Raw genomic sequence first — 121,628 nt, forward strand, 5'->3', positions numbered from 1 at the left:
CATCCTCAATCCAATGGGCAAGTAGAAAGAATTAACCAAGTCCTGGGTGATTATTTATGGCATTTTGTTTCTTCCCGCCAGGATGACTGGGCAGATCTTCTACCATGGGCCGAATTCTCGTACAACTTCAGAGTCTCTGAATCTTCTTCCAAATCCCCATTTTTCGTGGTGTACGGCCGTCACCCTCTTCCCCCCCTCCCTACTCCCTTGCCCTCTGGTTTGCCCGCTGTGGATGAAATAACTCGTGATCTTTCCACCATATGGAAAGAGACCCAAAATTCTCTCTTACAGGCTTCATCACGCATGAAGAAGTTTGCTGATAAGAAAAGAAGAGCTCCCCCCATTTTTTCTCCCGGAGACAAGGTATGGCTCTCCGCTAAATATGTCCGCTTCCGTGTTCCCAGCTACAAATTGGGACCACGCTATCTTGGTCCTTTCAAAATTTTGTGCCAGATTAATCCTGTCTCTTATAAACTTCTTCTTCCTCCTTCTCTTCGTATTCCTAATGCCTTTCACGTTTCTCTTCTTAAACCACTCATCATCAACCGTTTCTCTCCTAAACTTATCTCTCCCACTCCTGTCTCCGGTTCTTCGGACATCTTTCCTGTAAAGGAGATACTGGCCTCCAAAAAGGTCAGAGGAAAAACCTTTTTTTTGGTTGACTGGGAGGGCTGTGGCCCTGAAGAGAGATCCTGGGAACCTGAGGACAATATCCTAGATAAAAGTCTGGTCCTCAGGTTCTCAGGCTCCAAGAAGAGGGGGAGACCCAAGGGGGGGGGTACTGTTACGCCGAGCGCTCCGGGTCCCCGCTCCTCCCCGGAGCGCTCGCTACACTCTCGCTCCCGCAGCGCCCCGGTCAGATCCACTGACCGGGTGCGCTGCAATACCGCCTCCAGCCGGGATGCGATTCGCGATGCGGGTGGCGCCCGCTCGCGATGCGCACCCCGGCTCCCGTACCTGACTCGCTCTCCGTCGGTCCTGTCCCGGCGCGCGCGGCCCCGCTCCCTAGGGCGCGCGCGCGCCGGGTCTCTGCGATTTAAAGGGCCACTGCGCCGCTGATTGGCGCAGTGGTTCTAATCAGTGTGTTCACCTGTGCACTCCCTATGTATACCTCACTTCCCCTGCACTCCCTCGCCGGATCTTGTTGCCATCGTGCCTAGTGAAAGCGTTCCCTTGTGTGTTCCTAGCCTGTGTTCCAGACCTCCTGCCGTTGCCCCTGACTACGATCCTTGCTGCCTGCCCCGACCTTCTGCTACGTCCGACCTTGCTTTTGTCTACTCCCTTGTACCGCACCTATCTTCAGCAGTCAGAGAGGTTGAGCCGTTGCTAGTGGATACGACCTGGTCACTACCGCCGCAGCAAGACCATCCCGCTTTGCGGCGGGCTCTGGTGAACACCAGTAGTGACTTAGAACCGGTCCACTAGCACGGTCCACGCCAATCCCTCTCTGGCACAGAGGATCCACCTCCTGCCAGCCGGCATCGTGACAATTGATAAATGTCCCTCAATGTAATCCCAACATTGACTAAAAAGAATTACAAAAATCAAGACAAAATCTATGAGCACATTACATGTTAATTTTAAGCCATATAATAGTAAACCAGCAGAAGTGACATAAAATCACAAGGTATCAAATGTGACAACAATTTTACACTTTTACAATTTTACACTTTTACAATTTTACACTTTTACAATTTTACACTTTTACAATTTTACACTTTTACAATTCTAACTAGGTCCTCTATACATAGCAATGTGAGTGACAAGCTAAAATTGCTTAGGAACAGTAAATTAATAGTATCAGAGAAATGAGAAATTTAATATTTCAGGACAGGTATATTTGAATCATTTAAAGGGGGACTCCCATGGAAAATTTATTTTCTCTTCGTCACATTACACTTTGAAGTGATAGTTGTTAAAAAAAAAAAAGTCTGGCACTAATGGTGCGAACAGGTGACATGCACAAGCCAAAATAAGGTTTATTTTTTTTAAAGATATACACACTTTATGGTTTTATTTGTTATAATAAAAAAATTGGGTAATAAAGATGATTTTAAAAGTTTACATTCTAAAATAAATAACGTGGTGGAATCCGTGAGTGATTAATAAAGAGTTTAAGGTTGCATCTAATAAAGTCATTATTAATATGAAATAAAGATAAGATTGTTATGAAATATGCTTAGCTAATGATATGATTTGAATGACATATAAGAATAACTCGTAAGGTAAGACTTGTTAAGACTTGTTTACTATTATACCGTTGCATTATTTATAAGAAATGATATTGGAAATTTGCAGTCAGATGTATGGTTAAAATTTGTGTTGAGCGGCATAGGCCATATTCGAATTCGCGAATATTCGCGAATATATGGACGAATATTCGTCATATATTCGCGAATATTCGCATATTCGTTATATTCTCGTTTTATTTTCGCATATGCGAATATTCGCGTATGCGAAAATTATCATATGTGAATATTAGCATATACAAAATTTGCATATGTAAGAATTCGCATATGCGAAAATTAGCATGTGCTAATTTTCGCATATGCGAATTGTCGCACGCCAGTCTCACACAGTAATATTACAGCCTTCTTTACACCATACAAGCTGGAAGCAGAGAGGGGTGATCACTGTGATGTGTACTGTGAAGAAAAAATAAAAAATAAAAACGAATATTCGTAATTACGAATATATAGCGCTATATTCGCGAAATTCGCGAATTCGCGAATATGCGATATTCGCGAATAATATTCGAATTGCGAATATTCGCGAGCAACACTAGTTAAAATAAGGTTAAAGGCGATTCAATGGATCTTATAGTATAAGTGTATAATATGAATAGTCATTCAATACTAATAGTAAAAAAGACACAACAGTGGCACCGATACCTTAAGCCTCCTAAGACCACGAGATGGAGACGGCGTCCCGCTAGTCTGGAAATCCACCCTGGCAGCGGAGGTGCTAGGACAATAAAGACCGTAGTCACCAAATAGTAGTAAATAAAGAAAAAAGGTGCCCTGCACTCATCGCTTCAGTCCAGGTAATCCTGCTCCCATCTCGGGTCACGACTCGAACACGGAGGACATGGATAGTGGAGCGCTCAGAGTCGACTGCCGGCGGTTTCACGCATAGGAATGCGCTTCATCCGGCCTTGTTAACGTCATCGCGCTGTGCGAATTATAAAGGTGCAGCTGGTGAGTCACGTGATTCCAGGTGAACTCTCACCCCATGTTGCGTTAAGAAATAAACGGAACAAAAACCACATAAGGAAGCAAAAAGCAAGTTAGGTAAGTACATCAATACTAATAAACCTAAAACTGCCCTGAAGAAAGAGAAACTTATAAAAAAGGGGAAAAGTCTAATTTATCATTTAACCCTAACGGCCCCTGCGTGTCAAGGCGCAATATCCATCGCGCCTCAGCACGCAGGAGCAGACGGCGTCTATCTCCTCCAGAAGGGTGACAAGAAAAGGTGTTTCAAGACCTCCAAATTTTAAAGAGGTGCAATTTCCACCATGTATGGATTGCATATGTTGAACAAATCTTGGGGACCCGCCTCCTTTTCGAACTGAATATATATGCTCTCGTACTCGGGCCCGGAGCTGTCTCTCGGTTTTTCCAATATAGAAGAATTGGCAACTACAAAATAAAAAATATACAACAAAGGTGCTCCGGCAGGTGATGAGGTGTTTTATTTCAAAAATGTAACTCCCTAATTTAATAGAAATCGCATTGATATTATGAGGGCATTGAGGACAGAAACCGCACTTCTTATTCCTTTTCGGGGCTATACCAGACAACCAAGTCTCCTTGGGATGTGCTTCTCTATTCAACTTCTGACCCTTCAATAAGTCAGCGATCGTCTTGTTTTTTCTGAAGGTCACTATAGGTCTATTCTGGGCTGTATTCACAATGTCTGGATCTGCCATGAGTAGATGCCAGTTCTTGGTGATGGCAGATTTAATGACATGATTCAATGGGCTGTTTTTAAAAGCAAACATAAATCTTGAATTTTGTTCAGTAGTAGACTGAAAATCTTTTTTCTTCTTTTTTGAATCTATAAGTAGGTCCTCTCTGTTTTTTGTTGCAGCTCTCCTGTAAGCTCGTGCCAATACTTCATTAGGATACTGTCGCTGTCTAAAGCGTATAAGTAATTGTCCTGCTTGTTCCTCGTAATCAGACTGCTTACTATTATTTCTTTTTAGACATAGAAGCTGGCTATAGGGAATAGAATTTTTAGTTTCAATAGGGTGGGAGCTCTTATAGTGCAAAAGAGCATTTCTTGCCACTTCTTTCCTATAGCCTCGTGCCAGAAGCTGATTATTCTCCACGTATAATTTAAGATCCAAAAATTCGAGGCTATCTCCCCCAAAAACATTCGTAAAAACCATGTTCATGGCATTGACATTAAGATAGGCTACAAAATCCTCGAACACACTGGGGGGCCCATCCCACACCACTAGAATATCATCCATATACCTCCAAAATGCCCGAATGTATCTCGAAAACAGATTGGAGGTATTGAAGACATACTCCTGTTCAAACGCGGCTTAAAACAGATTCGCGTATGAACAGGAGGTGGGACTCCACATTGCGGTTCCGACTTTCTGTCGGAACCATTGATTGTCGAGTTGAAAAGTATTGTTGTTAAGAATGAACATGAGGGCATCACAGATAAATTGTACAAAACTATTTGACTTGTCAGTCCTACTCAGGATGTTTTGAATGGCTTGCACACCTGCATTATGGGGGATGCGGGTGTACAACGCCTCAACATCTATAGATGCCAGAGAGAAAGAGGGTTCCCAATGAAAGTCGTGAATGAACCTTAGTACGTCTCCTGTATCTTTAAGATATGTTGGGATGGAGGAAAGGAGGGGTCTAAGGGCCCAATCTACATATTTAGATAAGTACTCGGTCACCGAACCCACCCCCGCTACAATAGGTCACCCGGGGGGGGTGGGTGCGGGACTTATGTACTTTGGGCAACAAATACCAATTGGGGTCACTGGGGGCCACAGGTATAAGACGTTCTGCTAATTTTAAATCCAACACTCCAACCTCTACATAGTGGCGGAGAAACGATCTCAACTTCTCTTTAATACGGCCCGTAGGATTCTCTGACAACTTTTCATAGGTATCTACCATAGATAATTGACGCTGAGCCTCTTGGTTATCGTCAGCTCTAGACCAAATAACAATACTACCTCCCATATCTGCTCTTGAGGTGACAAGATCCTCTCTCTTAGCTAACCAACTCAAACCTTCAAATTCATCATTAGATAAATTACTCAGTGGATGGGGGTAAATGAGTGCCTTCATGTCATTTTTTACTGCCTTCATGAACAAATCAATAGGGCCACCCGGTGCTAAGGGAGGGTTAAATGTGGAGGGGACCCCCCCCAAAAAAGGGGGGGAGTCTCCTCCACACCGAACCTGAGTGGTATCATCTGACGCTAGGTCAGCTAACATATTCGTAAACTCCATGTCATTAGCATCAAAGCCTTTAACAGGAATGAAGCCTAAAGGGCCTATATGGCAAGGTGTGTTGCAATCAACTAATACAGGAGGTTTTTTAATGGAGCTGGAAAAAAACTTGTTGAGATTAATTTTACGGACAGCCCTAAACAAATCAACTTCAAAAGAAACAAAATCAAAACCTTCAACCAATCCAAAATTGAGACCTTTAGACAAAGCAGTCAGAGTATTCTGGGGGAGGACAACATCTGTCAGGTTCTCCACCAGAGTCTCACCTACTAATCTCTCCAAGTGACCTCCTTGCGTTTCTGTGCCCACTTTCCTCTGAACGTGCCTCTTTCACGTTCAATACTAGTTTCATATTTAGAATTATAAAGGCATATATGGTATGAAATGATGTCGTATATTGTGATTAATATATTATAGGAATATTTACCAATATTTTGGGTAAAGATTAGGGAAAAGAAGATTTTGGCCAACATTTATCATTATCTTTAGACTGTTTTTTGTGTCTACAAAAGGCACAAAAAGGCGCAAGCAGGGTTTATTTGCGCCTTTTTTGCAGTATAGGTATGGGGCAGGAGCATCCCCCGGGGATGGTGAGAACAACAATTTTACCCTATATATCGCTTTACCAAGCATTATATAGGGTAAAATCTGATGATTGGTTCCCTTTAAGGACTTTTACGGACTGTTTTTTTTAATAAAAAGTTACATTGATCTTCTATGTTTAATTTTTTTCTAAGGCCCAAGAGAAGAAGACAAGAAGATCTAGATTTGGTTTAGGTATTAGTTAATGTGTTTTGTGAAAAATAAATTACAGTATACCAGAAAATAACATGACATAAAATAACACAACATGGTATAATGTAATATGATAATACAATATGATATAGTTTATCATAATATGGCCTAGTAGAACATGATCTGTAATATATCATGATTAGTGTTGAGCGGCATAGGCCATATTCGAATTCGCGATATTTTGCGAATATATGGACGAATATTCGTCATATATTCACTAAATTAGCATATTCGTAATATTCACGTTTTATTTCCGCATATGCAAAAATTAGCATATGCGGAAATTAGCATATACAAAAATTTGCATATGGGGAAATCGCATATGCGAAAAGTTGCATATGCAAAAATTAGCATATGCTAAAATTTGCATATGGGAAAAATCGCATATGGGAAGGTCGCACATGCAAATTTTTGCATATACGAAAATTCGCCCGGCAGTCTCACACAGTAGTATTAGAGCCTTCTGTACACCACACAAGCTGGAAGCAGAGAGGGATGATCACTGTGATGTGTACTGTGATTAAAAAAAAAAGATTCTTCCTAATTGCGAATATATAGTGCTATATTCGCGAATTCGCGAATATACAATATTCGTGAATAAAATTAGCATTGCGAATATTTGCAAGCAACGCTAATCATGAAATACTATGACATTGAAGTAATATAATTAATGATAATATTACTCATTATTTCCATGAATTGATTAGTTTACTTACACTTGATATTCTATAATGATATATGCTAATTTATTGGAGGCTGTCTAATTTATTTATGAAGAAAAGTACTAAGTAACGATTTGGTAATTGATACTATCTATGGTAATTGTATATTGAAAAATTTATGATTTTCCTACCCTTGGTGACGGAAAATGTAGATATTATGAAAGACAGGAGACGAACATTATAATGCATTTTTTTCTTTACTGCAAATATATAGCAGCCACAAAAAAACATAGTAACAGTACAATAAAGGAGAAAAAACTTAGATAACACACAGGTGTATAGGTGGTACATACAAACATGCTGTCCTAACAGGTATCCAATAGGTGTGCTTAGTAGGTTATATAAGGTCAGTGAAACAGTCACAAGTCCTCTTTCTTTGTTGTGAAGTGAATAAAATAAAGTCTACAACTAATATGAAGCTGAAGTCAGAAGAACATGAAGTCATCAAGGAATAATCGATGAAAACGATGAAGTTGAGAAGGATGATCCTCAGGTGAAGAGATGTATGTAGACTTGACCAATTGTCAGAAGAATAATCCAAGAAGACAAGAAGGAAATCAGGCATTTCTCAAAGTCGAAGGCTTTAGAATGCTGAAATGAAAAAACAACATAGTAAAAGTGATGGGAAATAGGGAGGGATAATGTTCGCCTCCTGTCTTTCGAAAAATCTATATTTTCCGTCACTAAGGGTAGGAAAATCATCAATTTTATATCAGACAGGAGGCTCACATTATAATGCAAGTTTAAAGCTAACAATAAAATCTAATAACATAGAATCAATACATAATTACAATAACGACATAGATACATGAGATTCTGGTCTAAAATAATAAGTTTTGAAGGTAGAATCCGATGACCAGTCAGCTGCTTTGAGCAGATCTGATAAGGAGCCTCCTGCTTGGATTACTTTGGTGGAGACTGCGCTTCTAGTAGAATGGGCTTCGAATAGAGTAGTATCTATTTGGGCCATGGACATAACTTGCCTGATCCATCTAGCCAAAATGACCAAAGATACAGGTAAGTGAGGTTTACAGAAGGATATTAAAAGTTGGGGGGAAGAAGGAAATCTAAGAGAGTCAGTTCTTGACTCATAAGTTCTGAGACAACGTACGACACATAGTTTGTCGTGATGAGGGAAAGCAGGATAAAAGACCTCATGAAGGTTAGTCTTAGTCCGTCTATGAATGGTAAACACTACTCCGAGAGGAGTAAAACATCTACGTGAGATATCTAAGGCTCTCATAAATGAGTCTTGGAAAGTCTAGTACCATGCTGAGAACTTGTGGGAACCAAGCTTGAATTGGCCACCATGGAGTTATCAGAACAATAGTCAATTTCTGGAGAAGAACCCTGGTAATGAGGGCGAATGGAGGGAAGGCATAAAGTGTTAGAGTTGGCCAAGGTTGTAGAAGGGCATCTACACCCATTGCCTCGGAATCTGGACGTCAACTGTAAAATTGAGGTATTTGACGATTGAGTCTTGATGCAAAGAGGTCCAGATGAAGGGGACCCCATAATTGATAGATTTGTTGGAAAATTATCGGATCTAATTTCCAATCGCTGACATCCAGTAAGTAGCGGGAGTTCCAATCTGCTACCACATTGGAAAGGCCAGGAAGATATTCCGCTTTCAAAATAATCTTCCTGTCTAGACAAAAATGGCAAAGGTCTTTGGTCAGGTTGGCTAAAGTTTCTGATTTGGTACCGTCTAGGCGATTTATATATTGGACAGCAGAAATGTTGTCCATGCGGAGAAGAATGCAGCAATGGGAGAGGTCCTTGGCAAAGCTCTTCAATGCAAAGAAACCTGCCAGAAGTTCCAAGCAATTGATGTGTAGCTGAGATTCCCTCGGAGACCATTTGCCTCCTGTGGAGAGTCGACCAAATCGTGCTCCCCAACCTATCAGACTTGCGTCTGACTCCAAGATGACGTCTGGTCTGGAGTTGAAAATGGTTTTCCCGTTCCAGTCCTGAACGTGACGAAGCCACCAGAGTAATTCCTCTTTGGCTTCTGGGGAAAGTGAAATTTCATCGGAATAACCTAATCCGTCTCGGAGATGTTGAATTTTTAGTCTCTGAAGAGCCCGATAATGTAAAGGAGCAGGAAAAATCGCTTGGATAGATGCCGACAACAGACCTACCACTCGAGCAACAGAGTGGAGAGAAATCAAATCTTTGTTGAGAATAGATCTGATCTCCTTCCGAATAACCTTGAGTTTTTTGGAAGGTAAACTCAAAAGAGTGGAACGGGTATTGATTAGGAAGCCCAGAAATTCCAATTCTTGGGTGGGAATGAGAATGGATTTCTCGTAATTGATAATAAATCCTAGATTGGATAGGAGTGAAATAGTCCACTCCATATGGCGAAATGCTAGGGATTGAGATGAGGCCATGATGAGAAGATCGTCTAGATATATTATCAGACGAACTCCTCAAGCGCGAAGAAGAGCTACTACTGGTTTAATCAGTTTTGTAAAACACCAAGGAGCTGACCAAAGACCGAAAGGAAGGCAGGTGAACTGCCATTTTGTGTTTCCCCAAACTGGAGGAAAGGTTGAGATGTGTGATGTATAGGGACGATCAAATAAGCGTCCTTGAGATCGATTTTTATTAGCCAATCTTCTTGAACCAGAAGATCTCTTAATAGATGGATACTTTCCATCTTGAAATGTCTGTAATGAACAAAATTGTTTAGAAGACGAAGATTTATTACAGGTCTGTAACTTCCATCTTTCTTCTTTACTAAGAAGAGATTGCTGATGAATCCTGGGGATTCCCAAGGAACTTGAATTATGGCACTTTTGGAATAAAGATCTTTGATTTCTAATTGAATCAATGATTGATCTTCCTTTGAAAAGTGAATGGGATGAGGAAGATGTGTTTGTAGTGGGGGAAACATGAATTCTATTTGGTAACCATTTACAGTAGATAGGATCCATATATCTGTTGATATTGTTTCCCAACTTTGGGAAAAATGAAGGGGTCGACCGCCCACTGGAGGAAGGGAAGAATAAGGGTAACTTACCTGTTGGCCTGGATCTGGGTGCACCCCTATGGCCATGTGCCCTCCATGAGTGACCTCGGTACGGGAAGAACGGAGGTGGTTGTGTGGATGGTAGGAGGAAAGATGGTCTGTCTTGAACCTGTTGGGGGCCTCTATATTGACCTCTTGTAAGAGGGGCCCGGCTGGTAAAACGGCCCCTGCTTTTCCCAGCCCGTCTCAAAATTTTATTTGAAAACATATTTTTTAAGGATGATTGGGCTTTTTCCAAACTGGAAAAGAGGCCCACATATTTCTCTCCAAAGAGAAAACCGTCTGGAGGGTTGGAAGATTCTGTATTAGCTAGATTAGTTAACTGGGGGTCCAGTTTTAATAAAATAGAGCGCCTTCTCTCTGTACAGAAAGCCTCGTTAGCATTTCCGAATAAGCACATGGTTCTATGTGCCCATCCTCTAATGGTTGGGACATCTATGTGGTTCCCTGAAATGTATGCCTCTTCTATTATGTGCAAGACTCTGGATAGAGGGCCTAAAATGTCAAGAAATTTATCTTGGCATGTTTTAAAGCTGCGATCAACCCCTTTCTTGGGTTTCTTGCCTGTTTTTTGGAGGAATCTAGTTAGAATGGGATCTAGTTCAAGGGTTTGGGTAGAATTAGAGGAAACGCAAGGTCTTGGGCATTCTGCCCGGAGCTTGTTCCTTGCCTTCCTGTCAAGTGTTTTTCTAATCCAATAAGAAATGAATTTGTCCACTTGTGGGTTGAGAGTTCACTCGCCAGAGCGAGGATGTTTTATTTGGGATGGGTCAAAATACGGCATCCCTAGACTATCAAGGATAGCTTCATTACTAGTAGAGTGTTGTTGTTCAATAAAATCACTTCCCTCATCCTCATTAGGACCATAAGAGGGGTCATTTGAGTCAGAACACTCAGAATATGCATCAGATTTTTCCTCAGATTGTTCCACATATGAGTCAGGCTTGGAACGTTTTGAGGGTCGTTCGCCCCGTAATTCATGGACTTCCTCTGGGGCAGAGGGTTTTGATGCAACTCTTGGGCATCTGCATGAAAGCTGCACATGGGTAGTGAGCCAGTATTACTTTCTTGAATCCGCATTGATATCTGATGAGTAGGATCATCATCAGTGTGATGCCTTTTAGCTGTCTTTTTGCGGAGTCTATGCTCATATTGGGGTTGTAGAGCGCCGTCCTGATTAATAGACTGGTTCATGGACATGGCAAGTGTCTTTTGTATTGAGGATATAGCTGCAGAGACAGCAGATTTTACAGATTGGTCAACCAGATCCTGGATTTGGTCATTAGATAGAGCATTAGTAGTTTTATTTTGCTCAGTGGACATATTAATGTAAATATATAATATTTCAATTTAGAAAATGTATTATAAATATATAAATATATATATATATATATATATATATATATATATATATAAATTTATGTCATATATATTTATTTAGTTAATAAATTATGTAAATAAATGAATTTAAAATAATGAATTAATATTTTAAATATATATATATATATATATATATATACACGTTAATAGATATTTAATAAATACTTAATAAATATTTAATAAATTATTTAATAAATTATAAGATATTAAATATAACTAGAATAAATTAGAATAAATACTGTGAATGTATGTTATAGATAACATAATGTGCCTGAATAGGATTAATTATGATGTAAAGTTTTTCCCTCAAGCAATAAAAGTGCACTAAAAGTAAAAGAATATATTAAAGGGTACCTCTCATCAAAAAAACTTTTCATATATTATAGATTAATGTATGCAGAATAACTTTACAATTGCATGTTATTAAAAAATATGCTTCTTTCTATTTAATTTTCCACTTTGAAGAAATGACCACTAGGGGTCTCCCTACCAGTCCTGGCAGCAAGCATTTCAGACTCATGCTGGAGTCCTAAACACTACGAGCTGCCAGTCAGCTTTGTTCACAAAGGAGAACACTCAGAGCTGCCAGACTGCTTTGTTCACAGCCTGTTTGGCTGTGAACAAAGCAGGCTGGCAGCTCTGAGTGTTTAGGACTCCAGCATGGGTCAGAAATGCTTGCCGACAGGACTGATCTGGAAAAATACAATAGAAAGAAGCATATTTTTCATTAACATGCTATTGGAAAGTTATTCAACATTCATTAATCTAAAATATATCAAAAGTTTATTTGATGAGAGGTACCCTTTAAATATACACTGCGTTGTCCTAAAAAGGACAGCGGGTGGCAGTATATACTTTAGAAAAGATTAGTCAGGCTGTGACTGGTTGGTATTGAGGAGATTAACAGGGTGTGCTAGCGCTACAGGTCCTCCCTCTGACAGAACGACGACGCGTCTGAGGGAGGAGCAGCCTGACTGAGTACCAATCAGGCCGTGTTCTTGCGAGAGCGGGGAATTAATAGTGCGTCACAGCAGCAATGGCGCCGGCGCTCGCGGACGGTAACCGAAGCTGGCGCGTGCACAGAAGAAAAAAGAAAAGATGAAGGTAAAGTAGTGTAAAAAAAGGGTGGAAAGAAGGTTAATTGTAAAAACAAAGATACGGATAATGATTTTAAAAGGAAATATCAGAGAATTCTGACAAGAGAAGAACTGGTAAGGATACCTGGGCAGATAATAGGTACAAACATCGTCAATGAAATATCGCAATATAGGGAAAAGATAATAATCAAATTAATAAATATATCTAAACAGACAATTAAAAAGAAAGATATATCTTTAATATTGGAAAGAAATATATATGCACAATAACAATACTCATCTGAACATCAGGTGAAGCAGCAAAGAAAGAGGACTTGTGACTGTTTCACTGACCTTATATAACCTCCTATGCACACCTATTGGATACCTGTTAGGACAGCATGTTTGTATGTACCACCTATACACCTGTGTGTTATGCAAGTTTTTCCTCCTTTATTGTACTGTTACTATGTCTTTTCGTGGCTGCTATATATTTGCAGTAAAGAAAGAAATGCATTATATTGTGAGCCTCTCCTGTCTGATATAAAATCTTTATTTTGAGTATCAAATATGTATTTAAACTCAAAACAGGGGGAAATGTAAAATATTATGAGACGTGGTAAGATATTTTTTAATATACAATATCATTGTAATCTGTGGATCAAGGTAATTTAGCAAGGGTGTAGTAAACAAGATAGCTGAACTGACCTTTTGAAACAAGTTAAAGGGGTATTCCAGGGAAAAACTTTTTTATATATATCAACTGGCTCCAGAAAGTTAAACAGATTTGTAAATTACTTCTAATAAAAAATCTTAATCCTTTCAGTACTTATGAGCTTCTGAAGTTAAGGTTGTTCTTTTCTGTCTAAGTAATCTCTGATGACACGTGTCTCAGGAACCGCCCAGTTTAGAAGCAAATTCCCATAGCAAACCTCTTCTAAACTGGGCGGTTCCCGAGACACGTGTCATCAGAGATTACTTAGACAGAAAAGAACAACCTACACTTCAGAAGCTCATAAGTACTGAAAGGATTAAGATTTTTTAATAGAAGTAATTTACAAATCTGTTTAACTTTCTGGAGCCAGTTTATATATAATAAAACGTTTTTTCCTGGATAACCCCTTTAAATATACACAAGGTGAGCTAGCTGAATCGTATAGATAGAATCGCTGAGCTAAGAAGTATTTCATGACCACAACTGTATACCATAAATATATGCTTACATGAGCAAACCTAAATAGAATCTTTGGCTTGTAAGGAAGTGTTTAACATCCAATCAAAGTTTAGTCAATGGTATATAAGTTCAGGACTTCAAAGCTGAAGGAGCGAAAGAAGGAGCTAAGGAAGGCGAGGCCAAGCGAGGGTGGAGATGTACAGAGTGAAGAACAGACTAGGGTCTCCAAGGACTTCCTGTACAGCCTGAAGGAGGATGACAGCTGGAGGAAGCTAACAGAGGCGGCCATCTTAAAAGGACATTTCAAGATGGAGTACTAAGGAAGAAATCCCAGCAGATGAGACAAGTTTATGGACATGGCTACATAACCTTCTTTTCATAATTTGCTTATGCTAAGGACTGCCTTTACATGAAGATTTCTTGTTTTATATACTGTCTGCCATGATGTCAAGAAGATTACAATAACATTTTTTTTATACAAACAAGAACTCACTTTCTCCATGGTCAGAATGAGTTTTATTTTAGCATTCCGGTTATATTTAAAGGGGTACTCCCGTGGAAAATGGGAAATTTTTTTTTTTTTTTTTTTTTATCAACTGGTGCCAGAAAATTAAATAGATTTGTAAATGACTTCAATTAATAAATCTTAATCCTTCTAGTACTTATTAGCTGCTGAATACTACTCTCTGCTGACATCATGACCACAGTGCTCTCTGCTGACATCTCTGTCCATTTTAGGAACTGTCCAGAGCAGCATATGTTTTCTATGGAGATTTTCTTCTACTCTGGACGGTTCTTAAAATGGACAGATATGTCAGCAGAGAGCACTGTGGTCATGATGTCAGCAGAGAGTAGTATTCAGCAGCTAATAAGTACTAGAAGGATTAAGATTTTTTAATTGAAGTAATTTACAAATCTGTTTGTAATCTGTTCACAGTAGTTTCTCGCTGGCAGTTTGAGCTGCGGCAGAAAATTTGCCGCAGCTCAAACTTGCAGCCGCATACTTACTGTAAACTTCCGCCCATGTGAGTGTACCCTGTACGTTCACATTGGGGGGGGGGGGAAATACCTCCAGCTGTTGCAAAACTACAACTCCCAGCATGTACGGCCTATCAGTGCATGCTGGGAGTTGTAGTTTTGCAACAGCTGGAGGCACACTGGTTGTGAAACACAAAGATTGGTAACAAACTCAGTGTTTTGCAACCAGTGTGCCTTCAGCTGTTGCAAAAGCTACAACCCCCAGCATGTATGGACAGAGGAAGGGCATGCTGGGACTTGTAGTTATGCAACAGCTGGAGGCATACTACTTTGGCTGGGGATTGTATTTATGCAACAGCTGGAGACACACTGGTTTGCTACTTAACTCAGTGTTTCACAACCAGTGTGCCTCCAGCTGTTGCAAACCTACAACTCTCAGCAGTCACTGACAGCCAACGGGCATGCTGGGAGTTGTAGTTATGCAACCAGCAGATGCACCACTACAACTCCCAGCATGCACTTTAGCTGATTGTGCAAGCTGAGAGTTGTAGTTATACAACAGCTGAAGGTACACTTTTCCATAGAAAAAATGTGCCTCCAGCTGTTGCAAAACTATAAGTCCCAGCATGCCCATAAGGGAATGCTGGGAGTTGTGGTGGTCTGCCTCCTGCTGTTACATAACTACAGCTCCCAGCATGCCCTTTTTGCATGCTGGGAGCTGTTGCTAAGTAACAGATAGGCTGTCACTCACCTCCAACTGCAGATCCACGCCGCCGCCACACAGGTCAGTCCCTGAATTGTCCAGCGATCTGTGGCCATCGCCAACATGGGGGGACATAATGACCCCCCTGGGCGATATGCCGGGATGCCTGCTGAACGATTTCAGCAGGCATCCGGCACCGGCTCCGCTCCAGCTAGCGGCTGGGGCCGGAAATCTGCAGGGCGTATCCATACGCCCTGTGTCCTTAAGGACTTGGAAACGGGGACGTATGGATACGCCCTGTGTCCTTAAGGGGTTAACATAAGGAGAGAAAAAAAATACAAACATATAAACATATCTGGAGAGTTCATGACATGGACAGAGGTGTCAGCAGAGAGCACTGTGGTCAGACAGAAAGGAAATTCAAGAGGAAAATAACTTCCTCTGTAGTATACAGCAGCTGAGAAGTACTGGAAGGATTAAGATTTTTTACGAGTTTTTTTAAAGTGTAGCAGTCATTAACAAAAACTTTTGATATAATGTAGATAATACCATTATATGTATATCGTATTTTCCGGCGTATAAGATGACTGGGCTTATAAGACGACCCCCAACTTTTACAGTTAAAATATAGAGTTTGGGATATACTCGCCGTATAAGACAACCCCCCTACTGTGATGTACGGTACCTTACCATTGCTCCACCATACTAGGTAGGCAGCATAGTTCCCTCACACTAGGTAGTCAGCATAGTTCCCCCACATTAGATTGGCAGAATAGTTCCCCCCCATATTAGGTTATCAGCATAGTTCCCCCACATTAGGTTGGCAGTATAGTTCCCCAACATTAGGTTGGCAGTATAGCTCCTCCACATTAGTTTGTAGTTCCCCCACATTAGGTTGGCAATGTAGTTCCCCCACATTAGGTAGGCAGTGGCCCCCCACAGACCTACAGCCTTCAGCCATACAAAGTGTATGGCTGGAGGCTGTATGCCTGTGTACTGTAACACCTCAGTGCTCTGACCACCGGTGCTCTGGTCAGGGGTCACGATCTACTGCTATGGTGGTCGGAGCACCGAACATGACGTGCTAGTAACTTACCATGCCCGCGCGTCCTCGCTGCTCCGCTCCACTCTGCCGTTTCTATGGGCACATGCACGGGATGTTAATGATGTCCCTGCGTGCGCTACCTCCCGGCGGCCCCTACGTTTTTAAAGTTAACGCGGGGCCGTAGAAAGGTAACCAGGACATCCTTGTGTCCTGAAAAGATCTTTTTCGGGGCACAGGGATGTCCTGATTGTGACGGGGAAATTAATCTCGACCGGGATAATCCATACCCCGGGCGTCCTGGCCGACCACAGCACCCAGACTATAAGACGACCCCTGACTTTTGAGAACATTTTACTGGGTTTAAAAGTCGGCTTATACGCCGGAATATAGGGTATTTGTAATATACATTGATTACAAAATGTGTATATTTTTGGGATAAAAAAATGCTGTTCCTGCAGGTATTGCCTGTGTGTGTCTCTATGAGGAGTCCAAATACAGGAAGTGAAGGCAGGACAAGCAGGGCTCTGTGCAGGCTCCTAGCTGGTTAATTATCCTGATTTGTGAGCCGGGAGCATGTCACAGAACCTCAGTGCACAGAGCTCTGCTTGTCCACCCACACTTCCTGTATTTGGACTCCTCATAGAGATACACAGACAATAGCTGTAGGGGAAAAAATTACACATTTTTTTAATCAATGTATTTTACAAATATACATATAATGGTATTATCTACATTATATAAAACGTTTTGGTTAATGACAGGTACACTTTAATACAAGTAATTTACAAATCTGTTTAACTTTCTGGCACCAGTTGATTAAAAAAAAATGTTTTCCAGCAGAGTACACCTTTAAACTCAAGCCATTTAGCCCAGGTGATATTGAACTGATAGAGAAGGTGCATTGACAAGGCAATTGACCACTCCATCATGTAATTAAGCTGTGTAACATTGATCCAGTGTTAGATGTCTGGTAATATGTTGCTCTTTCAATTTGCTGCCACATTAGCCACAGTAAGGAGATGCACAATTATAGTCAATTATAGTCAGGCTAGGCCAGGCCTAGGGATGTCATCTAGTCTTAGATGCAAAAGAGCCATCTCTGGGCCCACAAAATTGTATATCCTGTCATCTTGCACAAAAGAGTAAAAAGTCGTTGCCAGAATAGAAATATTTCCACCATATGTGGAGGAGGGATCCCACCTGTGGCGGAAAAAATATAATGCTTTGGCTGCAAGTACTTTTAGAAGTCTGACTTAGAGGGGCCATATTTTTGGGCTAATTGGTCAAACGGTAGTAATTGGTCAAGGGTAGGATACCCAAGCAGAGGAGCAAGAGGGAATTTTTAACTAGTGAGAGATTCCAGGTCCACAGAGATACGGAGACTGTAGGGTAAGAAAAGTTCTGTCGTTTGGGGACAAAAGGGAGAACCACAGTTCTTCATATAATCAGGGCCGGCCTTTGGGGTGTGCGAGCTGTGCAGCCGCACAGGGCACCTTAGCAACAGGGGCACCCGACAGCCGACACAGCTCGTTTTTTTTTTTTTTTACTGGCTTGTCAGTGAGTGACTATGACTGTCACTCACTGACCGCTGGCGCTGGGTGCCCTCAAGGACTTTGACCGGGCCTGCAAGAATCATTGCAGGGCCGGTCCATCACACACAGCAGTCATTAGGGAGCTGTCATGAATGTCCTCTCTCCCCTGCTGTGACTTATTTTGACCGTGCAAACTTATGTCCTCACAAGAGCAGGGGGATGTGAGGAGGAGCTGTGCACGTACGTCCCCTCCCCCTCCCCCCACTCTGTGTTTTCCTTTCCCCGTGCAAACTTGAAACCTCCAGGAGACACAGCAGGGGGAGGGGAGGGGCTGTGTACATCCTCGCTCTCCCCTGCTGTGTCTGCTTGTGTAATGCAGAGCTGCGTCCTCCATGGTGTGATGTGAGATTTCCGAACCTAAGGGCGTGGCTTAATTATATTCTGGAGACGTGCGACCACCGATCCCCGGCAAGGTAAGTGAACTTACAGGCGGTGGGTTGTGGAGGTGATGAGAGGTGATGAGAGGTGCAGGAGGGGGTGATAATAGGTGCAGGGGGGGTTATGGGGGTGATGAGAGGTGATAAGAGGTGCAGGGAGGTGATGAGAGGTGCACAGGGTTATGGGGGTGATAAGAGGTGCAGGGGGGATTATGGGGGGGTGATAAGAGGTGCAGGGGGGTTATGGGGGTGATGAGAGGTGCAGGGGGGTATGGGGGTGATGAGAGGTGCAGGGGGTTATGGGGGTGTTGAGAGGTGCAGGGGGTGATGAGAGGTGCAGGGGGGTTATGGGGTTGATGAGAGGTGCAGGCGGGCGCGGGGGTGATAAGAGGTGCAGGGGGGGTGATAAGAGGGGCAGGGGGGTGATAAGAGGTGCAGGGGTGGTGATGAGAGGTGCAGGGGGGTTATGGGGTTGATGAGAGGTGCAGGGGGCTGGGGGGATTGATAAGAGGTTCAGGGGGGTGATAAGAGGTGTAGGGGGGATAAGAGGTGCATGGGGGGGGTTGGGGGTGATCAGAGGTGCAGGGGGGTTATGGGGGTGATAAGAGGTGCAGGGGGGTTATGGGGGTGATGAAAGGTGCAGGGGGGTGATGAGAGGTGCAGGGGCGTTATGGGGTTGATGAGAGGTGGAGGGGGTGATAAGAGGTGCAGGGGGTGATAAGAGGTGCAGGGGGGTTATGGGGGTGATAAGAGGTGCAGGGGGGGTTATGGGGGTGATGAGTGGTGCAGGGGGGGTTAGGGGGTGATAAGAGGTGCAGGGGGTTATGGGGGTGATGAGAGGTGCAGGGGGGTTATGGGGTGATGAGAGGTGCAGGGGGGTGTTATGGGGGTGATGAGAGGTGCAGGGGGGGTTATGGGGTTGATGAGAGGTGCAGGGGGGTTATGGGGGTGATAAGAGGTGCAGGGGGGGGTTATGGGAGTGATAAGCTGTGCAGGGGGGGTTATGGGGGTAATGAGGAGAGGGGGTAATAGTAATGATAAGAAGGGGTTTGGCGGGGGTTTTGGGGGTGATGAGGACACAGAGGATAAGAGGGGGTGTATATGTATATATGATGTGTATGCATGTATGTCAGAATTATATTCAGGGTACAGTGTGTGGCAGGATTATATTCAGGGTACAGTGTATAGCAGGATTATATTCAGGGTACGGTGTGTGGCAGCATTATATTCAGGTTACAGTGTGTAGCAGGATTACATTTAGGGAGTACAGTGTATAGCAGTATTATATTCTGGGTACAGTGTGTGGCAGTATTATATTCTGGGTACAGTGTGTGGTAGTATTATATTCTGGGTACAGTGTGTGGCAGGATTATATTCAGGGTACAGTGTATGGCAGTATTATATTCAGGGTACAGTGTATAGCAGTATTATATTCAGGGTACAGTGTGTGGCAGAAATATATTCTGGGTACAGTGTGTGGCAGGATTATATTCAGGGTACAGTGTATGGCAGTATTATATTCAGGGTACAGTGTATAGCAGTATTATATTCAGGGTACAGTGTATAGCAGTATTATATTCTGGGTACAGTGTATAGCAGCATTATATTCAGGGTACAGTGTGTGGCAGGATTATGTTCTGGGCACAATGTGTGGCAGTATTATATTCAGTGGATACAGTGTGTGGCAGGATTATATTTAGGGTACAGTTTATAGCAGTATTATATTCAGGGTACAGTGTGTGGCAGGATTATATTCTGGGTACAATGTGTGGCAGTATTATATTCAGTGGATACAGTGTGTGGCAGGATTATATTTAGGGTACAGTTTATAGCAGTATTATATTCAGGGTATAGTGTGGGGCAGGATTATATTCAGGGTACAGTGTGTGGCAGGATTATTTTTAGTGGGTACAGTGTATAGCAGTATTATATTTTGGGGGTACAGTTTATAGCAGTATTATATTCAGGGTACAGTGTGTGGCAGGATTATATTTAGTGGGTACAGTGTATAGCAGTATTATAGTCAGGGTACAGTGTGGGGCAGAATTCATTTAGGGTACACTTTCTGGCAGGGTTATAATGATTACTGTCTTCATGCAGAGAATGATGATCTGCTGATGTGAGGAGCCAATGATGTCTGGATGTCAGAGTCTTCAGAGAAGATGGAGCTGGAGGAAGACCTGGTCTCTGGACCAGATGAAGAAGAAAAGATCACAGAGAAGATATCCCTTAAATCAGAAGACGTCACTCAGGTCACTGATATTGTGTATTCTGACTGTCCCATCAGAGCTGTAGTCACTTGTAAGTTCTGCAGTAATGATGGGTAAAACTGTGTCCAATCTGTGTCTCTCCAGCTGTTACAAAACTACAACTCCCATAATGCCTGAGGCTCTTCAGACATGATGGGAGTTTTAGCTTTCCAACAGCTGGAGAACCGCTTCAACCCAGGTGATCGGTGGGGTCTCAGCAGTAAAAACCCTGCCCCCCCCCCCGCGCGATCTCCTGCACTGGCCCCGGCAGTTTGCTGGAAGCTGACGTCTGTACCCCGCAGGAAGCCGGCCTCTACATGGAGGGCCGTGTCGGCCGGTGCTCTGTGCGGAATACGGCATGCCCCCCCTTCCAGCCGACTGCCAGGACCCCCGCGATCTATAACTTATCCTTGAAATAATATTGTGAGCAGGCCAGGGGGGGGGGGGGGGCACAAGGTTAGCTTGCACAGGGCGCCTGAACACCTAAGGCCGGCCCTGCATATAGTGATCGACTAGACACCAAGGAGGATTAAATTTTAACCCAGCGTTTGGCAGTATGCCCTATCAACCAGGCTTGAAGCTGGTGCAGGAGAACAGCATGATAATATTGCATCAGGTCAGGGTAGTCCAGGTCTGCACTCTTAATCGGGAGAACAGCAGTCGTGCAGAAACTAGCTTTTTGCTGCTTCCAAAAGTGTTGGAAAATGAGTCGCTGCAACATTCAGATTCTACATTTTGGGATGGAAACAGGTATATTGCAGAAATAAAACAAAACCTTGGGCAATAGCATCACTGGTATTAGGCTAAGTTTCCACATGTTTTTTTTTAATGCAAAAACACCAATAAAAAAACGCCAAATCTGCCGCATGGCATTTCTTCTGTGAAAATATGCTGTGGGCAGATGTTAGCTGCAAGTCAATAGGAAAACGCAAAATGCCTTTTCCACTTGGCGTTTTTCAGTTTGGACTTTTATTTAATCCTTTTGGCATTTTTTCGCTACTCTTTGGCATTTTCCTGCTCATAAGCAGTTTTTAAAAATTTCAGCATGTCGAGACTATGGTGTTTTTTCTTTCACTGAAATCATGGCGTTTTTCTTCAAAATTCTGTTATAAAAATATAAATTTTGTTAAATAGAATTTTTTCCATCCCTACTGCATCCTTTTTTTTTTGTTACCCAGCTAAATTCTTAAACACCATGCCAAATGGACCAAAAATGCGATTTCCACACAAATGCAAAAACGCCTAAAAAGGGGCAGAAAAAAACACAATTTTTTGGGGCCAGAAAAAAAAACAAGTGGAAATTTAGCCTAAGGGTTTTAAACTACAGTATATGCCAAACTACGGTACATTTCAGCACAGTTATTCAAGCATGTGTTTAAAAACAGTGATGTTAACAAATATATCACTTTAACCTGATGATAAATAAGTGATATACTGTTTGAAAGCATATTTAGTAGGTTAAAACTTTATTCTTATGGATTTTTTTTTTTTGGACAACATAAACTTAATTATAAGATTGTATGTAAATTTCTATTAAGAAGTAGCAAGGAGTTGTACAATTGTATTTATGAGATTCTGTTTTATGTCAAATAACTAAAGTAGCAGGTTCAATTATATAAATTCAAATGTCTCTTTGTATCAAAAGTTATACCCTAGCTATCACATGTATATTATAGGGATATGGAGTTAGCAATAACTCATACAGAGGATCTTCTCTTGGACGAGGTTGGTCATTCGGTATCTCAAATGTAAGTTGCTGTAATAAAGTGGTGAGAAACAGGAAGAGTTTCATTCTGGCAAGTTGTTCTCCCAGACAAGCTCTCTGACCTGAAAGAAAAAACAGATTATTTATTGTATACTAGCATACACTGCAACTTAGTAAATAGGATAATTAGATATATTCAGTGCTTGTCCTCTTTATTCTCTCCATCGGTAGGAGTCAGAGATCACAGAAAGTGATGGCATATTGTCCAGGTGCGGACATATTGCCTGTGAAGCCGATTCAGATGCACAGGGGCCCAGCGTGTGAGGGGGCCCGCCACTTGTCAGCCCACCGCTGGAGAGGAGAAGCGCTGTACAGGCCAGGTAAGTGTGTCTATGTGTGTCTCTTTGTGTGTGTGTCTCTTTGTGTGTGTGTCTCTGTGTGTGTGTGTCTGTGTGTGTGTGTCTCTGTGCGTGTGTGTGTCTGTGCGTGTGTGTCTGTGTGTGTGTGTTTATGGGCTATGCTACCTAATGTGGGGAATCTATGCTCCCTAAAGTGGGGAAACTTACCTAATGTAGGGAATCTATGCTACCTAATATGGGGAAACTGCTACCTAATGTAGGGAATCTATGCTACCTAATGTGAGGAAACTATGCCCCCTAATGTGAGGAAACTATGCCACCTAATGTGAGGAATCTATGCTACCTAATGTGATGAAACAATGCCACCTAATGTGAGGAAACTATGCCACCTAATGTGGGGAATCTATGCTACCTAATGTGGGGAAACTGCTACCTAATATGAGGAATCTATGCCACCTAATGTGAGGAAACTATGCCACCTAATGTGGGGAATCTATGCTACCTAATGTGGGGAAACTACTACCTAATGTAGGGAATCTATGCTACCTAATGTGAGGAAACTATGCCACCTAATGTGGGGAATCCATGCTACATAATGTGGGGAAACTATGCTACCTAATGTGGGGAAACTATGCTACCGAATTTGGGGAAACTATGCTACCTAATGTAGGATGCCTGAATGAGCTGCGGCATATGGGGTCCTTCAGCGGGGCAGGCACATTCTTTGCACAGGGGCCCTCTGCTGTGTCCACCCCTGATATTGCCTGTGCCCCAAATCAAGACAAGTGCCCGAATGTCAGCTGCTAAGTGAGTGCATCCAGCAGTGATTTCCAACCAGTGTGTCTCCAGCTATTTCAAAATGACAACTCCCAGACAGCCATAGACTGTCTGGGCATGCTGAGATTTGTAGTTTTGCAACATCTGTAGGCACACTGCTATACACTGAGTGATCTCAGGCTAACTGCTCAGCTCCTCCCCCTGCTGGTCATGTGACTCAAACCGAGGAGTGGAAAGACCTGAGAGTGCAGGCCATGCAGCAGCAGAAATTCAGGGAATTACCACAGGGCTCTCAGGTTACAAAGGTAAAATAAAATTATAAATACTGTGATGGACCCCTGCCATTCCCTACTACCCCCCTGCCATGCACAGTGACCACACATTTGTGCATATTGAACCAGCCAATCCTGTGCCTGGGATCAAAAACACCCTTATTATTACTTCACCCTAAAACATCCTTTTTATTACCATGTTTATTAATCCCTTAAGGATACAGCCCATTTTGGCCTTAAGGACACAGCCAATTTTATTTTAGCATTTTTGCTTTTTCCTCCTGACCTTCTAAAAATCATAACTGTTTTATATTTCCCTCCACACACCCATATGAGGGCTTATTTTTTTGCGCAAACAGTTGTCCTTTGTAATGACATCACTCCTTTTACCATTAAATGTGTGGCGCAACAAAACAATATTATTTATGTGGGGAAATTGAAAAAAAAACTCAATTTTTGTAAGATTTAGTTTTCACGCTGTACGCTTTATGGTAAAAATGACATGTTTTCTTTATTCTGGGATCAGTACAATTAAAATGATACCCGTGATTACATACTTTTCTATTGTTGTACCGCTTAAAAAAAAAAATTCAAACTTTTTAACCAAATTTGTATGTTTAACCTCTTCAGGACATAGGGCGTATGGATACGCCTTGCATTCCGAGTCCTTAAGGACCGAGGGCGTATCCATACGCCCGTGGGAATTCCGGTCCCCACCGCTAGCCAGTTGGGGACTGGAGCCGGATGCCTGCTGAAATCGTTCAGCAGGCATCCCGGCATATCGCCCAGGGGGGTCATTATGCCCCCCCATGTTGGCGATGGCCGCAGATCGCTGGACAATTCAGTCCAGCGATCTGCGGCGATTCCGGGTCAATCGGGTCTCCAGTGACCCGGTAACCCGGTATTACTGGCTGATCGGGGCCGTCTCTGACGGCCCTGAACAGCCAGAGCCAGCAGGGGTGAGGTGGCACTGGTGCCACCTCACGATCGCCCTGATTCGTCGTCCAGATTACCGGCCGACCAATCAGGGCGCCTGCTGCGGGTGTCACTCCCGCAACCCGCTCCGCCCCTCTTCCGGAGGACGTGAGCGGGTGCGGGACGTGCCGCCGCCACCGCTGCTCCTGGGGCCCCGATCCCAACATTGACGCCGGGGATCGGGGCCCCAGGAGCAGCGGCGGCGGCGACGACGAGGGTCTGACCTGTGTGCCGGCAGCAGCAGGAGGTGAGTGACAGCCTCCTGCTGTTGCTTAGCAAAAGCTCCCAGCATGCAAAAAGGGCATGCTGGGAGCTGTAGTTGTGCAACAGCAGGAGGCAGACCACCACAACTCCCAGCATTCCCTTATGGGCATTCTGGGATTTATGGTTTTGCAACAGCTGGAGGCACATTTTTTCTATGGAAAAGTGTACCTTCAGCTGTTGTATAACTACAACTCCCAGCTTGCACAAACAGCTAAAGTGCATGCTGGGAGTTGTAGTGGTGCATCTGCTGGTTGCATAACTACAACTCCCAGCATGCCCGTTGGCTGTCGGTGACTGCTGAGAGTTGTAGTTTTGCAACAGCTGAAGGCACACTGGTTGTGAAACTCAGAGTTTTTTTTTTTACCTAACTCAGTGTTTCACGACCGGTGTGCCTCCAGCTGTTGCAAACTCCAACTCTCAGCAGTCAATGTACACCAAGCACCGTACATGCTGGGAGTTGTAGTTTTGCAACAGCTGGAGGCACACTGGTTGTGAAACACTGAGTTAGGTCACAAACTCAGTGATACATAACCAGTGTGCCTACAGCTGTTGCAAAACTAAAACTCTCAGCATGTACAGTCTGTCAGCGCATGCTGGGAGTTGTAGTTTTGCAACAGCTGGATGTCCCCCCCAATGTGAACGTACAGGGTACACTCACATGGGCGGAGGTTTACAGCAAGTATCTGGCTGCAAGTTTGAGCTGCGGCAAATTTTCTGCCGCAGCTCAAACTGCCAGCGAGAAACTACTGTGAACCCCCGCCCGTGCAACTGTACCCTAAAAACACTACACTACACTAACAAAAAATAAAATAAAAAGTAAAAAACACTACATATACACATACCCCTACACAGCCCCCCTCCCCAATAAAAATGAAAGCGTCTGGTACGCGTCTGTTTCCAAAACGTAGCCTCCAGCTGTTGCAAAACAACAACTCCCAGTATTGTCGGACAGCCGTTGACTGTCCAGGCATGCTGGGAGTTTTGCAACAGCATGAGGCACCCTGTTTGGGAATCACTGGCGTAGAATTCCCCTATATCCACCCCTATGCAAGTCCCTAATTTAGGCCTCAAATGCGCATGGCGCTCTCACTTTGGAGCCCTGTCGTATTTCAAGGCAACAGTTTAGGGTCACATATGGGGTATCGCCGTACTCGGGAGAAATTGTGTTACAAATTTTGGGGGGTATTTTCTGCTTTTACCCTTTTTAAAAATGTAAAATTTTTGGGAAAACAAGCATTTTAGATAAAAAATAAATTTTTTTTTTTACATATGCAAAAGTTGTGAAACACCTGTGGGGTATAAAGGTTCACTTAACCCCTTGTTACGTTCCCCGATGGGTCTAGTTTCCAAAATGGTATGCCATGTGTTTTTTTTTTTTTTGCTGTCCTGGCACCATAGGGGCTTCCTAAATGCGGCATGCCCCCAGAGAAAAATTTGCTTTCTAAAAGCCAAATGTGACTCCTTCTCTTCTGAGACCTATAGTGCGCCAGCAGAGCACTTTTCACCCCCATATGGCGTGTTTTCTGAATCGGGTGAAATTGGGCTTCAAATTTTTAGGGGTATTTTCTGCTATTACCCTTTTTAAAAATGTAAAATTTTTGGGCAAAAAAGCATTTTAGGTAAAAATTATTTTTTTTTTTTTACATTTGCAAAAGTCGTGAAACACCTGTGGGGTATAAAGGCTCAATTTATCCCGTGTTACATTCCCCAAGGGGTCTAGTTTCCAAAATGGTATGCCATGTGGGCTTTTTTTTGCTGTTCTGGCTTCCTAAATGCAACATGCCCCCCAAAAACCATTTCAGAAAACGTACTCTCCAAAATCCCCTTGTCGCTCCTTCCATTCTGAGCCCTCTACTGCGCCCGCCGAACACTTTACATAGACATATGAGGTATCTGCTTACTCGAGAGAAATTTGGCTACAAATACAAGTAAAAATTCTCTCCTTTTACCCCTTGTAAAAATTCAAAAATTGGGTCTACAAGAACATATGAGTGTAAAAAATGAAGATTGTGAATTTTCTCCTTCACTTTGCTGCTATTCCTGTGAAACACCTAAAGGGTTAAAACGCTGACTGAATGTCATTTTGAATACTTTGGGGGGTGTAGTTTTTATCATGGGGTCATTTATGGGGTATTTCCAATATGAAGACCCTTCAAATCCACTTCAAACCTGAACTGGTCCCTGAAAAATATTGAGTTTGAAAATTGTGTGAAAAATTGGAAAATTGCTGCTGAACTTTGAAGCCCTCTGATGTTTTCCAAAAGTAAAAACTCATCAATTTTATGATGCAACCATAAAGTAGACATATTGTATATGTGAACAAAAAAATGTATTCGTAATATCCATTTTCCTTACAAGCAGAGAGCTTCAAAGTTAGAAAAATGCAAAATTTTCAAATTTTTCATCAAATTTACAGATTTTTCACCAAGAAAGGATAAAAGTATCGACAAAAATTTACCACTATGTTAAAGTAGAATATGTCACAAAAAAATAGTCTCGGAATCAGAATGATAACTAAAAGCATCCCAGAGTTATTAATGTTTAAAGTGACAGTGGTCAGATGTGCAAAAAAACACTCCGGTCCTTAAGGCCAAAATGGGTTTGGTCCTGAAGGGGTTAAAATCCCTCTATTTTGACGACCTATAACTTTTTCATTTTTATGTGTACGCGGCTGCATGTGGGCTAATTTTTTACGCCATGATCTGTAATTTATATCGATACTACATTTATGTATATGAAACTTTTAAATCGCTTTTTATAAAAAAAATTTGGAATAAAATGTGACAAAGCTGAAATTTTGGACTTTTTTTTAAGTTTACACCATTCACTGTATGGGATCATTAACATTTTATTTTGATAGCTCGAACATATTTACACACGTGGCTATACCAAATGTTTATTTATTTTTTTATGCTTTTTGGGGGTAAAATGAGAAAAAGGGACAATTTACATTTTTATTGGGGGAGGGGATTTTTCAAATTTTTTAAGTTTTTTTATTAAATTTTTTAACTCTTTTTTTTTACACCTTTTATGTCACATAGGGGAGTAGCTTTAGCAATCATTTGATTGCTAATACTGTTCAGTGCTATGCATAGGCATAGCACTGATCATTGTGGAGGCAGGTGAGGGGACCTCCGGCTGTCATTTTAACACCATTTAGGCTCACATTGCCGCTGATTGTCGTAGATCACAATATAAATCTCCATAATATAGTAATATCTTACTATTAAGCTAGTAATTCATTATCAATTAATCAGTATTACAATCAGAGAGAGTCTTATCATTTCAATCTACATATAAACTGAGAAGGAAAAATTTTCCTTTAAGCCTAGAAGAAACAGACTTTTGAGTTTTGGCTTCCTCTAAGTTCCCTTTTCACGGACCAAGTTTAAGTTGGGATATACCCCAAAAGCTCAGGGACTCCAGGTCTTCCCTATGGAAAAAAATTACATGACGGGCCCGGGGTGTTTCTTCTTTCCGCCTAATAGTGCCCAGATGTTGGGATATCTGTCTACAGAACTCCTGGATGGTTTTCCCTATGGACAATTTATCACAGCTTCTTTTAACAGCATATACAATTCCTTTACTTTTACAGTTTATGAACTGCCTGACTTCATAATTCCTGTCATCCACAGGATTCCGAAAAGTTTTTATAGTAGGTAGGTATTTGCAAAACTACAATTCCAACATGAATATGAGCCAACCAATCGGTATTTCAACCAGGTTCCTTTCTCTTTTTTTTATCAGTCAAGCATGTACAAGCATGTCTTTAAGATTAAGGCCATGTCTGTGTGTAATCATTGGTCTATCTCCGAATACATCTTTCAGATTTGGATCCATGGTCAATAATATCCAGTGCCTCTTAAAAATTCTTGACACCTCCATAGAGTAGGAGTCAGAAGTTCCAATGCACCGTGTCACTTGTGGGGAATCGTTGTCTACATTGTCCTCAGGGAGTACACAATCTCTGCTAGTATTTCTTGCCCTGCTATACACTTTCTATACAGTTAATGGGGTATCCCTTTGCCATGAACAAAGACTTTAATTTCTCACGTTCCTTTCGGAAAGTTGATTCTTCAGAGTTGTGTGGTGAGGTGAGGTGTAAGGGGCAGATGGTGTTGCCCAGGGGTAGATGGTATTAACCCCTTTGTGTTCGTCATGCCAGGGCGTGGTTTGCCTATGTAACCACCTGAAGGTAGAATGGCTAGTCCTAGGTTAGGCGGGGCAAATAATAGTCTAAGGCCAGGTTAAGGTTAACTGTAGCTTTTACTGAGCTTAGACAGGCATTACAGTCTATACAGTTTGGCCAGGATACCAGAGAGGTGACCAGTAACACAGGGGGCATCGCAGCTTGCTGGGACTTGCAGTGACTTGACAGACTATAGGTGCAGGCCACGCTGACTACAATTGACTTGACTTGACTGAGGATGATGACAGCAGATAAAGATGTGGTAGCCCTTGGGGGGGGGGGGTGTATGGTAGTGGTGGTATGGTATCGGTATATGAGGGGTTAATGTTAACCCTATAGTTCATGACGCCAGGCTGAGGGCTGTTATGCTGGGGCAATGCTCCGGCCTATCGCAGCCCTTCCCAGTAACGATAGGTGCATGAAATAACTGAAGGTCCACAAGGAGATTGAACTTGAACTTAAACAACTTTACTTAAGTGCTTGCGAAACATCCAAGGCACAGTAACAGTCTCGTACAAACAGTCCTTATGTTGCTTAGTGACTGACAGTTGTTGCGGACCTTAAGCTATTTATACAGTCTCTGAATTTAGGGTAGATATTTGCAGATCCGTCCAGATTTAGGGGTATCATTAGGTCCGGTGATGCTGCAGAGTGTCTGGGAATTGATACACTCTATATTTTGAATGATCCGGCCATTGCCGCAAGGCTCGGGCCTAACTCACTGCGTTAGCTGCGGTACAGGTCCTTCTTGTTTGACAGACCAGGAACAAGAGAGAGAAAACATGGCCACCGCTCCCTTACATGGGCAGGGGGCGGGGTGAATCCGATTGGTCCGAACATCTGTCATTCACCATTACAGAGAGTAATGGGATTGCTAACGTCACAGGGCCTCCCAAGGTCCTTAAGCAGAATACCATAGAGTTTACCAAGTCACGTGACCCGCAGGTCCTGCAATGCTATGGAACAGGTAATTAACCATTTATTTACATATATATTACCATATTTACATTAACCTTAAATAAATTACTGGTCTATGAGCTGGAATAGAGGCGACAAGGGGTAAACTACATCACAGGGATCCCTACGTCCTAGGGACTCTGGCTATGGGGACCCACAGATACATAGGTACCGTATAGGATGCGGTACCGGGACACCACAAAGATGACTTGACTTACTTACTTGTGGCTGCAATTTAGGTTGAGGCCTCCAGATGTGCTGGACACTGAGACGTCTGGACTAGACTTGACCTCAGCAGAACACAAGAGATTGTAGTACCTCCCCTCTTATAAAGGGGGGCTGAGCAAGGAGCCTATAGGCCAACTGCGGGTAACCTGGTACTCTCTGGGTAACAAAACATATGACTTGAACCTGTGAAAACCCTTATCATGTGACTAACAATCATGTGACCATATCAAAGGTCCTTTACCCTTGGTATATAACGTATACACATTATGGGGGAACACTGCAGATGAGCCCTGAGGACGTACAGGGACTCAACCAGACAGGACCGTAGGAACATATCCCATACTAGGACATCACAAACCTCCCCACCTTAAGTAAAGTCGCCCTCGACGTCCGTCCTGGAAGGCTTTGAGGAGCGAAATGGCCACGGGGCCACATGCAGTCCTGGAGCATTGCAATTAACATCCATATCCAGGATGTTTGTTGACAAGAACTGATAATGCAATAGAGTCTCTGTATCAATGTCCATACATGCTCTGTTAGATTTGTGTAACTAAAAATAACCATGGAATTACTGGAGAATAAGGACTATGTATATGAATGCATAACTATGACTATGATATAAACATGACATGGACTATGACTATACCTTTTTTGACATTCGACTATGCATATTATGACAGTTGACTATACATTTCATATTTGACTATACATATAACACTCTATACATGACTAGACATGACACTGGCGGATTGGGTTGCCAGAGGCTTTCTGCCCAATGCCTTGGCTACTGCGGTCCCTTGGCATTAAACACTTCTCCCCAGAACAATAGTTATTTTTATGCTAGACATTTTCTCATGCCAGACATTTTTTTCCGGGAACATTTGACATTCATTACATATGACTTTTGAATTATGTGCTTTTGTGGGAACAGGAAAACCTTCTGGCCAGCAAAGTATCCTGAGCACGTGGACACAAGAAATTACATTACACATTTTAGACATATAAGACATTTGGTGGATGTCATGGATTTGTGTACTTGACTTTATGTGTACTTGTGAACTACGTGTAGTACACGACTTTACTCTGTACATGATGCCAGCGATGGGGTGAAATGTTGCTTCTCTTGATTGTTTCAGTATAACCCCTACAAGAAAACTGCCATACATCAGAAAATATGGTACACTATGACTTTTTGGTGTACAACAAGTTATATAAATTTTTATTATACTATAACAATTAGAGTACAGGACCAAAAATATTTCTTTTGTGCATAACGGTGAGCAAAAATATTTTACTATGGCAGTATTTACACAGATGTCCATAATCTTGGTGCGAATCTGACGGACTTGTTGATGCTGGGCATAGGATGCCTTTCTGATCTGATTGTTGTTCGCCTTGATGGAGCCAACACAAAAGAGACAGAGAAGGTAGCTGCTGTCTGTAGTCTTCCCATCCACCTGCGCTGCAATCTGGGGATTAATGGCCCTTTAAGATGCTTGGGGAGGTGCTGCAGCTGCCTAGTCTGTCTGGGCTGGGATACCCTGGGTGGCAAGGTGCCGATATAGCAGAATGGTGCAGCATGGCCTCAGTTCGGATTTTGCACATTGTCCATATAACTTTTACAGGCTTCCCGACGGCAGGCAGCAAAACTTTCTTCATCTCCCCCTCTACTTTATCAGCGCCACAGTAAAAACACATTTCAGTAACAAAGTACCGTACACTTTTCTGGCGCAAACTTTTTTGCATCGGCATGTCATTTTTCTTGGACACAGTTCAGACTCAGACTAGGGACGAGGACTTGTGGCTTTATGGCTATGGCACACACCTGTATCCTGTTCGTGTTGCCAAAGATTGTGGTGAGCCATGGGGTGTGAGGAGAGGTGTAAGGGGAAGATGGTGTTGCCCAGGGGTAGATGGTATTAACCCCTTCGTGTTCTTGATGCCAGGGCGTGGTTTGCCTATGTAACCACCCGAAGGTAGAACCGCTAGCCCTAGGTTAGGCAGGGGCAAATAATAGTCTAAGGCCAGGTTAAGGTTAACAGTAGCTTTTACTCATGTTAGACAGGTGTTACAGTCTATACAGTTCGGCCGGGATTCCAGAGAGGTGACCAGTAACACAGGGGACCTCACAGCTTGCTAGGACTTGCAGTGACTGGAGAGACTATAGGTGCAGGCCACGCTGACTACAATTGACTTGACTTGACTGAAGATAATGACTGCAGATAAAGATGACTTGACTTACTGACCCTAAGATGTCTGTACTGGACTTGACCTCAGCAGAAAGTGAAACAAAAGAGCAAGATTGTAGTACATCCCACTCTTATAAAGGGGGGGGCTGAGCAAGAAGCCCATAGGCCAACTGCAGGTTACCTGGTCACCTGGTGCCCTCTGGGTAACAACACATATGACTTGAACATGTGACAATCCTTATCATGTGACTAACAATCATGTGACCATATCAAAGATCCTTTACCGTTAGTATAGAACGTATAAACATTATGGGGGAACACTGCAGATGAGCCCTGAGGATGTACAGGGACTCAACCAGACAGGACTGTAGGAACATGTACTGGAATATCACAGTAGTTTCTCCATGCTCAGAGGTATTGTCCTACAGGTATTCCTCTTCGTAGTGGTTCTGGATGATAGATGGTCCAATGGCGCAGATTATTGGTAGGAGTGGGATTTCTTGTGTCATGCCCTCATGACCTTTTACAGTTGGACTGGTGGCACTGGTGTTTTTAAACATCTTTTTTTGTTATAACTTTTAATAAACGCATTAATAAAAGTGATGTTTTAGGGTGGGGTAATAATAAGGGTATTTTTGATCCCAGGAGCAGAATTAGTTTGTTCAAGTTGCAACTTACCCTTGTCCTCGCTGGACATAGTGACCTCTCAATACAGGGATAATACACACAGTTATGTCACAGTATAGGGATAATACACACAGTAATGTCCCAATACAGGGATAATACACACAGTGATATAACAGTACAGAGATAATACACACAGTGATGTCACAGTACAGGGATAATATACTACCAACAAAGTGCTGGCCACTAAAGTGCAACCACAACTGGCTCACTCAATCAACTCACACCAACAAAAGAACCAATTATGTAAAATGTTACATGTTTATTGAATATATATCAAAAATACATACATTTAAAAATAGACAGAAATATTAAAAAACAGGCACTGAAGGTGACAAAAACAGATAAGTGGAGGTGGTACAGATGGTACAACAGTACATGGAATACAGGGAGAGTCATGAATGCGGCAACTCTCTCAAAAACCAAATGTACATATAAGACATAAATGTGGATAATTCCACCCAATGCACCAGAGAGAGATATCTATAGCATAAGAACAGAGACAGAAAAGCCAGCTATACACATATAGGACTGCCCGTCATGCAAGTTGCCACCTAACCAGCTCCAACCCCAACGTAGGTTTCGCATTGTGCTTCGTCAGGGGGCGTGTCTAAACCCCAATACAGGTGGGTATATATATCCAACATCAGCCAATCCCACAATCATATTATATTGACAGTTGGTTCCTCCAATTGGAATGAGGTAATAATGATAATCAGGTGTGAACCCTACCTATTGCATGTGCCAAATGCCAGCGTGTAACACAAATGCAAGAGCGCCCATCACTCTGACCGGAATACTAGTATCTGTATCGGAGCTAGTGCGTGATGACGAGGGGCGGGGAACGCCCAACTGGTCACCTGACAGCATCACATGACCAGGTAAGGGTCACGTGATGCTCCGGCAGCTCCGTCAGAAAATGGGGTGGGAGGAGATTTCACCTTCTGTTTGCCTTAAATGGGTACTCCAGTTGAAATCAACTGGTGCCAGAAAATTAAACAGATTTGTAAATTACTTCTATTTAATTGAATTGAATTTTTAATCTTAACTTTGCACATTTTTGGCACAGTCCAGGCTAATGAAAAACATACAATAAATATTTAGTACAGTGGTCCCTGAAGTTATAATATAAATTGGTTCCAGGACGACCATTGTATATTGAACCCATTGTATGCTGAGACCATAACTCTATAGAAACTTGATAATTGGTTCTATAGCACCAAAATGTTATCAAAAAATGGAAAAAGTGAGGATTAAAGAAAAATAAGTAGATAACTAATACAGATAAAGCAAATCCTTACATATAAAAGTAAGAAAGATCTGCTGGGAGCTGTAATCACTGTCTATGTAGAGGACAGGAGCTTCTCCACGGTCCTGGACAGTACACACAGGCCCTCATTTACTTAGAAAATCGGGTTGTAAGTCTATCTTGCTTTCTTACCCGACTGCTTTTTTCCCCTGGTATTTATTATTATGTTGCATCCTGTTTGTCGCACTGGGTTTTGTTGGTTTTGGTTTCCAACTCCTCTGAGTTGTCAGGAAAAAATCCACAACAATTCAACAAATTCGGGTTGGAAACCTTTATAAATACGTGGGAAAGCTCAGAAATGTCGGGTTACGCCCCTTTTTTGGGTTTGGGAGAATCCACATCGGGTCCGTCGGGAAAAAATGTTGCATCATGTCGCAGACTGGCGCGCGATGTCTGCGACATGTCGCAGACAAAGATGTGCCAAAAAACCTGACAAAAGAAGTCGGGTTTAGAATAGTAAATGAGGGCCACAGTGTCCTAAAAAAGTCATATGGAGCCGCCCTCACCTAGTGTCCTAAGGAGCAGCTAACTGGCACAAATGAAGAGCAGTAAAAAAATTGAGTACCTCCCTGTACTGTAGGGTGGCGCTACCAGACAGGCAGTCAGTATACAGGGATTTTACCAGTAAAATTCCTATTCTGATTGGTCAGTTCTTTAAATAAATATTTTAACCTGAGGCCATTGTAAGTTGAGGGATCACCTAGTAGATATTACTAGCACTGAAGGAAATCTGTTAGTAAAACAGGCAGGAAGCTGTGTTGCGTCCAGTGCTACATAACACCAGTTGAAGTGTCAGGAAAGTCTCTCTTCCCAGATTCTTCTCACCTGGCTCAGTTTGATTGATAGGTCAACTCTTAGCTTTGTGTTTTGCAGTAAAAGTTGTTAATAATGAGGGAACCTCATTTAATGCTGCCCATGTTTCCAACCAGATAAATCAATCAAAGCTTTACATTTAAGCCTTATACATGTTGACTATGAGCCTTCTGTTTTTTCGGACCAGTTAGGGTATGTTCACACAACAAACATTCCATTCAAAACTTCCACAAGGAAACTCAGAGTTGAATACACTTGCAGCAGACTCCCGTTGATCCTAATGTTTTTTTTTCCAGTGGCCCTTCTATGACAACATACTTGCCAATCTTGTTTACCTACTCTCAAGATATAGAAATGTTAAAAATCATTTCCAATGAACACACAACAGGGAGGATCTGGTTTTTTTCAGATTTTTTTGGTATCCTAATAGTAGGTTGTGCTAGAAAAATAGAAGATGGTCAGCAGGAAAAGACCAAATGGTCCATGCAGTTTGCCCTAGTCTGTTTATGTAGTCTCCACATACTGGGAGAGATTTGTCAAAACCATAGCAACCAGATCACTTCTTTCATTACTCAGAGGCCTTTTAAAGTCTTAAGGACGTAGGGTGTACCTGTATGCCCTATGCCCGGTCCCGGTCGGTCCCGGCTGCTAGTCATAGCCGGGACCCTGGGCTAACAGCACGCGGCATCGATCGTTGTGCCGTGGGCTGTTAACCGTTCAGACACGGCGATCAAAGTTGACCGCCGCGTCTGAAAGTGAAAGTAAACGCTTCCTGCCAGCTCAGTCGGGCTGATCGGGACATCGCGATAAAAAATCGCGATGCCCCGATCAGCTAGGACGCAAGCGGAGACCCCAATCGGGGTTTGATTGTTTCAAGCCTGAGCTACAGGCTTGAGCAATCGAGCCTCTATCTCGCTGATCCATGCAAAGTTATGGCTTTGCAGGGATCAGCATAAGAGATCAGTGTGTGCAATGCTATAGCTCCCTATGGGAGCTATAACACTGCAAAAAACGAAAGTGAAAAAAATAAGTAAACAAAGGTCATTTAACCCCTTCCCTAATAAAAGTTTGAATCACCCCCTTTTCCCATAAAAAAAAAAAACTGTGTACATAAAAATAAACATATGTGGTATCGTCGCGAGCGAATATGTCCGAACTATAAAAATATATTGATAATTAAATCGCACGGTCAATGGTGTATGCGCAAAAAAATTCCAAAGTCCAAAATAGCGTATTTTTGGTCACTTTTTATATTGTGAAAAAATGAATAAAAAGCGATAAAAAAGTCTGATCAATACAAATATGGTACCTATAAAAACTTCAGAACATGGCGCAAAAAATTAGTCCTCATACCGGCCCGTACGCGGAAAAATAAAAAAGTTATAGGGGTTAGAAGATGAGAATTTTTAACATATAAATTTAAACATATAAATAAATGTAGTTATGATTTTTTTCCGAAGTACAACAATATCCAACCTATATAAGTAGGGTATCATTTTAACCGTATGGACCTACAGAATAAATAAAATGTGTTATTTTTACCGAAAAATGCACTGCGTAGAAAAGGAAGCCCCCAAAATTACAAAATGACATTCTTTCTTCACTTTTGTCGCACAATGAATTTTTTTTCCGTTTCGTCGTGGATTTTTGGGTAAAATGACTAATGTCACTTCAAAGTAGAATTAGTGGCGCAAAAATAAGCCATCATATGGAATTAAAAAACTGAAATTGCAAAAACGGAAAAACCCTGCGTCCTTAAGGGGTTAAAAAATGAAAGCAGCAATCTGATTGGTTGCTATGGGCAACTCAGCAACTTTTCTTCTGGACAGGTTTTGATAAATCTCCCTCACTGTTTATAAAATCTTCTGTAATTTCAATGATAGCATTACGGATGTATTTTTTTTTAAATAGTGTGTGCACAGATAAGCCGTATTTTGCTCTTCATTTTACACTGTGTTAACATAGCCTTACTGATATTTATCCAGGGGACCCAACAATTTGGGTTCAATTATTTGAATTACGTTGAATGAGAAAGTCTCACATTATATGCTCTTGGATCTGACTCAATTACGTTTAGGCAGCATTACTGTCCAAATAATTTCATGGCCCCCTGTATATAATGTTCGATACCAAAAGCCAATTAGACTTCTTAGGCTTACCTACAGAAAATGGCATAAATGCTTCTCGTTTTACAAACTTTCCGTTCTCATCCAGGAAGTGCTTTGGGTAAAACTGGAAAGGTTTCTCCCATACTTGCTGATCCTTGAGCACAGAGGACAGGTTGGTGATCACAGTCGTGCCCTTTGGGGGAAAAAATTGAAGAAGTATACAAATGTTATATCACAGTTGTAGCCATAATGCAAAATATTAAACCAGCAGATTTTTATTTAATGACATTTTAAATATTTTTTCTTGTTTGCCTGATAGGTATAACTGATATTTTGCACACACACGTATCCTTTCCATATGTATTACTACCGTGAACAGTTTTTCTCATATTTTCATTAGCAGCCATCTGTGTGGATACAGGATTTCCCCATTCAGATAAACATTTGCAACAGTTTTTACCTTTGGTATAATGTAACCTTTAATTTCCATATTTCTGTAGGTCATACGGGGCATGGCCATGGGAGCAATATCTCCACATCGTTGTACTTCATGGATCACAGCATTAGTATATGGCATTTGTAGCACATCCCCCATTGTCGGTGTCCGTTTTCTTCCAATTACTTCATCAATTTCTTCTTGTACTTTGGCTGAATGACAATATTCATTACTACATGAATGCTTATACATACCTTACTACATGTGTACATTTATAGGAACATTGTATTAAATTGCCAGCTGGTACTCACATTGTACATCTGGGTAGAGGATCACATACAACAGAGCCCACCTCAGGGTGGTACTTGTAGTTTCTGCCCCAGCCACAAACAAATCATATGTTGTCATAAGCAGGTTTCCCTCATTGAAACTACTTGTACTGTCTTCTTTTACCTAAAATAAAAGAATTTTATTAATGTGGAACTTATGTTAAATTTATGTGTTATCCAGCCTGTAAAAACTGAAGGTCTATTCTGCATATAAGCCATCAACAGTAGACTGGTGGGGGTCAGCACCCCCACTGATTGGCTGTTTAAAGGGTTGTGAGCCTCTTCAATGTTTACTTATGCTCATCTGTATTAAAGGGTTTTTCTGGGACTTTTTGATTGACATTAAAGAAGTATTCCGGGCAAAAACATCAAGATGTCTGATCGCGGGGGGCCCGCTGCTGGGACCCCCCGCAATCTCCCTGCAGCAGCCCGCATTCTATGCGTAGCTGCATCTGAAGTTTCGGAAACCTCTGGGCTTCCGAGATGGGGACAAGATGTCACGCCACGCCCCCTCCATTCATGTCTACGGGAGGGTGCGTAACGGCTGCAACGCCCCCTCCCATACACATGAATGGAGGGGGCGTGGCGTGATGTCACGTCCCCATCTCGGAAGCCCAGAGGTTTCTGAAAATTCAGACGCAGCTACGCATAGAATGCAGGCTGATGCAGGGAGATCGCAGGGGGTCCCAGTGGCGGGCCCCCGTTGATCAGACATCATATTACCTATCCTTTCGATAGGGGATAAGAAGTTTTTGCCCAGAATACCCCTTTAATTTCAATAGGTGCTGAGCTGCATTTACCCAGTGCCACCCCTATACAATGAACGGTGCACAGCTCTGGCCCTTATTTACTGTGTAGTTTGGGGTGCCAAACAGCTGTTTGGCAAGCTGGAAGTTGGCACACTGCCAATCAGCAGTTGGCTTATTCTGTGGATAGGCCAATAATTAAAACGTGCTAAAAAGTTCCTTTTACAATAGCGGTGGTAGCAAAGAACTGCAAAGTTGACCAATTCAAATGAACTGTTTAAAACTGCAGATCCTTGCACAAATACTACAAGTAGTATGGTAATGTAAAGACAAGTGCAAGTAAATGCTGATGATGCTGTGGTGTTTGCGGTAGCTGATAGATGGGGGTCCTGGGAGACAACCCCACAGATCTAATATTGATGACCTATCCACAGACAAGAAAAATCTTAACCAAAACCAGAACTTTATCTCTCTAAAATTATATAGCTGGTGTTGGAGGGGGGAACTAGGCAATATCCATCCCCATGGACTCCCTCACAGGGATTTTGAATTTTGCTACCACTGGGGCCTTAAAGGTTTTGGGGCTTATTGAGATAGCAAACTTGGACCAATTTATGTCACAGACAAACCAATTTGGACCAATTAAAGTCACAGACAAACCACACAAACTTAGATCACATTTGCTGTTGGGCAATCTATGTTGTCATGAAGCCCTAGTCATAGAGCTGGGCTACCCTAAGACTTTCTGTAGCACTTTTCCATCATCTAGTGACAGCTTTGGCTCAATCGTTGTTGTAAAGCCTCACGAGCAGTTGGCCACATGCAGTCAAAACCATGTCTTTATGGGGTGGGCAATGGCCATGTGATTTTACTTTCTAAATCATTCAGCAGTCTTGGATACCACATGAGAACATTACAGCCACATGTGGCCAGCTGCTCATTTCACGGTATGGGCACGTTCCACTTGGCATATGTGCAGCGTATTTCATGCTCTGCAAAATCTGCAGCAGCAGCGGGAAATACGCTGCATTCCTCGCAGCATGAATGTAACACGCGGCTTCGCCTCCAAAACTCACTGAACACATAGGGCTGCCGCCGGAAAGCCTTGTGTGTATGGTGAGCGAAGTATACGCAGCGTATTTCCTGCTGCTGCAGATTTTGCGTATGCACCAAGTGGGAACGTGCCCTTACGGTGAAACCGCTGTAATGTTCTCATGCGCCTGCCCGAGATCCCATCCCCGCGGCTCACATGCCGCAAGGATGAAGAGAGGGAGAGAAAGCTGCTCACACCCCCTCCCATAGACATGAATGGAGGGGGGTGACATGACGTTACTAGGGGACGTGGCCGTGACGTCAGGTCCCCATCTCGGAGGCAGCGCACAGAATGCCGAGGCTGCACCGAGATTGTGGGGGTCCCCAACGGCGGGACCCCTGCGATCATGCATCTTATCTCCTATCCTTTGGATAGGGAATAAGATGTATAAAGCCGGAATACCCCTTTAAGAATATCCCTGTATTGTGTTTTATTCAGCCTTCCCTCAACCCAGGCCAGTCCCCCTGTCCCAGCCCCTGAAAAACACCCCCACTGCTGCCCCCACCATGCTTCATTGAAGGGATGACATTGAGCAGGTGATGAGCAGAGCCTGCTTTCCACCAGACATGTCGCTTCGACTTGAAGCCAAAAAAAATTCCATATCAGTTTTATCAGACCAGATCTTGTTTCTCACAGTCTGATATTCTTTTAGGTGTTTTTTTTTTTTTTTTGCAAATTCCAAGCGGTTTTACTAAGGAGAAGTTTCTTTCTGGTAACTCTGTCATAAAACTCAGATTGGTGGAGGCTGCAGCGATGGTCGTCCTACTGAAAGGTTCTTCCTCCTGCACACAAGATCTTTGGAGCTCAGCCAGAGTGACAAATGGGTTCCTGCTCACTTTTTTTCATCAAGGCTCCTCTCCCTCTTAAAGGGAAACTCCGGTGGAAACAAGTAGATAACAAATGTTTTCAAATCAACTGGTGCCTGAAAGTTAAACAGATTTGTAAATTACTTCTCTTAAAAAAAATCTTAATCCTTCCAGTACTTATGAGCTGCTGTATGAAACAGAGAAATTTGTGAATTTCTTTTCTGTTTGACAACAGTGCTCTCTGCTGACACCTCTGTCCATGTCAGGAACTGTCCAGAATAGAATCATATCCCCATAACAAACCTCTCCTGCTCTGTACAGTTCCTGACATGGAGAGAGGTGTCAGCAGAGAGCACTGTTGCACACAGAAAAGAACTTCACAAATTTCTCAGTAGTACATCTGTAGTATACAGCAGCTGATAAGTACTGGAAGGGTTAAGATTTTTAAATAGAAGTTATTTACTTTAATTTAGAAGTTATTTTACTTTCTTGCACCAGTTGATTTGGAAAAAAAAACATTTCCACCAGAGTTCCCCTTTAATTCCCTGAGTGGTCAGCTTTAGGAAGTGTCTTTGGTTGTTCTACACTTCTTCTATTTAAGAATTATAAAGACCATTGTGCTCTTGGAAGCTTTCAGTGCAGCATAAGATTTTTTGTACAGATCTGTGCCTCCACATAATCCTGTCTCTGAACGCTACAGCTAGTTTTCCCACCTCATGGCTTGGTATTTGCTCTGATGAGCATTGTCTGCCGTGATACCTTATATAGATAGAAACATAGAAACATAGAATGTGTCGGCAGATAAGAACCTTTTGGCCCATCTTGTCTGCCCAATAATCTGAATACTATGAATAGTCCTTAGCCCTATCTTATATGAAGGATAGCCTTATCTTTATCCCATGCATGCTTAAACTTCTTCATTGTATTTGCAGCTACCACTTCTGCAGGAAGGCTATTCCATGCATCCACTACTCTCTCATTAACCCCTTAACGACGCAGGACGTATATTTACGTCCTGCGCCGGCTCCCGCGATATGAAGCGGGATCGCGCCGCGATCCTGCATCATATCGCGTCGGTCCCGGCGCTCATCAACGGCCGCGACCCGCGGCTAATACCACACATCGCCGATCGCGGCGATGTGCGGTATTAACCCTTTAGAAGTGGCGGTCAAAGCTGACCGCCGCTTCTAAAGTGAAACTGAAAGTGACCCGGCTGCTCAGTCGGGCTGTTCGGGACCGCCGCCGTGAAATCGCGGCGTCCCGAACAGCTGACCGGACACCGGGAGGGCCCTTACCTGCCTCCTCGGTGTCCGATCGGCGAATGACTGCTCCGTGCCTGAGATCCAGGCAGGAGCAGTCAAACGCAGATAATGCTGATCACAGGCGTGTTAATATACGCCAGTGATCAGCATAGGAGATCAGTGTGTGCAGTGTTATAGGTCCCTGTCACGATGCCGGCTGGCAGGTAGTGGATCCTCTGTGCCAGAGAGGGATTGGCGTGGACCGTGCTAGTGGATCGGTTCTAAGTCACTACTGGTTTTCACCAGAGCCCGCCGCAAAGCGGGATGGTCTTGCTGCGGCGGTAGTGACCAGGTCGTATCCACTAGCAACGGCTCAACCTCTCTGGCTGCTGAAGATAGGCGCGGTACAAGGGAGTAGACAGAAGCAAGGTCGGACGTAGCAGAAGGTCGGGGCAGGCAGCAAGGATCGTAGTCAGGGGCAACGGCAGGAGGTCTGGAACACAGGCTAGGAACATACAAGGAAACGCTTTCACTGGCACGATGGCAACAAGATCCGGCAAGGAAGTGCAGGGGAAGTGAGGTGATATAGGGAAGTGCACAGGTGATAACACTAATTGGAACCACTGCGCCAATCAGCGGCGCAGTGGCCCTTTAAATCGCAAAGACCCGGCGCGCGCGCGCCCTAGGGAGCGGGGCCGCGCGCGCCGGGACAGGACTGACGGAGAGCGAGTCAGGTACGGGAGCCGGGGTGCGCATCGCGAGCGGGCGCTACCCGCATCGCGAATCGCATCCCGGCTGGAGGCGGTATCGCAGCGCCCCGGGTCAGTGGATCTGACCGGGGCGCTGCAGTGAGGAGAGTGTAGCGAGCGCTCCGGGGAGGAGCGGGGACCCGGAGCGCTCGGCGTAACAGTACCCCCCCCTTGGGTCTCCCCCTCTTCTTAGAGCCTGAGAACCTGAGGAGCAGACTTTTGTCTAGGATGTTGTCCTCAGGTTCCCAGGATCTCTCTTCTGGACCACAACCCTCCCAATCCACTAAAAAAAAGGTTTTCCCTCTGACCTTTTTAGATGCCAGAATCTCTTTGACGGAGAAGATGTCCGAGGAGCCGGAAACAGGAGTGGGAGGAACAGATTTGGGAGAGAAACGGTTAATGATAAGTGGTTTAAGAAGAGAAACGTGAAAGGCATTAGGAATACGAAGAGAAGGAGGAAGAAGAAGTTTGTAAGAGACAGGATTAATCTGGCACAAAATTTTGAAAGGACCAAGATAGCGTGGTCCCAACTTATAGCTAGGGACACGGAAGCGGACATATTTAGCGGAGAGCCATACCTTGTCTCCAGGGGAAAAAATGGGAGGAGCTCTTCTTTTCTTATCCGCGAACTTCTTCATGCGTGAAGAAGCCTGTAAGAGAGAATTTTGGGTCTCTCTCCATATGATGGAAAGATCACGAGAAATTTCATCCACAGCGGGCAGACCAGAGGGCAAGGGGGTAGGGAGGGGGGGAAGAGGGTGACGGCCGTACACCACGAAAAATGGGGATTTGGAGGAAGATTCAGAGACTCTGAAGTTATACGAGAATTCGGCCCATGGTAGAAGATCTGCCCAGTCATCCTGGCGGGAGGAAACAAAATGTCGTAAATAATCACCCAAGACCTGGTTAATTCTTTCTACTTGTCCATTGGATTGAGGATGATATGCAGAAGAAAAGTTTAATTTAATCTTGAGTTGTTTACAGAGAGCCCTCCAGAATTTAGACACGAATTGGACGCCTCTATCCGAGACGATCTGCGTGGGCAACCCGTGAAGACGAAAAATGTGTACAAAAAATTGTTTAGCCAACTGAGGCGCTGAAGGAAGACCAGGAAGAGGGATGAAATGTGCCATTTTGGAGAATCGATCAACGACCACCCAAATAACAGTGTTGCCATGGGATGGGGGTAAGTCAGTAATAAAATCCATACCAATCAGAGACCAAGGCAGAGGATGAAGAAAACCAGCGGGCTTCTGGCGAGGAGTCTTATCCCGGGCACAGATAGTGCAGGCTCGCACAAAGTCCACAACATCCGTCTCCAGAGTCGGCCACCAATAGTAGCGAGAGATGAGTTGCACAGATTTCTTGATGCCCGCATGACCTGCGAGATGGGAAGAGTGGCCCCATTTGAGGATTCCGAGGCGTTGGCGTGGAGAAACAAAGGTCTTTCCTGGAGGAGTTTGCCTGATGGAGGCTGGAGAAGTGGAAATCAGGCAGTCAGGAGGAATGATGTGTTGCGGAGAGAGTTCAACTTCAGAAGCATCCGAGGAACGAGAGAGAGCATCGGCCCTAATGTTCTTATCGGCAGGCCGAAAGTGAATTTCAAAATTAAATCGGGCAAAGAACAGAGACCACCTGGCCTGGCGAGGATTCAGCCGTTGGGCAGACTGGAGGTAGGAGAGGTTCTTGTGATCGGTGTAAATAATAACTGGAAATCTTGATCCCTCCAGCAGATGCCTCCATTCCTCAAGTGCTAATTTAATGGCTAGAAGCTCTCGATCCCCGATGGAGTAGTTCCTCTCCGCCGGAGAGAAGGTCCTAGAAAAAAAACCACAAGTAACAGCATGCCCGGAAGAATTTTTTTGTAGAAGGACAGCTCCAGCTCCCACAGAGGAGGCATCAACCTCCAATAGGAAGGGTTTAGATGGGTCAGGTCTGGAGAGCACGGGAGCCGAAGAAAAGGCAGACTTGAGCCGTTTAAAGGCGTCTTCCGCTTGAGGAGGCCAAGACTTGGGATCGGCATTTTTTTTGGTTAAAGCCACGATAGGAGCCACAACGGTAGAAAAATGTGGAATAAATTGTCTGTAATAATTGGCGAACCCCAAAAAACGTTGGATAGCACGGAGTCCGGAGGGGCGTGGCCAATCTAAGACGGCAGAGAGTTTGTCTGGATCCATTTGTAGTCCCTGGCCAGAGACCAAGTATCCTAGGAAAGGAAGAGATTGGCATTCAAACAGACATTTCTCTATTTTGGCATAGAGTTGATTGTCACGAAGTCTCTGAAGAACCATACGGACATGCTGGCGGTGTTCTTCTAGATTGGCAGAAAAAATCAGGATATCGTCCAGATATACAACAACACAGGAGTATAAAAGATCACGAAAAATTTCATTAACAAAGTCTTGGAAGACGGCAGGGGCGTTGCACAGGCCAAAGGGCATGACCAGATACTCAAAGTGTCCATCTCTGGTGTTAAATGCCGTTTTCCATTCATCCCCCTCTCTGATGCGGATGAGATTATAAGCACCTCTTAAGTCCAGTTTGGTAAAGATGTGGGCACCTTGGAGGCGATCAAAGAGTTCAGAGATGAGAGGTAGGGGGTAGCGGTTCTTAACCGTGATTTTATTAAGACCGCGGTAGTCAATGCAAGGGCGTAGAGAGCCATCTTTTTTGGACACAAAGAAAAATCCGGCTCCGGCAGGAGAGGAGGATTTACGGATAAAGCCCTTTTTTAAATTTTCCTGGACGTATTCAGACATGGCAAGAGTCTCTGGGGCGGACAGAGGATAAATTCTGCCCCGGGGTGGAGTAGTGCCCGGGAGGAGGTCGATAGGACAATCATAAGGCCTGTGAGGAGGTAGAGTCTCAGCTTGTTTTTTGCAAAAAACATCCGCAAAGTCCATATAGGCCTTAGGGAGACCGGTTACGGGAGGAACCACAGAGTCACGGCAAGGGTTACTGGGAACCGGTTTTAGGCAGTCCTTGGAACAAGAGGGCCCCCAACTCTTGATCTCCCCAGTGGACCAATCCAGGGTTGGGGAGTGAAGTTGAAGCCAGGGAAGTCCAAGGAGAATTTCAGAAGTGCAATTGGGAAGGACCAAAAGTTCAATCCTCTCGTGATGAGGTCCGATGTGCATTAGAAGGGGCTCCGTGCGGAAACGTATGGTACAGTCCAATCTTTCATTGTTTACACAATTGATGTAGAGGGGTCTGGCGAGACTGGTCACCGGGATGTTGAACCTGTTGACGAGAGAGGCCAAAATAAAATTTCCTGCAGATCCGGAGTCCAAGAAGGCCACAGCAGAGAAGGAGAAGGCAGAGGCAGACATCCGCACAGGCACAGTAAGACGTGGAGAAGCAGAGTAGACATCAAGGACTGTCTCACCTTTGTGCGGAGTCAGCGTACGTCTTTCCAGGCGGGGAGGACGGATAGGACAATCCTTCAGGAAGTGTTCGGTACTAGCACAGTACAGGCAGAGATTCTCCATGCGGCGTCGTGTCCTCTCTTGAGGTGTCAGGCGAGACCGGTCGACCTGCATAGCCTCCACGGCGGGAGGCACAGGAACAGATTGCAGGGGACCAGAGGAGAGAGGAGCCGGGGAGAAGAAACGCCTCGTGCGAACAGAGTCCATATCCTGGCGGAGCTCCTGACGCCTTTCGGAAAAACGCATGTCAATGCGAGTGGCTAGGTGAATGAGTTCATGTAGATTAGCAGGGATTTCTCGTGCGGCCAGAACATCTTTAATGTTGCTGGATAGGCCTTTTTTAAAGGTCGCGCAGAGGGCCTCATTATTCCAGGATAATTCTGAAGCAAGAGTACGGAATTGTACGGCATACTCGCCAACGGAAGAATTACCCTGGACCAGGTTCAACAGGGCAGTCTCAGCAGAAGAGGCTCGGGCAGGTTCCTCAAAGACACTTCGAATTTCCGAGAAGAAGGAGTGTACAGAGGCAGTGACGGGGTCATTGCGGTCCCAGAGCGGTGTGGCCCAAGACAGGGCTTTTCCAGACAGAAGGCTGACTACGAAAGCCACCTTAGACCTTTCAGTGGGAAACTGGTCCGACATCATCTCCAGGTGCAGGGAACATTGGGAAAGAAAGCCACGGCAAAACTTAGAGTCCCCATCAAATTTATCCGGCAAGGATAGTCGTAGACCAGAAGCGGCCACTCGCTGCGGAGGAGATGCAGGAGCTGGCGGAGGAGATGATTGCTGAAGCTGTGGTAGTAACTGCTGAAGCATAACGGTCAGTTGAGACAGCTGTTGGCCTTGTTGCGCTATCTGTTGCGACTGCTGGGCGACCACCGTGGTGAGGTCAGCGACAACTGGCAGAGGAACTTCAGCGGGATCCATTGCCGGATCTACTGTCACGATGCCGGCTGGCAGGTAGTGGATCCTCTGTGCCAGAGAGGGATTGGCGTGGACCGTGCTAGTGGATCGGTTCTAAGTCACTACTGGTTTTCACCAGAGCCCGCCGCAAAGCGGGATGGTCTTGCTGCGGCGGTAGTGACCAGGTCGTATCCACTAGCAACGGCTCAACCTCTCTGGCTGCTGAAGATAGGCGCGGTACAAGGGAGTAGACAGAAGCAAGGTCGGACGTAGCAGAAGGTCGGGGCAGGCAGCAAGGATCGTAGTCAGGGGCAACGGCAGGAGGTCTGGAACACAGGCTAGGAACATACAAGGAAACGCTTTCACTGGCACGATGGCAACAAGATCCGGCAAGGAAGTGCAGGGGAAGTGAGGTGATATAGGGAAGTGCACAGGTGATAACACTAATTGGAACCACTGCGCCAATCAGCGGCGCAGTGGCCCTTTAAATCGCAAAGACCCGGCGCGCGCGCGCCCTAGGGAGCGGGGCCGCGCGCGCCGGGACAGGACTGACGGAGAGCGAGTCAGGTACGGGAGCCGGGGTGCGCATCGCGAGCGGGCGCTACCCGCATCGCGAATCGCATCCCGGCTGGAGGCGGTATCGCAGCGCCCCGGGTCAGTGGATCTGACCGGGGCGCTGCAGTGAGGAGAGTGTAGCGAGCGCTCCGGGGAGGAGCGGGGACCCGGAGCGCTCGGCGTAACAGTCCCTATGGGACCTATAACACTGCAAAAATAAATAAAAGTTTGAATCAACCCCCTTTTCCCATAAAAAAAATAAAACCGTGTAAAAAAATAAATAAATAAACCTATGTGGTATCGCCGCGTGCGTAAATTTCCGAACTATAAAAATATATCATTAATTAAACCGCACGGAAAATGGCGTATGCGCAAAAAAATTCCAAAGTCAAAAAAAGCGTATTTTGGTCACTTTTTATACCATTAAAAAAATGAATAAAAAGTGATCAAAAAGTCCGATCAAAACAAAAATCCTACCGATAAAAACTTCAGATCACAGCACAAAAAATGAGCCCTCATACCGCCCTGTACATGGAAAAATAAAAAAGTTATAGGGGTCAGAAGATGACATTTTTAAACGTATAAATTTTCCTGCATGTAGTTATGATTTTTTTCCAGAAGTGCGACAAAATCAAACCTATATAAGTAGGGTATCATTTTAACCATATGGACCTACAGAATAATGATAAGGTGTAATTTTTACCGAAATATGCACTGCTTAGAAACGGAAGCCCCCAAAAGTTACAAAATGGCGTTTTTTTTCGATTTTGTCGCACAATGATTTTTTCTTCCGTTTCGCCGTGCATTTTTGGGTAAAATGACTAATGTCACTGCAAATTAGAATTGGCGATGCAAAAAATAAGCCATAATATGGATTTTTAGGTGGAAAATTGAAAGGGTTATGATTTTTAAAAGGTAAGGAGGAAAAAACGAAAGTGCAAAAACGGAAAAACCCTGAGTCCTTAAGGGGTTAAAGTAATACTTCCTGATATTACCGCAGAAACCTTTGCCCCTCTAATTTAAAACTATGTCTTCTTGTGGTAGTTTTTCTTCTTTTGCAGATGCTCTCCTCCTTTATTGTGTTGATTCCTTTTATGTATTTAAAAGTCTCTATCATATCCCCTCTATGCCTATCCAATCCAGTGGCGTACTAAGGGGGGGGCGGGGGGGGCGGCCCGCCCCGGGTGCCGCTCACAAGGGGGGTGCCAGGGGCGGAATGACCCGCCGCCACCACTACTGAGGATCCGGGACACTCGTCCCAGATCCCCAGCAGACAGCGCTACCTTCTCCTGTATGCGCGATACACGCACATACAGGAGAAGGCGTCCCCTCTGTGTGAGCCGCATCTGCAGCTTACACAGAGGAGACGTGACCTCCGCGCCAACGCAGCACGCAGTACAGGCACCGGTGACGTCACTCATCGGCGCCTGTACTGTGGAGGGGAGAAGACGTGGGCCCTGCAGCTGAGGAGATCGCTGCGTGAGATATCAAGTGAGCATCCTTTTTTAATTTTTTTTCTCAACTCTGCATACACCTATGGGGAAGGGGGGGGGGTTACTCTACATATACCTATGGAGAAGGGGAGGGGGGTTACTCTACATATACCTATGGGGAAGAAGAGGGGGGTTACTCTACATATACCTATGGGGAAGGGGAGGGGGGGTTACTCTACATATACCTATGGGGAAGGGGAGGGGGGGTTACTCTACATATACCTATGGGGAAGGGGAGGGGGGTTACTCTACATATACCTATGGGGAAGGGGAGGGGGGGTTACTCTACATATACCTATGGGGAAGGGGAGGGGGGGTTACTCTACATATACCTATGGGGAAGAGGGGGGGTTACTCTACATATACCTATGGGGAAGTGAAGGGGGGACTTACTCTACATATACCTATGGGGAAGGGGAGGGGGGGTTACTCTACATATACCTATGGGGAAGAGGGGGGAGGTTACTCTACATATACCTATGGGGAAGGGGAGGGGGGGCTTACTCTACATATACCTATGGGGAAGGGGAGGGGGGGACTTACTCTACATATACCTATGGGGAAGGGGAGGGGGTTACTCTAAATATACCTATGGGGAAGGGAAGGGGGGACTTACTCTACATATACCTATGGGGAAGGGGAGGGGGGTTACTCTACATATACCTATGAGGAAGGGGAGGGGGAGTTACTCTACATATACCTATGGGGAAGAGGGGGGGTTACTCTACATATACCTATGGGGAAGGGAAGGGGGGACTTACTCTACATATACCTATGGAGAAGGGGAGGGGGGACTTACTCTACATATACCTATGGGGAAGGGGAGGGGGGGGTTACTCTACATATACCTATGGGGAAGGGGAGGGGGGGTTACTCTACATATACCTATGGGGAAGAGGGGGGGTTACTCTACATATACCTATGGGGAAGGGAAGGGGGGACTTACTCTACATATACCTATGGGGAAGGGGAGGGGGGTTACTCTACATATACCTATGGGGAAGGGGGGGGGTTACTCTACATATACCTATGGGGAAGAGGGGGGGGGGGGTTACTCTACATATACCTATGGGGAAGGGGAGGGGGGGTTACTCTACATATACCTATGGAGAAGAGGGGGGGTTACTCTACATATACCTATGGGGAAGGGAAGGGGGGACTTACTCTACATATACCTATGGGGAAGGGGAGGGGGTTACTCTACATATACCTATGGGGAAGGGGGGGGGTTACTCTACATATACCTATGGGGAAGAGGGGGGAGGTTACTCTACATATACCTATGGGGAAGGGGAGGGGGGGCTTACTCTACATATACCTATGGGGAAGGGGAGGGGGGGTTACTCTACATATACCTATGGGGAAGGGGAGGGGGGGTTACTCTACATATATCTATGGGGAAGGGGAGGGGGGGTTACTCTACATATACCTATGGGGAAGGGGAGGGGGGGGGTTACTCTACATATACCTATGGGGAAGGGGAGGGGGGTTACTCTACATATACCTATGGGGAAGGGGGGGGTTACTCTACATATACCTATGGGGAAGAGGGGGGGGTTACTCTACATATACCTATGGGGAAGGGGAGGGGGGTTACTCTACATATACCTATGGGGAAGGGGAGGGGGGGTTACTCTACATATACCTATGGGGAAGGGGAGGGGGGGTTACTCTACATATACCTATGGGGAAGAGGGGGGAGGTTACTCTACATATACCTATGGGGAAGGGGAGGGGGGCTTACTCTACATATACCTATGGGGAGGGGGAGGGGGGTTACTCTACATATACCTATGGGGAAGGGGAGGGGGGTTACTCTACATATACCTATGGGGAAGGGGAGGGGTTGCTCTACATATACCTATGGGGAAGGGGAGGGGGGTTACTCTACATATACCTATGGGGAAGGGGAGGGGTTATTCTACGTATACCTATGGAGAAGAACGGGGGGTGTAGCTGCATATACATGTTGCAAAGAGGGGGGTGTAACTGCATATACACCTATGGGAAAGGGGGGATGTAACTGCATATACCTATGGGAAAGGGGGGGGTGTAACTGCATATACCTATGGGAAAGGGGGGGTGTAACTGCATATACCTATGGGAAAGAGGGGGGGGATGTAACTTCATATACCTATGGGAAAGGGGGTGTGTGACTGCATATACCTATGGGAAAGAGGGGTGTGTAACTGCATATATCTATGGGAAAGAGGGGGGATGTAACTGCATATACCTATGGGAAAGGGGGGTGTAACTGCATATACCTATGGGAAAGAGGGGGGGGGTGTAACTGCATATACCTATGGGAAAGGGGGGGATGTAACTGCATATACCTATCGGAAAGAGGGGGGGTGTAACTGCATATACCTATGGGAAAGAGGGGGGTGTAACTGCATATACCTATGGGAAAGAAAGGGGGGTGTAACTGCATATATCTATGGGAAAGAGGGGGGTGTAGCTCTGCTTATACCTATGGGAAAGAGGAGGGGGTGTACCTGCTTATACCTATGGGAAAGAGGGGAGGGGAAGGTAACTCTTCCTATACCAATGGGGAAGAGGGGGTGGGAATCTGCCTATACCTATGGGAAAAAAGGGGTTTTACTCTGCCTATACCTATGGGAAATGGGGGAGGGTTTTTTTTTTAACTCTGCCTATACCTACGGGGAAAGTGGGTGGGAGGACTCTGCTGCCTATACCTAAGGAGAAAGGGAGGGGGGTTAAATCTGTTCCTCTACCTATTGGGAAGGGGGTATAACTCTGCTGCCTATACCTACAGGGAAGGGGGGCTACCTAGCTTTATACCTGGAGGCCTAACTACTTACCTACATACCCAGCTACCTAACTATGTACATACCTGGCCTTCATACATGGCTGCCTAACTACCTAGCTAGCCCCCTGCCTACCTAACTTGTCACCTACCTACATATCTGGCTTCCTGATCTACCTACCCAGTTACCTATTTACCTGGCTACCTACCTACCTGCCCGTTTACTGTGCAGGACACCAAGGAGGGCATTATTACAGTTTGTGGGCCTATAGATGGAAAGATTGTGTAGAGGAGAGCACTGAATATATGCAGAGTCTGACATGTTTTTCCTACAGATGTTAAGAGATCCACATGGCGGTCTTATCCGGACGGAGAAGAAAAGGAAAGAGGACGCCGCTGATCAGAAAATACGTAATTGTGAGTCCCAAAATGTAACTGCAATCACTCATATGGTATACATCCTGTGTACAGCTGATATCTACCGCCATATGGTCCTGTATATAATCACTTATCCTTTATAGTATACTGGTCTGTGTATAGTGGTTTTATTCAGTACAGTATGGCAGTATTATCCAGTTATTGTGTGGTGGTATTTATGTACTCCTTGTATACCAGTATTATTGGTCATGGAAATTTACTTCTGTTAAAGTGTTTCTTATATATGTAATTTTTAGTTTATTGTGTGTGGGATTTAGGTGGAATAGGGGCATGGCAGAAGATTTACGAGCTGCAAAGCCTAGCAGGGGCCCTTGCTTTTTTTTGGTCCGTGGGCCCGAGTGTTGTCAATCTGCTCCTGGAAGGGGGTGTAATTAAGGGGGGGGAGGAAGGGGTGTAATTAAGGGGGGGAGGAAGGGGGTGTAATTAAGGGGGGGGGTGCGGGTGTGTTGTGTGGGGGGGGGGGTGCCAAACAAACGGTCCGCCCCGAGTGCCAAATGCTCTAGGTACGCCCCTGATCCAATCAATTAAATTTACCACAGGTAGACCCCAATCAAGGTGTATGACCATGCAAAATGATTGTTTTTACTTTAAAAAAATAAAGCTAAAATCAAAGCTATCTTGAATTTTTTTTTTATATATTTACTAAAAGGATATAAAAACTGTTTTGTTTTATTGGGTATTAGAAGTCATATCAGACAAATTGGTGACTGTCATTGGTAATATTTTCCTGAAGACGTTCCCGAAGGAAAATCTCCAACTTACTGTCGCACCACCTTCCTCAAGAAAAGTATTGGATTATTACACTATAATCGGCAAATGCAGACAAATCAGTTATGCAAAGAAGGTGGAGCCATCATTCGTGGAGATCATTAGGGTTATGTTCAGCCATATAGCAAAAATTCTGCTTGTTTATGGCTCTATTGATTTAAGGGGGTACTCTGCTGAAAACCAAAGGATGCAAAGGATAGGGGATAAGATGTTAGATCGCGGGGGTCCCATCGCTGAGGACTCCGCCGATCTCCGCTGCGGCACCCCTGTCATTCGGTGCATGGAGCTGACTCCGCTCTGTGCCCAATGACTGGTGATGCCAGCTGCCACGACCCTTCCATTCATGTCTATGTGAGGAGGCGTGACGGCTATGTACTAGCCGTCACGCCCCCTCCCATAGACATGAAGGGAGGGGTTGACGTGGTGTGGCGTGGCTTAACGTCACAAGCGTGGAAGCTGCAAGCTTCCGTGTTTCGGACACCCGTGCTGACGGCCCAAAGAACGCTGGGGTCCCTAGAGGCGGGACCCATGCAATCTAACATCTTATTCCCTATCGATCGGATAGGGGATAAGATGTTTTCAGTGGAGTACCCCTTAAAACTCCTAATTGATATCCTGAGTGCCATGGCATGCTTACTAGCAGGACACCTTAGCAATTGATGAATTGATGCTCTTGCTGCTTCTACATTTTCTGGTGTTCTAATTGTTTACCAAGTGATTTTCTTTTAAATGTTGATCCAGTTGTCAAGAGGTTAAAAAGTTATAGCTAAATTGTTTGCAAATATAAAAGTATTCTTACTTTTTCCATCTCCACCAGGTAGGCATCAATAAAATCACGGGTGAAGTTTGGATTCCAAGTCTTATGATGATCTGAAACTATTTCCTTTAAAAATTCAATGACTTCATACTCTGGCTTCATCACACGATCAACAAGCCATGGGATGTTCATTAGAATAGGAATTTCATGTAGGATCTAAGAATTAAAACAAATAATGATATTATATTGTGGTGGCCCAGTTTACAGGTGTTGCACCCCTGTACCCGTGCTGCCCTGTCAGGCAGCCTCCATACAGTGACCCCTGGGCCCCCCTGCACCTGTTCCATTGTCTATTCATTTATATGCCTGTTATATAATGTATTATACCTGAAATGTGTTATGCCTTTAAGACCAGTTATCATGTGTTTGTAACCCAGTGAGGTACCTGTGACCATGTAACCTAAGGGTGACCCCTCCTAGTCTCCCCCATATTAGCCCTGGGTGGAGATAGCTCACTCTCTTATGCTCTGGTATGCTGATTTGCAGTGAGGTCAAGTCCTAGGTGCGTGTCTCGTGCATCCAGAGGAGACCTAAAGTAAGTCAAGCAGCCGCTGATTCTCAAGTCTATTGCCCCACAGGTCAAGTCAAAGCCTGGTATGCTACAGAAGTGGTGAAGTCAGTCATAGTCTGTCATAGTCAAGTCAGTCCAAGTCCTCCTGTCTCAAGTCAGCATGGCCTGCATCCAAATTGTCCAAGTCCACTATAAGATCCAGCAAGTCCCTAAGGTCTCTGAAGTCACTGGTCACCTCCGTGGGCCTGGCCAAGCTGTATAGACTGTTACATCTGACTCAGTAAAGCTGTTTTTGTTCCGTAACTTGGCGTCAGAGTTATTATTTGCCCCCATGTCTAGCCCAGGATACAATGGTATTCCTTTGAGTGGTGTAGAGGATAAACCACACCCTGGTGTCAGGAACACAAGGGGTTAATGCCATCTGCCCCTAGGGTAATTCCATTTGCCCTCATCACACCCTCACCACAACATAATAATGAATGCTTATACATACATTTATGAATAGCGACAAAGCTACTCAGTCACTTTTGAATGTTGGGGTAACCAGATAAAATCGCACATGAAAAATACTCTCAATGTCCTAAATGAGCACCCAAAAAATGCCCATACAGAAATATGCACCTTTTTGTATAGGTATTGCCTATATTTATATTGGTATTAATTGTATGAAGCACAGACAAAGCTGCTAACAGGAATTGTGAGGCCCCACCCAGGCTAGGGGCGCATAACAGACTTTTTCTTTTTTCACCCCACCCAGTCATTTTTTTTATTACCCCACCCATTCCTTATGTGCCCCAACAGAGTAATATTGCTTTCTGGCTTTGTGCAATGAAGGCAGGACCCGACATGGAGGCCGGGATGTTGGGTATGCCAGGCCCCGTCTCCATTGTGCAAAGCTGGCAATTAACATATGAGCAATGTCAGCTACTAACGGATCTATCTCCAGAACCAGACTGTGGACACAGGTAATGGGATAAATCTACATTATATCTATATCCTAAGATAAAAAAAATAAAGAAAATAATATAAATGCAGACTAGATGATAGTGTCTTTTTCTGCTGACAATCTTCTATTCTTCACCCTGACACACATCTTTGTGAGTGAAGCCATTGCTTATAGGTATAGTTTAAGAAGTGAGCAGTCTATACCCACTGAGATGGATTATTATATATGTATTTGTATGTGATTATAGGTGTAAATTCTCTCTTTGCCTCCTTAGGTGTACACCATACTACCGATAGCATCCTGGTCAGTGATTTATTTCTTATATTCTTAGTGGTAAAAACTATAATAATGTATATAAATATGATCATAATGTTTTACAGTAAGTAGATTTTAGTGCCATATTGCTTTACATATTTTAAAATACCTGGGCCAAGATTCCACATTTACCCTTTAGGGCCACATGTAATAGATGTAAAAGTCGTTGGAATTTAGCATCGTCATAGTCAAACCGATCCCCAAATACAATGGAAGAGATTACGTTACTAACAGCATTGAATATGAGGAAATGTGGATTGAAGTGATCTGTAGAAAACACAACAATACTGTACATAAATAAATAAATCAATAAAACACAGATTGTTCCTAAATATGTTTCCAAAAATAAACATGTCATTGAGCCTTTTTCATAATAGCACACGACACACAGAAAACTAGCCGAACTGCAGAGGAGGAGGCTTAATGACGATAACATTTCCGGTCACATGCCCTCCCCCCCCATCCAATAATAAAGTGCATAAAGCAACAACAAACATAAGTAAAGTGCCATGTGAATACCAAGTGCCAGCTTAAATGTATTGGTATTAGTAAACCTGCAACAATACAGAGACCATACAGACCCACTACTTATGCACTATATTATTGGTTGATCATGTTATACATATATGCTGCTCGTTGTGCTGAAATGTTATTATAATTTAGATTAAAGTGTACCTCTCATGGAACAAACTTTTTATATATTAAAGATAAAGCCCTACTGAACAACTTTTTAATTGCTTTTATTTAAAATCAAATTCCTCCTTTCATGTTTTTTTTTTACTTTAAAAACTTCTCCACTAGGGGTCTCCCTAGCAATCCTGTCAGCAAGCATTTCGGACTCAGTGAGTGAGTCTGAAATAGCTCTCCACCTGTCAGACAGAAAAGCAGGAGGGAGGGAGGGAGCACTGAGCTGTACACAAGCAGGGAGTGAACGGAGAGGATACATTCCCTCTTCTCTTTTTCTCCGTTCCTCTCCCCTCTGTCCACTTTCCACATGGCTAATTATATATGCACTGCTTATCTCAGCTCTCTCCACGGAAGTCCGTTGCTATGACAACCTTCTCCTGCTCTGTGCTTACAACTGAGCTACTGAAGGGCATAGACATTTTTTTATTTTTAGGAGGTTTTAAAGCAAAATAAATGCAGGGATAGACTTTTACAGAGTCAGGGATAGATGGGGAGGGGTATTAGGGAAAGTCTAGATGGTGATAGGTACTCTTTAAGGGGGTACTCAAGGGTAGGGCAATTTATCCAAACTTATCCCATCTAAACAATAGGGGATAAGTGTCTGATCATGAGGGTCCAACCGCTGGGACCCCCAGTGATCTCCTGCCTGGCACCCTAGCTCTCCCTATGCATGGAGCAATCTCCACTCCATGCAAGGAGACTATGAACCCCCGCAAGAAGAGGTGGTCAATGCGCCCCCTCCATGTATCTCTATAGGAGAGCAGGAGATACCCAGGCGATGTACCTCCGGCTCTTCCACAGAGGTGTGTGCAGTTGCCAACACAGCTCTTTTCCTGGGACACTGTGCAGGAGATCTTGTGGGGTCCTATCAGTCAGACCCCCTGCAATCAGACACTTATTTTTTTTCCTTTGGATAGGTAATACGTTGTCCTACACTACAGTACCCCTTTCATTTCTATCTATTTATAATATGTACACAAATTTGTGACCATACTGTAAACAACTTGATTAGCAATATATGTAGGTTACAGTGATATTGCCCCCATATCTGAATCTGTGGAGTTTTAAAGGCATATTCCAGTAATTTTATTCTATTTGACTATACTAATGGGGCTGTAAAGTTAGTGTAGTTCATAAAAGAGTGTCTGTACCTGTGTTTCTTGATAATCTCACAATTCTTTGGTGATTTTTGCCCCAATGTTTATTTTTAACAGCATACAAAATTAAAATTTCAGTTTTGCAACAGCTGGAGGCACCCTGGTTAGAAAACACTGGTCTATCGCATGTAAGGCAGCTCATTTGTGCTTCAATGGATGGGGAGGCTGATCTGTGGGAGGAAAAAGTGACCTCACACTTACAAACATCTTGGGATTTGTAGTTAGATCGAGGGAGCTCAAACAGGAAAAAGCCATTTCACAAAAGATAGCCACAGCAGTAAGTGGACTTGTTTAGCTCAAAGACAAGTACATATCCTTACTAAGCATGTCCATTACTGTCCGGCAGGTGAGTACTAAAATCACCTTATGGTGCATAAACCCATTAAGAAGAATCCATAAACACATTCACTTTATCAGGTTAAACATGCAATTGTGGAGTTGTGTGGATATACCTTGTAGTATGACACTATTTTTTTTTTCATGTTTGATGTGCAAAAAAAATAAATTGTTTCACAAAAGCTGACACTTAACTGTAGAGATGAGTATCTGGGATACTATCTATTACAATGTTGTTTCCACACTTTTCCAACTACTGCTTGATAACTAGAAATATACTTTAGTCTGACTGGGAGCACATGGTAAGGGAGCTTTTACACCTTGATCACACTGGTGTGGTGCTGTGCGGCGCCCATTGCTGCCGCGGAACCGTGTCTATGGGGAGGAGCATCCCTGGGACTGGTTTGAGTGGCATTGGGGCTGCTCTGCCAGTGGGTCATTCCCCCTGTGGGTACTGGTATTGCGGCAGTGATGGTCGCCACCCAGTGATATGCCATTTTATGCTAGGGATCTTAAGGACCCACTACTTACAGGTGGCTGTGGCGTGGCTAGTGGGCTTGCACTTCATGATCATAAAGTACACTAATGACCTGCTAGTTTAATAAATTGCTGAGAAGCATTAGATCATTGTGCATGTTGTGCGGTCATGTCTGTTTTCTCTATTTGAATATACTTAAGACCTGTTTTCAGGACCTTAGAGGAAGGCCTGCAATGGCCCAACAAGGATGGCTTCCTAAGGCTTTCGTGCATAGCAACGACGAAGGGGACGCTCCCCGGAGGCCTGCAGCAGCGCGGACCCGACCCAGGTAATTATGCCACCGGGGATGTGGGGAGGTAACGGGGCAGCGGCGCCGGCAATGGGTGCCGCTGCCCTTTCTCTCCCCCTGGCTGTCGGCGCCGCTTCTCTCCCCCTGGCTATCGGCGCCGGCAATGGAGCGCCGGTACCGATAGTCAGGGGGACAGAACGGGTAGCGGCGCCGATAGCCTGGGGGTAAGAAGGGCCGGCAGCAGCGCTCTAGATCCCAGGAAAGGCAGGGGGAGAGAAGCGGGCAGCGACGGCCTCTCTCCCCCTGCCTTTCCTGGGGGTGTATCGGTGTATCACACGCACATAGACTTTAGGCTAAAAATTTTAGCCTAAAAAGTGCGTGTTATACGCAGATAAATACGGTATTTATCACATTACACTATTTAGACAACATCTGACACATACCTTTTTGGGATTTAAATGCAGAACACAGACACTGAGCTTCTTCTACCACTCTTTCCTCAAGGGATTTTTTGCCCATTCCAAAGTTTCTTAGTGTTGACAGGGTAAACTTTCTTTGTTCTTTCCATGATCTCCCATATCGCGCTAATATTATGCCTAACAAGATCACAAAAAATGTTTATTATCATGAAATCATTGGTGCCCAAAGTATTGAACTTGTTTCTACTAAAATTATTTATTCTAGATGGTATAAACATTTTCAATGTTTAATTTAATAGGATAATATAAGGATGTTTTTTTTTCCAACATCTAGCAAAGCTAGAAAAAGAATTCTTTTACCTCATGTTTTATTTTTGTGTTCGTATGTTATGTTCCTTAGTTGCCTGATCCTGACTATGACTGTTATTGGCGTATTTGCTTTGATATAGGTGCATCTCCCGATTAGCGTCAAGAGGCAATACTCCAATTCTCTATACTTTATGTATTACATGCCTACTGTTCTGCATTTCACTCTGTGTTTCATGCGATTTGATATGGTTGTACTTTATTGACTGTATCAGATCAGTTTGTTCCTGTATTATAAAATAAAAACCTTTTAAAATGGAAAAGAATTATTTTAGTTAAGCAAGTGTTGTATAAATGTTTTTTCACAAATCTTTTTATTCCCCATACATCCCATCAGTTACAATATAAATTCCTTCTGGGAAGATCGATGGAACTAAGCTGACCTTAAAGGGGTACTCCGTCCCTAGCATCTTATCCCCTATCCAAAGGATAGGGGATAAGATGTCAGACCGCCACGAGTGTGCTCTGTGCAGTAATGATAGTGGGGCGCTGCAGCGGAGATCCTGGCGGGACCCCGCGATCTGAAATCTTATCCCCTATCCTTTGGATAGGGGATAAGATGCTAGGGGTAGAGTACCTTTAAGTTAAAACAATTATTACCTGATACCATAACTGGATGGAAACTAGAAATATGTACTGCAGCCACCATACTTTCATCACAAAAAATTACAAGAAAACAAGTAAGCACATATGCAATACAGATATAACAATCCCTTATATATAAACTCCAGAAAGAGCTGCTGGAAAATATATTTTCAAAGGTCACTTGTACAGCTATAGATGAATGACTGTTTACTGAACTGTATCACACTAAATTATAAATGGTTTATCAGGGACTATAAAGTACTGAAAAACTGTGATAAGATCCAGAAAAAAAACATGTTAATTTCTTTATAACATTCTTGGTTTATCAAACACAAGTTATATTTACCTGGTTGTAAGGCAATAGCTCAATAAAAATAACCTACACTAATGCGTATTAGCCCTCTAAAGTGCTTGTACGTCCTTATTCTTGATATAATCAAACACATGTTACAATTACCTGGTTGTAAGGTAACAGTGCAATGAAAAGTGTGTACATTTAATGTGCATAAGCCTTTTAAAGCCCCTGTACATATATATTCTTGGTTTAAGGAAATAAACAGTGTTACGCCGAGCGCTCCGGGTCCCTGCTCCTCCCCGGAGCGTTCGCGGTGTTCTTCTGCGTGCAGCGCCCCGGTCAGACCCGCTGACCGGCAGCGCTGCACTGTTATCACCGGCGGGGATGCGATCCGCGTAGCAGGACGCGCCCACCCGCGGGTCGCATCCCAATCACCTCACCTGCTCCGTCCTCCTGCTGTTCTGTCCCGGCGCGCGGCCCCGCTCTCTAGGGCGCGCGTGTGCCGGCTCTCTGAAATTTAAAGGGCCAGTGCACCATTAATTGGTGCCTGGCCCAATCAGTACCTACACCTTCAAACATATAAAAAAAAACACTTCCCCTTCCTGTCCTTAACCAGATCTTGTTGCGCTAGTGCCCTGAGAAAGCGTTTTGTGTATCCTAAGCCTGTGTATCCAGACCCTTGCCGTTGCCCCTGACTACGAACCATTGCTGCCTGCCCTGACCTTCTGCTACGTCCGACCTTGCTCTTGCCTTGTCCTTGTGTACCGCGCCTGTCTCAGCTGTCAGTGAGGTTGAGTCCCTATCGGGTGGAACGACCTGGGGGTTACCTGCCGCTGCAAGTCCATCCCGCTTTGCGGCGGGCTCTGGTGAAAACCAGTAACCCCTTAGATTCCGTTCCCCTGGTACGGCCCACGCCATCACCTCACTGACACAGAGGATCCACCTCCAGTGTCCTCTCTGCATACCAGTCCGGATCCTGACAAACAGTATGTAAGTAATTGAAGAAAAGATCCCTTTAGACGGCGCACGAGACGATCCCGAAAAAAGAAACTCCATTCCACCTTGGACACAATCCAGGAAGAGGAAAACAGTAACTTGGAGGAATTAAAACAAGTGAACAATGTAATCAATCTCACAGATTATCCACTATCTCCACCAGGCATAAAAGCCCTGTCAAAAGGCTTACATTTTGGACTAACTGAGGACTTTAAATATGAACAATTTGAGGTGGACTTGTACAAATCATTAAGAAAATTATTTGCTAACACCACACACCTTACATCTACCCCTCAAAAAGAGGGAGAAATACCTTGCGAGCCAAAAGATCTCAGATTTAAAATGGTACCGGAATTTACCGAGGAGGAGTAATGCACATATGCTGTTATAATTATTAGAGGAACGAGAAATAAACATACATGAGCAAGCAGAGATGCAAACTAACACATTTTTCTTGAAAGGCAACTGTTCGACATATAATCCACCCATAGTTCCAGGGAGCCCTATTGACCTTTTTCAAAAATCTGTATTAAGTGACGTGAAAGCTATATTATATCCTCAAAAAGACTCCAATATCACCGATGTAGAAAAAGCCGGATTGACACAGCTCGCTTCTCGGAGCGATGTCATTGTGACGAAATCTGACAAAGGAAGGTTAATTGTATTGTGGAGTAAACAAGATTATATGAACGAAGCATCACGTCACTTAACAGATATTAAAGTATACAAAAAATTAACAGATTACTCTACAGGTAAAATCGTAGAAAAATTACAACTGTTCCTTAATAAAACGGTTAGGACAGGGCTCATTAGTGAAAAAATGGCAGAACGGTGTCCTCAAGGTACACAAGTCGCAGACCCAACCCCCTGGATGCCCTATTGTGGCAGGGATTGGGTCTGAGACGGAACCTTTATCAGCTTACATCGAATGGCTTATCTCACCTCTCCTCCCAGGGATCCCGTCGTACCTTTAAAATACAGGAGAATTGATTGCAGCATTGCTGGGTTTTATCTGGCAGGATACGTACAGTTTAGCATCAATTGATGTGGAGAGCCTGTACACCCACATGATGCGGGTGTGCAGGCTCTCCGGACATTTTTGTCCACCACTAACAAGTCTTCCAATTTTGTAGAATTTGTTACAGAATCGGTTCAGTTCATCCTCAATAATAGTGTTGCTCGGGAATATTCGCAATGCAAATTTTATTCGCGAATATCGCATATAGCACTATATATTCGCAATTACGAATATTCTTTTTTTTTCACAGTATACATCACAGTGATCATACCTCTCTACTTCCAGCTTTTGTGGTGTAAAGAAGGCTTTAATACTACTGTGTGAGACTGCTGGGCGAATTTTTGTATATGCCATAATTTGCATATGCGAATTTTCGCATATGCGAAAATGTGCACATTCAAATTTTCGCATATTCGAATTTTCACATATGCAAATTTTTTATATGATAATTTTTGCATATGTAAATGTTCCCATTTGTGAATTTTTGCTTATGCGAAAATAAATCGCGAATATGATGAATATGTGAATTTAGCGAATATATGACGAATATCCGTCCATATATTCGCAAAATATCGCGAATTCGAATATTGCCTATGCCGCTCAACACTACTCAATAACAATGCATTTACATACGAAGATCAATGGTACGTGCAAGTCCGGGGTACCCAGTGTCTTCAGTGTTCGTGGCCGCCCCCTCGTGACGTCACGCCCGGCCCCTCGTGATGTCACGCCCGCCCCCTCAACCAAAGTCTATGGGAAGGGAGCGTGACAGCGGTTGCGCCCCCTTCCCATAGACTTCGGTTGAGGGGGCGGGCGGGCGTGACGTCACGAGGGGCCGGGCGTGATGTCACGAGGGGGCGGCTGCGAAAACGGTAGCCCGCACACAGCGTTCGGAGTAATGAACTTCCGGATACTGCGAAAGGCAGGGCAGCGCACAACCCCTTTAAAGTTGTCTAGTTAAAATCACCCCCAAAAGATTAACATAATCAGAAAATCTTTTAAAATCCACAAAAAAATTTCCAGTAAAGGAATTAATAGACGAGGTGGCGGACGGAACACCTCTGCCATGTCCTCTGCCAGTGAGGATGTTGGTGGCAGTGTCAGCCTTAGAACAGGTAGTAGCAGCAGCCAAGGGCCTGGTGGTAGTAGCAGCCATGTCAGACGTCCAAAGTTCTCACTGCCTACCAGGGGTTGTGTGGTTTTTACAGGACTGTATGGCCCTTGTGGATTGGTTGACTCATTCGAGGTCTTCTCAAGAGGAGGAAGAAGAGTCTAACAATATGACGGTGAGCCAGTTGTCAGTGGATTCTTCATTGTCTACAGTTACATGGCACAGTGGAAATGTCTGTCATAGACTTTCCATTATGTCATCTCTGCCTTTCCCCCCACCCCCTCCAACTCCTAAGCAGAAGGATAGCACTAGCCACGAGGAGGAGTGTCACAGTCAGCCTTTGGAGCATGTTGCTGAAGGGGTGGAGAGTGATGCAGTGGCTGACCTTGGCACTAGTGGGACTGGTGGTGGTCGGAGTGGTGGGGATACTGTAAGGCATCATGGTGGATATGCTAAGGGGGAACAAGAAGGCCACGATCAGACATCAGAAGTTCTTACTGAGAGGAAGGGTGGGGATGATGAAAAAGAGATTGAGGATGTCAGTAGCTCAGGAGCAGGTAACGGTGACGCTGCTGATTCTGCATCTGCACGCCTGAGAAAATAAACTTCTAGAACAGGAGCAAAGTCAGATGGTGACATTCCTAGCACTTTATGGTATCCTGCCTTGTGGAAACGCTTTACTATCTTACCAGATGCAGGAAAGCAGGTACAGTGCCGTATATGCAGGGTCTGACTTTAGGAATTAGGCCTCTTTAAGCACATTGGGAGGCATCACAAGGCCTGGCTACCATTATCACTAGTCTACCAATGCCTTCTGTCTAGTGGCTACAACTAACACTACTTCCCCACTGCCTGCTCTACACTGGCTACAGCTACTGCTAGTCCCTGTTATTTCCAATAATGTGGCAGAGAGGGTTGGCCACTCCATGCAGTTGTCAGTGTACAGCACAGTGCATGCAGTGCAAAATTTGAAAAATCTACATTTTAAAACCTTCTGATGTACTCTGCCTACTACAAGACCCTATAGTCCGCCATTACCCTTGCTGCTGCTACCTTCAGCCAAGCCTTGAAATTTTTTAAAAACCTAATTTTATAAATCTCCTGCTGTCGGCTGGATACTACAACTCTTAACAGTGTACATCCTCCTATTGTTCTCTGCTTACTACTTCCAGTCTTTCCAGTCCACAATCACCCTTGCTGCTGGTACTGAAAGGCAGGCCTGTAAAAATTTGAAAAAACTAATTTAGAAAAATTTTGAAAAAAATAATTTTGAAAAAAATTAGAAAAACCAAATTTTGAAAAAAAAATAAGAATCCTAATTTTTTAACCCTCCTGCTGTCGCTGGCTACTACAACTCTTACCAGTCCTCATCCTCCTGCTGGCTACTACAAGACACACTAGTCTGCTATCACCATTGCTGCTGCTACTTCCAGCCAGACCTGGAAAAATTTTATAAAAGCACATTTTAAACTTCCAGTGTAGAATCAAAGAGAGTATTAAGTGCAGCAAGCAGCGTCATCACCCCATAAGCGAACAAGATTGTCTGATAGCAATGTGGAAAAACTCACATATGTTAAAATGAATCAGGCATGGATCAATGAAGAATTCAAACCTCCTATGCCAGATGCCACTGAATAGTACAAATACCACCCCTGCTGTACGCTGGATACTACACCACAAGTTCACCCCCTCCTGATGTATGCTGGCTACTACAGAACCACCAGTCCTCCATCATGTATGCTGCTGCTATTTCCAACCAAGCCTACAAATACACAATCCATGTTTCCCACAAAAAAGGAGAATTTTGTTGTAAAGCTAATTCTCCTTCACTATTTTGGGACAACAATAAATTTTTAACTCCCAAAAAGGAATAATTTTTGGAAAGCTCGGAAGAAGCTATTACGTTTTCTTTAATTGCCTGACTCATAACCTGTTGGAACTCCCAAAAGGGAGAATTTTGATAATTTGTTTAAAATGTAAATTTTTTTAATAATCGACTCATTTACTGTCTAGAGTGTTATCAATGCCAAGCATTCGCCTGAAGGAGAATTTTAAGATTTTTTTTAATACTTTAAAAACTCAACTTTATTTAGAAAATGTCAAAATTTTATCAGGTTCACTATTTTGAGACACTGTCACCAATCCTGTTGCTACTTCTAAAAAGGTGTAATTTTTTGAACACTTGGAAAAATCTATGAGTGCATTAAAAAAACGTGTCATCATAACTGAGCCTTAAAACTACAGTGGTCCCTCAACATACGATGGTAATTCGTTCTAAACGACCCATCGTTTGTCGAATCCATCGTATGTTGAGGGATCCGTGCAATGTAAAGTATAGGAAGCTGTACTCACCTGTCCCCATCGCTCCGGACCAGGTCCTCACCACTCCCGATGCTGTCCCAGGGGCTCCCGATGCTGTCCCGCTGCTCCGGTGTCTTCTTCGCGATCCTCCGGCTTCTTCCGCATCTTCTGCAGGGTCCGGGCCTCGCTTTCTGGTGACGTTATTACGCTGCTGCGCCGGCACGGCGTGCGCAGTGACGTAATAACGACGCCGGAAAGCGAGGCCCGGACCCTGGAGAAGATGCGCAAGACACCGGAGGATCGCGAAGTGGACCTGGAGCAGCGGGAATAGGTAAGCGAACCTGCCAGGCATGCTTAAACTGCTATCCGACAGCAGCTTAAGCATTTTGCGCTGTCGGATAGCAGTTAATGCGATGGCCCCGACATATAAAAGCATCGTATGTCGATGCTGACATCGACATGCGATGGCCTCTGAGAGGCCATCGTATGTCGATTTTATCATATGTCGGGGCCATCGTAGGTCGGGGGGTTACTGTACTTTAATAACTAGTTTGATACATTCCTAGGGCTTTAGAGCTTTTAGGAAGTGTTATAAACATGTTAAGCGGTTCACAACAAACTTGTTCAACCAAAACTGAACATTTGGCAAAGTTTGGCGGGCCAAACATTTCAAAAGTTCGCTCATCTCTGGTTGTTACCAACAACTGGTGAAAATTTTATGTTAAAAGCATCTTTGGAAATATATTTAGTGAGAAAAATAAAGTGGAGAGTGTCTCCCAATGCTAGGCGAACCGGCGTAGTCCCAAAGGCTGAAGGAAAAACAGAACTCCCACAGGAGCGCCAGCCGGTAAAAAGTCAAGTAACAGAAATCGCTCACCAGTGGATAAAAGCAGCAATTACTTTATTGTATTAACAGGCAATGTTATTTCGAGAAGTATTTCTCATCTCATGGGGGTCTATATAAATATAGGTATTGGTTCCTATTAAAAAAAAAAAAAAAACATGCAAATGCAGCACTGACCCCGGGGTCATGGTGGCATTATTGGTGATGTATGCGCTGCCACAGCACTGTAGGCGTTAACTAGCAATGCTGAGTATTTGTATAGATGTAGATGGCTGTATAGTGTAAGGAGATGTCCACATACCAGTCCGGCTCCTGTCTGTGCTTCAATCTTTTGAAGCCCCCTCTCTAGTGACATCATAGTTGCTAGAGGAAGGACTTTAGAATATTACAATACAGGCAGAAGCCTTAAGGGGGTACTCCAACCCTAGATATCTTATCCCCTATCCAAAGGGGATTTTTATGCATTATACTATATTATATGGTACTTTGTAATCCAGCGCAACAAGAGCCATTGTAATTTTACCCTTTGGATTATGTTCTCCCGATAATAGCTTTGCAGCTCTTTCATATTGTTTTATCTATAGCTCCCTTACGGTTACCTATGAGTTACTAGTATCGTAAATATGTCATATTTTCACGTATGGGACTAATTGTTAGTATGCACAGATGTTCTGTATGATTTATTGCTATGTATAATCTAGATGGACTATAATACCTATGCAATTATACTCATACTATGTTGTTTTACAGAGGTCTGAGGAAGGTCTTAATTGACCAAAATATCACTTTGTTTATTGAATTGCTAAAATAAAAATTAACTCTTCCTTCGCCGCAAGTGGTGTGCTTGGTTGTTTTCTACATTGGATTTAATACGGCTTGGGACCCTAACCTAGCACCCACGCTATCAGAGTGTGCTGTATCTACTACAATATATGTCCTCCCATAGGCTTGCATTGTGGGGGCGGGGTATGATGTCACAATACCCAGGCCCCTGTATTGCCTGTCATCAGCCATGAAGCAATCCTTGCTCCATGCAGCTGAGGAACGGGGTGCTGCAGGAGAGATCGTGGGGGTCCCAAGCAGCGGGACCTCCACAATCAGACATCATATATCCTATCCTTTGGATAGGGGATAAGATGTCTAGGGTCAGAGTACCCCTTTAAAATAATTTTTTTATTTACATTTTTTATTGACATGTTAAAAAAAGCTATGTGTGAACACAGCCACCATAACTTTGTGGGCCCCAAAATGTACTAAACATTTTTTGATCTTTTTTTTCCTTCTCATTTCAGAGCACCCATATAGCAAAATCCCCTTCCCACCAAACTGGAATGATGTTAAAGTGCAAGAACTGAATTTTTAACATGTTAAGGACGTAGGGCGTACCTGTACGGCCTACACCCGGTCCCGGTGATTAAAACGGGGTCACGCCATGACCCCGCATCCCACCAGGTAAGTCCCGGCTGCTATTCCTAGCCGGGAACCTGGGCTAACAGCACGCGGCACAATGATCATTGTGCCGCAAGCTATTAACCCTTCAGACACGGCCAGCTCCCTATGGGAGCTATAGCACTGCAAAAAAAAGGGAAAAAAAAAAAGTAAACAAAGGTCAATTAACCCCTTCCCTAATAAAAGTTTGAATCAACCCCCTTTTCCCATAAAAAAAACTGTGTAAATAAAAATAAACATATGTGGTATGGTACACGGCGCAAAAAAGGAGTCCTCATATCGGCCCGTATGCAGAAAAATAAAAAGGTTATAGAAGATGAGAATTTTTAACACATAAATGTAGTTATGATTTTTTTCCGAAGTACGACAATATCCAACCTATATAAGTAGGGTATCATTTTAACTGTATGGACTTACAGAATAAAGAAAAGGTGTTATTTTTACCGAAAAATGCACTGTGTAGAAACAGAAGCCCCCAAAATGTACAAAATGACATCTTTTCTTCACTTTTGTCGCACAATGAATTTTTTTTTCGGTTCGCCGTGGATTTTTGGGTAAAATTACTAACGTCACTGCAAAGTAGAATTGGTGGTGCAAAAAAAAAATCCATCATATGGCATTTTATGTGCAAAATTGAAAGTGTTCTGATTTTTAGAAGGTGATGAGGAAAAAATGAAAATGCAAAAACAGAAAAACCCTGTGTCCTTAAGGGGTTAAAGTAGGCGTTTTAAAATTATAATATCTCTTATGCTATTAAAAGTAAGTGTGAAGGCCAGGCCACCAGGCCATAGTCAGTCAAATTAACTAATGAACAGTAATAGACTTTTTTACATGCCCAATATTTCTCTTAAGTTTACTCTCCTGTTATTATTTTTGTGGTCTTGATTGTATTTAGGATTTGCTGCAAGCCTTGGGCATTTCCTGGATCAGCCAAATATTTATATTGACAATACCTTTGGTGTCTCCAACGTATCCTAAAGTTTCATAAATAGGAAATCGAGGTCGATCTGCGATGTCTTCTGACCTGTTGATCAGCGTTTCCTTCATCACTTCAAATCCATTCAGCACCACCATTTTTTTCCAGAAGTACTGCAAACTATATACATCCCCAAACTCATTTCTCAGCTGTTAAGAAAAAATGTATATGTATCTGAGATGGAAAAAAAAAAAACTAATGTTTTCAACAAATGAATCCTTAAAGCGGCCCAAAACATCTTATCCCCTATCCAAGATGTCTGATCGCGGGGGGGAGCATCGCTGGGACCCCCAGCGATCTTCCTGCAGCAGCCCGCAGGCTGTGTCTGCTTTCTCTGAAAGCTCCAGGCGTCCATGACGGGGAGGTGAGGGGCGTGATAGCCGCAATGCCCTCTCCCATAGAAATGAATGGAGGGGGAGTGGCGTGATGTCACGTCCCTGTCTCGGAAGCCCGGAGATTTCAGAAAAAGCAGACGCAGCCACGCATAGAATGCGGGCTGCTGCAGGGAGATCGCGGAGGGTCCCTGTTGCGGACCCCGGCGTTCAGACATCTTATCCCCTATTCTTTGGATAGGGGATAAGATGTTTTTGGCCGGAATACCCCTTTAAATGGATACTCCACTGGCCAGCGTACGTAACTAAATGCTCTAAACGCTGTGTTCGTGCTGCAGGGGTTGGGCACGTCTCTAGTGATATCATGACCACGCCCCCTGCCTTAGACTTGCATGGAGGGGGCATGGACATGACATCATAAGGAATGTGGCTGACCCCTGCAGCACAAACACAGCGTTCAGAAAATTTAGTTTGAACGCTGGCCAGTGGAGTACCCCTTTAAGTAATGCATAAATCCCAACATATTCATTTAAACAAGTTAGTAGAAAAAACAGGTCTTTCATAGGCACTGCTGCTGTAGGCTCATGTAATCAACAGAAAATATGTAGACATAAATAATTTATTTTAAAAATTCAGCCAACATGTTTTGGAGCACTCTTGCACCTTCCTCAGGTCCACGATAGAGATGAGCGAAGCGAATCTGACGAATCTGAATTTGTTAAGAATTTCAGGAAAAAATTAATTTGCAATGAATGCGAATATTGCCGTGATTCGATCGTGCTAATTGCTTCATTAAAGGGGTACTCCGGTGGTCAACTTGTTTTTCCGTTTTTGACTTACCCTATTTGTTTTGTTTAATTTCTATTCTTGTTGTTTAAGCTATTCTATTTCTGTTCTTTGTTGTCTTTTTATCCCCCACTTTGTTTTCCTATCTTTGCTTCTATTTCCTGTTTCTGACTGTGCTGAAAACTACAAATCCCAGCATGACGCATGGCTTGCTGGTTTGGGGCGGCTCCTTTTTTTTTGTTTGTTTGTTCCGCCATTTACCCATCCTACTATTTTCCCGGGTCGGCTCCCTTATACACAGCACACTAATATAATCAGCCCTGGTTGGGATACACTGGCATACACAAACAAAAGGGACTACAACTCCCAGCATGTGTCATTCAAGAGTCTTCAGTCTGTGGTATAACACCAGCATGCTGCCTCTGTAGTCTCCTGGGGGTTGTAGTTCACCACACCTCTGTAGGGCATACACCAGTGTTTCCCAACCAGGGTGCCTCCAGGTGTTGCAAAACTACAACTCCCAGCATGCCCTGACAGCCTTTGGGCATGCTAGGAGTTGTAGTTTTGCAACAGCTGTAGGCACACTGGTTGGGAAACACTGGTGTAACATGATGTGTATGCTGAATAGGCTAGAACAGTGTTTCCCAACCAGTGTGCCTCCAGCTGTTGCACATCTACAACTCCCAGCATACCCAAAGTCTGTCAGGGCATGCTGGGAGTTATAGTTTTGCAACAACTGGAGGCACACTGGTTTGTAAACACTAGCATACACACACACAACAGGGACTAAAACTACCAGCATGTGTCATTCAGTAGTCCCCCCCCTTCCCCTTCACATATAGAGATCATTCCCAGTATGAGATTTATTCCCCTGCAGTCTATACATCCCCAGCCCGTGCACCTTTTCATCCTCCCCTTCAGATAACACTTATCTTCTCTGTGTTCCTTCTCCTGTGCAGACCTGCGTCCTTAGATTACAGAGCAAGGGGGAGGGGAGGAGCTGTGTACCATGGCTTCTCATGCAGACCTGTGTCCTTAGAATACAGAGCAGGGGGAGGGGAGGAGCTGTGTACTCAGCTGGATGAGATGAGGGGGCGTGGCTTATTTCTCTCATGCAGACAGAGAAAAAAAAAAAAGCTGTGACATCTTGTCCACCACAGACTCAGAACTGTGGACAACAGTAAAAGAAAACCCTCTGAACTACAGAACTTCCTGCCCATCAAACAGGTAAGAAAAAAAACACATGCCGCCAAAACATATAACACATGTATATTGCAAATAAACAAAACTTACAAAGTTGTCATAAAGTCAAAAAAAATTAACCACCGGAGTACCCCTTTAAACTCCATTTAGTGTGGTCCAGGCTCTAGGGCATCTAAAATGGCAGGTCCTGTTAAGGTCTCAATGGCCTAGACACTGTGAAAGGCATGCCAAAAGTGCACACCTACCGGTATTGTAGACGAATACTGTTTTAAGCGTAGTGGAGCCCATTGTACTCCTCTCATAATTGTATACCACATACGTACATCTAAGTGGTGTACCAATTTGTTCCTGTTAAAGTCCCAAGGGCCTACAGTGATGGCCGTAAATGTGGACACCCCTGAAATTTTTCAAGAAAATTAAGTATTTCTCACAGAAAATTATTGCAGTAACACATGTTTTGCTATAAGCATGTTAATTCCCTTTGTGCATATTGAAACTAAACAAAAAAAAAGGGAGGAAAAAAAAGCACTTTGAACATGATGTCACACCAAACTCCAATAATGGTCTGGACAAAATGATTGTCACCCTTTCAAAATTGTGGAAAAATAAGATTGTTTCAAGCATATGATGCTCCTTTAAATTCACCTGGGGAAAGTAACAGGTGTGGGCAATTTAAAAATCACACCTGAAAGCAAATAAAATGGAGAGAAGTTCCCTTAGTCTTAGTGCATTGTTTGTCTCTGTGTGCCACACTAAGCATGGACAACCGAAAGAAGGGAAGAGAACTGTCTGAGGACTTGAGAACCAAAATTGTGGAAAAATATCAACAACCTCAAGGTTACAAGGCCATTCCCAGTGATCTAGATTTGCCTTGGTCCACAGTGCACAACATTATCAAGAAGTTTGCAACCCATGGCACTGTAGCTAATCTCCCTGGGCATGGACGGAAGAGAAAAATTGATGAAAGGTGTCCACGCAGGATAGTCCGGATGGTGGATAAGCAGCCCCAAACAAGTTCCAAATATACGCAAAGTGTCCTGCAGGCTCAGGGAGCATCAGTGTTAGCGTTAACTATCCGTCGACATTTAAATGAAATGAAACGCTATGGCAGGAGACCCAGGAGGACCCACTGATGACACAGAGACATAAAAATGCAAGACTAAATTTTGCCATAATGAACTTGAGTAAGCCAAAATCCTTCTGGGAAAATGTCTTGTGGACAGATGAGACCAAGATAGAGCTTTTTGGTAAAGCATATCATTCTACTGTTTACCGAAAAGGAATGAGCCCTACGAAGAAAAGAACACAGTACCTACAGTAAATTAGGGTGGAGGTGCAATGATGTTTTGGGGTTGTTTTGCTGCCTCTGGCACTGGGTGCCATGAATGTGTGCAAGGCATCATGAAATCTGAGTATTAGCAATGGATTTTAGGTCGCAATGTACAGCCCAGTGTCAGAAAGCTGGGTTTGCGTCCGAGATCTTGGGTCTTCCAGCAGGATAATGACCCCAAACATATATCAAAAAGCACCCAAAAATGGATAGCAACAAAGCACTGGAGAGTTCTTAAGTGGCCAGGAATGAGTCGAGATCTAAATCCCATTGAACAACTGTGGTGAGATCTTAACCCAGATCAGGACCAGGCCATTTTACACCTTAGGACCAGAGCATTTTTTGCACATCTGACCACCGTCACTTTAAGCATTAATAACTCTAAGATGCTTTTACCGAATATTCTGATTCTGAGATTTTTTTCGTGACATATTCTACTTTATTTCGGTGGTAAATTTTCGTCGTTACTTGCATCCTTTTTTGTGAAAATTTTTTAAAATTTCACGAAAATTTTGAAAATTTAGCATTTTTCTAACTTTGAAGCTCTCTGCTTGTAAGGAAAATGGATATTCCAAATAAATTTCATTTTTATTCACAAATACAATATGTCCACTTTCTGTTGGCATCATAAAATGGACATATTTTAACTTTTTGAAAAAATTAGAGGGCTTCAAAGTAGAGCAGCAATTTTCAAAAATGTCATGAAAATTGCAAAATCTGAAGGGACAGATGTTACAGAACTACAACTCCCAGCATGCCTGGGCATGTAACAGTGGTCCCCAAACTGTGACCCTCCAGATGTTGCAAAACTACAACTCCCAACATGCCCAGACAGCCAGACAGCCTTTGGCTGTCTGGGCATGCTGGGAGCTGCAGTTCGGCCTTCCTAGTGGTTGCCCCAGTAAAAATCACTTTACTTTCGGTTTCATTTCTTCCTCCCCCCCCCCCCCCCCCCCCCACCGTCGATTCCCTACCTGAGCCGGGATCTCCGGTGAATATCTGCGATGATTGCCGGGCCCCACGAGTCTTCTCCTCCAAGTTCCGGCCTCCATGTTCTCCCCCCGTTCTGCTTGACGTCCAGGGGTGGGCAGAACAGGGGAGTTTCCATGGCAACCCACCGTCCTGCTCTGCCATTGGGCAGAATCAGTTCTGACCAATGGCAGGGGATGGGAGGAGATCGCAGCATTGCAACCTCATTGCTACCTTGCAGGATGCTGGGGCCTGTCACTAACAGGTCCGAGCATCCCTATTCACCAGAGTCACCAGAGACCCGATCAGCCCGGAATAGGAGAAAATCGCATGTCTGAATTGACATGCGATTTTCTGCGATCGCCGACATGCGGGGGTTCAGGGACCCACCTCGGCATTTGCACGGCATGCCTGCTGAAAAATTTCAGCAGACATGCCGTTCCGATCCCTGCCCGGCGCGCGGCAGAGACCGGAAATACAACAGGACGTTCTCTAACGTCCTTGGGCATTAAAGCCCAGGTAGCAGGGACGTTAGAGAACGTCCTATGTCCTAAAGAGGTTAAAATTGCTGTTGGGAAAAGGCTCTCTTCCAAAAAGAGAGACATGGAGCAGTTTGAAAAGGAAGAGTGCTCCAACATTCCGGCTGAGAGGTGTAAGAAGCTTATTGATAGTTATAGGAAGCAACTGATTTCAGTTATTTTCTCCAAAGGGTGTGCAACCAAATATTAAGTTAAGGATGCCAGTAATTTTGTCCAGCCCATTTTTGGAGTTTCGTGTAATATTATGTTCAATTTGCTTTTTTTTCCTCCCTTTTTTGGTTAAGTTCCAATACACACAAAGGGAACAAACATATGTATGGCAAAACCTGTGTTACTGTAACACATGTGGAGCGCATTGTACTCCCCTCATAAGTGCATACCACATACGTACATCTAAGTGGTGTACTATTTTGTTCCTGTTAAAGTCTCAAGAGCCTAGATACTGTGAAAGACCAGCCAAAAGTACACACCTGCTGGTGTCGTAGACAAAAACAGTTTTAAGCATAGTGGAGTGTATTGTACTCCCCTCATATACACACTAAGTATGTCAGGCAGGGAAGTGCACAGGACGTGCACAGAGGAGTGGCAGAGGCCTAAAGTCACCAGGCAGAGGTCACAGCAGACTTGGGGCGAGTGGCCTGAGCTCCCGGTATAAGCGTGCGGTCGTGTCTCGACCAGCAACCCATCTGCCATCATCGATTGGTTAACACTTTCATCCACTTAATCACAAGTGACATCTGACACCCTCAGTCAATAGTCGGTGGGTTCCACAGACACAACCCTCAGTTGGCTTCACCCAGGAGCAGTCCCTGTTCTCCCATTGCCTCTGTCCTATGCTGTTCCCTCCCCCCACAGAAGTATCTAATTCTGTGGGTTCAGCTCCACTATTTAGTGAGGACAATCTACTAAAGGGAAGTCAGCAGCTACTGCCCAGCCAACAAGTGCAGGAGACATCCACCGCTTCCTCGATGATGATGAAGCTGATCGCACTTGGGAGCCAGGGGCAGAAGGGGCTTCATCATCATCAGAAGAAGAGGGTTGCAGGTTGCACGTGAGGCAGCAGCTGAGCCAGCAAGGTGGTAGCATGGTTGGCAGTGAGCATGGGGGCAGAAGTAGAAAGTAGACCACCTGCTTTACGGCAGCCTACCTTCCCGGGAGGTAGTGGAACAGGGGTTCCTGGAGTCAGTGGCAGTAGCAGTCAATTAATGCGGAATGTTGGTGGGAAAATCAGCTACTCGGCAGTGTGGCAGTTTTTCATCAAGCTTCCGGAGGAGGCTAACATGGCCACATGCAAGATTTGTCGGCATAAGGTGAAGCGTGGCCAGGGTCCCAATGTTGGCACCACCTTCCTGCCTCAATATATGCAGCGTCACCATAAAGTGGCCAGGGAGAACCGTGGCTTCGATGTGGTGGTCCAGCCTGCTGCATCACCCAGTGGCACGCCGCTCCCTGTTTCGGCCAGCCAAAGCTCCACCACTTCAGCCGAAGAGAGCTGTGTGTCATACCCATCTTACATAGTTACATAGTTAGTATGGTTGAAAAAAGACATACGTCCATCAAGTCCAACCAGGGAATTGAAGGGAAGGGTGTAAGGGGATAAGGGAAAGGGATATAGTTTTATAATTCTGCATAAGCATTAATGTTATTTTGTTCCAGGAATGTATCTAACCCTGTTTTAAAGCTGTTAATTGTTCCTGCTATGACCAGTTCCTGAGGTAGACCGTTCCATAAATTCACAGTCCTCACGGTAAAGAAGGCGTGTCGCCCCTTTAGACTAAACCTTTTCTTCTCCAGACGGAGGGAGTGCCCCCTCGTCCTTTGGGGGGGGTTAACCTGGAACAGTTTTTCTCCATATTTTTTGTATGGGCCATTTATATACTTATATACGTTTATCATATCCCTCCTTAAACGTCTCTTCTCAAGACTAAACAATTGTAACTCCTTTAATCGCTCCTCATAGCTAAGATGTTCCATGCCCCATATTAGTTTAGTCGCGCGTCTCTGCACCCTTTCCAACTCCGCAGTGTCCCTTTTATGAACAGGCGACCAAAACTGAACAGCATATTCCAGGTGAGGCCGTACCAATGCTTTATAAAGGGGGAGTATTATGTCCCTGTCCCTTGAGTCCATGCCTCTTTTGATACATGACAATATCCTGCCGGCTTTGGAAGCAGCAGCCTGACATTGCATGCTATTCTGTAGTCTGTGATCTACAAGTACACCCAGATCCTTCTCTACCAGTGACTCTGCCAGTTTAATCCCCCCTAAGACATACGACGCATGCAGGTTATTAGTACCCAGATGCATAACTTTACATTTATCCACATTGAACCTCATTTGCCAAGTGGATGCCTCATTTGCCAAGTGGATGTCGCTCCAGATGCTCCTGCTCCTCCTACTTCGAGTCACTCTAATTAGGTGGCCTTGACGTGGCGAGTGGGCTTGTACCTTTTGATCAAAATGTATACTAACAACCTGTTAGTTTTTGAATTTATGCTGAGAAGCAATTAGAGCAAATTACAATATGTAGATGTGCGACCATGTCTGTTTCTTCTACCTGAATTCACATTGTGTTTTCTATCCCCTCCTTTTTTTTTGTTTTACCATGTGTCTGCACTCTGCCCCACCCCCTCAGCCCAACCCTATATAAGTGGAAGTCAGCTACACATGGGCCTTTTCTTTCCTAGCAGCCTCCCAGTCTGACTGGGAGTGCATGGTAAGTGAGCTTTTACACCCTGTTCACACTGGTGTGGTGCTGTGCGGCGTCCGTTGCTGCCGTGGCGCCGTGTCTGTGGGGAGGTGTGAACCATGGACTGGTTTGAGTGGCATTGGAGCGCTCTGCCAGTGGGTTGTTCCCCCTGTGGGCACTGGTGTCGCGGCGGTGGTGGTCGCCGCCCAGTGCTACTCCATTTAATGCTATGGACATTAGGGACCCACTCTAATTAGGTGGCCTTGACATGGTGAGTGGGCTTGTACCTTTTGATCAAAATGTATACTAACAACATGTTAGTTTTTGAATTTATGCTGAGAAGCAATTAGATCAAATTACAATATGTAGATGTGCGACCATGTCTGTTTCTTCTACCTGAATTCACATTGTGTTTTCTATCCCTCCTCTTTTTTTTTTTTTTTTTTTGTTTTACCATGTGTCTGCACTCTGCCCCACCCCGTCAGCCCAACCCTATATAAGTGGTAGTTAGCTACACAAGGGCCTTTTCTTTCCTAGCAGCCTCCCAGTCTGACTGGGAGTGCATGGTAAGTGAACTTTTACACCCTGTTCACACTGGTGTGGTGCTGTGCGGCATCTGTTGCTGCTGTGGCGCCATGTCTGTGGGGAGGTGCGACCCATTGACTGGTTTGAGTGGCATTGGGGCAGCTCTGCCAGTGGGTCGTTCCCCCTGTGGGCACTGGTGTCATGGCGGTGGTGGTCGCCGCCCAGTGCTACGCCATTTTATGTTTTATGTTAGGGACCCACTCTAGTTAGGTGGCCTTGACGTGGCGAGTGGGCTTGTACCTTTTGATCAAAATGTATAATAACAACCTGTTAGTTTTTGAATTTATGCTGAGAAGCAATTAGATCAAATTACAATATGTAGATGTGCGACCATGTCTGTTTCTTCTACCTGAATTCAAATATTAAGTTAAGGATGCCAGTAATTTTGTCCAGCCCATTTTTGGAGTTTGGTGTGATATTATGTCCAATTTGCTTTTTTTCCTCCGTTTTTTGGTTAAGTTCCAATACACACAAAGGGAACAAACATATGTATGGCAAAACATGTGTTACTGCAACACATGTGGAGCGCATTGTACTCCCCTCATAAGTGCATACCACATACGTACATCTAAGTAGCGTACTATTTTGTTCCTATTAAAGTCTCAAGGGCCTAGATACTGTGAAAGACCTGCCAAAAGTACACACCTGCTGGTGTTGTAGACAAATACTGTTTTAAGCATAATGGAGCGTGTTGTACTCCCCTCATATAGGCATTAAGTATGTCAGGCAGGGAAGTGCACAGGACGTGCACAGAGGAGTGGCAGAGGCCTAAAGTCACCAGGCAGAGGTCACAGCAGACTTGGGGCGAGTGGCCTGAGCTCCCGGTATAAGCTAGCGGTCGTGTCTCGACCAGCAACCCCTCTGCCATCATCGATTGGTTAACACGTTCATCCACCTCATCACAAGTGACATCTGACACCCCCAGTCAATAGTCGGTGGGTTCCACAGACACAACCCTCAGTTGGCTTCACCCAGGAGCAGTCCCTGTTCTCCCATTGCCTCTGTCCTATGCTGTTCCCTCACCCCACAGAAGTATAATCCTGTGGGTTCAGCTCCACTATTTAGTGAGGACAATCTACTAAAGGGAAGTCAGCAGCTACTGCCCAGCCAACAAGTGGAGGAGACATCCACCACTTCCTCGATGATGATGAAGCCGATCGCACTTGGGAGCCGGGGTCAGAAGGGGCTTCATCATCCTCAGAAGAAGAGGGTTGCAGGTTGCCCGTGAGGCAGCAGCTGAGCCAGCAAGGTGGTAGCATGGTTGGCGGTCAGCATGGGGGCAGTAGAAAGTCTGGAGCCAAACATACCGGGGGTAGACCACCTGCTTTATGGCAGCCTACCTTCCCAGGAGGTAGTGGAACAGGGGTTCCTGGAGTCAGCGGCAGTAGCAGTCAATTAATGCAGAATGTTGGTGGGAAAATCAGCTATTCGGCGGTGTGGCAGTTTTTCATCAAGCTTCCGGAGGAGGCTAACATGGCCACATGCAAGATTTGTCGGCATAAGGTGAAGCGTGGCCAGGGTCCCAATGTTGGCAACACCTTCCTGCCTCAATATATGCAGCGTCACCATAAAGTGGCCAGGGAGAACCGTGGCTTCGATGTGGTGGTCCAGCCTGCTGCATCACCCAGTGACACGCCGCTGCCTGTTTCAGCCAGCCAAGGCTCCACCACTTCAGCCGAAGAGAGGTGTGTGTCATACCCATCTTCTGTCGCTCCAGATGCTCCTGCTCCTCCTACTTCGAGTCAGTCATTCCGCCAGCAATCCATCGGCGAAGCCATGTCCAAGAGACAACAGTATGCGCCCACTCATGCAACGGCGCAGAAGCTGAATGTGCTCCTGTCCAAGTTGTTTGTGCTGCAGTCCCTCCCTTTTCAAGTGGTGGACCCTGCACCTTTCAGAGAACTGATGGTTTGTGCTGAGCCGAGGTGGAGGGTCCCGAGCCATCATTTCTTTGTGAAGAAGGCAGTACCAGCCCTGCACAGCCCTTTTGTGGAACAGAAGATGTGCCAGTTCTTGATCCTGTCGGTGTGTACCAAAGTACATGGCAGCACCAACATGTGGAGTTTTAACTATGGTCAAGGACAATACATGTCCTTTATGGCCCACTGGGTGAATGTGGTTCATGGAAAGGCACAACAGCAACCTGGACAGGTCACGCCACTTCTGCCTCAATGCTCTCAGGCCATTGGTCCTGTGACAGTGTGCGACTCCGCCTCCTCATCATCCACTTTGCCCTCAGCCTCCACTGCACGGACAAGTCTCAGTGCCCCTCCAGCATACCATGTATGCAGGGCATGGCGGTGTCACGCTGTTCTTCACATGGTTTGTCTGAGCGAACTGAGTCACACAGGGGAGGAACTGCTAAAAGTCCTTAATCAAGAAATCGAATCATGGCTTACTCCACAAAACTGGAAATGGGAACCTTGGTGACTGACAACGGGAAGAACATATTGTCTGCGCTGCAACAAGGAAGCCTGAGCCATGCGCCCTGCATGGTACACGTGTTCAATCTGGTCGTCAAGTGGTTGCTGAAGTGTTTTCCCCATCTGTAAGAAATCCTAACAATGGGAAGGAAACTTTGCATTCACTTCGGCCACTCGTACACCGCAAAGCACACCCTCCTTGAGTTTCAGCATCAGAATGGCATCCCTCAACATAGTCTGATTTACGATGTTTCCACACGTTGAAATTCCACCCTCCATATGTTGGACCGACTATACGAACAGAGAAAAGCCATCACCGATTACTTGATGATCCAAGTGGATAGGGTGACTCCCCTATGTAACTTCAATGTCAACCAGTGGCACCTCATATGTGACACCTGCTGTTTGCTCAGGCCCTTTAAGGAAGCCACATTTTAAGTCAGTTTCCAGGATTATGGGATGAACAACGTGTTTTCACTGCTTCATTTCCAACAACAGATGGTGGAAGCGATGGCTGGTCAGGGCACTGGAGAAGTGTCGCCTACATCTCATGGCCACATAAGCCCATTAGAGGCTGAACTGGAGGAGGAGGAGGAGGAGGAAAGGGAGGGGCACAGTGGAGCACAGTTTAGGTTTTGTGAGATGGGCGGTTTTTCTAGTCATATGACAGGAGAGGAGGAGCAGCCAGAGGACCTAGAGGGTAATGAGGAAGGCGAGACAGAGGGCCCAGACACACCGTGGCAGTATGCAGTGGAGATGGAGGCAGAGAGTCCCTCCGAGTCACTTCCACAAATGGCACGATGCATGCTCACTTGCTTGCGTAGTGACCGCCGAATTGTCACCATTCGTCAGCGGGATGACTGGCTCTCCACCTTATTGGACCTACCGGCACAAAATGTGGGCCTTTTTTACATCCACTGAGAGGGAGGACAAACTGACCTTCTACAGAGATTTCCTACGTAGTTGGTTGGCCGATGTCTATCTGCGCCATCGTCCATCCTCTTGCAGGTCTGACTCGGGGGGGGGGCCCTCTGCGCTCACCTTCCACTGCCATGGCTGCTAAGGAGGGGTGGGGTGGCAGAAACAGTACCAGCTCCATCAGCAGCAGCCAGAGTCTACAGTCGCTGATGAGTAGCTTTCTTCACCCACATAGTGATGCAACTCATCAGCAGCAGGTAGACCTGGAGCATGACCTGAACCAGCAGGTGGTGGAATACCTTTACATGACCATGCCAGCACACCTTGAAGATCTGCTGGACTTCTGGACAGTCTGTTGTGCCAGCACCTGTATGATCCTGGAAATTTTAACCTGGTGTCTCTGGGGTGAGCTAATGAAATCTGTTGCTTTGTTTACAAGACATAATGTATGTAACAGCTTCTCTTCACTCCTTGATTTTTAAATAATATATATAATTTTTCTTAATAATGATGGATTTAAGTTAGCATGAGTATATATTTGTTCAGTATCCTGTTATGGCACTTAAAACATTCCCTCCCAAGATACACAAGAACGCGTTTCCTTTACCTGTCAGGTGGAAAGTTGCAGGAACAAGGTCCTCCAATGAGATTTGATAAATATGTAGGTAGATATGTTCCTGCAACCCCACATGCCCCAGATGCCAGGATTTATCTAGGATACAAAGCATTTATTAAACTTGTTGACTCTTGTTGAGTGGAGAGAGGGCATGTTGTGGTTGACTGATAACGTGACCTTCCTTCTACTTCATGATCCCCCTCGACAAGGCTCTGGGTGCTCTGAGATTGTTCTTTGCCATTTACTGTATGTACCTGGTGATCAGCAGGAATAAATATTAACCATTACTTGTATTTTAACACAATAATTTTATGTTTGACTATTCATATTTCGTGCAAATTACCGAGGCAACAATTGGGGAGAAATTTTCTTTGTCGCTAGCACATATATTTAAGAGTTCGTGAGAAAGGATATACCTATTCTCACCTGATAACCCACACATAGATAGCATTTTGTATCATGGTCACTCTATAGACAACCTGCTCCTTGTGTTGGGGGGAGAGGAGGTAGGTTCCTCTACTCAGTATTTAAATGACAATCTCCTAATCATTCATTTATAGTGTCTGTACATTTGGCCAGGGTGTTCTTTTCCTGATCTGAATTTATATGGTGATGTTAGCATGGGACTACCCATTGCAAGAAGATATCTGCTAACGCCACGCTCCATGTGACATCATGTCATCCTTTTTTTCACGTTATCAAAGACCTTGGTATTTAGATGAGGCTGTGAGAGACCGACCCAATTGTAGTCTTAGTTCTGATTTTGATTGTGAAATGGATGATATCCAAGTTAGGCTCAAAAGGGGTGGTTTCCCAGGTGGACCATAAATTGTGTCAATGCTTATGTATCATGCAAAAATAGACAGGATCTTATACATTCTTCTAGTAAGAAATAAGGCCAGATGGTAGAGAAATCAGCAGTATTATCAACACAATGCCATACACAATATTGGGATATTTTGAATTTATGCCCCTGATAACATCAGATCCATCATTTGAGAATGGTAAAAAAAAAATAATGAAAAAAGGCTATTGATGGGAAGCAAAAAAGGCCCCGACCCTGGGTCAGTTATTGTCAACTAGCAGTATGCAGTGGAGATGGAGGCAGAGAGTCCCTCCGAGTCACTTCCACAAATGGCACGATGCATGCTCACTTGCTTGCGTAGTGACCGCCGAATTGTCACCATTCGTCAGCGGGATGACTGGCTCTCCACCTTATTGGACCTACCGGCACAAAATGTGGGCCTTTTTTACATCCACTGAGAGGGAGGACAAACTGACCTTCTACAGAGATTTCCTACGTAGTTGGTTGGCCGATGTCTATCTGCGCCATCGTCCATCCTCTTGCAGGTCTGACTCGGGGGGGGGGCCCTCTGCGCTCACCTTCCACTGCCATGGCTGCTAAGGAGGGGTGGGGTGGCAGAAACAGTACCAGCTCCATCAGCAGCAGCCAGAGTCTACAGTCGCTGATGAGTAGCTTTCTTCACCCACATAGTGATGCAACTCATCAGCAGCAGGTAGACCTGGAGCATGACCTGAACCAGCAGGTGGTGGAATACCTTTACATGACCATGCCAGCACACCTTGAAGATCTGCTGGACTTCTGGACAGTCTGTTGTGCCAGCACCTGTATGATCCTGGAAATTTTAACCTGGTGTCTCTGGGGTGAGCTAATGAAATCTGTTGCTTTGTTTACAAGACATAATGTATGTAACAGCTTCTCTTCACTCCTTGATTTTTAAATAATATATATAATTTTTCTTAATAATGATGGATTTAAGTGAGCATGAGTATATATTTGTTCAGTATCCTGTTATGGCACTTAAAACATTCCCTCCCAAGATACACAAGAACGCGTTTCCTTTACCTGTCAGGTGGAAAGTTGCAGGAACAAGGTCCTCCAATGAGATTTGATAAATATGTAGGTAGATATGTTCCTGCAACCCCACATGCCCCAGATGCTCACCTGATAACCTATTCTCACCTGATAACCCACACATAGATAGCATTTTGTATCATGGTCACTCTATAGACAACCTGCTCCTTGTGTTGGGGGGAGAGGAGGTAGGTTCCTCTACTCAGTATTTAAATGACAATCTCCTAATCATTCATTTATAGTGTCTGTACATTTGGCCAGGGTGTTCTTTTCCTGATCTGAATTTATATGGTGATGTTAGCATGGGACTACCCATTGCAAGAAGATATCTGCTAACGCCACGCTCCATGTGACATCATGTCATCCTTTTTTTCACGTTATCAAAGACCTTGGTATTTAGATGAGGCTGTGAGAGACCGACCCAATTGTAGTCTTAGTTCTGATTTTGATTGTGAAATGGATGATATCCAAGTTAGGCTCAAAAGGGGTGGTTTCCCAGGTGGACCATAAATTGTGTCAATGCTTATGTATCATGCAAAAATAGACAGGATCTTATACATTCTTCTAGTAAGAAATAAGGCCAGATGGTAGAGAAATCAGCAGTATTATCAACACAATGCCATACACAATATTGGGATATTTTGAATTTATGCCCCTGATAACATCAGATCCATCATTTGAGAATGGTAAAAAAAAAATAATGAAAAAAGGCTATTGATGGGAAGCAAAAAAGGCCCCGACCCTGGGTCAGTTATTGTCAACTAGCTTGTTTAGTAGCAAATCTTAATCTGTCCCTATGTGGTTAAAATTTCCAGGATCATACAGGTGCTGGCACAACAGTTGCATTTGTTGCACAACCAAACATGCCACCAGGCAATACATTTACATCGTATGCCACAGGTAGTACATTCCGTACGATCTCGGACGCGGCCCCACAGTCATCCGTGCACCGAGCGAAGTCCACTCCGTGCCGGATGACTGGAGACTACAGCCACCATGCCTCCTCCATTCATGTCAATGGGAGGAGGAGTGACAGTTACGTACTAGCTGTCACGCCCCCTCCCATAGGCATGAATGGAGGGGCGTGGCATGATGTCACAAACACAGAAGCTCCAAGCTTCCGTGTTCCGGACTCGGCCACTGCTGGCCCAGAGATTGCGGGGGGTCCCGCCTATGCTTTGAATACGGGATAAGATGTTTTTCAATGGAGTATCCCATTAATGTGTGTTTTGTCAAATCTCCCCCACTATGTTTTTGTTTTTCCTCTATGTTACGTGCAGCCGTTTGGTATGTGAAGAGTTAATGTAATGGCATATGTGGTTTTTAACCTGTCCTGTCACATGACTCCCATTCAGGTAAAAGGGAATTTTTGTATTTTTAGTATGACTAGGGGTGGTATCCACCTGATACACTAGACTCTCTGTTGAATTTTATGGAATAAAGGGGCTCATTCACTACATCCATGCAGCACTGGATTTTTCTTTCTCTTCAAGTTTTTACTTTGTTTTCTGCCAAGCACCATCCATGTCACAGTGGGGACTATACCTGGATGAGCTGTCTACCTCTATCTGCATGGGTATTACTTTATCATCCTTCACAACTGAGTACCTGTGTTGTTGAAGTCACAGTCTTCACATGTAATGTCACATGCCCCATTATAACAGGGGAGAGCTGCTCGATGGGTCCTTAGATGGCAGCGTAGGTCTAATACTTACTGGAGTTCGTCTCATATTTTCTCAACTGCTCCTAAGAAACAGGTTACAACCCGTCCTTTTGTGCTGGTAATAGAGAAGTGTCAGTTTTGATTCTATTGCTTTGGGGCACTTAACACCTCCTCTCATTGGGTCTCATGCGTTAAAAAAATAAATTATGTTGTCCTTAAAAACCGATCTGTTTCTAGCTTTTATTTTTCTGCAGCAATTATTGTACACTTCAGGGTACAGCCTCATGTGCCATATACGCTGAAAATATTCCACAAATAATGTAGATAAAATTTGAAGAAATGTTTTCCGCATGATGAGGAAAAAATCTGTACAATATCTGTACAAAAATTGACTAGTGATGCAGATTTTAAATCCACGGCATATACATTTATTTTACAGAAATGCTGCATATTTAGGGTGGGGTCCAAGTAGAGTGTTTACTATGAACTTTACACATGGAATTTCCATGCAGAATATGTGTATCCAAAACGCTTCCTGAGATCCTAACACCTTTTTGCGGCTGTGGACTGAGAATCCTTTATAGGTAATTCTCTCTACGTTACTCCTACTCACAATCTTAGTTTCATATTCTAGTTTGTTAATCCTTTTTTTATTATTAGTTTTAACAATTTCGGGTCCTGATACCAGAAGTTGTTCTCTACCCTCCCATATAGGACCATCCACATTGACTTGTAGAACACACTTGTGACTGTAGGTCACTTATCTCCACACTCCTACTGCACAATCCGGTGAGCTGATGAGGCTCACCCTACTCTCACATTGGCTTTTATATTTCATACTTCTGGTCTATTTGCTTTTTATTCATATTAAAGGAGTACTCCAGTGGAAAAAAAATTTTTTAAATGAACTCAGACAGATTTGTAAATTACTTCTATTTAAAACAACCCTTCCAGTACGTATCAGCTGCTATATACTACAGAAAAAGTTCTTTCTTTTTGAATTTCTTTCCAGTCTGACCACGGTGCTCTCTGCTGACACCTCTGTCCGTTTCAGGAACTGTCCAGAGCAGGAGCAAATCCCCATAGCAAACCTCTCCAGCTCTGGACAGCTCCTGACATGGAGAGGAAAAAAATAAAAAAAGACAAGAACTTCCTCTGGAACATACAGAAGTTGATAAGTACTGGAAGGATTAAGGATTTTTAAATAGAAGTAATTTACAAATCTGTTTAACTTTCTGGCACCAGTTGATAGAAAAAAAAAATGTTCTCCACTGGAGTATCCCTTTAACTACTCAATATATATATATATATATATATATATATATATCTGCATCTATATTGTATGTACAAGATATGAACTTCCATAACTCCCGCAGGAATGCAATCATGCTAATATGTTTTTTTCCTTTGTCTTCAATGTTTGCTTGTTTAAGCTGTTGTTACCTATGCACTTAAAATATCTGGTGATATACCGTATCATATTTTCCCTTACACCAAATGTATTGGTGAATTTTTTAAATTTCTTTATTCAATTTTTTTTTCTAGTTTACTATATTCTTATACCTCCCTTGTTGTGTGCATTATTATTTTGTACATAGGTCTGAGGAAGAAGGTGTCTTGACTAAAACGTTACTTGTTGTTTGGCATGTTAATAAAATTGTAAATGTATTTTCACCACTTAGAGTGCCAAGTGTTCTTTGTACATGGTTTGAAAAGGCTTGGGATCCTACTTGTGCACCCAAGACAGAGGGGAGTGCTGTATTTCTACCACTATACCATGATGAAATGTGCGTGCTACCTTTAAACACCAGAGCACAGGATCTATCTCAGTCTGTATATATGGAAGTGACAAATAAGCAATTGTAATAATTTTCTATTTAAGTAGAAATGAGAAAAAGAAATACTTAACCCTCTATATAATACAATGCATTCCTAGCTGTCAGCTCTCAGCACTACAAACACCAATCTTGGATCTCTCCCGACTCCCTCAGGATGGGCTTGCCTGTCACTTCCCCAGCCTGGGCGCATTGCCTGTATAGTTCAGCCCTTTCTTACAGGGTCCCCTTAAGTAACTGTGAATGTTGAGTGAATGGATGTAGTGGGAACCAGTCTTCTCTCCCCCAACAATCAGGACTTTTTCCTTTGCTGGTCGCTTGATTTATTCCACTTTAGTGATATGCACATTGAACTTCGGTAGATACACTGCCACACAGTATATTGAAAAATTTACTATTTTAGTAAATTCATAGATTTTTTTTTTAAATCCATGTGTAACCCTACATGCAGATAAATGTGCAGGGTTGCATATGCCTGTTCAAGAATAATACATTCTATACATAAACCGTACCTGCCGCAATGTTTCTGTTGGGTCTTTGAAGTCAACCTGCAGAATGTTACCAAGAAATGGAACGCCTTTAGGACCTGGTGGAAACTGTGATCCATTCTTCCTACTCTTCACAAAATCCAAGAGGAAAAGGCAAGCGATGAAACAAATGAAGAATAAAAATAAATTGGAAACCACAAAGGAGTGAAACTCAAGCATCTCCTCTATGTACTATGTCTATTGGATCCTACTGGTACTAGCTCACACTCTACGATGTATAATTATAGGAATGTCATACATCTGTAGGTGATATCAAAGTATAAGCCAGCTCCAACAAGCAGAAAAGCAGCGACTCCTGGATACACCCTTTATTGAGTGCCAAAACTAAAAAATAACAATATATTGGATGGACACCGCCAATCCCCAAATAGGGGTGCTACACCTGTGTAACCTAATAGAGATGCTACTGCTACAAACAAGCAGACACATGCAAAACTGTGCACACCCAGAATAGCTTCATATGATGATACTTTATTGAATAACTGTTTCTAACTCATTAAAACCACTTAAAAATAGGCACATATATAATAGATATTTAGCCACTGAGAAGTAGACCGATCAACAAATAGCTATATATATTAATATCGGCACAGGCACAATAACACAAATAGCAAAGGTCAATATTATCACATGTAATACAGGGAAATTACTTTCCAAAAAATACATAAACATTCGACCTGAAATTATGAATCGTTCCGGCTCCGTTAACACTCTTTTATCGGTTCATGGTAAATAGTGTGAAAAACCTGAAAGCATGTTTTTTAGTGAATGGAGGAAGCAGGGGGTGGTGAGATGATGTAGGAAAAGCAGAAGATCACATGATAAACCAGGTCTATCATGTGATTTGCTGCTTACTGTGTCAATCAAGCACAAAGGCCAATATGACACAGCCAGGGACACAGATAAAAGGGCTCTGACGTCACCCACCCACACTGAATAGTGTTCCTGAACCAACTCCAGTGAGGTGCATTGATCTGTGCCACCTACCCAAAAAGCATATTCAAGTGGCACCTATAGATCCTTTCAACACAGTAGTTAATATAATAGATTTCCACAAACACCTTCAGTATGCATTGTGCTGTCATCCCTGCCACCCAAAAAGGGTGTTTAAGTTACATGTATCTAGCCTGTAGTGTTATACGGTTTTGGTGCTTTAAGTATTGTTCCGCAAACACCTTCAGTACTCATTGCGCTGTCAGCTCTGCCACATAAAAAGCACATAGAAGTTACACGTATCTAGCCTGTAGTGTTATACGGTTCTGGTGCATTTCATATTGTTCCGCAAAGAAAGTCAGTACTCATTGTGCTGCCTCCTCTGCCACCCAAAAAGCATGTTGAAGTTACACATATTTAGCCTGTAGTGTTAATACAGGTCTGCTGAATTTCATATTGTTCCACAAGCACCGTCAGTACCTATTATGGTGTCATCTCTGCCAGTCGAAAAGCGTGTTGAAGTTACACATATGTAGCCTGTAGTCTTAATACAGGTCTGTTTCATTTCATATTGTTTCGCAAACACCATCAGTACTTATTGTGCTCTCATCTCTGCCAGTCAAAAAGCATGTTGAAGTTACACATATCTAGCCTGTAATTTGAATACAGTTGTGGTGCATTTCATATTGTTCCGCAAACACCTTCAATACTCATTGTGCTGTCACCTCTGCAATGCAAAAAGCATTGAAGCTTAGATTTGACAAGTAGGTTGGTGAAAGATCACCCAAAAATGATAAAAGTAACCCAAAAATACATGTCTAGAAAATAAGTTGGTGGACAGGGTAGAGGGCAGACTACCCCCGGAATGTTTTCTGCCAGTAAAAATGTTTGTGGCAGTCCTAGTACAGGTAGAAGCAACAGCGGCCAGGTGTCATTTAGTAGTAGTGGCAGCCATGTCAGTTATCCCAAGTTATCACTGCCTGAGAGAGGTTATGTGGTTTCACAGGATGATCTGGTGTCACTAGAATATTTCTGTCTTACGACTTCTGCGGAGGAAGACTCTGTCCATCTGACACTGGTCAGTGAATTCCTTTGCGTCTACACTCACATGGGAAAGTGGAAAGGTCCATTCTAGATGCTGTGCTTTCTCATCTCTGGCTTTGACTCCCCCCCACTACTGCTACGCGGAAGGAGAGCACTAGCCACAAGGTGGAGTTGTGTGGGGAGAGTCAAGCTTTGGAGTGTGTTGGCGAGGTGGTGGAGGTAGAATCAGTGGTCGAGCCCAGGACAAGTGGGACTGGTAGTGGTAGGTGTAGTAAGGAAACTGTAAGGCATCAAGGTGTCTATGCTGAGGGGAACAAGGAGCCCAAGAAGTCCATGCAGAGAGGAGTGGTGTGGAGGGTGAGGAGTTTGACATTGACGATAATGTGGTGTTGGACAGGACGTGGGAACCACCTGGACATAAACTGACATGTTCAGAGCAGGAGGGTAGTGGCAGTGTTAGCAAAGAAGAGCGTAGTTGAGGTAGGGGAAGAAAACCTGTAAAACATAACAAGCGTAGGGCTGTTGGTCTTATGTGCTCGGATGACGGGGACGCTGCTGCATGTTCAGGTTCTAACAAAAAACCATCCCAAGGAGGGACACAGTCAGGTGGTGCAGTTTCTGTCTGATATTCTGATGAATGTAACTTGTGTCGCAATATGTCATCTTTGCAAACAGAAAGTAAGCCGTGGCTAGGGTGTAGGGACTAGGTATCTACGTAGGCATATGGAGCGCGACCACAAGGCCGTGTGGGAAAGTAAAGATGCCCCACAATGTGAGCAAAATGCTGCTGCTGCTGCTACTGATGATCCTCCAGATCCCTCCCAACTGTCTAAGAGCCAGGCCTCTTCCACAGGCAGCACATTTTCAGGATTTTCCTCATCTGTGTCATGCCCTCCTCCTCCCCAATCCCATCAGTTATCCATTGGGGAATCCATGTCCTCCAGACAACAGCATTCTCCCAGTCACCCTGTTGTAGTGCATCTCAAATCATTGTTGGTGGTGCAGGCCCTCCCATACCCTCTTTTGGACTCCACAGCCTTCAGGCAACTAATGGGGTGTGTCCAGCCCAGGTGGTGCATACCTAGTCACCATTATTTTGCAAAGAAAGCCATCCCCGCTTTTCACAGTCATGTGATGGTGAGGGTGGACCTCTTTATGAACTAGCTTGTGTGCAGAACAGTGCATGCCACGGTTGATACGTGGAGTAGTAACTACAGCCAGGGATAATACTTGTTTTTTACGGCTCACTGGGTCAACATCCTGCAGAATAAGGCTCCACCGCAACGAGGCCAGGTAATTGCCGAATGGGTTTAACTACTGACACCCCCCGCCCATTCTCTGCCTCCTCCATGGACATCTTGCGCCCTACGGGAAAGAGCTTAGCTTATTCTCCCCCCCCCCCCTTCTTTAATTTCTGCAAAATCAAGCGCTGCCATGCTGTGTTACACCTGCTGACCCTGGGTGAGAAAAGCCACACAGTGGAGGAGCTGCTGTTCTGTCTGCAACAAGAGGTTTCATACTGCTTCACTGGTTATGAGCTGACATTGGGACACGTCGTTGCCTATAATGGCACAAACATTGTCAACGCACTGCGTGTAGGTGGCATGACACACTCTTCCTGTTTGGCACACGTGCTAAACCTTGTGGTCAAACGTTTCTTGACAACTTGTCCAGGTGTCAAGCCAGTGGTGTCTATGTCCAGGAAAATTTGTGTTCGGTTTAGCCGTTCGTATGCTTTTAAGCATGACTTGCTTCACCTACAGCGCCAAAACGGTTTTCCCCAACACCTCCTTATTTATGACATTTCAACACAGTAGAACTTCACTTTACACATGTTGGACCGCCTCTACCAGCAGCGCAAAGCGGTGACCGACTTTCTCATGCAACAGCAAGACGACTTCTGGAGCCAGTGGGATTTACAGCCCCTCGGAGTTGCAGCTAAACAGGGACACTTGTCGCGTACTGGTGCCATTAGAAGAGATACAAGATATATCAGCAAGGAAAACAGTGGCAGTGGGGATGTAATGCCTCTGATATCCCTTTTGGAGCAGATGCTGATGGTGATGATGGTAAAAGGAGGGATGGAGGAGACTTCACATCTTGATGGCAGCAGTACGGATGTTTTTGAGGAGGAGTTGGATGAGGAGGTAGTGGGACCTGAGGAGGAGGATTTGGAGATGGATTCTATGGAAGAGAGAGGGGAAGAGGATCTTACTCAAGGCAAAACAGTTGAAGAGGAGGAGGGACATGACCAACCTTGGCAGTATGGGACAGAGGTGGAACAAGCTTGGGCCTCAGAAAAGCTGGCAAGGATGGCTAAGTGTATGCTTTACAGCTTGCACAATAACAAGCACATTGTGGGCTTGAAGGGAAGAGAAGAGTACTGGAAAGCCATACTCTTAGACCCTTGATATAAACCTGAAATAGGGGAATTTTTCCGCACCTTCTGAGATGGAGGCTAAATTGGATTTGTATAAGGAGAAGCCACGCAGCCAGCTTGCCATGGCTTTCCGGTAACAAACACCTGCTAACCGGGGGTCCTGTCTCCCCTCTCCGCAGAGTCAACGCTCCACTTCCTCTGCCAGTACTACCCCAGCAAGAGCATCAGCAGCAGCAGTGGTGACATCTTGACATTTGAGCACATGATGGCGAAGCTTCTGCATCCTGTATGCTCCCCTGACATGAGTCATGAAAGGGATGTAAATCACCAACTTAACAACCAGTTTGAGGCCTACCTCAGCAGTGCCATTTCTCTAACAGACACCATGAGCCCAGACCCCATGGACTTCTGGCTCACCAGATTATCCCATTGGCCCAGTTTGCAATGAATGTTCTGTCTTGTCCACCTTCTAGAGTCACTTCGGAGAGAGTGTTCCGCCCAGCAGGCGGCATGGTCACCCTGAAGCGAACAAGATTGTCAGCCAGCAGTGTGGAAAAACTGACTTATACTAAAATGTATCAGGCATAGATCAGTAAGGAATTTCAACTTCCTGTTCCAGATGCCACTGATTAGGCAGTACTACCACCCCCTGCTGGATGCTAGTGACATCTGTCTGCCATCTCAGGTTATACGCTAGTGACATCTGTCCGCCATCTCATGCTGTACAATAGTAACATGAGTCCGCCATCTAATGCTGTACAATAGTATAATCAGTTAGCTACCAACCCTCCACCTTCCTGCCACTACCAGTCTGCCATCTTATGCTGTACACTAGTGACATCTGTCCGCCATCTCCTGCTGTACGCTAGTGACATCTGTCCACCATCTCATGCTGTATGTATGTTTCATGATCCCTCTTCAAAACCACGGTTCTTCCAGTCGACCGGGAAATACCTCTTTCCACCAATCCTTTTGTAATCCAGGAAACGCTTGACCTCAGGTTTGGACTCATCTTCTGCAGGAACAATTTCCACCAGTCTGCCACTGCCTGCTTCCACCAGTCCTCTGGCTACTACAACTACCACCAGTCCATCTTTGCCTGCTGTACACTGGATACTACAACTACCACCAGTCCACCAATGCCTGCTGTATGCTGGATACTATAACTATCACCAGTCCACCCCTGCCTGCTGTCCTGTCTGCAAGCTACTATACAACTCCTACCAGTCCACTACTGCCTGCTGTATGTTAGCTACTGCACCTCCCATCAGTCCACCACTGCCTGCTGTACGTTAGCTACTGCAACTCCCATCAGTCCACCACTGCCTGCTGTACGTTAGCTACTGAAACTCCCATAAGTCCCCCACTGCCTGCTGTCTTGTCTACTGGCTACTACAACTCCCACCAGTCCCACCAGTCCACCTCTCTTGCCTGCCAGCCAGGCTTACACACACAAATTTTTTAGCTTTTCATACAAAAGCTATTTTTCATTACTATTTTAGAACACAAATCCTATAAAAAAAATTGGAATGCTTTAAAAATCCATGGCGTTTTCACTTTGCACACTCAAAACCTGCTGCTACTCCCAAAAAGGTATAATTTTTGGAACAATTGGAAACATCCATTGCACCTTTTGATACCTCTGTGTGCATTTTAACATCGGCAGACATCTGCCAACAACCAGGGATACTTTCTGCACTTTTTTTTTGTTAGTTAGTTAAAAAAGAATGCAAAATTCACTAGCAGTTGTGTTTTTTATAAGCTGTTAGTTACCATGAGTTACCGCATGTTGCCAACATTGTTCCATTAGCCTTATTGGGGTACTCCGGTGGAAAACCCTTTTTTATTTTTTAAATCAACTGGTGCCAGAAAGTTAAACAGATTTGTAAATAACTTCTATTTAAAAGTCTTAATCCTTCCAGTACTTATCAGCTTCTGTACACTACAGAGGAAGTTATTTTCTTTTTTAATTTATTTTCTGTCTGACCACAGTGCTCTCTGCTGACACCTCTGTCCGTGTCAGGAACATAGTTTTTTTATTTTTTATTTTATTATTACACAAGTCAAAAAATTCAGAACAATTTACCTTTGTAGCACTGTGTAAACCCAACTCCCCACCGTCCCATCCCTCCCCCTTCCTCCCATCCCGCGTACATTAATCAATCTAAGGACAGGGGGACCGGAGGTCAGGTAACCCCATCCACCTTAAATAATCACCATCCCCTTTTACTTAAGATATTTTACGCCGATGTCTTACCCATTCCAATTTATAATTCCTTACATCCTGTCCTCCAAGCCCCCTGCCCCATTGTATCTCACATCAATTCATAACAGTATAAAAAAAAAATTTCCTCTTTATCTCTCCCTCTCCCTGAGGTAACCCTCTACCCTCCTCATATTATTATACCATTCAATACAGTTGGGACTCATAGGGGATATCCATTTTTTTTTTTAAATGTTCATCAAACGTGCATAAAACTGCATTCTTAAACACCTTTTTCTGTTTGTTCCCTGTTGGCTATTATACTTGAGTCATCCCCCAGGATTGCCACCACAGGACAGAAGTTCATATTTACACCTGTTATTTCCTTAATTTTACCAAATACTTCTCTCCAGTAGCTAACAATCTCCGGGCAGTTCCAGAAAATATGTAGCTGGTCTGCCTTCTCTAAGTTGCATCTATTACATTTACTTTCTCTTCTTATCCCTATCCTTTCCAAAAAAAAAATAAGGTGTGTAATAGAGTCTATACACAATATTAACCCCTTGGGGATGAAGCTCATTATAACCCTAAGGACGGGAGCACTTTTTGGAAATCTGACCACTATCACTTTATGCTTTAATAACTCTGGGATGCTTTTACTTATAAATTTGATTTCGAGAATGTTTTTTTGTGACATATTCTACTTTATGTAAGTGGTAAATTTATGTCGATACTTGCATTATTTGTTGGTGAAAAATTCCCAAATTTCAGGAAAAAATAGAACATTTAGCATTTTTCTAACTTTGAAGCACTCTGCTTGTAAGGAAAAGGGACATGTAAAATAAATGACATATTGATTCATATATACAATATGTCTACTTTATATTTGCATCATAAAGTTGACATGTTTTTACTTTTTGAAGACATCAGAGGGCTTCAAAGTATAGTAGCAATTATCCAATTGTTCCCGAAAATTCCAAAATCAGAATTTTTCAGGGACCAGTTAAGTTTAGAAGTGAATTTGAGGGTCATTATGTTGGAAATTCCCTATAATGGACCCCATTACGAAAACTACACCCCTCAAAGTATTCAAAATGACATTCAAAAAGTTTGTTAACCGTTTAGGTGTTTCACCGGAATAGCAGCAAAATGGAGGAGAAAAATCAAAATCTCAAATTTTTTTACACTAAAATGTTATTGTAGCCCCATTTTTTTCCATTTTTACAAGGGGTAAAAGGTAAAAAGGCCCCCCAAAACTTGTAATTCATTTTCTCTTGAGTAAGGAAATACCTCATAGGTGGAGGTAAAGTGCTCTGTGGGTGCACTACAGGGCTCTGAAGGGAAGGAGCGACAACGGCATTTTGGAGAGGGAATTTTGCTGAAATGGTTTTTGGGGGGCATGTCGCATTTAGGAAGCCCCCATGATGCCAGTAAAAAACAGTAAAAAAAAAAAAAAACACATGACATACAATTTTGGAAACTACACACCTCAAGGAACGTAACAAGTGGTATAATGAGCCTTAACACCCCACAGGTGATTGACGAACTTTCATGGGGGACGGGAAAATGAAAAAATAATTTTTTAACAATAAAATGCTGGTGTTACCCCAAACTTTTCCTTTTCACAAGGAGTAATATGAAAAAATTCCCCACAAAATTTGTAACCCCATTTCTCCCGAGTAAGGAAATACCTCATATGTGGATGTAAAGTGGTCTGTGGGCGCACTAGAGGGCTCAAAAAGGGAAGGAGCGACATTGGGCTTTTGGAGAGCGAATTTTGCTGAAATGGTTTTTGGGGGGCATGTCGCATTTAGGAAGTCCCCATGATGCCAGAACAGTAGAAAACCCCACATGACATACTATTTTGGAAACTACACCCCTTAAGGAATGTAACAAGTGGTACAGTGAGCCTTAACACTCCACAGGTGATTGACAAACTTTCGTAAAATTGGGACGTAAAAATAAAAAATACAAAATAAAATGCTGGTGTTACCCCAAATTTTTCATTTTCACAAGGGATCATAGGAGAAAAAGCCCGAAAAATGTGTAACCCCATTTTTTCTGAGTATGGAAATACCCCATATGTAGATGTAAAGTGCTCTGTGGGCAAACTACAATTCTCAGAAGAGAAGGAGCGCCATTGAGCTTTTAGAGAGAGAATTTGTTTGGAATGTGCGTTTACAAAGCCCCCCGTGGTGCCAGAACAGTGGACCGCCCCACACACACACATGTGACCCCATTTTGGAAACTATACCCCTCACAGAATTTAAGTATTTACACCCCACTGGCGTTTGACAGATCTTTGGAACAGTGGGCTGTGCAAATTAAAAATTCTATTTTTCATTTTTACGGATGACTTCAAAAAATCTCAGACACCTGTGGGGTGTAAATGTTCACTGTATCCCTTATTACATTCCGTGAGGGATATAGTTTCCAAAATGGGGTCACATGTGGATGGGGTCCACTGTTCTGGCACCATGGTGGCTTTGTAAACGCACATGGCCTTCAATTCCAGCCTAATTCTCTCTCAAAAAGCCTAATGGCGGTCCTTCTCTTCTGAGCATTGTAGTTTGCCCGCAGAGCACTTTACATCCACATATGGGGTATCTTCTTACAAATTTTGGGAGGCTTTTTTCCTATTACCCCTTGTGAAAATGAAAAATGTGAGTAACATCAGCATATCAGGGAAAAAAAACTAATTTTTAATTTTCATGTTGTTAAGGTTCAATATACCCATTGTTACGTTCCGTGAGGGGTGTAGTTTCCCAAATGGGGTCACATGTGTTTTTTTTTTTTGCGTTCATTTCAGAACCGCTGTTACTACCAGCCACCCCTGTGCAAATCACCAATTTAGGCCTCAAATGTAAATGGCGCTCTCTCACTCCTGACCCATGTAGTTCGTCCGCAGAGCATTTTACGTCTACATATGGGGTATTTCCGAATTCGGAAGAAATTGGGTTAGAGAATTTGAGGGTCTTTTTCTCCTTTTACCTCTTGCGAAAATGAAAAGTATAAGGCAACACCAGCATGTTAGTGTAAACATTTTAATTTTTTTTACACTAGCATGCTGCTGTAGCTCCCAACTTTTCATAGGGGGTAAAAGGAGAAAAATCCCCCCAAAATTTGTAATGAAATTTCTCCTGAGTACGGAAATACCCATATGTGGCCCTAAACTGTTGCCTTGAAATACGACAGGGCTCTGAAGTGAGAGAGCGCCATGCGCATTTGAGGCCTAAATGAGGAAATTGCAATAGGGGCGGACCCAGATACAAGGATGGGGCTTGTCTCCACCAAAACCCTACAGCAGTGTTTCCCAAACCGGGTGCCTCCAGCTGTTGCAAGACTCCCTGCCTGCCAGGACAGTCAATGGTTGTCCAGCAATACCGGGAGTTATTGCTTTGCAACAGCTGGAGGCTCCGTTTAGGAAACACTGCTGTATGACATGTTTTCCATTTTTATTGAGGGGGGGGGTGGACATGTAAGGGGGTGTATATGTAGTATTTTACTTTTTATTATTTGTTAGTGTAGTGTAGTGTTTTTAGGGTACATTCACACGGTTGGGTTCACAGTGAGTTTTCTGCTGGGAGTTTGAGCTGCGGCCGAAAATTTGCAGCAGCTCAAACTTGTAGAAGGAAACCCACTGTAAACCTGACCGTGTGAATGTACCCTGTACATTCATATGGGAGGGGGTGCCCCAAACCTTCAGCTGTGGCAAAACTACAACTCGCAGAATGCACTGACATGTAGTTTTTCAACAGATGTAGGCACACTGGTGGGGAACCACTGAGTTAAGAAACAGACTACTCTAGCCCAGCGATTCCAACCCATGTGCCTCCAGCTGTTGCAAAAACTACAACTCCCAGCATGTACGGTCTGTCAGTGCATTCTCGGAGTTGTGGTTTTGCAACAGCTGGAGGCACATGGGTTGGAATCACTGAGTTAGGAAACAGACTCTAGCTCAGTGTTTCCCAACCAACGTGCCTACAGCTGTTGCAAAACTACAATTCCCAGCATGTTCAGACAGTCAGGGATGCTTGGCATGTAGTTCTGCAATATCTGGCCCTTCAGATGTTGCATAACTACAACTCCCAGCATGCCTGGACAGTCTGGGCATGCTAGGAGCTGTAGTTATGCAACAACTGGGGAAGAACAGTTTGGAGACCACTAAATAGTGGTCTCCAAACTGTAGCCCTCCAGATGTTGCAAAACTACAACTCCAAGCATGCCCAGTCTGTCCTGGCATGCTGGGGTTGTAGTTCTGCAACATCTGAAGGGCCAGATATTGCAGAACTACACGCCCAGCATCCCTGACTGTCTGGCCATGCTGGGAATTGTACTTTTGCAACATCTGGAGGGCTAAAGTTTAGAGACCACCGCATAGTGGTCTCCAAACTGTGCCACTTCAGATGTTGCAAAACTACAACTCGCAGCATGCTCAGACAGTCAGTGCATGCTGAAAGTTGTAGTTTTGCAACATCTGGAGGATTACAGTTCATAGACCACTACACAGTGGTCTCCAAACTGTGGCCCTCCAGATGTTGCAAACTACAACTCCCAGCATGCCCAGACAGCCTTCTCCACCGCCGCACTTTCCAGCCGCCGCTCCGATGATGCCACCGATGCCACCGCTGCTCGGAGATGCCGCCGCCGGTCCGGGTAAGCCGGCCATGCTCCCCCCCTCACCGCTCGTGTTCCCCCCACTTGGCCCGAACTTTGATCAGCGGGCAGAGTGGGGGAAATTAATCTAACCCCTCCCGCCCCCTCCTGCCATAGGTGGTCGTTCTGACAGACCAATGGCAGGGGATAGGAGGAGGTGGCAACACTCTGACAGCTCCAATCATTCCTATTTTCCGGGCGATCGGGTCACCAGTGACCCGATTGGCCCGGATTGGTGCAAGTCGGCGGTCTGAATTGACCGTCGATTTACCGCGATCGCCGACATGGGGGGGGGTCTCAGGGCCCCCCTAGGCATTGCCACGGGATGCCTTCTGATAGATATGAGCAGTCATCCCGGTCTGATCACCGCCCGGCGAGCGGCGGTGACCGGAAATGCGGAGGGTGTACAGGTACACCCTCGGCCCTTGAGTGACGGGAAGCAAGGGCATATCCATACGCCCTCTGTCCCCAAGGACTTAAATTGCATTATCCTATAATTTAAGTTTGAAGATACCATATTAATATTTTTATGTATATTATCCCACTTTATTTCCCTTGTTGGCTTAATTTCTACCTGCCATTGTTGAAAACTTTTATGGTCTAGTTTATTTTTAATCAACCCTACCAAAGTTATGTATATATATGACATGTGTCTTTTTTGAATTTTCCCTCTCATTATATTAATGAGTATGTTGAATATATGGCTCCTCCTCTACTTATAAATTCAAGAAAGACTCCCCTGATACTATTATATTCCAACCAACCACCCTCCTTTAATTTAAATTTTTCTTTTAATACTGTCCGACTCTTAAATTTATCCTTCTCCCAAACATCCTTTATCCTCAAACCTCCCTTAGCCTTAAATGAGTTTAAACTTCCAAGTTCGCTTATTCCTTGTATGTTTATGTTATCTAGCAGGGGTGCCTCATCCATAATGCCTTTTATCTCCAATTCTTTCCTAAATAATTTCCATGTTTTAATCAGACTTTTAACCATCAATTCCCCTCCACAAGTTTCCCTGATTCCAACAACTGAAAAATGTCTAAGGAGGTTCCACCGTTATTAGATTATTAGATAGCAGGAAATCGAAGAATGCTAATTTTTTTCCATTCTATCAAGAAATAAATTTGTCTCACCAGAAAATACCTATGTATGTCTGGGAAATCCAGTCCCCCATTCTCCTTCATTTGGCTTAAGTATTCCAGTTTAATTCTTGTTCTTTTTCTGCCCCATGTCAATAAGTAAAAAATTGAGATGATTCTTTTAATCAATTTTGTCTCATACCAAACCAGTGCTGATCCAAACAAAAACATCATTTTTGGTAACAGCACTGACTTAATTAATATTATCTTTTCCGCTTTGGATAATTTTAAGTCATTCCATATATTCGCTTTATTTTCCATTTCCTTAATTAATTTTAAAGTATTTATCTGGTGATAATTCTCTATCCTGCTTGACAGATTTACTCCTAGATATTTACATTTTTCTCCCTTATTTATTACCCTTAACCCAAATGTCTGCCCTATACACTCCTCTCCCAAAGGCATGATTATAGATTTTGACCAGGTAATTGCCATTCCAGAGAATCTACCACAGTTATTTATAATTTCCATCACTCTTGACAAAGATTTACCAGGGTCCTCTAAGAATAACAGAATGTCATCTGCATACATTGTAATCTTGTCCCCTCTCCCCCCAAGCCCAAGCCCAAGCCCAAATCCCTCTACTAGAGCATCTTGCCTTATCTTGCCTTCCAATGGTTCTATGACCATTGCAAAAAGCAGAGGAGAGAGGGGACAACGCTGTCTGGTGCCCCTAGATAACACAAATCCTTTCGAGCTCCTGGCGTCCATAACTATCCTCCCCTTAGCTTCTGAATACATTAGCTTAATAATTTTAAGCAGATCTCCGCCCAATCCGTACTTTCCTAATACACCCCAGAGAAATTCCCACTCCACCCTGTCAAACGCTTTTACAGTGTCCAAGGACAGGATGGAGCTGGACCCCCCCCCCTCACTCAACTGAATATTCGTGAGCACTCTGTGGATTTTATGTTTTGTTGTTCTACCGGGTATAAAACCGCACTGGTATTTATCAGTCCTGATATTATCTTCTATAGTTTATTAGCCAAGGCCAACTATTTTAACATCTGTATTCAATAATGATATTGGTCTATAAGACTCTATTTCCTCCTCTTTTTTTCTGCTTTTAACAATAAGATTATGTTGGCCTCACTCATTGACCTTGGTAATACTCCAGTTCTCAAAGAGCTATTTATAACTCTCACCAACGCTGGTATAAGTATCTCCCCAAATCTGCAATAAATTTCAAAGGGAATCCCATCGCCTCCAGGCGAGGTGTTCCCCTTAATTGTTTTAAGGGCATCATATAGCTTGCTGACCTTTAATGGGCCATTGAGTGTCTCTTGTTCCTCCTCCGGAACTTTGGGCAGTTCAATTCCATCCAAATACTCTTTCAATTCTTCCTGGTCGAAATCCAATTCTGAACTATATAGTAATTCAAAATAACTTTCAAATTCCTGAACAATATCCTCAGCATTGCTTATTATTTCTCCTTTCTTATTTTTAATAGCATGGACACTTTTATTCCCTTGTTGATTGTTAATTAAAGGAGAACTCCAGAATATAAAAATTATCCCCCATACTGCCAGCAGTGTGACGTTTACGTCTCCAGGCAGCAGGTGCCGGTGTAGTGAAGAATTTTGTGTCCTGAAGCGTTTTCACACTGCCGCTCAGCCTATCGCCGGCCGAGTCGGACTTAGCTGTGGCTGGTGATTGGCTGAGCGCAGTATGATTCATCCGACCACCAACAACCAGGAAGAGGATCGCGGCGGAGACCGGAGCCGGTTTCCAGAGGCCCCGGGGGAGCGGAGGAAGGTATGTACATCTTTATATTTTTTACTTCCGATAGTATGGGGGACAATTTTTATATTCTGGAGTTCTCCTTTAAGGCCATTAATCTTTTATTAGGTTTCCCTGTTTCCATAAAGTTTTGTTGCCCTTTAAAGTTAGCTGTTTTCCTACTTCTCCTTCTCTTGCTTCTGTACTTCTCCTTTATGTAAATTTCTCACTTTTCTTGATTTTGTTCCGAGTTTTTTTTTTCATCTGTTCTGTCTATAAAGAAAATTTTCCTCTGCTTTTTTTAGAGCTTCCATCAAGTTTTATTCTATTTTTTTTTTTTACATTCTCTTTTCTTTGTTTCAATCGCATGCCTTAACTCTCCCCTCAGAAAGACTTTCCCTGTTTCCCACACAATTTGATCTGAAGAGGTGTCCCAATTCCTCTCAAAAAAGTCCCTAAAGTGCTGCCTTATACCTCGTTATCTTATAATTCAAACCAGTATGCATTAATTCTATATAGTCCCACTACACTTTCTTTTCCTGTGTCTATTTTTATACTTAATGGGGAATGATCCGAGATACATCGTGTACAATAATTGATCCGGTAGATCTTTGCACTTCCCCGTGTATTACTGAGACATAAATCTATATGGGACATAGTCTTACTAGTTTTATTCCAACAAGAAGATATGTTTTTCGCCGGGTTACAGGCTCTCCATACAGGCCTATTTCATCACAAAATTTCTTCAGGGGGATTTGTCAAAAGCTCTTACTATCTCTTCCCATCCTTAAACACAATTTACATTCCCCTGAATAAATATTGGGCATTCCCTCTTCCCTTGCCAAAAATCTATTAAGACTTTAAGTGTATCGGATGTGTACGGCGGTAGTATATATACAAATGCTAAAGTGCATATTAAATTCTTTTTGTGTCAATTAATTTATCATGTAAATCCCATTTGACTTTACTATGTATCATAACTGTGACCCCCCTAGAACATGAAGTGAAAAATGAGTGATAATAGTGTGCAAAATATATATTTTTTTATGCATTGGGCCATGTCTTTCGACAAATGTGTTTCAATTAAACAAATTATACCAGGTAGATGTTTTTTAATAATATCATCTGTGACTATTCTTTTATATTTGTTCCCTGATTCCCTCATATTCCATACCATTATGCTTGTAAACATCCTATCCTATTAGTCATTGATTTGATAAGTGTGACAAGAGGGAGAAGAAAGAAAAAAAACAAAAAAAACAAAGAGCACTTTATTATCATTGTTATTATTTATTGTACGCAGAACCCTCCCACCCCTCCATCCTCTCCTTCCCCTGAATGACCAGTCCCAACACCTGACAAGTCCCTATCTTAACATATACCCTCCCCTCCCCTTTTACCCTCACACCAATTCTATATTGGACCATTCCCCCCAATAACTACATTAACCATTTCTTAACCCCTGGCTATCCATTCAATTAACTACTTCTTTTGATTTCTGAAAAATAAAGTTTTGCCCCCCATATACAACCCAAAGCCTGGCTGGGAAAACAGGTGAGAATTTGACTCCATTAAGGTGCAGTTGTTTTTTTACTTCTTTAAATGACAGCCTTTTTTATGTGTGTGTTTTTCAAATGAATAGTCAGGGAATGCCATTATCCTATAATTATTATACATAACATTACTCTTCTCTCTAAATGCTTGTATAATCCTATCCCCTTCATTCACTAGCTTTATCAGCATTGTTCTTCTGCGTTTGCCACCAGGAGGGAGCGGCCGCATCGGAACCCTGTGTGCCCTCACAATCTCAAATGTGGGGGATATTTTCCCCTCTCCACACTCCTCAGTTATCCATTTTTGTAGGAAGCCCACCGGGCCCTAAGGCCAAACAATGCTCCGCACTCTAGGAGCAAGCAGTCTCCATACATTAAAAGAAAAGCATGACTTCACACTCCAGGGGCCATCAGGGTTCCACAAACTGAAGGCAAGCAGAGCTCCGTACATTGACAGCAAGCAGGGTCCCGTGCATTAGGGACAAATTGAGCTCTGTACACTGAGAGAAAACAGGGTCCTGTAAACTCAAGACAAGCAGGGCTCCATGCGCTGAGGTCAAGCCGGGTACCTTGATAACCAGCAAATCCCTTTACCAGAAACAAGCAGGACTCCAAGCGCTGAGGACTAGTAGGGCGACATGCGCTGAGGTGAAGCAGGGATCCATGAGCCGGTGACAAGCAGGGCTCTGTTTTCACTCCTCCATGCTGGTCGTTGTGTCACCACCATCCCCGGCCACCATCACGTGGTTCCGTGTTCCCACGCCAGCTCCCGACACGGGTTCCCCTACCGGCCTCTCACAGCTCTGCTGCAGCAACAGCATGCCGCTCCGGCACACCCGGCGCTGGGTCCACCTTACCTCCAGCAATTTACAGTGGACCCAGCGGTGTTCCCAGGTGCCTCTGGCCGCATTTCACCGCCTCAGCGCCTGTCTCCACTCTCCGCTGTGCAGCCTACAGGTATCGGGCCAGGGGGTTCACAGCTCTCAGGTCGAGGGGGGAGTCTAACTCTCGGGGCCCGGTTCTCAACAGGTCCCTTACCATTGTGTGGAGCATGAGGTGGAAGAGAGGGGGCGGAGCTTAGCTTCCTGCCACCATGTTACCCTCCACCTGTTCCCAGGTCTTAGAGCAGGATAGGTTTTCTTTGGGGATTTGCTCCTACTCTGGACAGTTCCTGACACATACAGAGGTGTCAGCAGAGAGCACTGTGGTCAGAAAGAAAAGGAATTTTAAAAGAAAAGAACTCCCTGTGGAGTATGCAGCAGCTGAAAAGTACTGGAAGGGTTACGATTTTTAAATAGAAGCAATTTAAAAATCTGTTTATCTTTCTGGTACCAGTTGATTAAAAAAATGTTTCCACCCTAGTACCCCTCTAATACCACTTTTATACTACTTGAATATATCCCCAGGTGAAAGGTATTACACCTAGCGGTGTTATACAGGGCTTTAAAGGGTTATTCCAGTAATCAAAAAAACAGGCCTTTTTTCATTCAAAGACAGCGCCCTCATTGTCTCCACTTTGGGTGTGGCATTACAACTTGGCTCTATTCACTTCAATGGAACTGAGCTGCAGAACCACACCCAAACTGGAGGCAAACAGTAAGAGGTCTTTGAAAGAAAAAAGGCCTGTTTTTTTTATTCCTGGAATACCCCTTTAAAGCTCTTAGGCTGTGTAATACATTAGTTTTGAGGCTTATTTCATTGTTGGTTCAATTTTCTGAAAGTTTGGCCAGCCTGGCGAACCGAACTTTTGAAAAGATAGCTAATCTCTACACCTGACTATAAGCCTGAAAAATCCCCGTCTTCGTGCAAATGTGACTAGAAGAACTGAAGCAAAGAGTGGTCACACCAGATATTGTTTGTATTTGTATGTCTTTTCTGTTCATTCCCTTTGCAGTATGTTAATTGATGTAAGAAACTATTAACATTTGTCATTTTGAAAGCTTTGCAGCATTTTTTTCACATCGGTATTACAATGTGGGCAAAAATGCAGTGTCAAAAGGCAAAAAAAAAAAACTGTTGAAACATGGATAAGGTTTGGAGACCAAGCCCCATGTGTCCCCCTGTCACTGGGCTACATTATTGTAAAGATACTGGTTGACTGGTAAAGTGTATATACAGAATAAAGACTAAGTTCTCTGCATATGTAAGATCATGCACGGAGCATGATACAATAAGGACCTATATGCTCTATTACTTTTGACGGGGTTTGTGATCACACACCTTTTCATGGGTCTGTGGTGTAGTATTTTCGGAGAACATTCTTAACACATATGGTGAATTTATCATTGTCCTTAGAGCTGTTTTTTTTGTGTGTATGTTTGTAGCACACAGACCAGTTGTTAAGTGGTTATGCAGCTTTTAAAAAAAGTTGCACATTTTTGCGCAAACACCTCCAAAAAGTTGCAAATAGACACCAGACAAATTTAGCTTAGCTTTTTGGTGTATGCGTAGAAATGTTGCAAATTTTTAATAAATGAATTTGGTGCTCCTACACATTACCAGCACACAAAAAAGGTGTACAAAAATGCTTCACCTACACCTACAATGATGAATGCCACCTATACATTTGTCTGACTTTTTGTTCTAATACAAATGTCTTGTAGCTATCCTTTACCTTACTGTGAGGTAGAGTCTGTGTACATGCTCTTTTATATATATATATATATATATATATATATATATATATATATATATATATATATCTACAGTGGGGATCAAAAGTTTGGGCACCCCAGGTAAAAATTTTTATTAATGTGCATAAAGAAGCCAAGGAAAGATGGAAAAATCTCCAAAACGCATCAAATGACAGATTAGACATTCTTACAATATGACAACAAAAGTTAGAGGTATCTTTTCCCATTCTTCCTTACAAAAGTATTCCAGTTCTTTGAGATTTCTGGGCTGTCAGAAACGCACTGCTCTTTTAAGGTCTATCCATAGATTTTCAATTATGTTGAGGTCAGGAGATTGTGAAGGCCATGGCAAAACCTTCAGTTTACGACTCTTGATGTAATCCCCCGTGGATTTCGAGGTGTGTTTAGGATCATTATCCATTTGTAGAACCCATCCTTTCTTTAACTTCAGCTTTTTCACAGATGGCATCAAGTTGGCATCCAAAATTTGCAGAAATTTTATTGAATCCATTTTTCCTTCTACTCGTGAGATGTTCCCTTTGCCACTGGCTGCAATACAGCCCCAAAGCATGATTGATGCACCCCCATGCTTAACAGTTGGAAAGAGGTTCTTTTCATTAAATTCTGTTCCCCTTCTTCTCTAAACGTACCTTTGCTCATTCTGGCCAAAAAGTTCAATTTTAACCTCATCGGGGCCACAGAACTTGTTTCCAAAATGCATCAGGCTTGTCTATATGTTCATTTTGCAAAGTTTAAATGCTGATTTTTGTGGTGAGGACGTAGAAGAGGTTTTCTTCTGATGACTCTTCCATGAAGACCATATTTGTACACGTATCTCTTTATGGTGGAATAGTGTACCACAACTCCAGTGTCAGCCAGAGCTTTCTGGAAGGATTGGGCAGTCAAACATGGGTTTTGAATTGTTTTTCTCACAATCCTGCGAGCTGTTCTGTCTGATATTTTTCTTGGTCTTCCAGATTTTGCTTTAACTTTCACTGTTCCTGATGACTGCCATTTCTTAATTACATTCCGAACAGAGGAGATTGATATCTGAAAACGTTTTGCTATCGTCTTATAGCCTTCTCCAGCTTTGTGAGCGTCAACTATTTTCAGTTTTAGATTTCTGGACAACTGCTTAGAAGAACCTATTGTGCTGATTGTTGGGGCAAGGTCAAATGAGTCTGGGCATTTAAAACCTTTGAGATTGACATCACCTGGTCTTCCCAGATGATCACTGAGAACAATCCATAACACTGGCAGGTCTCAGCTTTGCAAAGGGGGCAGTGCATGTTTTAAATTCTGCAGGGTACCCAAACTTTTGCAGACGCCATTTTTTTGTTTTCTGTTAGTTTGAAAGTGCAAATGATGGAAATAAAATCTAACATTTGTTGACATATTATAAGAATGTCTAATCCCTAATTTGATGCCTTTTGGAGATTTTTCTATCTTTCCTTGGCTTCTTTATGCACATTAATACAAATTTTTACCTGGGGGTGCCCAAACTTTTGATCCCCAAAGTATATATATATATATATATATATATATATATATATATTTTTTTTTCCCCCCAAAGTTTCCATGATTTAGGCATGTTGACCAGCATCCAAATTTTTGTGTTTAGTGGTGCCTGTCACTTTTTTTCTGTAAAATTTGTGGTGTACATTGCTATTAGCAACAGGATTTGCATTTAACTTTGGGAAAGATGAAAGTACAGGGTGGGCCATTTATATGGATACACCTTAATAAATGGAATGGTTGGTGATATTAACTTCCTGTTTGTGGCACATTAGTATATGTGAGGGGGGAAACTTTTCAAGATAGGTGGTGACAATGGCAGCCATTTTAAAGTTGGCTATTTTGAATCCAACTTTTGTTTTTTCAATAACGTAACTTTATTCTTTCATGAGTTATTTACAAGTTTCTGACCACTTATAAAATGTGTTCAATGTGCTGCCCATTGTGTTGGATTGTCAATGCAACCCTCTTCTCCGACTCTTCACACACTTATAGCAACACCGCAGGAGAAATGCTAGCACAGGCTTCCAGTATCTGTAGTTTCAGGTGCTGCACATCTCGCATCTTCACAGCATAGACAATTGCCTTCAGATGACCCCAAAGATAAAAGTCTAAGGGGGTCAGATCGGGAGACCTTGGGGGCTATTCAACTCACCCACGATGAACAATCCACTTTCCAGGAAACTGTTCATCTCGGAATGCTCGGACCTGGCATGTTCCCTGAGTTTTTCCAGCAAGATGGTGCACCACCACATTATGGGTGTCAGGTCCGAGCATTCCAAGATGAGCAGTTTTCTGGTAAGTGGATTGGTCGTTGTGGGCCAGTTGAATGGCCCCCAAGGTCTCCCGATCTGACCCCCTTAGACTTTTATCTTTGGGGTCATCTGAAGGCAATTGTTGAAAGAACTTCAATGAAAAAAATTAGTTCACATTGCTATTAGCATGGCATTGCACCAGCTTACACATATAAAAGGAGGGGAGTGTATATTTAGCAGAAAGTGGAGGAGGTGGACAAGAGCCTGTTGTTGAAACCAGACCTGGACAACCATGAACTTGCTTCTACTATCCCATTTACCCAGCATCCCAGTATCCCACCTTAGACATTGCTTGGCTAAGGAGTCAGGTCCAAGAAGAAATGGGGGACTTAAAGCATTGGCACAGCAGCTGTGGGTAACCTGAGGAGGTGAGTAAAGCAAGTTTTGCTTCGCCTCAGCCCTGGAGCGAAGCAATTTTTTTTATTTCCTTGAACATAGGCTGTATAGCACTATATAAACACTTGACACAAAAGGAATTTTTTTTTTGGCATATTTTATGGCATTTAGCAATTTCACTTGGGGAAAGAATAAAGTCCTGTATAAATGCTTGAAGAATATAATTTTTATTTTCTGGTTTTTAACAATATCATTGAAAAAATTAGTTTGTGTTGCCATCGAAGAAGAACTATTGGTTCTCTTGCTCAGGCTCACTAGGTGTAAGACAGCGCGGTGCAGTGCTTCACCTTAAACATATGAAAGAAGGGAGGGGACTGTACATTGAGGAGGATGTGCAGGGGCAGAGAAATGGCTGTTTCTGGAACAATACTGCAGCATAAATAACAATACTGCAGCAAAAATATTGATGGCACAAAATGTGATCTAAAACACTGAACATAGAGTGTAATCCACAGAAAATTCCATCATCCCTTGACAAAGGCAAATTTAACCCTGCAGTATAAACTCTTGATTGAAAAAGAAAAATGCTATTTGTGGTGAAATACATTTAATACAAAACATTCAGTTTACAGTGCTATCAGCAAAAAAGTTACATTTTCACTTGGACACAGACTTGTGGACTACTGCATGTTGTTAACACATGCATGATAACACAACGTATGAAGAGCAGTGAGAACTGACAACAATAGAGTGAACTTTCTACTTGGAGCTGGCAGCAGTATCCACCAAATAGTCGTGGATGTCTTGTGGTGCAAAGTCCATAAGGTGCATGACAGAGTAGCAATAGAAAGAACAGGACAGCACTCACCATCCAACCGAACTTAATGCAATGGGATTACATTAATGCCCTGGTGGAGGGGGGAGGCACAGCCGGGACAGACTGTTTCACGCTATCAGCCCTTCTTCAAGCCTGTGTACAGCGCGCACTCCAACAGTGACGCCTTATGTATGGGCAGCACAGGTAGCAACGTGATCAAAAGGTGTCTCACGTAAGAATATCATGTGATCAAAACAAACAGCACACGTGATGCAACATATGTTGTTGTAAATAATATAACTAAAAACAATTCCAAATCGTATCGCTAAAGTGAAACAGCAAGACTGCATTAAGATATAAATATAGCTGTACGTATAACAAGATGTTTTAATAAAACAGCATCGGTTCAAGGAGGTGGAATTGAATACCTGCAGAGAAATGAGAATCAGAGAAATCGGACCAACTCGATACGATTGTTAAGTCTCAAAGAGCCGGTGGCTTCAAGTTACACGATCCAATAAGCTTCTCTGCGTAAAAGAAAGGTATGATGATCACCACCACCTCCGTGGACCTTTTTAACTCTCTCGATGCCAGTGAAAGGTAGGACATTGGGGTCATTAGCGTGCATTTCCTTTAGGTGGGCAATCAATCGCGGAGCCCCCATGCCCATAGACATGAATGGAGGGGGCGTGGCGTGACGTCACGTCCCCAGTCCTGGAAACCCGGAGGTTTCCGAAACTGGACATTCAGCACACGCATAGAATGCGGATGCTGCAGGGAGATCGCGGGGGGGGGGGGGGGGGGTCTCAGCAGCAGGCCCCCCGCGATCAGACATCTTATCCCCTATCCTTTGGATAGGGGATAAAATGTTTTTGCCCAGAATAACCCTTTAATCTTAGGGATTGTGAAGCCCTATTGTCTCCTCATTCTGCTGCGAGCTACAGGCTGTGTCATTCAGCCACTATATGGTTTGCTGATGCTGCTGGGACATTACCTACATTTTTTTATGGTAGCACTAGCTACCATAAATCTTCAATTTAAATTTGAAAATTCCTTTTTTAATCTTAGGCAGGGGTGTCAAACTCAAATTAATCGGGGGGCCGCATCAGCAGTTTGGTCACCCTCAAAGGGCCGGTTGTATCCGTAGGACCCCTCCCCCCTACACATACCGTATATGCCGGCGTATAAGACGACTGGGTGTATAAGACGACCCCCAACTTTTACAGTTAAAATGTAGAGTTTGGGATATACTCGCCATATAAGACTACCCCTCCTACCGCAATGTACAGTACCTTGTAGTTTCCCCCACATTAGGTAGGCAGCATGTTCCCCCACATTAGTAGGCAGCATGTTCCCCCACATTAGGTTGGCAGTATAGCCTCCCCCCCACATTAGGTTGGCAGTATAGTTCCCCCCACATTCGGTTGGCAGTATAGATCCCCCCACATTAGGTTGGCAGTATAGTTCCCCCCACATTAGGTAGGCAGTATAGTTCCCCACACATTAGGTAGGCAGCATGTTCCCCCACATTAGGTAGGCAGTATAGTTCCTACCACATTAGGTAGGCAGCATGTTCCCCCACTTTAGTAGGCAGCATGTTCCCCCACATTAGGTTGGCAGTATAGTTCCCCCCACATTCGGTTGGCAGTATAGTTCCCCCCACATTAGGTTGGCAGTATAGTTCCCCCCACATTAGGTAGGCAGTATAGTTCCCCACACATTACGTAGGCAGCATGTTCCCCCACATTAGTAGGCAGTATGTTCCCCCACATTAGGTTGGCAGTATAGTTCCCCCCACATTAGGTAGGCAGTATAGTTCCCCCCACATTAGGTAGGCAGTATAGTTCCCCCCACATTAGTAGGCAGCATGTTCCCCCACATTAGGTTGGCAGTATAGTTCCCCCCACATTAGGTAGGCAGCATGTTCCCCCACATTAGTTGGCAGCATGTTCCCCCACATTAGTTGGCAGTATAGTTCCCCCCACATTAGGTAGGCAGCATGTTCCCCACATTAGTTGGCAGCATGTTCCCCCACATTAGTTGGCAGTATAGTTCCCCCCACATTAGGTAGGCAGTATAGTTTCCCACACATTAGGTAAGCAGCATGTTCCCCCACATTAGTAGGCAGCATGTTCCCCCACATTAGGTTGGCAGTGTAGTTCCCCCCACATTAGGTAGGCAGTATAGTTCCCCCCACATTAGGTAGGCAGTATAGTTCCCCCCACATTAGGTTGGCAGCATGTTCCCCCACATTAGTAGGCAGCATGTTCCCCCACATTAGGTTGGCAGTATAGTTCCCCCCACATTAGGTAGGCAGTATATTTCCCCCTACATTAGGTAGGCAGTATAGTTCCCCCCACATTAGGTTGGCAGCATGTTCCCCCACATTAGTTGGCAGCATGTTCCCCCACATTAGTTGGCAGTATAGTTCCCCCCACATTAGGTTGGCAGTATAGTTCCCCCCACATTAGGTATGCAGCATGTTCCCCCACATTAGGTTGGCAGTATAGTTCCCCCCACATTAGGTAGGCAGTATATTTCCCCCTACATTAGGTAGGCAGTATAGTTCCCCCCACATTAGGTTGGCAGCATGTTCCCCCACATTAGTTGGCAGTATAGTTCCCCCCACATTAGGTTGGCAGCACTCCCCCCGGTGACCGGAACGCTGAAGAGAAGAAGATAACGCGCCGCCGGTCACTTCTTGTCCTTGTCCTTCTTCTCTCTAGAAGCATTCATATGGATCGTCATTTTTCTCTACAAGGCCACTTTCCGCCATGCTTTTATCCACAGATGCCAAAAAAGCCTTTTATCAAGTGGATTGGTCATTTATAGCAAGGACACTTCAGTTCATTGGTCTGAGCCCCAACATGTGTCTGTGGATAGGCACATTGGGGTATACACCAAAAGCAGTGGTCTCTGTAAATGGTACCCTTTTGGCTTCCCACTTAATAGTTAATGGAACACACAGGGTTGTCTTTTGTTCCCTCTTATATTTATTCTTTCTCTTGAACCTTTCCTTTGACAAATCTGTGGAAAGATGGATCTCTCGAGGAACAGTATGGGAACAAAAGAACATAAGGTAGCGGCATAGGCAGATGACTTACCCCTTTTTATAACCTAGCCACTGATCTCAATTCCTGATCCCCTTGCTGAAATTACCAGACCCACAAAGTTGTCAAACTACAAGATCAACTATCTAAAGTCTGGGGTATAGTCTCTAGAATATACCCTCCTATTAACCAGAGGACATGGTCCTACTGGTTAACTTTTCAGAACTTGACAGAATATATAGCCCTATAACAGGGTTAATAGTGATAAAAGGGTTGATGGACAGAATGAGGGGCAATGGATTTATACATTAAATTAGTAGTCTTTTTCCCCCAGGAGTTTAATTTATTCAGGTGTAGTGATGTCCCGAATAGTTTGCCGACGGGGATCCCCAATGGGGATGCTTCGGTCTTTTGCAGCGCTGGAGTCCTTCCTTCTGGAGCCCACTCTGCTCTAACAGATCGTATATTTAAAATGATAATAGAACAATACCGGCGCTATAAATAATGATAGTATTTATTAATAAATAGGGGACAAAAAATTATGGACAAAAAATGAAACAATTAAAAACAGTTAAAAAAACTATATCAGTGTTACTCATTGTCCGTGAGAGTAATAAAGGTCTCCTACAGTTTCGGTGATGTTCTCCTGTGGTTAAAGTGGAGGGTTGGAGTTGCTAGGGAGGACAAAAAAGAAATACCGGTAGTTGTAAACAAATGCAGCGGTGTACGTATAGGGGACCAAATTACTGAATGAATGTGTTCTCATACCTAGCTGCAAGGAATGTAACGGGGGAAATGTTAACAAAGAAATCTCTTGAATGGAACAGCAATGGATGTAACAGTGATATCACCTGTGGATTTTCAAGTGAGATACTTTTACTGTTGTTATACACACAGTATCCGATAAGTATCAATGTACAGGGTGTTACCTGTTCCTGTTGTGAGGAATTTATTTGCAGTAAATCTGCAGCGTGTTGAAAGAGGGCTGAAAAATGGAACCCGTACAAAAAACAGTGAGTATATCTTTTTTTTAAAAAGGCACTAAAATAAGAGAAAAGAAATATTATAAAAATGTTAAATTTAAATTTTAAATACGATAAGAGGTGCAGCTGTAACGGGAGCTGGTAGAGATGCCACCGGCCGGGGCGGTCTCCCAAATCGTTGTAATCAATACATTGGAGCCCGCAGGATATACTGGAGAGAGGCACCGACACCCCAGGACTAAACATAATGTACCCCTCTAGTTTTCAATAGGATGCTCTCCGTAAACCTTATGGTAACATTTATAGAGGTGCTCATTTAATTTGCAGCAAACTTAGCTGCATAAACTCAGCTGCTGAACATTGCAACTAACGCATCAGCAGCACATCATACAGTTGCATTTCTCTAAGAGTGACGGAACAACAAAAATTAACAAGTTACTTTCTTTTAACATTGATAGGATCCAATACACACATATCTACGTGAATTTCTAAACATCTCAGAGCCAAAAAAACCCTGCAGAGTATCACACCTGCACTATTGAGTCAAACTACATTTATTCAAATGGATCCTCTCTTTCTATCAAATAGTGCCGCTATATTGGTTATATAATCTGAAATATAACACTACAAGCTTCAGAATAAAATCCCCCCCTGATGAATCATCACCTTCTGCAAAGACAAAGTATGTTTAATTTTTATAATATTTCTTTTTTCTTATTTTAGTGCCTTTTTTTTTTTTTTAAAGATATACTCACTGTTTTTGTACAGGTTCCATTTTTCAGCCCTCTTTCAACACGCTGCAGATTTACTGCAGATATATTCCTGACAACGGGAACAGGTAACACCCTGTACATTAACCCCTTAAGGACCAGGCCATTTTACACCTTAAGGACCAGAGCATTTTTTGCAATTCCACTGTCACTTTAAACATTAAGAACTCTGGAATGCTTTTACTTATCATTCTGATTCTGAGACAGTTTTTTCGTGACATATTCTACTTTAACATAGTGGTAAACTTTTGTGGTACTTTGCATCCTTTCTTGGTGAAAAATCCCCAAATTTGATGAAAAAATGAAAATTTTGCATTTTTCTAATTTTGAAGCACTCTTCTTGTAAGGAAAATGGATATTCAAAATAATTTTTTTGTTCACATATACAATATGTCTACTTTTTGTTTGCATCATAACATTTATGAGTTTTTACTTTTGGAAGACACCAGAGGGCTTCAAAGTTCAGCAGCAATTTTTACATTTTTCACAAAATTTTCAAACTCACTATTTTTCAGTGACCAGTTCAGTTTTGAAGTGGATTTGAAGGGTCTTCATATTAGAAATACCCCATAAATGACCCCATTATGAAAACTGCACCCCCCAAAGTATTCAAAATCACATTCAGTAAGTGTTTTAACCCTTTAGGTGTTTCACAGGAATAGCAGCAAAGTGAAGGAGAAAATTAAAAATCTTCATTTTTTACACTCGCATGTTCTTGTAGACGCAATTTTTGAATTTTTACAAGGGGTAAAAAGGAGAAAATTTTTACTTGTATTTGAAACCCAATTTCTCTCGAGTAAGCACATACCTCATATGTCTATGTAAAGTGTTCGGCGGGCGCAGTAGAGGGCTCAGAAGGGAACGAGCGACAAATGGTTTTTGGGGGGCATGTCACCTTTAGGAAGCCCCTATGGTGCCAGAACCGCAAAAAAAACAAAACACATGGCATACCATTTTGGAAACTAGACCCCTCGGGGAACATAACAAGGGGTTAAGTGAACCATAACACCCCACAGGTGATTCATGACTTTTGCATATGTTTTCCCCAAAATTTCCCCCAAATTTTACATTTTTAAAAAGGGAAATAGCAGAAAATACCCCCCAAAATTTGAATCCCAATTTTTCCCGATTCAGAAAACACCCCATATGGGGGTGAAAAGTGCTCTGCTGGCGCACTACAGGTCTCAGAAGAGAAGAAGTCACATTTGGCTTTTTGAAAGCAAATTTTTCTCTGGGGGCATGCCGCATTTAGGAAGCCCCTATGGTGCCAGAACAGCAAAAAAAAAAAAATACATGGCATACCATTTTGGAAACTAGACCCCTCGGGGAATGTAACAAAGGGTAATGTGAACCTTAATACCCCACAGGTGTTTCACAACTTTTGCATATGTAAAAAAAAAAAAAAAATTTACCTAAAATGCTTGGTTTCCCAAAAATTTTACATTTTTAAAAAGGGTAATAGCAGAAAATACCCACACAAATTTGTAACACAATTTCTCTCGTGTACGGCGATACCCCATATGTGACCCTAAACTGTTGCCTTGAAATACGACAGGGCTCCAAAGCGAAAGAGCGCCATGCGCATTTGAAGCCTAAATTAGGGACTTGCATAGGGGTTGACATAGGGGTATTCTACGCCAGTGATTCCCAAACAGGGTGCCTCCAGCTGTTGTAAAACTCCCAGCATGCCTGGACAGTCAGTGGCTATCTGGCAATACTGGGAGTAGTTGTTTTGCAACAGCTGGAGGCTCTGTTTTGGAAACAGTGGCATACCAGACGTTTGACATTTTTATTGGGGAAGGGAGGGGGGCTGTGTGGGGGTATGTGTATATGTAGTGTGTTTTACTTTTTATTTTATTGTGTGTTAGTGTAGTGTAGTGTTTTTAGAGTACAGTCGCACGGGCAGGGGTTCACAGTAGTTTCTCGCTGGCAGTTTGAGCTGCTGCAGAAAATTTGCCGCAGCTCAAACTTGCAGCCGGATACTTACTGTAAACCTCCGCCCATGTGAGTGTACCCTGTACGTTCACATTTGGGGGGGGGACATCGAGCTGTTGTAAAACTAAAAATCCCAGCATGTACGGTCTATCAGTGCATGCTGGGAGTTGTAGTTTTGCAACAGCTGGAGGCACACTAGTTGTGAAACACCCAGTTTGGTAACAAACTCAGTGTTTTGCCACGAGTGTGCCTTCAGCTGTTGCAAAAGCTACAACCCCCAGCATGTACAGACAGTGGAAGGACATGCTGGGACTTGTAGTTATCCAACAGCTGGAGGCATACTACTTTGGCTGGGGATTGTAGTTATGCAACAGATGGAGACACACTGGTTTGCTACTTAACTCAGTGTTTCACAACCAGTGTGCCTTCAGCTGTTGCAAAACTACAACTCTCAGCAGTCACCGACAGCCAATGGGCATGCTGGGAGTTGTAGTTATGCAACCAGCAGATGCACCACTACAACTCCCAGCATGCACTTTAGCTGATTGTGCAAGCTGGGAGTTGTAGTTATACAACAGCTGAAGGTACACTTTTCCATAGAAAAAATGTGCCTCCAGCTGTTGCAAAACTATAAGTCCCAGCATGCCCATAAGGGAATGCTGGGAGTTGTGGTGGTCTGCCTCCTGCTGTTGCATAACTACAGCTCCCAGCATGCCCTTTTTGCATGCAGGGAGCTGTTGCTAAGCAACAGCAGGAGGCTGTCACTCATGTCCAACTGCTGATCCACGCCGCCGCCGCTCCTGGGGCCCCGATCCCAACAGGGACGCTAGGGATCGGGGTCCCCAGCTGCCGGGGTCCTCTTCCCGCATCCGATCACGTCCTCCGGAAGAGGGGTGGAGCGGGTTGCAGGAGTACCACCCGCAGCAGGTGCCCTGATTGGTCGGTCGATAAACCGGCCGACGAATCAGGGCGATCGTGAGGTGGCACCAGTGCCACCTCACCCCTGCTGGCTATGGCTGTTCGGGGCCGTCTCTCAGCCAGTAATTCCGGGTCACCGGGTCACTGGAGACCCGATTGACCCGGAATCCGCCGCAGATCGCTGGGCTGAATTGTGTCATCATGAACCCCCTGGGTGATATGCCGCGATGCCTGCTGATCGATATCAGCAGGTATCGGGCACCGGCTCCGCTCCAGCTGGCTGCGGGGGGACGGGAATGGACTCTGAAATGGGGGCGTAGGAGTACATCCATTGTCCTTAAGGGGTTAATACTTATCGGATACTGTGTGTATAACAATAGTAAAAGTATCCCACTTGAATATCCACAGGTGATATCACTACTGTTACCTACATCAACATTGCTGTTCCATTCAAGAGATTTCTTTGTTAACATTTCCCCCCGTTACATTCCTTGCAGCTAGGTATGAGAACACGTTCATTCAGTAATTTGGTCCCCATACGTACACCGCTGCATTTGTTTACAACTACCGGTATATCTTTTTTGTCCTCCCTAGCACCTCCAACCCTCCACTTTAACCACAGGAGAACATCACCGAAACTGTAGGAGACCTTCATTACTCTCAGGGACAATGAGTAACACTGATATCGTTTTTTAACTGTTTTTAATTGTTTCATTTTTTGCCCATAATTTTTTGTCCACTATTTATTAATAAATACTATCATTATTTATAGCGCCGGTATTGTTCTATTATCATTTTAAATATACGATCTGTTAGAGCAGAGTGGGCTCCAGAAGGAAGGACTCCAGCGTTGCAAAAGACCGAAGCATTGGGGATGCTTCAGTCTTTTGCAGCACTGGAGTCCTTCCTTCTGGAGCCCACTCTGCTCTAAAAGATCGTATATTAAGTTCAAATCAAATTGAGAGAAGTGCTGTAGTTTTGTTTCATTTTAACAAGCCTTTCCTCATTGTGCACAAATGTATCTGCAAAGTGCAAACAGCTTGTTACAATGAAACAAAATTGCAGCACTTATCCCAATTTGATTTGAACTTAATATACGATCTGTTAGAGCAGAGTGGGCTCCAGAAGGAAGGACTCCAGCGCTGCAAAAGACCGAAGCATCCCTCCCCATTCAAAAAATTCACCTGACTCATTCATATTTTCCGCCCAGAGTTGTGATTGGCCAGATGGTTGCAGCAAATCACCGCTCTGAGGAAAATATGAATATGAGTGAGTAGTGTTGAGCGGCATAGGCCATATTCGAATTCGCTATATTTTGCGAATATATGGACGAATATTCGCGTTTTATTTTTGCATATGCATAAATTAGCATATACGAAAATTAGCATATACAATAATTTGCATATGCTAATTTTTCATATGCGAAAATTTGCACGCCAGTCTCACACAGTAGTATTAGAGCCTTCTTTACACCACACAAGCTGGAAGCAGAGAGGGATGATCATTGTGATGTGTACTGTGAAAAATTTGTAAAAAAAGAATATTCGTAATTGCGAATATATAGTGCTATATTCGCAAATATTCGCTAATTCGTGAATATGCGATATTCACAAATAACATTTGCATTGCGAATATTCACGAGCAACACTATGAGTAAGTGGCTGGAGTATAGAGCAGAGATGCAAGCGCAAGAGAAAGTCGCTCCATCTCTGCAATACACAGGACGATCACATTGGGTGTCAGTAGTGATACCAGCTGTGATCTGTTCTTACCTGCAGGTACTACTACTCCCAACATGGAGCACACTCTGCTCCATGCTGGGAACTGTAGTATCTGTATTAATAGACAGATCGCAGCAAGTGTAACTTCTGACACCCGCTGCGATCTGTCTATTAATGCAAATACTAAAGCTCCCAGCATGGAGCAGAGTGTGCTCCATGTTGGGAGTTGTAGTACCTGCAGTTACAGAAAGATCACAGTGGATGTCACTCCTGACACCCTCTGTTATCCTCCTGTATAATGTATAGATGTGGCCGGCTGCTCTTCTATGGTCCCCTGCACTGTCGTATATATACACATATTCCAATTTCCCACAGAGAGCTGTGATTGGCTGGAACCATTGTGCCAATCACAGCTCTCTGTGGGAAATAGGAATATGTGTATATATACGACAGTGCAGGGGCCAATAGAAGAGCAGCCGGCCACATCTATACTTTATACAGGAGGATCACAGGGGGTGTCAGGAGTGACATCCACTGTGATCTTTCTGTAACTGCAGGTACTACAAATCTGCTCCATGATGGGAGGCACACTCTGCTCCATGATGGGAGCTTTAGTATCTGCATTAATAGACAGATCGCAACGGGTGTCAGAAGTTACAGTTGCTGCGATCTGTCTATCAATGCAGATACTACAGCTCCCAGCATGGAGCAGAGTATGCTCCATGTTTGGAGTAGTAGTACTTGCAGGTAAGAACAGATCACGCCGGGTATCACTCCTGACACTCGCTGTGATCGTCCTTTCTATTGCAGAGATGAAGCAGCTGTATTCAGCACTCACATCTCTGCTCTATACTCCGGCCACTCACTCATTCATATATCCCTCTGAGAGCGGTGATTGGCTGCAACCATCCGGCCAATCACAACTCTGGGCGGAAAATATGAATGAATGATGTTCTATTCACATCATTGGCCAGAGTATAGTGCAGGAATGAGAGCGCTGTATAAAGCCGCTCCACTTCTCTGCTATATTATGGATGATCGCATCGGGTGTCATGGGTGTCTATTAGTATAAGTATTACTACTACTCCCAGCATGGAACAGTCTGTTCCCTGCTGGGAGTAGTAGTACTACCTAAAAAATTAAAAAAATAGAGAAAAAAAAGTGAAACACACACTTTATTAAATGTGCTTCACCTGCCTATTGAAGTCTATGGCGGTTCGCCTGGTTCGCCCGTTTGCGAACATTTGTGGAAAATCGCGTTCGCCGTTCACGAACGGAAAATTTTATGTTTGCGACATTACTATACAGGTGTTGTTATGTTGGTTAGCCCTGGTTAGACTTTTATTCCCTCCTACCCCTCTCATTGTTAATTCCAACTGAAAAGGGATAAGATGTCTGATTGTGGGGGTCCCGACGCTGGGGACCTTAGCGTTCTCTCCTGCAGCACCCCTGTCATCTGGTGCACGGAGCGAACTTTGCTCCGTGCCTGATGACTAGCGATGCCAGAGCCAGAGAATTGTGACACCACAGCCCCGCCCGCTTGGGACGTCACACCCTGCCCCCTCCAGTCATCAGGCACGGAACAAAGCTCGCTCTGTGACACTGGTGCTGCAGGAGAGATCGCAGAGGGTCCCCAGTGGCAGGACCCCCGCGATCAGACATCTTATCCCCTATTCTTTGGATAGGGGATAAGATATCTAGGGGCGGAGTACCCCTTTCAAGGCACTTTTCTCATTGTTTCTGTATGTAATGTATAGTAAATATGGTTAAATTAAAAATTTACAAAAATAAATCTGCAGGGATTAAATTTGCTGCATGTGGATTTATTATGAGAGCTTTAAACACGGCTGCTTTTTATATCTGTTTTACTGCCATTTTTTTCATTGTGTGAACCCAGCTTTAGGTTATATTCAAACAACATAAAAAGGCTGTTTTTTGTTTGTTTGTTTTTAACCCTATCCCGGGTCGGGTCCGCGTCATGACTGGCAGATCCCCACTTCTATCAGCAGCTGACATCTGCTGGTAATGATGGACATCGGAGCTGGCTCCAATGTCCATCTTAAAAATGGTTAAATCTCTTTTAGAGATCACAGCATTTAAACATTAAATGCTGTTAATCCCTGGGGTCTAGGGGACTCATCTGCAGCTCTGCAGTGTAATCACGGGCTGCAGATGGGTTGTCAGGGAAGAACTGGGACTTACTCATCCTCACTGGTCCTCTGTGGATCGACGATTGCTTAAGACTGCCTTTGGCAGCCCTTAGCAATCGAGCGCTGATAACATAGATCAATGATATGCAATAGCATTACATTGATCTATGTAAGCCATCTAATGATGGCTTGTGATAGGCTCATAGGGGGGCCAAAATAGTGTACAAAAAAAAGTTTAAAAAAAAAGTTTTTTGAAATATTAAAAAATCCTCCCCCCTAATAAAAGTCACTCCCCTTTCAAATCACTCCCCTTTTCCCATGGTTCAAATAAAACACTGTAAATATATATATATATATATATATATATATATATATTAATAATAAAAAAAATATTTGGTATCTATCGTTCTGTGCATAATTGTCCAAAGTATTAAATTATGATGCTCCTGATGCTGCATGGTAAAAGGCGTAAACGCTAAACAATTCCATACACCAAAATTGCTGATTTTTGGTCACATCACATCCCAGAATAAAAGTCATAAAAAGTTATCAAAAAGTCATATATACACAAAAGTTTTTCTGGCTCTGTAATACATTATATGATAAAATAAAGTGTGCCAATGAAAAGTACAACTTGTCCCACAAAAAAAGAAGCCCTAATACAACTTTGTCAGTGGAAAAATAAAAAAGTTATGGGTCTTGGAATGTGAGGAGCAAAAAACCGTAAGCCAAAAATAAAATAAAAAATTGCTGGGCCATGAAGGGGTTAAGCCAAAAAAAATGGCTGCAAAAAAGGAAAACATGGTGTGTTTTTCCCCCATAATTGACTAAAAATCTGTCCGCAAATAAAATACGTCTCTTTTTAGTGTGTAACGATTGGACAAGGGAATCAATTGTTAAATATTTGAATGCTACCCTTGATTATGTTTTAAAAGCACGTAAACTATTCACAAAA

At 43.7% G+C, this 121,628-nt stretch overlaps 1 protein-coding gene across 1 annotated transcript; it reads right to left on the reverse strand.

The window, feature by feature from the left end:
- Positions 1-22,259: 22,259 nt before the first annotated feature.
- Positions 22,260-87,559, reverse strand: LOC130275626 (cytochrome P450 2D15-like). Its single transcript, XM_056523823.1, has 9 exons — positions 87,365-87,559; positions 69,066-69,237; positions 59,172-59,324; positions 55,891-56,048; positions 53,992-54,165; positions 38,191-38,332; positions 37,904-38,091; positions 37,495-37,636; positions 22,260-22,441 (listed from the first exon to the last, which is right to left on the reverse strand). The coding sequence occupies exons 1-9, from the start codon at positions 87,557-87,559 to the stop codon at positions 22,260-22,262; spliced, it is 1,506 nt and encodes a 501-aa protein (XP_056379798.1).
- Positions 87,560-121,628: the final 34,069 nt, after the last annotated feature.

This window comes from Hyla sarda, chromosome 6, assembly GCF_029499605.1.
Source record: "Hyla sarda isolate aHylSar1 chromosome 6, aHylSar1.hap1, whole genome shotgun sequence".
Classification (NCBI taxonomy): Eukaryota; Metazoa; Chordata; class Amphibia; order Anura; family Hylidae; genus Hyla; species Hyla sarda.

What these genes read in the sequence shown, in the direction of transcription:
- LOC130275626 (XM_056523823.1), bottom strand. Translation starts at nt 87,559, where the DNA reads ATGCTTGAGTTTCACTCCTTTGTGGTTTCCAATTTATTTTTATTCTTC. An exon ending in ATACGTTGGAGACACCAAAG is followed by an intron (nt 59,325 to 69,065) that starts GTATTGTCAATA and finishes TGATCTTGTTAG; the next exon opens with GCATAATATTAGCGCGATAT. An exon ending in AATGTGGAATCTTGGCCCAG is followed by an intron (nt 54,166 to 55,890) that starts GTATTTTAAAAT and finishes TTTAATTCTTAG; the next exon opens with ATCCTACATGAAATTCCTAT.